Source organism: Perissodus microlepis, chromosome 5 (assembly GCF_051167445.1).
Source record: "Perissodus microlepis isolate ML-2025 ecotype Zambia chromosome 5, ASM5116744v1, whole genome shotgun sequence".
NCBI lineage: Eukaryota > Metazoa > Chordata > Actinopteri > Cichliformes > Cichlidae > Perissodus > Perissodus microlepis.
In genome coordinates this window covers 21,286,372-21,408,267 of record NC_140465.1, presented here as the reverse complement: position 1 = coordinate 21,408,267, position 121,896 = coordinate 21,286,372, and the positions used below count along the sequence as shown (strand labels likewise).

The 121,896-nt window shown below is 40.2% G+C and overlaps 7 protein-coding genes across 9 annotated transcripts; 2 read left to right on the top strand and 5 right to left on the bottom strand.

The window, feature by feature from the left end:
* Positions 1-2,397: 2,397 nt before the first annotated feature.
* On the bottom strand, positions 2,398-36,969 carry trim62.1 (tripartite motif containing 62, tandem duplicate 1). Its single transcript, XM_084928732.1, has 6 exons — positions 36,896-36,969; positions 35,200-35,737; positions 15,752-15,847; positions 12,408-12,664; positions 9,618-9,733; positions 2,398-5,123 (listed from the first exon to the last, which is right to left on the bottom strand). The coding sequence occupies exons 2-6, from the start codon at positions 35,605-35,607 to the stop codon at positions 4,573-4,575; spliced, it is 1,428 nt and encodes a 475-aa protein (XP_084784858.1). The 5' UTR covers positions 35,608-35,737; positions 36,896-36,969; the 3' UTR covers positions 2,398-4,572.
* Positions 36,970-41,861: 4,892 nt separating this feature from the next.
* On the bottom strand, positions 41,862-48,196 carry tnfrsf1b (tumor necrosis factor receptor superfamily, member 1B). Its single transcript, XM_084928731.1, has 9 exons — positions 48,049-48,196; positions 46,571-46,664; positions 45,112-45,237; positions 44,835-44,993; positions 43,666-43,759; positions 43,330-43,586; positions 43,116-43,211; positions 42,910-42,968; positions 41,862-42,541 (listed from the first exon to the last, which is right to left on the bottom strand). Exons 1-9 carry the CDS (start codon positions 48,193-48,195, stop codon positions 41,993-41,995), a joined length of 1,581 nt encoding a protein of 526 aa, XP_084784857.1. The 5' UTR covers position 48,196; the 3' UTR covers positions 41,862-41,992.
* A 2,697-nt stretch (positions 48,197-50,893) lies between these two features.
* On the bottom strand, positions 50,894-60,778 carry miip (migration and invasion inhibitory protein). Its single transcript, XM_084928729.1, has 9 exons — positions 60,418-60,778; positions 56,518-56,693; positions 56,128-56,233; positions 54,609-54,720; positions 54,451-54,530; positions 54,230-54,356; positions 53,650-53,746; positions 52,137-52,256; positions 50,894-51,956 (listed from the first exon to the last, which is right to left on the bottom strand). Exons 1-9 carry the CDS (start codon positions 60,647-60,649, stop codon positions 51,819-51,821), a joined length of 1,188 nt encoding a protein of 395 aa, XP_084784855.1. The 5' UTR covers positions 60,650-60,778; the 3' UTR covers positions 50,894-51,818.
* A 10,002-nt stretch (positions 60,779-70,780) lies between these two features.
* On the top strand, positions 70,781-91,572 carry mmel1 (membrane metalloendopeptidase like 1). Of its 2 annotated transcripts, XM_084928726.1 has the most exons (24): positions 70,782-70,975; positions 75,013-75,189; positions 75,536-75,580; positions 75,890-75,949; positions 76,079-76,240; positions 76,341-76,421; positions 76,845-76,940; positions 77,464-77,582; positions 78,540-78,605; positions 78,984-79,118; positions 79,413-79,502; positions 81,002-81,138; positions 81,241-81,334; positions 81,410-81,538; positions 82,157-82,255; positions 82,338-82,421; positions 82,494-82,597; positions 82,845-82,903; positions 83,055-83,174; positions 83,330-83,463; positions 83,590-83,655; positions 83,761-83,856; positions 84,329-84,405; positions 85,716-91,572. In XM_084928726.1, exons 2-24 carry the CDS (start codon positions 75,033-75,035, stop codon positions 85,813-85,815), a joined length of 2,310 nt encoding a protein of 769 aa, XP_084784852.1. In that variant the 5' UTR covers positions 70,782-70,975; positions 75,013-75,032; the 3' UTR covers positions 85,816-91,572. The 2 variants fall into 2 exon arrangements, with proteins under 2 accessions (XP_084784853.1, XP_084784852.1); XM_084928727.1 differs by lacking the exon at positions 79,413-79,502 and having other exon boundaries at positions 70,781-70,975.
* On the bottom strand, positions 90,785-100,545 carry prxl2b (peroxiredoxin like 2B). The gene is made up of 7 exons (XM_084928728.1): positions 100,348-100,545; positions 99,783-99,987; positions 99,507-99,558; positions 98,392-98,455; positions 98,222-98,297; positions 96,825-96,943; positions 90,785-93,247 (listed from the first exon to the last, which is right to left on the bottom strand). The coding sequence occupies exons 1-7, from the start codon at positions 100,408-100,410 to the stop codon at positions 93,221-93,223; spliced, it is 606 nt and encodes a 201-aa protein (XP_084784854.1). The 5' UTR covers positions 100,411-100,545; the 3' UTR covers positions 90,785-93,220.
* Positions 100,546-103,469: 2,924 nt separating this feature from the next.
* slc45a1 (solute carrier family 45 member 1) lies at positions 103,470-111,578 on the top strand. Of its 2 annotated transcripts, XM_084928721.1 has the most exons (10): positions 103,470-103,649; positions 104,247-104,687; positions 104,797-104,889; positions 105,796-106,020; positions 106,145-107,049; positions 107,153-107,306; positions 107,417-107,593; positions 107,711-107,916; positions 109,463-109,688; positions 110,865-111,578. In XM_084928721.1, exons 2-10 carry the CDS (start codon positions 104,267-104,269, stop codon positions 110,891-110,893), a joined length of 2,436 nt encoding a protein of 811 aa, XP_084784847.1. In that variant the 5' UTR covers positions 103,470-103,649; positions 104,247-104,266; the 3' UTR covers positions 110,894-111,578. The 2 variants fall into 2 exon arrangements, with proteins under 2 accessions (XP_084784847.1, XP_084784846.1); XM_084928720.1 differs by having other exon boundaries at positions 109,463-111,578.
* Positions 111,579-111,887: 309 nt separating this feature from the next.
* LOC146387254 (uncharacterized) lies at positions 111,888-114,607 on the bottom strand. Its single transcript, XM_084928725.1, has 5 exons — positions 114,400-114,607; positions 113,708-113,779; positions 113,232-113,295; positions 112,934-113,007; positions 111,888-112,847 (listed from the first exon to the last, which is right to left on the bottom strand). Exons 1-5 carry the CDS (start codon positions 114,448-114,450, stop codon positions 112,776-112,778), a joined length of 333 nt encoding a protein of 110 aa, XP_084784851.1. The 5' UTR covers positions 114,451-114,607; the 3' UTR covers positions 111,888-112,775.
* Between the last annotated feature and the right edge of the window lie 7,289 nt (positions 114,608-121,896).

The window sequence follows — 121,896 nt, the reverse complement described above, 5'->3', positions numbered from 1 at the left end:
GTTTATCAACCAAAAGGGGGATACAAAACTCTATCTAAAGTTCATCTGTTCCTTTATGAAGCTCCAATTGACAACAACAGATGGCTCATGGTACTGAAGAAAACCCCTACAATTAAACAACCCCCTATGAGCAAGCACTTGGTCATGGTGGGAAGGAAAAACTCCCTTTTAACAGAAAAATATCCCCAAAAGCAGGCTCAGGGAAGGACAGCCATCTGATCCAGCTCTATAAGGAAGGTTTTAAGCCTACTCTTAAAAGCAGAGAGGGTGTCTTGTCTCTTGAATCCAAACTGGGAGCTGGATCCCGCCTTTTACTTTTAGAAATTCAAGGAATCAAAAGTAAGCGAGCAGTCTGAGAGCGAAGTGCTCTGTTAGAATAACAATGTACTATGAGGTCTTTAAGATATAATAGAGGCTAATTCTTCACGACTTTGTATCAATTCAACATTGAGCCAATGAAGAGAAGCCAGTAATGGAGAATTGTGTCCAAAAATGCATAACTAATGGAAAATCACACCCCTATACGATAGAAAAAGAAGTCCACACATGGGAGAAACAGGAAGCAGACAATGTTTGGCATTCTGGCTTGATAAATGACCTCAGTGTTCAATCAATTAACAAAATAGATGTCGGACTAATCCGTTCAGCAGTGAGATGGTGTAAAATCCTGTGGCACAGTCATGATCCTCAAGTCCCATTTAATCTAATACAGTGCATAATCCTTGAACATAAACTGCATAATAACATGGATGATGGATCTGTTCATGCTACCAGCATTACGGCTGAAGCTCTTGTTCTTCAGCAGGAAGGGAAAAAAATGATGACAAAAGTGAGCCTCTATTTCTGCTTTCTCCGTCACTTAGAAGATTAAAAACCCTACACTCCCGCCTCAGGAGGGCCACATCAGACTGGAATCAGATACGCGTCTCTCAAAGGAGAGCTCAGTGACTTTTTAATGGACACTTTCCCCTTTGGGAAAAATGTCTATTACGGGTTGGACACCTTCTCCTCGGATAAAAATGTCTTTAATCACAGGAGCGAGCTGAGAAAAGTACGCAGAGTCAAAGCTGAGAATATGAAGCCTCTTGTCCTGAGGGTCTGCTCTGAATCAATGGCACTGCTTCAAACTGCACTGTTTGTTCATGAAACAACGCTCAATTGCTTTGGAGTGTGAAAGAAGAAAGAACTAAGGCACAAAGTCAGAAACACAAATAACTTTTTTTTTCTTCCTGGCGTTTTTAACACAGAACGTGACTCAGACGTTAATCGTTTTTGTCGAGATTAAAAAAATAAAATAAAGGGGCTGCACGACAGTTTCTTCTTTGCCGTTTCACTGAGCTTCATTCAGATGCATCACAGATGGCAGACGAACAGGATGCATTGAAAACGGTGGCTCACCCGCAGTGAGGGAACACTGAACTCCAGCAGACATCTTTTTTTATTCATCATGTCACACGCCCGAGCCTCAGTCTCAGCCAAAATAGGGAACAGTAATGAAAAAGAGTGCACAGCCTCCCACATCCCTGCTGGATACCTTAGCAGAGCTGCGAGTTTGGCACATCCCAATAAAATGTGTGGCATGAAAACTCTCTCTGATCTGGAGCAGGTATTGACAAGCTCAGACAAAGCTTTCCTACATTTAAAGCAGGACTCATCTGCCTACCAGATGTTTCATTGGTTTTGGTTTCAGCTGCCGCATGGTGTTCATTATGATGATGGTTTAACAAAAATGTGACAGATCGTCACAGATGGAGGAATAGATGACCGCTACCCTTCAATGTCCAAAGGAAACAGCACAAATAAAAGGTGAAGTTAAACGCCAGGTGGTGCTGCACAAAAAGAGCACTAAGGCTGGGTTTGGGTGAAGACTCTAAATGTTTTGATTTTACACCCTGAGATAAAGCTGTGCTCTATTTTTCTAGAAAATGTGAGAAGGGGGAAAAAGGAAAGAAAAGAATAAATAATAAAGTTAAGAAGTAGATTTAAGATTGATGACCTCTCCTCCAAAATGAAAACTAGTCATGCGTGATGACATGCTGGCACTCAAAAGATAAATAGAGTCCATTTATGTATTGCCTTTTTAGACTTACTGACCATTTAATGTGCTTTAAACTACAACATACATTCACCCACTCGTTCGCTTCTTAAGAAGTGTTTACAGCAGCTTCTTAGTGTCCTTGGAAAAGATGCCCTATGTTTTGCGGACTGGAGGATCCACTGATTTCTTGAGCTGCAGTTGCTATGTAAGTTCTCTATTAAACACTCTGTTCTGTGGCACTGAGGTGTGCAGATGAGCAGGCTTCAGTTTTCCGAATTGGTATTATGAGAAAAATGAACCGGACTGCTTTGTGGAGTCGCTGCTGATGCACCATCAAAACAAAGTTAATGAGACAGTGGGATTTTTCACAGTCATTTATTGTACATTAAAACATTTCCCACAAAGCTCCAGTGGCAAAAGCTCACTAGAATATATTCACACAATGATGGGTGCGCAAGGGGGCCCCTCATCAAAAGACACAATCATCATAATTATCATTAAAAGTGTCATAGATACTATCGTCATTTTAACCATTCGCATCACCGTCACCAGTAACATCACCTCACAATAATCTCCTTCTTAATATTTAATATAAAGTCTTAATGAAGCAGACAGCACAAGGGTCTGCAACAAACTGGGGTCAAGTTTTGTTTTAACCTGGGGGGTTACTCCAAGGATGTTTTCCCTAATAACAGATCGAAGAGAGAAAAATAACCCACCGTGTTATCTGGGGGCATTTTTGTTGGGTATTTGAGGTGTGTCAGGTGTTACTCAGCCACATCAGATAACTGGTGAATAACTCGCAGGCCCCTGCAGATTTGTGCAAGCTAAGACAAGCACACAGAATCATCTGCAGAGTCACAAAATTTGACCCTAGTTTGAGTCATACTGCACATACTGCAATCACATCCTACAAAAACAGGGGCACTGCCCCGATTTTTCTTTTACATGGACGAAACAAGAGGACACACATACAAATGCAAATGCGTACAGAGGCAATGGAAGGTCAAACTAATCCTTTTTTTGTTCATTTGTAGATTTCCTGCAGAAGAAAAATCTATTAAGCTCTGCTTGATAGCAGGATATTTTGCAATAAACATTTTGGCCGCTCCGTGGGTATGCCTGGATGGCCAGATGGGTGCTTATCAACCACAACCAAAGCTGGATTTACAATTATAGCTGCAGCAGGCTGCACAAACACACCCGTGAACATCCCCTCCGAGCGCCTCACGCGTCTCTCAGTGTGCCGGAACTGGCCGAGGGACAAGAGCCTCTTAGAGCAGATTCTGCTCGACTTGTGTTTAACTAATGATAAACAAGAGCACTTGAGGCACGTGTCAAAAACACAAGTGAGCCTCTGAGGACTTCTCAGAGATTCTAATCACAGCGACGACGGCGGCAGCGGCAGCAGCTTTGGGAATGCAAGTCACAGGAAATATCGTATTACTGCTCGCGTTCATCCATCCATCACCTTTTATTTGATAATTAAAAGTTCCTAAAATGTACAGTTTACACAAATGATAGGATTTAGAATAACAAAGCGAACAATTGGTCTCAGAACTGATCTATAATGGTCAGATTTTCACATCTGAGAATTTATGCATTTGTCTCTGCTCAGTTCAGTATGATTTACAAATGTTTTTGACATCAAGACAAATGATCAAACGTCAGGCGTTGTGTAACTTAAACATGATCCAGCATGATGAGACTTCTACTGATACTTTATACACACACACACACACAATGAGCAGCATATGTCTGCACAACTTCATCACCTCAGCGGCCTATGGACTTCTATAATCATTCATTTAGGTGCTGGTGCACACAGAACTGGAGCTTTCTACACAATGATAAAACCTGTACAGACACATGGATGTAGAAGGAACTACCATGGTCTCAGAGACAGGTTAAAAAAAAAAGTGCCAGCAGACTTGACGAGCAGATCGCTGTCCAACCAAAAGCCAAAATAGGCGCCAAGTGCTGTCAATCACATTCCACAGACAAAGCTAAGCCAACTGTACAGCGCAGAGAAGACAAGTGACCGGTATCCACTGTCCACTTGTTTGGACAGGGAGAGGGAGGGAAAGAGAGAGGGACGTCAAGTCTGAAAAGCCTGAAGCTTGATACAGAGAGCAGAGCCCCCTGGGAGTGTGCAAGGCGGGCCTTAGACAGTTACTTTAAAACTGAGGATAACTTCTGCTGCCACAGACCTCAAAATAAGCCCAGGGATCCCCACTGTCTCCATTTAATGCCATCTTTTTCATGAAAGATGCAGAATGAGGCTCAACAGCAGGTTGTACCTGTACAGTCACTTCAAGTCAAAAAGAGAAGAAGAAGGAAGAGAAAAAAATGAAGTTTTTAGTTTTAAGAGCAACATCGAGCACAATTCCAACACCGAACTGAAGGAAATAAGTATTTCAAACACCCTATTTAACATTTTGAAAGTGATTTCTTAAACATCTTTTGAAACCCGTGGATTCATCGATGACGGATTCATCTGTCAGGACAACTACGATCACAGAGGCGAGCAGCTCTTAAAGGCGTACAGTGTTGATTCGCAGTGGCTGCACATTCTTGCCATTAGCGTGACTCTGGCCAGGGCTGAAGTAGGGGAAGACCTTGGGGGGGAATTTCTCTCGGTAGGTGTAGAGCCAAGACATGTCATCTGCGTTGTAGAAGATGAGGAGGCCTTTGGGGTAGTCCAGGAACACCCCCACCTTCTCCAGCTTGCTCTTGACATTGAGACGGGTCCAGGGCTCGGTGCAGGCGCTGTATTGGTTCCCGTCGTGCATAACGATGCAGTAGAAGCCGCGGCTCGGCTGGATCTGGATGCTGCCTTTGCGACTGACTGTCTCGCTGGCCACGCCGATCATCCACTGCGTCTTCTCCGACACCATCACCTCCCAGTAATGAACGCCAGACGAAAAGCCCTCTGCACCCAGAACGGACACCTCGACATCAAAGCGCCGAGGGGAGTCCTGCAGAGGCTGTGGATGGAGATTCCCGTAGGCCACGATGGTGCAGTCGTCTGAGAGAATCAGTCTTTGGTGGGCTGTGATGGGGTCGAGGGTCAAAGCTGCTGGCACTGAAGAAAGAAATGAACAAGAGCGAGCATTTAATTTAGTTTTAGATTTAACCCTGAAAAGAGACTGAACAATAAAAAATAAAACAAAAAGTAAAAAAAGAAAAGAAAACAAACACATTAATATGTTATGACTCAGCTTAGCCAGACAGAAAAGCAAGGACAGCAGTGTTATTCTCAGCAAGTCCGTTTGCTCCATCATGCTGCCGCTGCGGGAACAGTTTTGTGCTGAGGCAGTGAGTGAAAACTCGAAGACTGCTGGTCACTTTGTAGGAGTGGTGGGGTCAGGGTGATGAAACAGAAAAGTTACCATCGATTTCATCATTTCGATCACAAACTGAAAGTTGGAACAAAAGTTTCGGCTTTATCCTCTGATTCTGATTTGCAGTACTTTGCAAAAAGTTTTGAAAAAGCTTAAAACTTCAGATCCTTCTTATCCATCAGGGAGGCTTCTGATCAGTCCCAAATTTATTCTGCTGCATGACAACAAGCTCAAACCTCCAGGCAGAGTTATGAAGAACTGTCTTCAGGATCTGTGGTTGCTGCTGTTTTTAAAGGCACAAGATGGTGACAGCAGATATTGTAATTAGGGGCATGATTTTGGAGGGTAACTGATACTGCAACAACGTGGCCATATGTTGTCCACGGTAACAATGACAACCAGCCAATCTGGGATAAATCACAATTTCTCTGTTTGCCTTTATTTGGCGAATTGAACCTCTAGTGTTTACATTATCATCATCATCATCATTATTATTGAGTTTCTTATAAGTTAGTTTCTAAAAATGATTCGGGGGCTTAATTTTTGTGGAATCTTTCTAACATCTGAGTGAAAGCCCAGAGATACCAGTTTCATAAACTTTATCAATCCACACTCACCAAGCTGTGTAATTAAAATTTAATGAACCAGTTAGAGATGCAGCAGCTGTGAATGTGGCTGACAACCAAAATCATTTTGTTTGCTCAGATGCTAATCGCTGTTAATTCAACAAAGCTGGTCAATGCCGATGTTTGACCAATAATGTCCCACTAAAGAAAACTTTTGTGACCATGTGCAGTGACCCTGGGATCTCGCTGCCTTTGATATGAACGCTTTACAGACCACTTTCAAAGAGTTGCAATCAGTCTGCTAACAGTTTGTGACTGAATAGGGCCAAAACGTCAATTCTAAGTAATCATGTCACAGACAGGTTGCACTTATCAGTGTGGTTTTACTCAGATTGCTAACATGTTGCCTCCAATCTATCTGGATTTATAAATTAGACGTCAATTCATTTCAAACCTTCATCAATCTGAGACTGCAGTGAGTCCAAGTTGGGGTGTGACTGTTTGTACAGGTCACATGATGGGAAGCAACCTGTCTCCAATTGCCTTATAACTGTAAGTCTTTAATGCAGTTACATTTGATTGGCCACCAAAGGAGGGCTGAATGCAATCACCAAGTCTGAGAAACCAGATTTTTCCTAGTGCTAGAAGCCATTTTCACTAGGAGGCACTTTAGTGTGCCAGAACCACGAAACGTAACTTTCTTGTTGTACATTTCTTTTTTGCAAAGCAGACTCTGGTAAAGGTCGGCTCTTTCAATAGCCGTACAGCAGACAAGCGAAACGGACAAATAAATCCTAAAACGTCTGCACTCCGAGCTACTACTGAGTTAAAGTAAGAGGCATTGTGTTATCTTTTGGGAAAACCAAGCATTTAACCCAAACAACATTACAGTATATATGTATAATTGCTGCCAGAATTGGAGAAGGTGACCAGAGCCCTGGCCTGTGGTAGAGGACGAGTAATGGGTTGTCATTATATGGCACACCCCACTGCAGCTCAACTCCTATTTCAGGAACATGACCCGTGTGCATGTGAGTGTGCGTACATTGTGATGTAGTCTTCATAACGTGTTTTTACATTCTTGTATACATCATATACTTCAAAAATTAAGTGCTCTCATGAGTCTGCACAGGATGTGACCATGTAAAGAGAAGAAGCAGTAATTAAAGGGATGGGAGGAGCAGCTTCAGCTCATAGCCCTCCTCGTCTGTAGGAGGTGGGTCTGCAAACGTTTAGTTATAAGGGGAGCACTTCAGGCCAAACAATAACATGTTGTTCCCTTTGCCCTCTTTTATATGAAGCAAATTCAGGAAAGAGAGGGAAGGGCAACTTTCCAGTTCTCCCATATTTATATCAGCTGGGATAAATGGAGGTGAAATGTCTGGCAGCCTGCCAGTGGACAGGACAATAGCTTCTTCACACAATGACATCTGCAGTGTTTGTTACAATCGAGTCATTAAAATTTCATAAGCAGAGTGCCTCTGTGTGACATATGAAGAAACATGAAGGCAGACACACATGATGAGACTCCATTTCCCCGCTGCTGAACATGAGGAAAAAAAAATAGGAAAAGAGAAAGGAGGGGAAAAAAATGGCACAGGGTCTGGTAGTTATTTCTGCTAACCCATCAGTGACAACAAGGGATGATGGGAAGAATGTCTTTGTTGCATCTCTGGCAACTGCTGGTGATGGATCGTAACCAATTGTTCCATTTGGCAGGCAGTCAAGGGAGGCCAAGAAAGTGCCCGGCCTCCACTCAGCCAGCAACGGGCTGAAATGAGAGAATTGATTGAGGGAGTAAAAAAAAAAAAAAAATCCTCAGCACATTATTTTAAATAATCTCCTCTGAGTGAGTGATGGCTGTAGGGCAGAGATGGTAGAGCTCCTCTCAGGACCGCAAACACAGAAGGACATTACCAACCTGCAGGTTCGATTACAGACGAGAAAGAAGCTCAAAAGCTTCCCAGAAATATTAATGCTGGATCTTCCAACACTCTATATTTGTGAAGAAAATTAGATTATCAACCTATTCTAGGCTCCATCTTCTATGGAAGATGTGGTTACTTGTTTTCTTTCCAGGTTAGTTGAGATGATTAATTCCTTTCTAATATCCTTGGGTAAAATATAAACACAACAGCTAGAAACAGGGTGAAAAGAGTAAGTATGGCTGTGTCCAAACACCACCAAAGCCAGAGGCCAGCTCTTTTAATTTCTCTGATTAACATGTAAAGTCTTGTCTGTTTAATATGGACAAATAAAGTATAACCGGCAATTTGTGGTTTTAAAATCTTAGCACAAAGTCAAACAGGCCAAAAAAGCTTTAAAACAGGAACAGACAGCCACACAGAAAGCAAAGTGCTGCTTTTAAACTCATTTAACAAACATGCAATGTAAATGAGAGCTTTAGAGGGGCTGCTAGATGGATTTTTTTCAGTTATGCACAAAGCAAGACAAGCTGTTTACTTCCACTGTATCTGAGAAGCTAAGCTAGCCACTGTCTAGACTCATTTAGTGGTAGGATGTGGGAGCGGCACTAAAAGCAAGCAACATTTTTCAAAAGTGAGTATTCACTCCTTTAACACCTGTATATTTACTAAACGACATGTCTGGGTACATCTACATATAAGCAAGGCTCATTTAAAACTTTGAGATCTTTTTACTTTACATAAAATTTAAGATCATACTTGAGATTGAAATGCACATCAAATGTCAAAATATACAAAAAAAACAAAATCCTACTCTTATTGTGTACAATCTCATTATAATTCTAAGCTACGTTGCATTGGCTCAGTTTTGAAACACCTTGGACACACAGCACAGTTTGCTTCAGGCTTTTAGTGCTTTTAGCGCAGGAGTAATAGTTATTCTTATGCCATTAATTGTTCAGCTTGTATCTTCCCATGTCCAGAGACTAACGAGCAGGTTGGCTAGCAAAGCTCTTCTTCATCACCATCTGGCCTAAACTGTCCACCTCCTTTGGGTCAGTCACACTAGATTAAAAATAGGATGCCAACATCCTTGTAACTAGGAAAATAATTTCTGGTTATCTGGTATTTGCATTCAGTGACTAACTGCAAGTACCTGCAGGGATGCAATTGCACAGATCGTCTTCACACAATGAAGACTTAAAAAGCACAGCTGAAAATCAGAGTTGTGATTTCTGTTGACAGACAATCATCATAATATAATATAATATAATATAATATAATATAATATAATATAATATAATATAATATAATAAAGCCAACTTGGCCCAAATCAATAACAGACATTACATTTTTTGCTGCCTTGATACCAAAGTTGCTTTGAAGATGCAGACCTGGTTCCCATCTTTCAAGCAACAATTTTCAAAGGCAATAGGTCAACCTTTTCCAAGTTCATTGCACACAGTTGCAATCATTTTTGTCAGGTTGCATTTCCCTGGTGTAGATATAGCATAAGGTAGGATCGACAACAGTTAAGTTATTTAAAGTACCTTCAGCCTACTTAAATAATTTCTACACATTTTTACATATATAAACCTGAATGAGTTAGCGAAACAGTAAAATGTGTTCAAACAGTGAAACAGCAGCATTTTGTTTTTGGAAATTCCCACATAATGACAATAAGAACAGACTCATTCAAACTGAAATTAAGACAAGACTAAGGATTTGAAGGCACCCATCGTACCTGGTGAAATGTCCTGGAAGAGTGATTTCCATATTGTATACTGCAAAGGACCCATGTACTTTGATGTCGGGAAGTCCTCATACGTTAGGTTGGTCTCATGAATCTTCCCCTTGATCCTGAGTCAGAAAGAGAGATCAATAACAGTCCAAATCCAATTTGCTGCTTTCCCCCCGCCCTTAATAACACTGCCTGTGGTGTTCAGACCACAACATTGACCCCTCAAGTAATAAATCTACTTTGTGTGTTTTAAATATGCCATTAAGCAACTGACAAACTACTTCATGAATCTCAAGGCACAGGGATAAAAAAAAATAAAATAATAATAATAATAATCACAGTACACAGTCAATACGAACCTCTGCACGAATCACTCACAGCACTTACATGAAGTTCAGAGATCAGGCAAGCAATCGAGTGGGTTGGTTAACAGTGTGAAATCTTTATGGGACTTTCCTACGCTTTTGAGCTCTTCTGTTCAAATGCTATTTTTTTTAAGGCAACCTATGTCGATGTGCTAATTCTCCTTCCTCCTGTGTCAAAACAAGATTTTACATGTGTTTTCGACATCTAAGATCTTGAGTTCCTCTTTCTTTATCCCACAGAAATATTTCTGTGACTCGTCTTGAAATTGAGAGCGCAAACTTTTTTCTTCTGTTATCTGATCACAAGGTGATTTGGGTCAAGTAGCTACTGTAAGCCATCTGACTGCATAAAAGAAATGACTGTAAGCTTGCAGAGAGATGGTACGGGTCACAGAAGTGCTGCTGGATCTGCATTTACAAGAACAGCATGTTTCAATTCATCTCCAGATCAATGGAGATGGGGGCTTTTTTTTTTTAAACCATGACCACATCTTATATTTTAAGAACACTTTTGCACTTTAGTCTGAAGAAAATATTTATAGCGAATGCCAAGTGATGTGTGCACAAACAAACAGCCTTTTACGTACACAACTACATGTATGGACAAAGTGACAATTTCTTTACGTAGAGCCCATTGTACACCTCTGAATTTTGCACACTTCACACATAGTCAAACCAGAGGAAAGGGTGTTTAGGGAGACTTCAAGTACCACAAAACGATACCATGATATTATTACAAAAGAGACTGAGATGGATCAGTGCAAGTATCTTAAGAAATCTCCTTTATAAATTATTTACAGGCTCAATGTTTCTGATAATGAAATTATTGTAGGTCTAACAAATATAAAGTTGTTAACTCAAGTATGAACAAACTGATACGGTTTGTCTTTCTGTATTAAAATGATGATTTTCTTGTTTGGACCATTTGAGTCTATAATAAAGATGGATTGACTGACAATTTGCCCGCTTACACTGATTTAGTCTAAAGTACAGGACAAAATGTTAGGACAAAAGTATTACGTGACTCTCCTTTTAATCTTTCAGTTCAGGTGTTTTCATTCCTGTTGTTAAAGGTGTATAAACCTAACCACGTAGCACTGAAACACTGAAAGAATGGGTCGCTCTAACAAGCTCATTGAATTCCACAGTAGTACTGTAATAGAACGCCACTGTTGCAACAAGTCAGTTCATGAAATTTCTAGATGTCTAGATATTTCATGATCATCTGTAAGTGGTGCTATTGTAAAGTGGAAGGTTTTAGGAAATACAGCAAAACTCAGCCACGAAAAGGCAGACCACAAAGTTACAGAGGAAAGGTGCACAGTGCAGAGCTCCAATCCTCCTCTGGCATTAACAGGAGAACAAAAACTGTGTGCTGGGAGCTTCATGACATGGTTTTCCATGGTTGAGCGGCTTCTGCTGTTGTAATGTGTCGGTGGTCTAGTACGTTCTTTATTGAAGCCACATGTAGCTCATGTAACAAAACTACATGACAGAAAAAAAACAAAGACCTTTGTAAGGTGCCAGGCCATCATGAGCCTCATGGTTATACTCCTACTGGGGGGACCAACATCATTTCTGTTCTTCGTTTCTCTTTTTGTTAGTATTTTTGTTCCTTCATCTTCTGTGTCCACATTAACAATTGACAATGTGACCTCTAAATTAAGACCAACTTGGCTTGCTTATGACTGTATACATCTCCTAATAATGTTTGTAATGTTTTTTATTTTCAAAACTGGTGTCAAAATAGCTCGTAACTCTACCTTTTTAAAAATACATCAGGATTATATAATATACTGTCATCATTTAGACTCACTGCAAAACCTTTTATTCCCCCACATCAAACAACATTGCTGCTCAACATTTTGACATAGCCTGTTCCAAAACGAACCCAATAAAAGGTTGAGGGAGTTGTGCCAGTCCCTTCATTCGATATGTGCCCATGTTTGATTTTCAGTGCTTCAAATGCTTCATTTCATGCCCTCTTCAGTTCCCGGGACTGTTTCCAGCTCACAAAAATCTAAACAAAACAGTATTGCCCAGCTCTCATTTGACACCACATTTGTACCAAACTCTAAATTTAAGGCATCCTTGAGTTAATTAAAGCTTTGCCAACTCTACAGTCAACCTTATCAAGACAATTTAAAGATATTAAACTGTTCAATTAAATCATACTCAAGCGCCACTCCCAGATTAAACATTACAGCTGGTTTATTGCAGCGCTAATGCTCCATCTGCTCTGGGATTAGCCACTGCTGTTACTCAAATCTGTACTTTCTCCTGAACGTCAGCACAAGCAGAACACACATTTGGCATGTTCTGAGATACTACTTCCATAAACCTGAATCCTCTCTCGTATTTTCTTACTGCACTACAATACATTTTGAGTGCGAGACAGAGGGGGAAAAAAAGGAAAAAAAAGAAGCACCTCTCAGATGTGACTGCTACACCCTCCAGGAAGTCGTGTCGCCCCGTCTCATTCAGGCGCTCCTGCAATATCTGGATGCCCTCCTTGACATCTCTCAGCTGTTGACTGTAGCGCTGGATCTTATGCTCAATGTCGGACAGTTTGCGGGCCGTGTCCATCTCCAGCTCCTCCAGCATGCTCTTCTGACGCTCGCGCAGGAATCGATGAAGGCGCTCAAATGCGTCACCGATAGTTGCCCGCAGACTCTTGGCCGAGGACTGAAAAGCAAAAGACGGTGGGAAAATTAAACCCCTCTTGGCTAGGCTATTTGAAAATGTCATTACAGGATTGTGAAGCAGACTTCATACTGTAGTTAGTGAGTGATTCAGTCACAACAGTCTAACTCTTAATTAGACATGGGTCAATAATTCAAGGGCTTACACAGTACTCTAAATTGTGTTAATATTGCATTAACAGCCATTCATTGATTCAGCTTGTACATGTATTGATTTTAAGTGGCTCTTTGAGAGCATGTGTACAACCTCCCAGGGAGGAAACAAACAGGTCTGTTTTATATTACTGTGATGAGGAGAAACAAGAGCACACACTAATAGAAATAACCCCAACAGATCACCAGGAGGAGGTCACAAAGGACATCTTGTGGAGGAAGTCGACCGACCGCGAGATCGGTGGAGAGGCTACTGCAGACAGTCATTGAGTGAACCGAGCAGTTGACAGAGAATGGCAGATTGGAAGAAATGGAGAAAATGATTTGTAGCTTAACAGGAAGAATGAGAAGATGGACATCAAAGAGAATTAATCATCTGAGTGTTAGCAGCTGGAGTGTCAGAGAGGCAGAACAAAGGGATGTGACGTAAAACCCAGCAGAAATTGCACTGAGACGAGGGGAGAGATTTCAGTTTGAAACTTCTGAGCATGATTTCATTAAAACTTTTATTTTTCAAATAGTCATCATTTTAATGGAAAAAAATTGAACTTGTGTTTGCACACTGACTGAAAAGAAATCCAAACATCTGCCCATCACAGAGCAATTCAGAATTAGAGAAAATTAATGACCTCAGAGCGATCCAAAAAAGAATTTCAGATGAAAGTCGTCTCTAAGAGGCTTCGATGAATATTTTGCCTGATCAGAATTTCCTCTGATCTTTACAGGACGAGCTGGGTTTTGGAACTATCATCTGGCTCTTTTTTTTTTTTGTAAATTACGCTCGCCTGAAAATTCAATCAATCCTCTTTAAACAGCAGGCATGTCTCTCTGGGGCTTTTCACAGGCGAGGGACAGGTATTCTTAGTCTGCCTGTGAGAACCCGTTAACATGACTCTGAGTGCTGTGGCATTAAAGTGAGCTCCAACACAGCCCTCCTACCTAGTTAAGAGTTGAAAACTGATGGTGAAGAGGAGGACTGCAGCAGCCCAGCTATCAGTCACACTGACGTGTTTGCTGTTTTGGCTCAGCAGGCTGCGATGTCTGTGATGGCTGTTTTGCAGCCCCTGGAGACAGCAGGCTGGATACCTTTCCTGGGAGCAAGTGATTATCAAGAGAATCCCTGGTGGGCGTGTGAATGAGAACGTTGATCCTTCACGTGGAGACCCTCCGCAGCAAACGTAAGCCAAGGTATCAAAATTGGAGCCACATACAGGAAAAGGCCGACCTGATGGAGGGATTGTTCCTCTGTGTTGGTACCAAAACTAAGATGGCAGAAAGGTTTAATGTTAATGCAACTGACATGTGCAGAAATGCAGTAACACAATGATCTTACATTAATCCATGTGTATGCAGCACTCATGCGCTGGACCACACCAATCCTTAAACTTGGCCTTCATTTTGACTTAAACTGCACAACTGTTAAATTTGCTCTGCATGGATTCTCTTTGCTGTGATGGAAACTACACCCACACGAGGTGAACACTGCCAGCTACACTACTGCGGTTGCAACCTCTCTTTCAACAAAACAAATAAGCAATGCAAGGAGACATTTCATTGTCAGCTCCCTAAATGCATCAGAGATCGATATAGTCACAGTGCAGCCCTCTTCCAGGCAGAGCACTCTGTGCAAATGGATGTAAATCTAATGAAATCAGCTCACTTCCAAAGAGAAGTGGGGGCAGATAAAAGGCCTGCACGTAGCAGTTAGAGCGATGAAATAGGCCAGGCTCGCTCTGGCAGGTCTCGGACACTGAGGTGAGTTGTGTGGTGGCGGACAGTGCATACAAAAACTAGAGAGAAGACAAATGTACTCCCTGAATAACAAATAATGCTGACGGCGGCAACACAGTCAGGGCTCCTTACCTGGTCAATATCAGTTATGGGAGAGAAGAGCGGTGTGCGTGAGAGGTCAAAAGACTGACATATTGAGCAGATGTTCACAGCTCCCTGATTAAAACATGGTGTCTAGATTAAACAGTCGCTCAATAAACCAATTTATGCACTGGAACTTAACTGTCAGTCGAAGCGGTAAGAAGGAAAGATGCATGATCAGTGGCTGAAAAAGTGCACATACTACCCAGAGCTTTCCCTTTCATTTCTTGTACTGCTTGTAATGAGGAAGTTTTACTGTGTCACTTTGGATGTCTAAAATGGAAACAAGATTTCTTGCTTCCCCAAGTATCTTTGAAGTCTTTTCAAACTGACATGTTCGGGCATTTGCTTCTTCAAGCTATTATCCTAATTAGTTACTTTTTCCGGATTAATTGTTTCGTCTTTGAAAATGCCAGAAAACAATAAACAAGCCTAAAATCTCGTTGTTAGCAAGTTATTTATTTACTAAATGACCCTAATTGAAAACTGATTTTTTTAAGCAAACATGCCAAAATGCTCCTACTTCTCAACTGTAAGTAGTTGCTCAGACATTTCCTCTGATCTAGTTGTATATGTATGATTTTAACTAAAGGGTAACTGAGTGGGGAAAAAAAAGCTAATAAAAAAGTGTGAGTTGCATTTTCACTGAACATATTTTGTTTACTATTCTGAAAGGGAAAAAGGCAGCAAAGGCACTTTTTCTTAAAAAAAAAAAAAAAGATAATAATTCCAACACCTTAAAAAAAATGCAGATCTTCTTATCTTCTAACAGATAAACCTACGTGCTTCAGCAGGTGGAGTGATATTTAGTGCTACAACAATTACTTTATCTTAGTAATTTCCTTTTTTTAAATCCAGAAAAACCATGATTCATTGTTCAAGGTGCATTTCTTGTTAATATCATTGCAAACTGAATTTCTTTTTGGACTTTTGAATGCCAAACTATCAATATTTTAAAAAGGCTTTATGAATGATATGGATCATGGAAATTATCTGTAGTTGAAACTTGTTTTTTTGTTTTTATAAAGGAGAGCCGTCACAGTACCTTGGTCTCGGTGAGTTGTCTCTGCAAAAGCTGCAGGGCCTCAGTGTGTCCCCTCTCACTGTCCTGCAGGGTGGCCAGCTGCTCCTTCATCTCCCTCTGCAACACAAACAACAAAACACAGATCAGCGACTAGTAATTGGACTTCAATATGAAAGAACTGTTGAGCTTAACTCAATTGTGAAACGTACTTGATAGATTTCCCTTTCCATTTAAATCAATCAGCGTCTGCTTGCTTCCGGTAAAGTCTCAAAAACACCATCAGTCACGTTGAACTAATGCTAATCATGTTAGCAGACCAGTATTTTTCCAACTCTGTGATACTGTATTTATTTAAATTGTGTTATTTGCGTAAGAAATCACTTTTGATTGGGTATGAGGCAGCAAAGATTTAAGCTGCAGCTTAAACAAACAATCCAGACGGAGAGTGAGATATAAAAGAAATAAACTGAAATCTCTGGAGACACTGGGCTCTGTCAGACAAAAACTGTGTCTCATCTCTAGTCAGACACATGCTGGCAGAACCTGCACTGCTCAGCCACCTCCAAGTCTCCCTAAGGCAGGTGGCTCTGCGGGAAGTGGCTGGGATGTCCGTTGTCACGAACGGTGCAGAGTTTTTAAGCAGGTCTCACTTGCCAACAACACCGGTGTTTCAGGTTTTTGTATAAAGGCATTTTAGCTGATGCAACCCCTTAAGCACAGACATCAGTAGACAAATCACCTGCATCAAAAACAATGATCTGACCGATGAACTGAGATAAAAGCTGTCCAAAAACAAGCCCAGAAATGTCTCATGCAGACACATTTCCACAAAAATTGAATAAGCAATGATCCCCATGCAAGCAGGGAAAGGACTAACCTGTGTTGCTAGTGTGAGCAACAATATCTATATATTAAAAAAAGGAGACATTTTTCTTTAAAAGGATTAGGGCACAATGGACCTGGAAAAATCACACATTCTTTGTAGGATGTTAAAACAGGGATGAAACAACACCAGACACTAAACAAATCCAAAATGACAAGGAGGAACTATCTTGAGAAGCTTAACACCTCTTAACATGAGAAGATGAAGAAGGGTCACAGTTTTGAAAAATTTATTGAATTACGATATTGGGCAAGCTGGACATATATTGGTAATAACACTGACCTTGTTGACTGAAAAAACATATTTGGTGCCATTCTGTTGCCAAAGAAAAAGGCTTTAAAAATGTTGAGTTATTTTTTTATAATATAATTTTTTTTTTCTGGCAAATAAGGGTAAACAAACAACAACAAAAAACAACAAAAAAGAGCATGCATCTGCATTGGTTAACAGTTATTTAAGCATCAGCATTAGTATCTGCCCAGAACTGCACCATCAGTGCATCACTAGCACCAACTGCTTTGATTCAGGGGAAATTAAAACTAAACTGAATCAAAGGAAACAACCTCAAGCCTCATTTATTTCAAGGCCCCCCTGTTAAGCTTTCCCGCTGCCTGGTGTATCTGCCTGAGTAACCTGTGTGCCCCCTTCTCTGTGATCCACTAAGTGTCACTTCCTTTGAACAGCAACTGCAGCAAAAATCCAGCAAATGGAACTGTCAGCTTAGAGAGGCTAATAAAACAACCGTCACTCCTCACTACCATCCAAGCCTGTCTGACAGGGAAAAAAAAAATAAAAAATTACTGATTCAAGTATTTTTTCCTACCACGGGGCAGGAAAAATGAATAAGGATTCCTTTTAGCAGAAAATTTCTGACCTTTGTTATTAGTTGCAACTAAAAGAAGCAAATGTGGGCTGGGGAAATGAAGCATGTTTCTTCCCAAGAACAGGAACAGAAAACAATGGATGGTGCAGAGGGGGAGTGTGACTCTCCATGTTAATGATAGGAGTGCGGCAGGCTCAGCAGGCTCTCTGCCTCATCGCTACGCGTTTGTCTGCAGCGGGTCAAAGGCCACTCCCACACATTGAGATAGACCGGCACTGACAGAATAAAATAAATAAATAAATAAATAAATAAATGCTCCACCACTTATCTGCTGCACGCTGACTGACCGGTCAGGGAAGGGCAGCTTTAACTGTTGCTGCTGTCACAGCATTTAGGTACAAACAGGAAACCCCACATCTGTTGAATGCTTCTAAATAAATATAGAAAAAAAACAAAACCCCACAACCTTGGTGAAAACATTTTAATTCAAGGCCTTGAATCAAATGTGCAATTACTTAATCCTTTTTGATCTTCCAAAAGCGGAAACTGTCCTTCAGATGAAGATTTTATGAGATGATATCAAATGGAAACCAGAAAGAGCATGTACACGGGTACCTACAGAAAAAGTTGGTCTGTGCAGGTGTGTGTGAGTATTTGTGTGTTCTCTGTGGAGGCGTCTCTTTCCTGTCCATCGAATCTGGCCAACACAAGTCTGACATGACATTTTCCCCAGGACGTCGAGCTGCAGGAAATGAGGGTCACGGCTTGGGGATTATAAATCTAAAACTCATTTCATCCTGCTGTCATTCCCTTCGTCCTCTTACTTTCCTGTCATATTAGCAGCTCCTGGGCAAGATACACAGAAGTAAATCAAATAATATAGAATGGTCTATACCGCACAACAGTCTAAACTATTGGCACGTTTTTCACAAAAAACAAAAAAACAAAAAATGTAAATGAGCTTTAAAATTCCTCAAAATTTCCGTTCCGTAGCTCGGATTTACAGAGCATTATTGCTAGACTCGACAAAGAGGCGAACAAAACAACATGCAGTCGCGCAGTGTCGCAGCATGAATAATAAAAAGCTCACAGGATGAAGAACTTCCTCTCACACACAGACAAGAGGAGCTTCCAGTTATTTCATTCACACATAGTGACAAGGAAAAAAAAAAAAATAATGAAAACTTGGAATTCATATTCTTCCTGGAAGATTCACAAAATGCAGAGCCAATATGCTTTTTGGGCTCTAATTACACTGGGATCCTTTTCATTTGTTTATTGCAAGGCAATGGGCACACACCCCAGCGCAGGCCTCGGTAACTGAAAGTGCTGCAAAGTGACTTTCAGGAGGGCGGTTTGGCATAACCTTCATCGAGCCAAGGGTGTAATTCTGTCAGGTAGCAGACAGTGTGGGTAAATAGGACGTCAGCCAATAACAGAGCGGTGAACAAACTGCAGTCATCACAGTCTGTCCGTGAGCTTTATGGGCCTGTGGCGATTTAGCTTTTAGAACAGGACTGAAATATCTTGTTCCTATACTCAATATATTAAAAGACCCAAAAGAAACAAAAAACATACTGTGTGATCAAAACTATCAGTCTGGATATAAAAAAAAGGAAGTCGTGCCTAAAATGTTTGGGCAGTACGGTACGCTGATCAGCCACAACATTAAAAGCACCAGCAGGGTCCCCTGCTGGGGAACTTTGGGGTCCTGATACTTACTGTAGCTCAGGTGGCAGAGCAGGTCAGCCACTAATCAGAAGGTCGGTGGTTCGATCCCAGGCTGCCTCCTGGCTGCATGCCAAATATCCTTGGGCAAGATACTAACCCCATGTTTGCCTACTGGTGGTGGTCAGAGGGCCCGGTGGCGCCTGTGTCCGGCAGCCTCGCCTCTGTCAGTGCGCCCCAGGGCAGCTGTGGCTACAATGTAGCTTGCTATCGCCAGTGTGTGAATGCGTGTGTGAATGGGTGAATGACTGAATGTAGTGTAAAGCGCTTTGGGGACTAGAAAAGCGCTATGCAGGCCATTACTGCAGATGTAAATCTGAAACTAAACACAGCAGCACACCAGCACATGGGGGTAACAGCCTCCCCGAGCAGGAAGCACCACACCACCTGGGTTACTTAATCGTAGTCACTGTTAGGAAGCTGGTGTTAATGTTGTGGCTCATTGGTATATGTGTGTCATCTAGAATATACAAGTCATTAAGGAATTTCAACTGGTAATAACCCATCTTTGAGACTCAAGAAGATGATTAAATAAATATATAAAAGTTTAGTATATTACTATATGACTTGTGTCTGTATGGTATTGGTGATGTAGGGTGACAAGACCAAAGCTGTCCAGCCACCTTTTTATTCTGTATAGATCTTGGTTTGATGGGAAAAACCATTTATTTGTTTGTTTTCAGTTTAATTTATGATTTTAATTGAGATATAGAAGCTACGTGGAACTGATCTGCAAGTTGTTCTGACGCTGACTCGCCCGTGCGTGGTCCTGGCTGTGCAATGTGAGGACCCTTTACAGCGCTTGATGCCAACCTGAGGGCAGTCTGAAGACACTGACACAGGCTGCAGTGAAGGAGCTAACAGCAGAGCTCCACAAGCAAACAACAACGGCTGATGTCACCGCTGCAGAAATACCTGCTATGATATATGCTGTGTGTTCTTGGGTGGAAAACTTTAAAAATATATATTTTGACATCTCTGATGCAGTTTTCTTCTCTGAAAGTGCCAGCCTGTGCAATTTAAAAATGCAAACCCATGACCTCTGGGAATGCGACACATTGTGTATGCTTAAATGTTTCCTTCTCCGTTATGCAGGTCATCATTTCCTTGGATAAAAACTATAATGGTGCATTTACTGGAACTGTGTTCAAAGTCATGCTGAAACTGTTTGCCAAGGGATCTCAAATGTTTCACCTGCCCAGTGTGACAGCAGTCTGCAGCCTCCTCTGGCACAGATAGTAACCAAAAACAAAAACTTGTAAACTGATACAGAGAGCAGGACAACTAAAACGCTGTCTCAGGCTGCAAACTCTGACTTACTTGTTCCAAGACATCAAACTGAGCTCAAGCTGTGCCTTACATTCCAGAGCCTTGTTTCCTCTAGCATCAGCAGCGCCTACAGCCTCTCTGGGGGGACGAGTACGTCCCTGCAGCCTGAGATCAGCCAGCAGAGCAGGCCAAGGCCAGCTGAGCTGACTGAGCAAGCCTGGCTCTGGAGGACAGACACACTATTCACTTGCAGCATCTGCTCTAGTGAGACAGAGGCGCCCTGAGATGAGAACGGCCTGTACAGTACATGTGCAACTCTCTCATAGGACTGGATGTATTCCACTAAACATAAACATGTTTACAGCAAGTAAATTCATTGCCTTAATTAGATACATATAGCATTACAATTTTAGAAGTTAACTATAGAAACATCCGCATGATGGGAGCTGTTCTCGTCTGCGGTGACCCTGGGTTTGTCAAGAATGACCCCACCACCACCACTTTTTTTTTTCCTACCGGCAACATGTAGTAAAAGCAATGAACTCTGGGAAAGCACTGATGCTGGCGGCTTCCGCCAGTCCTCTGAATATAGGGCACGTCATGTAAATGATGAATGCTCAGAGGCTGCTGTTCCACTTCCTCGAGCGAGGAAGGGCACAGAGCATGCAAATGTATTAGTCGAATTGCTAAGAAAGAAAGAAAAAAACTATTCTGCCAGTCAGTTCTAACAGATTAATCCTTCAAATGAAAAAGATTAATGACGTCTGAAGTGTTGACAAAGGTCTACAAAGGAGGTGCATGGCTTTATCAGGGCTGTAAAGTAGGTCGATGTCTCAGGGTTTTAAGAGAGGCAAACAGATCTCAGAGTGATCAGTGTTATGCCTGATAATGTACACATTGCAGGACAAGCCATTAAAGAGGAACAGGGGGATCCTCTTGGCCTTAAAGTGGAAATCGGAGAGGTGTTGACCGATAAGAGAGAGCCTGCTGCTTGTATAAAGTCACTCAGCAGCTCAGAGCTCCTCGCTGCTTCACCTTCAGCCCTGAGGCTTTTAAAGCGTGTCCTCTTCTGACTGCCAAACAGGAGTTAAAGACATACACCTTTTTTTTTTTTTCTTTTAAATACAACTGGAGTTGGAAATGTATTTGACAGACAGCCAAGTTTAAAGGCTTATAAGCCTAATGTGAGACTTCAGAATAATTTCCAGTGCAGCAACCAGTTAGTCTCTCTCTGAAGCACTATCAATCAATGCTGTCAAGAGCAAGATGCTAATCTTTGAGAGAGCTATACATCATCTCCGCAGGCAGCGGATTAAAAAACATAAAATGGCGCTTCTTTTATGCATGTGAAATGAAATAAAGTCCAAAACAAACTCCTAGCTTCTCACATGAGCCTTCTAAAATTATTTCCAAAGAAGGGGATCATTTTTAATGCCGATTTATTTTGCAGTGTTGTTTGTAAGCTGGATCTGGTAGTGAAGAGATCTTTACACTTTTGAAAGTACAAGCATTTGTGCTAATGTAAATAACAATTTACAACTAACTTCTCCAATTATTTTGTTTATTTTTAAGTAACAGGATTTTCATTTACCTTTTATTGCCACCTTTTTTTTCTTTTTTTTTTTTTAAACCACACATAAAACCACTGATTGGAGTGCCAAGGCCATACTGCACTGGACCCCTAGAGCTCTTCCCTGACAACACAGCTTCAAGGACTACGGCACATAAATCGCTATATGACGAAAAGGTGGTGATTTGAAACGAGCTAGCTGAAGTGATTACAACATCTCACTAGGATGTCTCCCACGTGTGACCTAAGCGGGGTGTTCTGGATGACCTGGGGCAGACCCAGGACATGTTGAAAAGAGATCCCTTGACTGGCTTGGGAATGCCTTGGTGTCTGCCTGGAAGAGCTGGAGGAGGTGGCCGGGGAGAGGGAGGTCCGGTCAATTTAGACCACAAAATTATTAGCAATGTTTTCACTGAGCTTAGATCAAAGGATCAATAAGGTTGAATATGTGTTGATCTACAACCATGACATGATCACGTCTACGACAAGTTAACCAGTAACCCTTATGACTTACTGGTTAACCCGTCTAGGATGCAGCCCAATTTTTGCTGCCCACACATCAAGTGGGCCTGTCATGACCTACGCGAAATACAGCTAAAAGACGCATGTCATTACAATTGTACAGCAGTTTTGTTTTTTTCTTTTTCTTAAATACCGTGTACTCAGGGAGTGTTTTTTAATAAACCTACTCATCATCTCATATTTTGACTTGAACTACAACTTGTACAGGTTTATCAACACTGCACTGACTTTCTGCATTCCCTTCTAACACCATCATCTCTCTTCTGCCGCAGAGTGACTTCACCCTTTGGTTACACTTTGTAAACAAACCCTGAAAATGACCCTTGGATCTGCACGACTGCCAGCAGATTTCCACCACAACCGCATACAGGCTTGTGTCATCTTTTAGAAAAAGCTTCTTAGGATTAGTCAGACCTCTAACAGTCCGCATGTTGTTAATATAAAACCATGTAGTATGTGTCAGCCGCACAAATCACCTTGTGAAAAAACATGATGTGGTTATATGCCAGCCAGTGCCACACGGCAGGGATAACAAACAGATTTGTTTGCCTCTAGTTCATCTTTACGGCATGGCTGCAGCTGGAAGCTATTCTGCTGTAGCTGGTGCGTATGCACTACGCAGGCTACAGCTCATAAACAGCTCTATCTGACCAAATAAAGTATGCGCCTGCTTCTCTTTCAGTCAGTTCCTTGACATCAAATAAATATTTGGGATACACACCTCTTTTGTCAAGTCACACAGTAAAGCAACACACTGGTTTTGCAGAGGGAGGCAGTACTGTTGTTTAAATTATAAGTATAGCCTCAAGTGGGTTTTGTATGGTTTTAAATCTCCTGATAACATATGCCTGAATCATCATTTTAAAAAACAAATTTCAGGAGACTGCTCATGCACAGAGTGGGATTTAAAAAAAAAAAGGAGCCATTTACAGTTAATGCATACCACGTTGGGCAGTAATGACCAGTTTCAACCCACACAGGTCTTCAGACAAAACGCTATCAGCAGGAATATAAACAGGATGAGAAAGAACACGCTTACCTCTGGAAAGAAATGGAGGCCACACAAAGTACAGCATGCTGTTCAAACTGTTAACAAGAAAGACTAACAACAACATTTAAAAATCAGTACACTTATGGCTCAGTCAGGTGGTTGCCTGGCGAACACATTTAATTTCTTCGCATTCTGCAACTGTTGCAAGTAGTTGTAGCAACCAACTAGTTGCACAGAGGTTGAGAATATGACACCCTCAACCTCTGAGCGACTACTTTTGAAATGATTGCACATGTAGTCAATATGAATTTATGCTTATGTAGAAAGCAACTGATTTGCGAATGTTGCTCATTTGTCACTGATAATTGAAACAATATCGCAAAGATAATGCCCGTTCAACTGCAAAGCAAACGCTGACAGTTGCAGACTTGGTCCCCATCTTTGAAGCAACCATTTAAAATGCTATAAGATTAGAATAATTAGAACAGAATAATTCTGAGAGCTCGGGTGCTTCTACAAAAAATGCACCCTTCCAGAGGTTCAAACTGCCATGTTTTAGTGTCTAAAGTTTTACTGAAGTGTGAAGTGTTACTGTAAATAAGCCAAAAGAAAAAAAGAAAAGGATACTTCTCCACTTAGTTTACTGTGGTCACACACTAAGATTCCAATGAATTAAGCAATATTTCCAAACACCACTACCTCTAATGCTTTTTTGAATGCGCTTTTGATTGTAAAAAATGTGGATTTCAAAGGGGAAGTTTTGTAATAGATGATACTGCAGATTAGAAGGATGTTCTTCTTTGATTTTTTTCTGATTAAATTTGTAACACTTTTCACACTTTTAAACTGTCTCACAGCATGTGCCTTTATGAAGAATGCTCACTTGTGTTTACAGCTGGCATTATTATAAGACACTATGGATAAAAGCGTGGGCTAAATGGTTAAACTGTAAACAGCTGCTACGGGAGGAAGTGCCTGCTAACGGTGCAGACTAAGAGCGAGTACAGGGAATGGGGTGAGTGGGTACAATAGAACTGGCTTCTCCCCACTAATTAGCTTGAACCTTGTAATGCATTTTAATAAATGAACAAAGTCTATGAATTCCTGGCCACAGAAACCTGAACTGGCCATGTATCACTTTAGCAATGAGGGTGTTTAAGTTTCTAATTGAGGTATCAATTATTAAAGAGGCCAATTTCCGTTTCAATTGTGAGGTGAAGTTGCACATTAATTCTTTGTGCTATTGCTGGCCGTTGGCCGAACTGTCCAGCCAGCACCATTTTGTGAACGGTTCCTACACCTACACCAAACTTTTGAAGACACCTGGAGTGTTAATTAAGACATTCTGAGTTGACTTACCTAGATAGAGTGCAATCTTTCCAAATCTGTAGACTGACTGATTCACACAACTACACAACAAGATGACAGTAATTTGTCGCTTTTACTTTACTATTCAGGTAAATTTGTTATTGTTATCTACTTGTAAAAAGTAGAAAAATCATAAAGTTGAGCCCTCTGATTGATCCAGTGTTAACCGATTGATCTACAGGGTGGGCCATTTATATGGATACACCGTAATAAAATGGGAATGGTTGGTGATATTAAAGTTCTGTTTGTGGCACATTAGTATATGTGAGGGGGCAAACTCCTCAAGATGGGTGGTAACCATGGTGGCCATTTAGAAGTCAGCCATCTTGGATACAACTTTTGTTTTTTCAATAGGAAGAGGGCCATGTGACACATCAAACTTATTGGTAATGTCACACGAAAAACAACAGTGTGCTTGGTTTCAATGTAACTTTATTCTTTCATGAGTTCTTTACAAGTTTCTCTTTGTTCACAGCCATTGACATGTCGAAGAGGTTAACACGTGAGGAGCGGATCGAAATTGTGTTGATATCTGGTGAACGCAGTAACCGGGTCATTGCAGCAGATTTCAATGACACCCTACGAGACCACCCATCTCAGACACGTTACGTTGAAAACCAAGCACACCATTGTTTTTATTGTGACATTACCATTAAGTTTGATGTGTCACATGGCCCTCTTCCTATTGAAAAAACAAAAGTTGTATCCAAGATGGCTGACTTCTAAATGGCCACCATGGTCACAACCCATCTTGAGGAGTTTGCCCCCTCACATATACTAATGTGCCACAAGCAGGACTTTAATATCACCAACCATTCCCATTTTATTACGGTGTATCCATATAAATGGCCCACCCTGTACTTCAATCCATGACTTCCTACACTTCTAAAAGGCAAAACAAAGGTGCCATCCCTCCGTTTTTAGTTGCACAATAAGGTCTTAATGACACAAGTTGGAAATCATATTTACAGTAAATGTGAGGGTAATAGGAAACCAATATGAATGCTGACTGTGTCATTATTCTGTTGCGGTTACATTTCATAATGATAATTAAAGCAAGACATTTGTTTTTGAATATTTGTCTTACAACTAAAACTTAGACCAATGTTTAGCAACGAACTGTTGCTTCAGTTAACAACATTAACTAATCCCACAGTTAGCACGAGACTGGTCATGTGAAAGCTTTCCCAGCACCTGCCTTGCTGTCAGTCATGCCCTGCCCCTATGCACCTGGTCTGTAGTGAGAACCAAGGGTTTTTAGGTAAACAGCAACACAGCTCGACTCTCTCGTTTAGACAAAGGAGGCATTTAAAAGGTGAACATCTACAAGTTCCTTCTCTCTTCTTCCCAGCAACTGGTAAGCTCAAGGGAGGAGTCTGAGTGCCTGAGAGCTGAAAATGAGGACTCCTATCAGCAGCAAGTCAAATTAAATCATCGGCAGCAAATCACGGACACGGGGAATTACAAGAGATTACTGCCCCCGTCCAGCCCTACCCAGACCCCAGAGAACAATGGCCTGTAATCTGTCTTAATTCCCAAGCTAATCAACTCAGGGCTCAGAGTCTCATGGCAGCAGTGACAGGGAACAGCAGTTCACATCCACCCAAATGCCAAACTGACAGACAAAACTAAATGCAGCAAAGCCACAGTATAGCTCCTCAGATCGCTCACCACTCATGCATTTTTAACATCTACCAAAATCTGTAATTGTCTATGCCCAAAACCATTTTCTTCAATCTCTCATTTCATATTCAATGTGTTTTAAAGCCTATTCCATTCCTAAGGGAGTTCATACAACACCCTCCACTGCCAGGGCTTTTATTTTTAATGTAATCTTCATTGCAGTGCTACTGGTGTGCAGGCTGCTCTCCCTGGTGATCTGCCTTGCGTTAAGGAGGCTGGGGGCTCAGCATTAAGCCTCACTGAAAGCTGCAAAACTTTAAGAACAGCATTTCTCCTTTCATTCACCAAGATGACATATAAACCTCATGTCTTTGGTCATCCTCCGTCTTACTCTCTGGCCTGTCAGGCCAGTTCCAGCACTCTCAAGCCCTCTTGTGATCTTCAGGTTTCACTAGCTGACAGGTAGACGTGCAACTACTGATGTCATGCATTTAGCTGCAATGAATCACCTGACTAGAGTTAACATGTGGGAGTTTGTGCATCTCTGATGAAACCCGCTTCTACAGAACACATCTTCTCAGAAGAAGTGATTTGAGGCTGTATAATTTACGATGTTGCTAAGCAAACACATGCACTCAGATGGCAGTTTTTCCCCAGCAGCTTTCTAAGTTTAGCACAATTCTGCAACACAACATACCTTTACGAGAGTGATGTTTGTTACCATAGTATTACTGTGACTTTATAGTCATACTGAAGGCTATGCAACACTGATATCTGTTTTTTTATACAGTATTAGTACCACCTTTTTGTCCCCACTGTCCTTTACGTTGCTTTAGTTCATTTAGGTTTGAGGGTATTCATTATGCACAGTTCTCTTAGAGAGTGTCTGTTGGGATGTCCACTGTGAGGAAGATCAGAAACTCTCTTGAATGCGTTCCACTTATGAATAATGTCTCACTGTAGAGTGATGCTCTTGGCAACCTTTCCCGGACTGATGGGCATCAACAATTACTTATCTAAGATCACTGCTGATGTCTTTTTCACTTTTCCAAGGTGCTTTTTCCACCTTGACACTTTGTTAGGAAACAGCCGAATGCTTCAGACCAGCAAACTGCAAAAACTTCTGCTTTTATAGGGGGAGCCCACACTTGTGGCATCTGGTCGCTACTTACCTTTTTAATTCCTGTGGAAGCATGAAAGGTATACTTTGTTTTTCACAGGACGGTGAAAACTCTTTGACATGACAGCAACCGCAAAATGACATAGAAACTGAATACATGACATCAGGATAGTGGCATGTCAGTTACAAGATCATGAAGGCTGATGAGATAAAGTGTCATAAACAAGCCTTTGTTTTTATGTATGCAAGTCTAGTTTTCTTAGATTAATTTTCCCCATGTTTTGAAATGAAACATCACTTGTTTTTCCTTTAACAGAAAGCACTGGCAGTCATGTTTGCAAATACCCTTAAAACCTAACCAAAAACATTTCATCTAATAGATATCTTTAAGGTTCAGGAGCTTCCTAAGATGTCCTCAGCTGTCCTCTGCGACGAGGCAGGGTGTACTTGGTAATATGAAGTCATTTGAAAGGTTGTAACTGTAACAACGGTTGTTTAGGAGACACCTGTTAGGCCTGATGCATTTTAAATCATGTTAGCCTAAAAACACTGTTCAGAACAGTCTTTAACAGCTACATATTGCAGCTAGGCAAACAGCTTTTACCTGTATGCGTCCTGCCCTCTACTGAAAGGAGAAATGACTAGTAAACATATGGCAAGTCGCAAAATCAACTCTTTGCAGAAGGCATGCATAAACATTTTAAAAGAACAACAGATGCAGAGACATCTGACTCACTTGGCGCAGGCCAAAGTAATGATCTAAACAATACAAAATGTTTTGCGTGATGGAGGCCGCACCAGCTCGCTTTCTTCCAATCAATGCAGATGTTTATCCGCTAATCTACCAACAGCTTGGGCTGAAGTAAACATGCTGCCTGGCTCTGTTCTGCCTCAAGCATCATCAGTGCTATCAGTAATGAGGGCAGGATGAGCTACCACCTCTCCCCGTTCTCTAATAGAACATGACTGTTCTCTCTTTCCCCGTGGCTCCATTTCTGCACGAACGAAGCCCCTCTGCCACAATACCACGACCAACCGCTAAGATGGACAAACTAATTTGTCTGGGGTGGATGGTTGAAAAACAGAAGGGTGGAGAGCTGGGAACTGGTTTTCTCAGAAGAACCAGTTATGAGGTACTCAATAAAGCCCATATTTTAGAAATGAGAAGATTAACGAGAAACACAACGAAGTAAATGAAAAAAAAATTCACAGAGAGACAGAAGGAAAGATGGAGCTGCTGGAGGAAAAGAGAGCAGACTGAGGCAAGCCACAGGGGAGATGGCAGCCGTGGGTGCCCTTGAAATTGCCTGACTCATTACTGCAGCAGCACGGCCATGCATGGTGATGGCAGGCTCAGAGAGAGAGCTCTCGGCCAGGCACTGACAGTCAGAGAGTGAAAGACAGCCCTGTTTTTAAACCACCAGAGGAACACTTCAAAGGCTGGCGTGCTCATTCTCCATTTTCAAACACCACCCTGCACTAGAGCGAGGCAGACGGGAAAATGCTAATGGGTTTCTGTGATTAACCCCCGTGTTTGTGCCCCGATAAGCATATAATGCCTTGCTATAAGAATGGTGTTAATAGATAGCAGCACACAGGTACATCTGGACACCCTGAGTGACAGGTCTGTGTGGGTGTCTCAAGACTACAGTAATCATTTAATTCTTCTGCAGCGTGGGCTTCAGTCAAACTGAGACTAGCATTACTGCACAGCTGCCTGCTGTATACTCCTCACACATATACTCTACAGCATCTATAGTGTCTGGGAAAAACAAAACAAAACTTAAAGTTCCAAATGCATGGTTAAGCAGTGGTTGCAATCTATTTTCCTCTTTATCTGGTCCAATACAACTAGAATGTAGAGTGATAACGCATCCCTCGAGCAAGTAGACAGCAGGAAGAGTGTCAATCTCTGCGATGCTGTGGTTGCATACAACCCACTGACAATCTTCATCATCACAATTAAGGCAAAGTGGCTGCTGTGTTTTCCATTTTGTCCTCCACAGGAATTGACTTCCAACGTTAAGGGCCACAGCAGTGTGGTAATAAGTATACAACTCTGTCCAGCACCAATCAGGGTGCAGTAATCCAGCCAACCTCTTTTTAAAATGGCTCCAGCACTCCAACATTAGCATGACTGAATTATTTCACACAAAATAAAGCTCTTGCTCAACCTGGTTAAGGAATGAAGCTCTGTGGATAATGATATGCGGCCTTTTGGATAAACCCTTATTTGATGAATTAACCATAAAACCGACAGGGGGGAATTTTTTATACAAGCAATAATGGGTTGTCTGGAGTGTATTTAAATGTGGATATTTATGAGACTATCTGCGGATCTGTTTAATGTTTTAGATTACAAGACGTTTGGAAGAATGTTGTATTAAGAGTGCTTTTTGCTCTTGTACATTTTAAATGGGTGTCCCAAATCATCCAATATGACTGCTGGAATAAAATCCTACCTAATCAGAAAGCATTAGTTCCCTGTCAAATCTCTGCTCCCTGAAGCAAATGGCAGAGCTGCAGACAAATCCTCCCAGATCCTACCTTAATGTCCTTTATGTTGAGAAAAAAAAAAAGTGTATGAGCAAGCACTTATGTGCTGAGTAAATGCCTGCCAGATGTGTACACATCACCATGCAAAAGTCAGGTGTCATATGTGTTTGTGCATTACAGATTTGGCCACAGCAGCATTTACCGGTTAAAGGATGCAAATCAGCAGGAGGCAAAGCTCTCAACGTGGCATCAAGACTCAGGGCCTGAGGTCAGCAGAGTGACATGCCAGGCTAAGGAGATTACATTCTGCTACAGACTAACGAAAGGCTGCTCTTGTGAATAGACACTGACCAGCCAAAAACATCAGAGTTAAAGCAGTAGTGGCATGACATAACAGAAGGGTGTTCCATCTAAACCTAGTTTGAGAATAAGAAACAAAAAGGTATCTCATATGGAAATGTGTTGAGAAGAGCCTAAATAAAAATACAAGCCATGACTGACTTGACTTTACATAGTAAAATGAGCTATTTAAGGGTCAATTGCTCAGAAATTAGGCATTAGTTATTCTGCAAGGTTCTCCAAAATGAAAAGATTTTTCCAAAGAAGGTCTTTTGGCAGACACACAAGAGTTAAAAAAAATGTTTGTGCTGAATGTCTTTGTATTTCATCATGAAGGTCTATTCTATGATCTGGTCTCAGTCTGAGTATGCTTCCTTCAAATGTAAAAAACTTGATTTCTTCCATCCTTAGAATGCTGATTGTGAAACACACAAATCATCAGCCTTCTGCTTTCTGGAAAGCTGTGATAGAAAAAAAAAAAAAAAAAAAAAGATTACTGAGGAAAAAGAGGTGGCATCCACTTGCAGGGTGATGAAGATGTTGATTTAACCTAAATTCAACCACTGCTGGGAAACTGGACAGTAATGCTGAACTATTACGACTGACGGTAAGTTTGACTTTCATTTTCCCCCAAGAACAAAATCATAACCAAACTAGGGAAACTCTCCTTGCACTCTCTCCAGAAGATTTCTGTAAGAATTCAAAACGACTTCGGCAAAGACTTTGCTAGCCTCTCCAACATTTCAACATAATGAGGCAAAGCTTTGGCACTCGGCCTACCAAATCCTTTCCCCATATCTAAACAGTTCCCCACTCTACAAAAACTAACATTTATTTTAAATACACCATCACACTGGCAGGGCATGTGCCCCTTTGGTCATGACTGTCAAAACACTGGATGTGATCTCTGCTGCATTTTAACACATCCTCGCCATGTTGTTTTGGCATTTAGTGAAACACTGCTGAGCCTCACGCTAAAAGTGATGTTTAAGCCTGCAGGCATAGCTCTCGCATTTGTTTCTGTTTGACACTCAGCTCCTATCTGCTCACTGCAAAACAAATAAATAACATGGAAAATGTGCAAGTTGTTCGTCTGATATAGATGAGGCATGATGTAACGAGCTCTACAAATACGAGTTTGCCAAGATCATCATGGGACATGCTTGTGTCTGATGGGGCCACTGTGTGCGCACACTCTGTTTCAGTATTGTGGATCTGGGAAGCCTCCAAGTCTCCTGCCAGAATACAAAATGCCAGATCGCCACCATGAAAAGAACTCCAAGCAGAGGGACAAGCCGGTGTCCAAGAAAAGAGAAACATCTTGTGTTGGGCCTAATTACTTCTGCTCCAAGATTACACAGTTTTGACCTTTCTCAAGCTTCCAGCACACAGCCTGATTGGAAACTGATGAGGACAGCATTAATACACACAGCACTGTTGATTATATTTAATGCAGAACAAGGAAGGGAAAATGTAGCTATTTACTATGCACAAACTGCCTAATTATGTTTCCTTGTAACCCTCACAAACACCTAGATCATACAAATTGGTTTTAATCCAATTAAGTACTTTTTTCCCCCAATTAAAGAAGTCTCCACAGATTTTACAAGCCAAAGTCTGTTTAAAGCTCTTGGGGAATAAGTGAAAAAGTTCCATGAAGACATTTGGAGAAGTAGCTGCACAAAGTCAAGTGATGACACTTGAGTCAGAGTCTGTTATGGTTGAAATCTGGAAATGTGAAGACAGAAAGAAGTGAACTTACCTGACAAGACTTCCTCATCGCTGCTGCTACAAGTACAACATATCCAACTGAACTGATGGTCAAGTGCAGTGCCAAATTATTGTAAATGGACAAATGAGTTGGGGTGTGTTATCTGAAAATCCGCTACTGTGGATTATGTACAACAGTAGATACACTATGGGTGACATTTTAAGAATTATAAGAAGTGAAATGTGAAAGCATAAAGCCAATCACATCGTTTTATACATCCATGGCAAAAGCTGAGGTTCATGAAGGCTTCAAGTGTGGTGGAAAACATATCTCCTGATGTAAGAATATGAATGATAAACCAAGAAAATGGTAAATGCACAATGTGAAAGTGGAGAGCAATTCTTTAAGTGCACTAACGTTGATGAAACCATAAATTTGTAAATTGTAAACCATAAAACGCCACTCTCCCCATTCTTTATTCCCTTTATTCGTAAGGGGTTGTCTGACTGCTGGGATTTTCTCTGTATTATTGCATCATCTTTTACAGTACAAAATACATAAAATTTAATATGTTTAATTAGCGTGGCAAAATTACCAAATGTACTTAGTTTTTGTTTTAAATCAGATTTGACTTCTGAATTTGCATGTTTTGGTGATCAATGCAATATAGATTATGCCCTGGTTTTAGTTTCACTGAAAATAACTGCCTTACCTATATGGCTGCCAAGTGGCAAGACTTGCTACTAGAAAGACTTTGACCCAATGCAGCTTGGAGGTGTGGAGACATGCCTATGAGCCCTCTGCAACTGGGAGGCAAGTGGTTGCTGGCTAAGTGAAACTGATCACAAGAAAGTATGTGGTGCTGGTTGGGACAAACTTATTTCCCTAGAATCCAGTGGTTGAAGTAGCAGCAGAGATGTGAATCACCACTTCCACTGAAAACTTTCAAAAGGCAGTCATCAAACATGTGATGCAGATGCAGAATTGGACCTTTATTTGCTAGTTAAACTGACAGTCTCGATGTTCAGTCAACTATATGCATAGTCAGTAATATAATCACAGCTAAATCTGTGGACAGAGTTGTGGGCAGGCAGACTGCAAACTAATAACATAAGGAAGTTTTGAATATTCAAGGTGGAAGTCAAAAATAAAAGACACATTGTGTTATTTGGCATTATTTTTTAAATTCACTTGCAGTCTGCATATAACCCTTCTCACTTTAACAGTACCACACCACAATGAGCTTGCCAATGTCAAAGTCATACTTTCAGGAGAGTGTCTGAGGTCAGCATCATGAATAGTCAAAGGCTGAGACCATCTCGCTGATAGACTTTCCCTGAGGGGATTAATAGTTTTTCTGCTCCTGACTGAAATTCCGATTCTAAAAAGAAGAACAGTAAGCCTCAGCATAAAAAATAAAGTATACAACAAAAGCGGCATCACGAAGTTAGAGCCAGACACTGAAACCGAAAACTCAGACTTCATTAGTGATATATCCAAAAGAGACTTGAGGTTTTGGTTTGAGATGTACTGAAAGACAGTGAAACCTCAAAACCCCCACCGAGTAACTATAAATCTCTTTTATCAGAAACCTCACTGTGCTCACTATCAAGAAAACAAAGTGTTTTATGTTACATACTGCAGATATGAACATCTACACTGGCAACAGCAGGCATGAGAACGGAAAGGAACTCCATAACATTAGACTGGAATGTGTTGCTCTGTATACTGGAGCAGAGAAGGAAAAGGATTAGGAGCTTTGTTTCACAGTTATTGGATTTTGGCTCAGTGGGAATGGAAATACCCAAATGGTGAAGGGAATGCAAACACTGAACTATTCTCGTTAATGTGGAAAACATGACTCAGGGTAAACGCAAATGACACATTAAACACACGCTTTATTGAGAAGTTCATTTCTTCACAGTTACAGTCAATTAGTTCCGAATATTCTAGATTTAAATGAATCACTGAGGTAGTTTTTTTTCCCCCTCTCCTGTTTTCAAGCATCTGTTAGTTGCCGATGTCAAGATCTCTAAAATCAAATTTCCCCTTTAAATTTTAAATTATTTGGGGCTAAGCTGAAAGCAAAGAGATGAAAAGAGATAGGGAGAAAGAGAAATGATGTTGATGTGCAACAAGGGCCCCCTGCCAGATCTGAAATGTGGATGCTGCATGTCTAACTAATCTAAATGCTTTTTTCCTGGAATATTTCCAGGACTTTAATTAGTAATGTAAAAAAAAGCCATGCGTTTCTGCGTAGAGAAGCACTTTACCTAAGCAGGAAAGGTCCCCAACTGATTCGAGATCACCCTGGCGATATGAACTTTATTTGCAAATTTGTTTGTTTCTTTTAAAGGAGAAACTGCCAAACCAGAGGAATAACAATGAAGAAGCAGACAAAGACACTGACAACACAAAACTAAACTTAATTAAATAAAAAGGTGTTACATAACTAACACGTACTTGTATTAAAAAAAACAAAACAAACAACCCCCACCCCAAAAAAAACAGGAAGTCCGAAAAAGTAAAGAAGTTTAAAAAAAAATCTAAATGAATCAGATTTGTCTTATTCTCTTAACTTCCTTGAACACACCTAAAGAGTGACTGCTTCTTTCAATTTCTTTGTGATTCATTCCAGGCAGCAGGGGCTGCATTCCTAACCATCATTTCAGTTCAGTCCAAACCAAGAAATGAAACTATTAACCTCTGATCATAACGGGACTTACAAACTGGAATCTCATTATGATTTCAGGTCAGTGGACTTGTGGGCATCAGGGAGAAGCAAATTAGATGTGCCTCATTCATCAGCACCTGCTGTACCTGAAACACTCAAAAGCAAAAAGCACCAAATCCCCAAACTGCTTCAGTGCAGCTTCTCTGGGCAGGAGTGGACTTAATGCTGAACTGTCTGGGCAGCTCCCATGGGTGAAAGAGTCTGAACGTGGAGCAGAGTGCTGATGGGTTTTAAGAAAATGTCAGCCTCGCTCTTGCTAATGAGCTGTCAGAGTGTGTGCGCTATGACTGACCTGTATTTCCTCGTAAGCCTCGTCGATAGTGGTTACTTGGTGCTGCTCATGTAGCGCCGGCTCGTCGCAGAAGAAACACACGAGGCTTTTGTCGGTGAGGCAGAAGAGCTTGACCTTCTCGTGGTCCTTGCAGGGGTAGGAGCTCCTCTGTGCGTTAAGGATGGCGTCCAGTGGGAAGGCTGAGTAGCGCTCCACAATGTTGGACAGCTTGAGACTTGGCGAAAGTAGTGGATCGGCGAAGGTCCTCCGGCACTCGGGACAGTCCCGCGCTCCGTGAGGCTCCTGTCTGCTCCAGTGCTCGGTGATGCACTTTCTGCAGAAGTAGTGCTCGCAGCCGAAGCTGACGGGGTCCTGGTAGATGCTGAGGCAGATGGAACACAGAAGCTCGTCCTTCAGAGAGCAAGCCATTTGCAAAAACTGACACTGAAAGGCATCTAAGAGGGCAACGTCGTGGAGCAGAGTATACTTGGTTCAGTTTGTAAGGACGTGGTTCACTGCCATGTGGGAGTTGACTTCAGGAATCCTGAAATTATCGTCTCTGTTGGGGTGTAAAAACAATAAACAAAAAGACAATAAGGCGCCTCAAACCTTTAATCAGCCAAACCCTAAATAAGTTATGTGAAGACATTCTTTTGGTTACACATTAACAAAATCAACTTCAACAACAACCCTTTAATATTTAATCTAGAACACAAGAGCTTCTAGTAAGCTGTAATAGCTCTGTACAAACTGATTACACAGGCTAAATATGGGTTTTTAGATGAGACCTGTAATTAGTATAAATAAATGACACAAAGAAATGACACTTTCCAGTTTCTCAGATTGGATATTTGCTTGTAATTTTAGTATTTTATTGCAGTGTACCAAGTATCCTTTTATCCAGGAGCATTGAGCACATCAATTAATTTGAAATCAACCGCACATTCATGGATAGTGAATACAATTATCCTGACTTTATTTTAAAGCACTTCAAAATCTCATGCCCTAATGAAGGCGGTGGACATAACTTTAAACAAATCCCTTTAATAATTTGGCAGTAGCATGTACCACCTTTTTAAAGCAGTCCTTTTTGTTCTCATAATACAACGCCTGCTCTTTTCTTTCACTTTGTGAGCTTCCGCTTTACCTGGGGAAACACCTGACGTACATTAACGTTTCTACCAAACTAGTTCTCTACTTTGCTGCACCCATTTCCTCGCTCTTTGAAACGGATTTGCTCATTTCTAATGGAAATAGTCTGCAACAGTCAACCAAACCAACAGGCAAACACCTGCAGCAGTCAGTATTATCTCCGCTGCCTGTCCACCTCCTTCCCCGGTGTTAAGAAGCTGCCTTTTAAAGACCCTCCCGTAAAGGGCTTCAAGATCCCGTGCTGCTCTTTTATTTAATTCGCACCATCTATCACAAACTATCGGACCAACATATGAGCTGTTGCTTAGGATACATACACATTATATAACATATTTCATCCACCTTGCTCGCTGGCAGGGACTGTAAACATAAGCGACCAGGACCACGACACCGCCAACCACAGCGGGAGGAGATAGGGGACACAAAAGAGGCATAACACTGATTTAATTAGCCGCATAATTAGAAAAGTGTATGTGGGAATCTATACGGGAGGTTGAGGCTTCCCAAAAATACCCATTATTAATAGAAGAAACGAATTAAAACAGCAAAAAGAGCCTAAACTCACCAGCCTTCGCTCAACGACATCAGCGGCTCCAACGCAAGTGTCTTTCAGGAAGGGAGCAACACGCAGCGGCAACGGATGCAACCAACTGTACCGAAAAATTAGGGGGGGCGGGGACTCGACCACACACAATGTTCGGAAGAAAGATACTTGTCATCTATGACTAACATTTGGAAGATAACGAGAGTAATTTATATGTAGCGTGGTAATTTAAGTGATTATCAAGTTGAGTACGAGACAAGGAATAAAACTGTGTAAAGTTTTATCCCCCTCTCCTAATGAATCGACTCGTACTGCCTTTCTTTTCGTTCACAAGCTGCTGCTGCTGCTGCTCAGCTAATTACAAGAAAGAAATATACAGAAATCAACCGTTAGCGACTTTTTTGTGGAGCAAATTGCCTGACTTAAAAAAAAAAAAGTTCAGCAGCTGCCATGAAAAGTAACTGCCACTTCTAACTGAAAACAATTTTATTAGTCAAAGGAGAGAGATGTTGTAGTGTCCAACTTCGACCAGCAGGTGTCAGAAGCGTCCGCAAAAAAACTACCCTAATCTTCAGGTTTAGGTGTTGTGACAGAGGATAAGCGTTTGTTTTATCAAAAATAAACGGTTTCTTCAAGAGCTAGAGAAGAACCGCGGGTTTGGTATATTAAAGCAAAATGACACAGTTTAGTTTATTAATACTATAAAGAAGAGTGGTTCTGCTGAGACACTGATTAGAGTAAGCAGATCCTTCCAAACTGGGACTAAAGTTAATAATGCTGAGAGGTTTGTGTAACACAAGCGAACTATACTTCTTAAAGTTTAAGGATAAATGTGCTGTATGTCATTTCAGTCCCAACTTATTCTAATCATAAATGTCTTTTTTGATGTCTTTGTAAACTTGTGCATTTCATTTTCTATTGTGATGCAATTCAGAGCAGCTCTTTCCTTTCTTGGCTCTGTTTATTTTGTTTTGGGTTTTTTGTTGTTGTTGTTGGGGTTTTTTTTTTGTTGGCATGTTCACTTTTGTAAGCTAGAGCCAAACAAAATCTTGAACATGTAAAAGTGGGTCACTTGGTCGCTGATGTATCATGAATGTGTATAATATGTGTAATTGTGTGCTTCTGGATCTTGATTTATACAGATTTAGCTAAATTTTATTATATTTTCTTCCTAAGGTGTCTTGATATATTAGTTCAGAACCTAGAGGTGTGTGTTATGTGTTATATATATATAAATATATAAAAAAGACACCCCATTAAATAATCAGCTCTTTATTAAGAACTGTTCACATATCAATGTCCAATCATGTTTTCATGTATTACTGGAAAAGAAAGGGACTTAATTGCAATTAAACAACAAAAATTAACATTTTGTTACACATAAAAAAAAGATATGAACAAAAATGTGTATTTTAATGGAGAAAAAAGTTAGGACACCCTACCCCTAATAACTAGTGTTGCCCCCTTTGGCTGATATAACTTCAGTGAGACACCTTTTGTAGCCTTTTACCAGTCTCTGACATCGATTAGAAGAAAGTTTGCCCCACTCCACAACGCAGAATCCTTTCAGCTGGGGGTTTCTTGCATGTACAGCCCGTTTCAAGTCATCACACAGCATTTCAATGGGATTAAGATCAGGGCTTTGACTTGGCCATTCCAGGACTCTCCACTTCTTAGTTTTTAGCCAGTCCTTGGTGGATTTGCTGGTATGCTTTGGGTCATTGTCATGTTGCTGTCTCCAGTTCCGCTTCAGCTTTAATTGTTTTTTTTTTGTTTTACAGATGATTTCACATATTCTTCAAGCACCCTCTGATACACAGTCGAATTTATGATGGATTCTATGATGGTGAGCTGGCCAGGTCCTGCTGCAGCAAAGCATCCCCAAACTATGATACTGCCACATCCATGCTTCACAGTTGGTATGAGGTTTTTTTCTTGGAAGGCTGTATTTGGTTTACGCCAAACATGTCTACTGTTCTGGTGTCCAAATAATTCAATTTTAGACTCATCAGTCCAAAGAACATTATTCCAGAAGTCATTGTCTTTGTCTATGTTCACTCTGGCAAACTTCAGTCTGGCCTTAATGTTTCTCTTAGAGAGTAAAGTTTTCATCCTTGAACACCTCCCATAAAAGTCAAACTTGTGTAGTCTCGTTCTGATAGTAGAGTCACGCACTTTCACATCGACAGTAGCCAGAGCCTGCTGTAGTTCCCTGCTACTCTACACCAACCCCACTACACGAAGATGCCACACCAATAAAACCACTGTAGAGGAAGTAAACAACAGTGATTATCTTATTAGAACGCAGTGTTCTTCAGGGAAACCTTGGTTCCTGGCATTCGTGTGGATGTTTCTTTGACACATAACACGTGCCCAAACATTGTTGCGAACCAAGTAAACAATGAACTGCGACCCCCCCCCCAAAAAACAAAAAACAAAAACAAAAACAAAAAAACAATGCTCAGGAAGGGCTTAAAGGAAAAGCTTTTGATTTAGCCTCCAAATTTCCCAGATTCCAAGGACCATGCATCCGCATGATACGTGAGGTCTTGAGGAACCGGAGGTGTGAAGGGTCAGAGGTGATTTAGCCGCAGGTAGGGGACTTACACAATGTTAGGAAGGTGGTTTTAATGCTGTGGCTTGGTGGTGTATTTCACATGAAAATATGCTGCTTCTTTTACTCCACTACCCAAAAGTATAAAACCTTTAAAACTAGCTTAAAATACAAGTAACAAAGCTATAGCAGAGTTTCAGTAGCCTGATGGGTGATGGGTATAACTACTTTCTTGCTTTTAACTTGTCACCTCATACAGCATTACAAAAGTAAATATATGACCTGTAATAGGGTACTCTTTCCATTTTTGAAAATAGAAATACTAATATAGTTTTAAATAGTTTCAGAGGCGAGTGAAATGAGCTCAAAGAAAAAGTCAAGCTTTGGTTTTTTGTGCAGTTTGTCAAATCAGCAAAATCTTCTGTCTTTTACATTTGTTTAAAATGTTAAAGAATAAAACAAGAAATGGAAGACTTCTGACCAAGAACATGAGGTACCAGGCAGAGAAAGCGCAGCAGCAGATTGGACTGAATAATTGTGAGCAACATCAAGCAGAGCAGGTGTGAAACAGCAGCAGGGATCACTTCTAGGATAAAGGAGACTTACCAAATGCAAGTCTGTTTACAAAACATTTAAAGTAGAATCAAGGAATTTGGATAAAAAGGGTGTGTGATGTTTAAAACTCAGAAATTATGGCTATGATTTTCAAACAGACATGTACTGTTGTTTGTTTTTGTAGTGGTGTGAGTGAGCTTGTATGTATCGATGGTACTATGATGTAGAAATTATGAAGTGTAAATGTTTGGATGCAAACTTAAATCAGCCAAATACATAAATAAAAATACACCTTTTATTTACATTGTAACTGCATACCCCTCTGAAATCCTTTGCTATAACCTGATATACACCCCCTAGATGTCGGTGAGAGTCGACGTGTAACTACACGTCGACTCTCACTGACATCTTGGTTAGGTACACCTCTTCAACTCCTGATTAGCCGATTACATGGCTTGATCTCAGTGCATTTGGTCGTTATGGTCAAGATGACTTGCAGAAGTTCAAGCCAGACATCACAAGGAGAAGAAAGGTGATTTACGTGACTATTAATGTGGCATATTTGTTGGTGCCAGATGAGCTGGTCTGATTATGTTAGAAACTTTTGATGTACTGGGAATTTCCCACAGAACCATCTCTTGAGTTTACCGAGAATCATCTGAAAAACAAAACACCCAGCCAACAGCAGTTCTCTCGGTGAAAATATTTTGTTGATGCAAGAGGTGACTGGCCAAATTGTTTTGAGCAGCTAGGAAGGCAAAAATAAGTCAACCACTTGTTACAACCAAGGTTGTAACCAGAAGAGCATCTTTGAATGTACAGCACGCCAGTCTTTGAAGCAGATGGGTTACAGTAGCAGAAAACCACAGTCTGTACCACTCTTGTCAACTAAAAACAGGAAGCTGAGGCTAGATTGTGTATGTACTAAGCAAAATTAGACAAGAAAAGATTGGAAAGATGTTGCCTGCTCTGATTCTCAATTTCTGCTACGGCATCCTGATGGTTCGGTTATGATGGCTTCTTCCAGCAGGATAATGCACAAACTTCAAATCATCAAGATCATCAGATCTGAATCCAACAGAGCACCTTTGGATGTGGTAAAACAGGAGATTTGCATCATGGACTCAAACATGATAAATCTGCAGCAACTGTCACACAGTTGCTTCAGTGGACCAAAACATGGACTAAATCTCTGAGGAATGTTTTAAGAGAATTAAGACGGTTAAGACAAAAGGGATTTAACATGGTACTAGCAAGGTGTACCTAATAAAGCGTCTGATGAGCGTATGTGACCTAAGTCGATCTTCAGCCCCCCGTTGTAGAAATATTTCGCAAATGAGGAAATTAAATTCACAGAATATCCCACAGAGCACATGCAGCATACAGAAGCGTGAATGAGCGGATATCTGTGCCCTCTGTCACATGGAGGAAACCACAGCTATTTCAACTAGTTGACTTCATGGCCCAATATTGTCAAGCAGTTTCTGCAAACTGCAAGGAACCCAGCCTAGTTTCTGAAACACGGTGACTGAACTCTTTAGGGCAGTCACTGCTGCATGACCAAAGTTTTTTCTTGCATATGTATTTTTTATATATATTATTTAAAGTGTAGCTGTGCCATTTTGCTTTAAAATAATTTGCTTAATCTTTGACATTTTGTCATCTAGTGCAGTTGACCTACATTTTTTTAAAGTGTGGTTTTGGTATCCAAACACATTTTTGAGGCTACCTTACACGTAATACACATAATACAGTGATGTGTGGTATCTTAACAAAAGAAAATGATTCTTTCAGCAAAACTGTACACACAAGATATGCATTTTACAACAAACATTGGATACAGATGTAATATATTATGATGACTGTAGACTACACCTCTTTCCATATTTACATTTTTATTTCCAGCACGGCTTATATATATTTATATATACATATATATACAAATATAAACAATAGTAACAGTTTCTGCCTTCGAAGCGGAAATAGTTGTGTACCTTAACATCAGTCTTTCATGCATATGAGTCTTGCTTTGTGTGCTCGGTGCAGTAATTGGAACTCTCCGGCACTGACATTAGTGACTGTTTGCCATCTTCTTGCTGTGGGGTGCTAAAGGACTCCTCTTCCTCTCCATAGGGGAGCTTACAGTCAGGTTTTATCAAGTCAGCGGGTATGAAAGCTGGTGTCCCACAGGACCCGTTTCCTATGTGCAAAGTGATGTTAACGTTGACGTGTGGGCTGGTAGTCATGGGCGTGATGATCTGAGGGCTGCTGGGCTGAGAGGACGTCTGTGTTTGGATACTGGGCTGTGGTGCAGCAGAGTCTATGTTGGAGTGTAAAGTCATGGGCTCGGACAGAACAGACAATGGATTGTCAAGCGCAAAAGTGGAATGTAAAGGGCTGATGGATTCCTGGCTGCTGCAACCATCAGTTCTAGTTAAAGTTTCGGTATTGGTTGTGCAGTGACTGTGATCACTGCTGGCTTCCCCTTTTTCTAGCAGGCACTCATTTTCTTGTGATGCAACTTTGAATAAAGTCAGCTGAGTTTTCCCAGTGTATTTCTGCAGGGAGGGAGAAAAAGAGAAGTTCATTTCCAGCAGATTTTTAAAAAAATCACAAACACTGAGCTATTCTGCCATAAAGACTACTTTTATGGTGCCTATCAAGCCCAGTTTTTATTGATGCTTTTATTGGATGTTGCACTGTGGTTACAGTTAGCAGTGGTGTTGTACTGGACTGGATTATATCAATAAACGTGCAAATGGGAATGTTTCATGATTTAATTGTTGTAAAACTGAACACAATGAACTTTAAAAGGGGGAGAATAAATGGCAGTGATCTTGTGCTGAATTGCAGTAGACCACAGAGGATGTGTACTTTACTAAATGTAGGGTGTATTCAGTATGAAAGATAGAAAGCCGAGACTTACTTCGTCAGCAGTCTCACAGTTTCCGTTTGCATCCACCTTAGGAGATAAACTTGCAGTGTCTAAGAAAAAAGAACAATGGTTGTAAGTAAGAGAGGGAAAGTGTAATAAAAACTGTTCCTTGTAAAGAAGTTAAAAACTAACTGGTCCTTATCATTCTCTAATGTAACTCAAAAATAAACATAATGCCTATAAAAGCATATATTTACCTTTCTTGCAGATTTTTTGATAATAACATAGCAGAAAAAGGATGAGGATGGGGATGGTGATGACAAGGAATCCAGTGACAGAAGCAATTAATCCAACTAAGAGAGGTAAGCAGAGATACATCTCAGAAGAAGCAAGAACAAGAGCACTTTTGAACTACTTTTTATACACAGCTGTTTTCTTATGAGTAGTCTGAAAGTTAGTCAGTTATAGTACCATATTTGGTGTCAGGCGGTGGGGTCAGTAGGCTTCTTATTAAATAGGTGGAGGGTTCTTCTGAAACTGAGGCAGACTGTGTGGTGCTTCTTAGCAGAGATGTCGAGCCTGAGCTTGGTGCAACTGTGGTCGTGCTTGTGCTTGGAGTTGTACCGACACTCTTCTTGTGATTGTCAGCTGTTGTCAACTGTGAGTACGGTTCACACACATTGTCTGATTTAGTATTGCCTTCTCTAAGAACAGCCCTCCCATTGCAGCTGAAGAGAACAAAGAGAAGGGTCAGCAATTTGAGTCTGGAACACCTTTGTGGAAATACCATAGCTCTCCTTCACTCACTCTGTGTGGGGCTGGCAGGGGTCAGTGGAGGAGGTCTTGTCAGAGAACGTGCCTTCGGGACATGTTTTACACTTCACATCTGAATTTGGTGTGCCTGACAACAACAGAAAAACATTTAATTTAATGACGTGTTTCACTCTATGACTTGTATTGTATGGAACATGTTACAAAACAACATTAATAAAAGCATTGGCATATTGAGACTTCATGGGAAATATCAGAGAGACTGAATAGAAATCTGTAGAAAAAAACACTGTAGCTGCGAAGAGTGCATCTGACCCACTGTCCCGAAAAAAGCAGTCACATGAGCACAGTATACCGACAGCTATATTGCACTAAGGATAAAGGTCAATATACTAATAACGTCATAACATCATTTAGCATGGTATTTGTTGAGTGATTTGGTGGGATGAGCCAGAATAATTGATCATGTTGATGACTCTTGATTGATCTATAAATGAATCTGTAACAGCATATAACTTTGTCAATGAGTGGAACAAATATAACTTTTTCGAAAAATTAAAGCTGTGAAAAGGCCGATGGGGTATTGTTGTCACACCGCTGGGTGGGCAGGTGGCGTGGATACCTACGTTTGTGAATGCAATAACTCAAGCACAAGGTGACGTAGGAGTTTCATATTGATACCGTAGGTGTATCTACTAAAACTGTCGGAGGAGTTTGAATCTCGTCAGGTTTTCTGAAAATCTTGTGAATGCGATGACTTCAGAACAAGGCAACGTAGGATTTTGAAACTGATATTATAGCTGTATCTACGAGGAGGCTGAGGGTTACCACTGGCCGACACCAGTATTTTTTCTATTCCAGTAACCACTAAAGTTAAAGCTATACTTAGAAAAGGGCCTGTTCTTGTTAAATCAAAACATCAACCCAGATAAGTGTGGACTGTGGGAGGAAATTAAAGCACCCAGAGGAAACTCACACAGGCAATCAGGAGGTCATGCTTGAGGCAAAAGTGCTAACCACTGCACCAGCATGTACCCCTCTCCTTTTATTTTTGTTATATTTTTATTAGTAGTAATTACAGAAGACCCTCACAGAAAGAAGTTGGCTCATCTGACAAATGGTACATCCTTAAATTTCAAAATATTGTTTTAAGATGTACCATAAAAACATAGTGACAAGAGAGATTAAAAAAAAAAAAGTTTTACCTTTTACAGACACTCCAGAGCCAGGTTTGCATTGTTTGTATTTTCTGCAGTCTGAGCAGTATGGATTGTCATATCCCATGAGGCAGTACCTCCCAGGTCTGCAAATACACTTGGACGGTGTTGTAGAGGAGCAGTTCTGTGCATACTGTAAACCTTTTTCTAGTTGAAGACAGAAAAGTATTCTTTGCTCACATCCATTGCTTGTTGGTATTAAACAAAACAATAACTGGACAAATATGAGTGTAATAACATGGAGATGTGCAGTTCATCCACTGACCTTCTTTGCATTTTTGACAGCTATTACAGTTTGGATAGAAGTTAAAGTTCTCCCGATACTGATCCGGAGGACATGGTGTACACACAGTATCGGTAGTTTCAGTGCAACGTGTGTCCCCTCGATAGCCTGTAATTATATCATTTTAGTTACTTAACTTACATTTATATTTAATTTATAAGTTTTATATGCATTTTATTACTGCACATAGGTACCGTAACTCTACAAAAGCCTCAAAAAGGCCAAAAGCATAAGTTTAATGTTATTTGTCATAGTTGTTAATTGTTCAGCCTAGTAAAATCTGGTCATACTTTGATAACGTAACAGTGACACATACAATGCATTATAATACAATACTTTATACTCTGTCCCTGAGTGCATTAAGTTATTGCAACTATAGCATTTAATACACACATTTAACCGATAAAAGGCAGTCCAATAAAATGTCCGCTGCACTCATTCAGTGGTAAAGTGGGAAGTAAAACAATTAACTTCATACTGAGTGGGAGAGATGAGATTAGTGAGCATGGGAGATCAAGTTATCTCATGAGCAGGGGTGGAGCAAGGGCAAAATGGCTGAAATGCTTCAAAGCAAAACTGATTTCCAGCTCAGTGTGGCCCAAATCACTGTTGTCACAGCAGGAGGTTCACAAAGCCAAAAACACACACAAGCCACTGCTTAACAAAAGAGGAAATAAACAGAGGGAAATCCTTGTGTGAATGCACCTTTTGTTAGTGCAGTCATTACGAAACCCAGCCTACCTGCAGTATTAACCAGCATTTTTTGTTCGGAGTCAGGAAGTACACATTTAACAAGCTGGTAGTTTTTGTTGCAGAAAGAACAAAAAAGCCCCTGTTCTCTATTCCCCAAATCACATAAAGTCCACTACTGAGTAATACCTTAGTATTTAATATATCTGTATCATTCAAAAGAGTGTTCATTGTTACTACTTGTTGACAGGTACTACCTGTTTATGTTACAGTATACACATTGTATTTTAACTATGAAATTCTACATAGTAATAGCTTGATTTTTCATGTCTATTTCAGTTTGTAATAGATGTGGAACTGTAGACTTTTATGAGGCTCTGTGTGTGCACCTTTCCAAATGAAGTTGGGCGGTCTGTGTTTGTTAAGCTGTGTTATGTGTAAGGTATTAAAATTCTGCTTTAAATCTTTAAGTAATTAACAGTATTGTGCGTTTGCTTTCCTTCGTCTCTGAGGATGAAAGAGCAGCTTATAAATACATATAATTAGTCACAGTAGGTGAAAATTTCCTTCTTTCACACCTTCACACCCAAGTTTTACTAACACGTTTCATGATATGCGTTAGTGCTCATCGTATAGTGATGCAACTTTCAGAATAGCTTATGCCTGACCATTGTTTATCTAGTCTAACTGTTGTGGTGGAAAGTTTTGTAAAAACATGCAGTCTTTGTTATGTTTACAGGACAACTCTTACCAGGGCGACACTTTGTACAGCACAGGCCATTGTGATTGTACTCTGTGTCATTGCGACACTGTCCATTTTCACTCTTGTAGGGTGTAGAGCAGACCTATGGGAAACAGACAAATACTTGAGCGCATCTCATTTTCTGCTCCTTAGATGTAGACAGCGAAGAACGCTGTAACCCTCCAACCCAGAGCCAGTAATTCAGGTAAATTTAGTAATTCTGAAATTACAAATTTATGTGGAAAGTGTATGACGTTTTTGCTATAAATGTTCTCAGAAGTAGACAATAAGCGTAAACTTTAGCAAACTCACTTAAGATAGTAATTTCAAAATCAAAGATTTAGTCACTGTCTGATATAGGAAACAGACAGGTTGAGATATAACCTGCTGTACTTTTGAGTATGTTAAATAGGAGCTTAAAGTAGAACCAGACTACCCACACCTTCGCCCACTTTTTCCTTTCTGGTAATGGTGCTGGCCCCAGTGCAGACATGGTCAAACAAGCAAACTCTTGTTCAGAATTCATAGGAAGTGACTCTTTTTTCTGCAGTATTTCTGGGCGTTTGGGCAGTGCACGCATACCAATGCCTTAACTCACATACCATCTCTGCCTGTGCTTCTGTCTCACACACCAAAAGATAGTAAAGACTGAAGTACATTGTAGCTGCTTGCACACCTGTCCTATGCACACACAAAAAAACGTGAAACTCCCTCACCGCAGTGGCCTCCAATGACAAGCAAAATGAACGATTATGCTGACTGCAGCACTGTGTTTCTCGTATTACAGGAAACAGAGGCGGCGACCTGGAAGCGCTGGGTTCCTAAGCAGTAAATTCTTGTGTAGTGTGACCACCGGTACTACTGCGAGTCATGACAAAGGTGATTTATGAAGCACTTTGTTTTTATTTCCTGACAGTTAATCAGTGATAATAGTTTTTTTTTTCCTCCAGCTCTCGGCTTCATGCCTAAAATAACTAATGATTTACAGAAATGCACAGTGATACAGGGAGATAACAGAAAGAGCTGCTCCTTCATTTCTGCAATGAGATATTCAGTCTGAAACTCCATTAGAGAGCAAGTAACCGAAACCAAACATTCATACAGGTTCACCACAGCACAGCCTATTCATTAAAATTCCACGGTAAAACTTACTGTAATATGATCACATTGATACAGACTATTAAGAAATGCTTTAAAAGAAATGAAAAACTCTCCGTTTGTTGGTTTCAGGACAGGTGATCAGATTAAACAATATACAGAAACACGTTAAAAAGGTTAAATTACATGACAGAAGTTAGACATCTACATTAAATCTTTAATGTTAATGACGGTCTTTCAGTGATTTCAGAGAACTGCGTCTTTAGTTCCTTTTCCATTTAAACTGTCCCTCTGGTCATTAGCTGAATCCCACTGCACTGGTATTCATCCAGTCTGCGATGAACAGTACAATCAAGCATGACAGAGTTAAAGATAGTGACAAAGCCTACCTTGATAGTTTGGGCACACAGCAGAAACAGCAGTAAAAGCGTGTCCTTCATTGCTTCTTTAAAGTAAACCACAGAGGAGACGAGTCGGCAGCCAGCGTGCGCACTGTACTTTTCATTTCTAGGCGGGTCAACGCTCACTGTGCTCATGTGTAAGCAGGAGTAGTTTCCTTGAACTGAGTTAAGTAGTTGGAGGAAGGAAACCAGTAACACGCATTCACATATCTGTAAAAACCTAATACGAAGTGGTACAGTTCATGTTTAAAAAGCGATGTTGGACTCCCACATGTTTACATATGATATCCGTTATAAATGCGCAGTATAAGATTGCTATGATCTCAGCGTTTGTTTACCTGGGGGAAGAATTCAGTGTCTGCTAAAAGAGTAAGATATACTCCAGCTGCTGGCTGTGCCATAAGGAAACAATGGTGTTTATGGATAATATTTCTTTCATGTTAAACTAAAATTTAGACTTCTACAAAGAAATGTCTGTCTATGGACAGAACACCAGTATGAATAGGTAATAATTAATTTAGTACATATGAAAAGGGGTTGTTAAGTCAGTAACATGATGTGCCAAATAGTTTGTCACATAAAAAAATTAAGAAATAGACTTTGGAACAACAGCTTGGAAGTCATTTTTAACCCACATCTTTTCGCATTATGTAGATTTGCTAAGTGGTCTTTACTAGTTTCAACAAGAAGGTCGGGCTTTATTATCAGTATCTAAACATCTGAGTGAAAAGAGAATGGATCTGGCATTCTCAGCTACTACGTTCTATTTAGTCATGTAAACAAAGAGTTTTATTCAGCTAAAATGCATGTGACATTAATGTTTAGCTATACGCATTAAATTTGCTGATGTGCATTGAGATGAGGATTGTGTGTCTGTTGCCCTTCAACGCTCAAACTTAGATCAGCATAAATGCACCAGAATTACTTCCCACTTATCGTGGTTACATCTGCCTAATTATGCTGCTTTAAATTCAAACTCAGCAATCAAGTTCTGCTGCTGAGGGCTGTACTGCAAAATAGCATTTGGGACTTAGCAGGGTTACTTAAGGTTCAGCCCTAAGTTTTTAGTGTCACAAAGATTGTTGGAAGATAATGAAAAACATTGTGTTGGAGTTGTAAGATTCAAAATAAGGACATTGTCCTAAAACCTAAGTTTTGATACTCATGTGTAAGCAGGAGCAGTTTCCTTGAACTGAGTTAAGTAGTTGGAGGAAGAAAACCAGTAACACACGTTCACATATCTGTGAAACCTAAGTTTTGATACTTGTTATAGTATATACATTTGTAAGCCTGCTTACAAGTTTGAATTGTGCTTTTGTATTTGTTCAGTCCATTTAACACGACCAGGGTTAGGGCTGAAAGAGCAAGCCTAGCATAAGACTAGCATAATTTAAGCAACAACACACTAGATACAATATGTAATTATAGTAAGATTCACCTGTGCCTTAATGAAGGCGTAGTGATTCTGGTAAACGTTAGGTTTTGTTGCCAGTTTTCCTTTCCAGTTGTAAATGGACTTTATCTGTAAGCATTTGTCTAGTCTAAATCACAATTGCATTGCTTTTAGCCTGTATTATGCCAACAGCATACTTCTCCATGTGGTCGGTAGACTAGATTGGAAGATCTTGGATCAGCTTATGGAGCTGAAAACTACTTTAATTTGATCATTTAATAGGATTTTTGATGTTCGGGGAAAAACTGACAGGTAATAAAAAGTTAAGCGCTGTGTCAACAATTCATTCAAAAAATAGAAGTGCTAAAAAAAATATGTATTGAAGTCACCTTTAAAACAGGAAGTGAATGCCCTAGATTTCTTTATACACAGCAACCTAGATGCACAGCCGTCTATAGAGCACAGCTTGCAAATTATATGGGTCAAATGCAATGGCTATTGTACTACCTAATTTACTCAAAGGATTGATGTGGATAGATATGTGTGGCTAGACTTATAGTTTTGTCACACGAATAAAGATTTTTAAGTTCCTTTTTAATGATCTAAAAAAAGCCAGAAACACAGGTTCAACTCTGTGGCTGCTAGTTGACATTGCTCAAGAGTCTTTGGGTGAGACGTTCCCAGCTTGATCTCTCTGTGGAGACATGGGAATAGTGAAAGGCAGAGAGGTTTGTTTTATCATACTTTACACCTCAACTGTTTTATTCTTGTTAAGACATGTTTTCTGCTATGACACTGAATGCGTTTGTGCTTTGCCCAGTCTAATGCCCCTGTGCCGCAGTGTTTGTTCCTGTGTGAGAAGTTGACATTTCATAATAAAGTTTCCCCTCCCACATTGTCATCACGTCTCTGCTGCTTAGCAGTATCAGCCCTCTTGTCCATTACAGTCTTCTAATGTTTAATCTAAAATAAAAAATAAACTTTTTTCATGAAATTCTGAGCTTATTTTAGAGCATTAGCCTCACCTGAGTTTCATGTTGTAGTAAAAAACCACAACAAGATGAATTGAAACCTTTTTAAAGGTTTTTAAAGGTTTTCTTAACTTTCACGTGATAGGGCACTGATTTTGCATATAGTACTGATGACTAATTTCCAAAAGTACAGCATGATATTTGTTAATGACAGACATGAAACATCCTTGAGACGGGAATGAACGCACTGCCTGCTTCTGTTTCTGAAGAAGTCAGTCTAAATATTTCACAGCAAATTGCGCATACCATCGAAATCCCAAAATGCATCTATGCCACCGTTACCAGCCATAATGATGATTATGCAATGCCGTCTTGTCACTCTCTAGTGACTTTCAGATCCTGTTTTCGCTGAAGGAAGAAAAAGTTGGCGCTTCTAACAAATACACTGAAAGGTTTAACGACCATAATCAACAGGGTTAGATTCGTTTATTAGACAAGTGTTAGAGAGAAAAACACTTTTGCTATCACAGGGCCACATCTTACACAGAAGCCTTTCATTTATGTCACAACATCCACAAAGTAAGTCAACTATCGGATGTGTCTGTCAGATAACTCAGTCTCTGATGTTTGTGGCACAAACCTTCAAAGTGCTTCACCAGAACAGGAAGATATGAATTATTACCCAGTCATTATATCCCTGCTGAGCAGCAGAAATACATCAGAAAGAAATCAGTAGAATCATGTTTACCTTGTTTCTGTGGATTTAATTGGTTGAAATACATTGCATGTAGATTGTTTACTGTATTCAGAAATTCAAATTAGTTGGCTTAGAGGGGACAAACTGGAAAGCGACAGTGTTATGGGTGGGATTTCTACAGCATGTGACATTTAACATAGGTGTTTCTTTGGTTTCCTGTGAACTACTGCTTCTGTACCTTACATCAGCCCCTGCTTTTGCTTCTATTGTGTTCTCAGCCCAACATTAAGGAAGTGTCAAAGGAAGCTTAAAAACAGAAGTAAGCTAGACCCTGGAGCCAAAACAAGAGGCTGGAAAGGGAAAAGCAAACTTGAGACACCCAAAACAACATCTTTTATGTTGCAATGTTGTACATACACTTCACTGAGTAATTCTAAGTAGTCTTGCTTCACATCCACAAGGCTGTTGACAGTAACATGTGCAGTCTAAATCTGTTCAGCTTTTAACAGAGATGAAAAAAAAGGAACAACCAAATTGGAATTGCTGCAGTTATTCAAGTTTTATTGTACAGACGTGAATAAATTAATCTAATCTGTCATCTATCACAAAACTTTTTAGATATTCTCTCAAGGTTTTCAGTTTTGGCACTTAAAACAAACAAACAAAAAAAGCCCACTCAGTATAATTTGATAGTTTATCAGCACGCAGGGTAAGGAGGGTAAGATATGCCGCCCACTCTTCTTTTTGGATTGAACCGTTGAAAGTTGTGACGAGCTAAGCAGGCCACATCTGAGATCTGGTTTGGGTTATGAGACACCTTCAGTGCAGACCGATCCTGAAAAATATTTTTAAAAACACAGTTTAATTTGTGACATGTACAGCACCCTCCGTAATTATGTTAACAAGAGCGAGAAACTGTATACTAGGAACAGCTGCTTATTTATTAATTATTAAATCAGTCAGCCCTGTGGCAGCTTGGACTGTATAAAAACCACACAGTTGTCCAGTTCCTCACCTCCAGTTGTTTATTCAGTGGTTCTTTTGGGTTCTTCACATTAATACTGCTCTGCAGGTCGAGGCTGCTGGGTGGTGGCAGGGTGCTCTGCCCTGTGTTGGACCACCCTGATAGACAGTGCTTGAAGGTGGAAAAAAAAAGAAAGAAAAGAAAGAATGTATTGAGATGAATTTATTGATTTGAATACAGGGGCCATAACACAAGGTGCAGAGATGGCTGATCAGCTATACAGACCTCATGGTCAAATTCACAATTGCGGGTACTTTACAGTCAGAACATCCGACCAATCAGTTTAAAAAAAATAAAATTAAAATTTAAAAAAAAAAGATGCTAAAGCCTTTCTAGAGATGGGATACGCAACACTTCTGTATCATAGTATATGGTAAAGTGATGGCATTATTTCAGACACAATAATTTTCCTCAGAGCTATATTCATACAAAGTCATGGTACTTGTGTAATATACCTGAGATACCAAGTAGGACATCAAGCCACACAGGATGCATGAGGTCAAAATTTTCTTTCTGCGTCATAACAGGCCACAGTACTGCAAGTGTTCACTATGCTGAGCAAGACGCATGCTGAGAGGTGCACATTTATCAGGAGTAGTAATCTCGTGCATGCCTATCTCTTAAAGTTTGCAGCATTTAAATGTGCTGTGTCTACAGCACCATATTAAGGTGTTTATTGGTCTATATCGCCTGTAGATACAGGCGATGCAGATTTGTCAGCTACACCTCCATGATGTGGATCTCCTATTCTACCATATCCCAAATATGCCCTCTTGGACTGAGATCTGGTGACTGCAGAAGACATTAGAGTACAGTGAACTTACTGTCATGTTAAAGAAACCACCCGTAGATTAACATGGCCTCAGTCTCCTGTTCTTAGCTTACAGGAGTGGCACCCAGTGTGATCTTCTGCTTTTACCTTTCCTATCAGGTCAATGCAACCTCACCCAGAGAAATGCGGCTCATCGGCTGCTCTGTCGCTTTCAGACCATTCCCTCTTAACCCTAGAGGTGGTTGTGTGGGAAAATCCCAGGAGATCAACAGGTTCTGAAATACTCACACCCACCCGACTGGCAAAAACAACTATGCCACGCTCAAAATAAGTTAACTCACCTTTCTTCCCTATTTTGGTTCTCACTTTCAGCAGTTTCAGCATGTCGTGTTGACCATGTCTACATGCCTAAATGCATTGCGTTGCTCCCATGTGACTGGTCAATTAGATATTTGTGTTAGCAAGCATATTAATGGGTGTACCTTACAAATTGGCCAGTGAGTGTGTGTTTGTGTGTATATACTGAAACATTACAGTTTATTAGATATAAGAGCAGCAAGTAAGACAATAACCTGTGCACACGGTCTAACTGTTTTTAGGAAGTGAGATGTTGCACCTTCAAATCACAAATGAATGGAAAGACACAATGGCTAGAAGGGGTTTTATTATTGTGGGACAGTGGTTCAATCAAATCAAGTGGTGATGATCTTTAGTCATTAACCTGTAACTCACCAATGGTAATCCTAAACTGTCAGAAGGGTCAAAGCTGCATCGCCGATGAGCTTTGTATATGTAAGGTGGCAGAAGCCTGGTGCGAGGGATGCTGACCCTTAGAAATACAAGAGAAAGAAGATGAGTAAGAAATCTGAAGAAATCTATTGTGAGGCGATAATTTTTTCAAACTAATCCTGATAACTTTTTAGTCAATATCACACAGCAACACTACTGATTACAGCACATTTGAACAAAATATAAAATGAGAATACAGGCGCCGTTGCTTTCAGACGCCCTTTTCACAGGTTTCCCTTGCCTTGTTGCAGTGTATCATACTACAGATCAAAGCTACCATAGCTTGCTTTTTGTGTCGCTGCTGTTTTACTGAATTCAGAAACAGCTTCAACTTTTAACATGTAAAATATGGGAAGGCAGAAAAAAATAACACAAGGTCTAAGTCCCTGCTGCACACAGTAGAGCTGCTGCCTCCTGTATTCAATTGAAAGTGACAGACTAATATCTTTTAGATAAAACCGATGAAGTGCTTTAATGTTCATAAGTGGTTTAATAATGCAGTTCAACTGCAGGCCATCAGTACCTGATTAGAGCAGGTTCAGCAACAGTGTGAGGGTGGGAGGATTTGGGCTTTTTGCACAAAGGACAGCACTCCTGAGAGTGGAGGGGGACCGGGAACAGTCTGCTGTTAATCCTGTAAGAGAATGTACCTGCACAAAAGGTGAGCAAGCAGAGACAAGTGTTAGATCAGCCTTAATGAGAGGAAATAGAAAGTGGCCTGTTCAGATAAATGCTCCCTCTTACACTGATGAGTGTCCATGTTAGCTTGTGGGCCATCCTTGTCTGTTAGCAGTTGTGTCACTGGCTGGTTCTCCTCAGAGAATCTGTGAGGGAAATCTTAATGAACCACAGGAAAACACAGTATGGATATATAATAAAGATATTTAAAGAGCACCACTCACTCGGTTTGTCCACTGTGGACACACTCGTCCTTATTGAGCGATCGAAATACACAGAGATCACTGAAGAACTCGTCTGAGCGCTCTATCAAGGAGTCCTCAGTATCCAGCACTCCTAACAGGGTAAAAACAAACATCAGCTGTTATCGATACTTCTGCTTCAGAGATAAAAAGTGGACTCAAGGGGTGGAGATGTCAGAAAGCAGCTAAACAGGACAGTTATAAGCACCTGGGTATCCCATCGGCCAACAGGAACCACAATAACAATACATGAAGGTCAGCTAAAGCCAAATACCTCCACAAGGTAAGACAGGTGCTGAGAAGCCAGCTCAATAGTAGGAAAAAGATCCAAGGCATCAATACAAACACCCTACCAATCACCAGATACCCAGCTGGAATAATAAGCTGGCCACAGAATGAGATAGACACTAATGATGTAACGGAGGTGTCTACCTGAAGTCCAGCACCCTGACGCTCTATGAGCAATGGAACGAGAGGCCAGAGCCACAGGATGAAACACGGAGCATACGTGAATATACCATGAGGATCGCCCCTTGAGATGAGCTGCTCCAAGAATACCTCAGGCAGCTGAAGACAGGTGATGACAAAGAGGAAGAGGAACTATCATGGACGACCAACCTCCTGCATAGGATGTACCATTGACATAAGACAGATACAGAGGAAGTGGCTGACATCAAGAAATCCTACCAGTCGCTAGAAAAGGCCGGCTTAAAGAACAGCACAAAGGTTCAGTCCGAACCTGGGTGGCTGGCTGGGATAATGTTCAGGAATATGTGTGCCCCATATGGACAAGTCTCCAACTCCCGATGGGAAATGCTACCACAGGTAGTAGAGAACAACGGGGCTAAGAAGTCTCTGTCCAGAAGTGCAGTCAGTACCTTAAACTCTGGTAGAGGATCAGAGCCTGAGGAACATACATACCACACTCCCAGGGGGCAATGGGGAGAATTTTGATATGATAACAATTTATCTTTCATCATTATTAAACAATTTAAATATCAGAAAACAGGTCTATGTAAAGAAAACTTAACATGCAACATTACACCAGAACTATACTCCACCTTAATTCAAAAGAAAAAGCTGTAATAAATGTATTGAGATGTCTGTGGATGTCTCCACAATCAGACTTTTTAAATGATTTGTTAATCTAGGGCACCACAATAGAAAATGCAAAGGTTATATCTAGGTTATATCTATTTCACTACTGCAGGTTCTATGAGTCAGTACTTTCAAAAGCATATTGTGAAAATGTATTACATGTGGGATTAAAAAAAAGAAAAAGAAATCATGTAACTTGACTTTTCAGCATTATAGATTTCCTATTACTAGGACGATTAAATCAAAGGTCAGAGGAAAGGTCAAAAGGTTAAATAGATCTAATAATAAGATTTGAAATGTATGCAAACTAATTTAACCTAAATTAGCAAAGCGTGGCTCCCTATATTTCAGGAGCATTTTGGCTGCAGATCAGTGCGATATGTGACAGACCGATAAAGCTTACCTGCTATCCAGTCATATCCGAGTAAGGGTGGTAGGTGATGCCTCTCTGGGTCAAGGACGTCTTTGAAATCGTCCGACTGAAACGTGACCCTGCTCTGCACACCCCTCTACAAAAAGAAAGCAGGCAGTGCATTAGCAATCAGCATATTCTACTTCCACCTTTTCAGTGGACATAAAGCACACAGCTTGTTGCAGACTTGTAGTTTATAAACTAGTTGTGACGATATAAATACAAAGCTCCCAAACCAATGCAGATGTGAATTAGCTTTTTTAAAGGGGGATTGTCAGTGAAATACTAGTGAGCGCCTTTTCAGTTTGAGATGAATTATTTATTCCTACTAACTTTATAAGAGTAACACAGGCAGGGTAATGCTGATGCTCCTTTGCTTACCTGTCCTTTGCTCGGATTTACTACACAGGGCTTGGTGCTGAATGGCTCTGTGTCCTGTTTCTTGCTGCCTCTAATGAGATCTGATTTAACTGTTTGTTCAGCAGTTCCTCCTCTGTGTTTGGTGAAAGATGGTGTGAAAACAGTCTTTTTGATGACTGTTCTTTTCTCACAAGTGTCTGATGAAGACAGGAAGAAAATGATTTCTAAATGATTATTTCACACATTACATGCAGACCACAGGCTCACAGTCAAATGGAAAGTACCAGCAGGATAAAAAGGCTCCACAACAAAAAAACAAAACAAACAGAAAAAAAAAAAAAAACTGTCAATAGTGTCAATAGTGAAAAGGTGATAAAGACACAAATATTTTTTTTATTTTAGTTACATTTGAACACATCAGTTAATTGTCATCTCTGATGAATGGTAATAAAGGTGCACTTTGTAGTTTTTCTTCCAGATACTTTCAAATTTTACACATCATTTCATCATGTATATACTAAATCCACTATTAAAAAATAAAACCAAGCATCATCCACTCTCTATAATAAAGCTCACATCTCCAGGGAAAAAATACTTGTAAAATATTTAAAGTACTTTATTAATAATTACTTCAGGCCTCAGTCACACTACACCACGAAAGACCATTTGTCTTGCATTTGATTGCGAGTGTCTGAAGTGGAATGTTGAGCATATTAATTTAATCAAACCTATCATACTATCGAGGCGCGTGAAAGAAATGTGAATATGTTGCACTGTGTGAGCGAACTGCTGCTTCACTGTGTCGCAATCTCTGTGCAGAAATGTGACTAAAAAACTGAAACACCCACTCTGCTTGCTATAAAAAGAAATAATAAAGTTTTATCCATTTATCTGTTCAGTTCAGTTCTGCTTTATTTCAGGGTTGTTAGGGAACAGAAATATGTGGGCCTTTGCTCTAAACACTCACAGTTACGGGGCGAAGACAAAGTTTTGGCACTGCGCTCAGCTTTGGGCAATCCATCCGTAAAAGTTACGCACTCATTCTAATAAACTTGCTCCCCTCTCATTCCAAATAAATGAACACTCCTAAAGACAACTAATGCACATATATCGGGCGCAAAATAAGACTTTTTTGTGCTATTTGCAGCCATTTGCTAAAAACTTTAGCAACTCAGTTGTATGTGATTTATTACATTATATCCTCACTTGGAGAAGTAAATGATGGAGCAGACTAACTCCGACCGATCTTGGCAATTAATTTTCCATTTACAAATAAGACAGCGATTAACTGCAGACGTGATACAGGTTTACTCCCAAAGTGTGGCCTATGCAGTCGCTTTGCAACCAAAACTGGTCACTGAGAAGTTGAGGATGCTGCACGCTTAACCTCTAGATGACCATTTGGTTGGTGCAACTATTTGCAATCAGTCCCAGACAGCAAAAAAATTCATTCCAATCACTCACCAACCACCACCTCTCGTGATCGCACAGAAGTTACCGGTCTATTTTTCCTCTAGTGTGACTGAGGCCTTAGTGAAATCCGAAACAGACTATCAGAGTTTGAGAGTAAATATGTGAAGTTTGGCTCTGTAATGTCTGTTACAGCATCAGGCGCTGCAAGTTCTAACTGGGAATGAAGCAGTAAAGTGACGGTGAGGTTAGGGTCTTTTCACTCAGGAGTGAGGCAGCAATTGCACCTTCTGTTGCAAAACCAACAAACATTGCACATTACATTTCTTCAGAGACGCCCACATAACAAGGCTTTCTGACTGCGAGATGTGAAACAGCAGCCGCGGTGCACAGACCCAGTTCAGTTTCACAGACTGTAGAACAACCCACATGGCACAGTAGCAGTATCTGTATTAACACACAGACTGCTCTGGATATGATAACAAATTATCTTTTTTTATCTTGTACACAAATATTTTGTTCTTGGTAGAATACTGAAATGAACGAGCTGAGTTTGTGTTTATACATTTATAAATTTGCCCTTTTTCAATCCGGCTGTCTGTGATCGAGAGAATCAAACCCCATGTGTGGCTTCTTCGTGGTCTGCCAGTAGCGAGTCCACCTCTAGATGTTACAGCACCACAGATCTGATGCAGATAGCAACAGATTAGAGATTTATCACAGCTAATTGGGGGATTATTGCAAATAGATTGCATGTAAGTGGCAACTTGATCCTTTTCAATCAAAAACTGATTAAACAGGATCAAGACTGAGTCCATCTTATTTTCATTTTATTGCAGTCTTGACACACCAAGGTCATTTTGCAGATGGCAACTGACTGGGAGTGGTCTCAGACCTGGTCACTGACTTCGAAATAACATGTTACTATTTCATGAAAAATATATGTTGACTTTCATTTTGATGGCAGCAAAACATGGGCCAGGGGCAACAAAGGCCAGAAAAGTAAATGGTACTAAAAAGAAACAGCTAGAGGAGCAGGTCAAGATGATTGGATTAAAAAAAAAAAAAAAAAAAAAAAAAAAAGCGTTTTAAACAGGCAGAGTTTCCCAGAATCAAAGATGGGCAGAGGTTCAGCAATCTGTACAAAACAGCATGTACAGTTTGTGGAACAGGTTCAGAATAATGTCTTCAATGTGAAATTAAAAAGATTTTGAATATCTAATCTACAGTACATAATATCATCAAAAGATTCCAAGAGTCTGAAGAAATCTCTCTACACAAAACACAAGGCTGAGAATCAATATTGGATGCCCATAGTCTTCTGACTATCAGGCAGCACTACATTTAATGATGACTCTCTCATGGAAATCACTACATGGACTTAGGTAAAGTGAAAAACAGTTTCTTTTTGGAAAACATGGCTGCTATGTCCTTTGGACCAGCGGTCTCCAACTTTTTTTGCGCCACGGACCGGTTTATGCCGGACAATATTTTCACGGACCGGCCTTTAAGGTGCCGCGGATAAATACAACAAAATAAAACTCGTACCGGTACCGAAAAAAAGAAGATTTATTCATAACACACATGAAAAGACCCAGGAAAACCGAGTTAACGATCAAAACGATAACAAAATAACACTGAAAACCGATATAAACCCTGAAAACCATACATTTCACACCTGAGCCTCAACTCTCGCGGCCCGGTACCAAACGACTCACGGACCGGTACCGGTCCGAGGCCCGGGGGTTGGGGACCGCTGCTTTGGACTAAAGAGGAAAGGGGGCATAGAGCTTGTTAATAATGCTCATGGCATGGGGATACATCAGCATCTATGAAACTGGCATCTGGAAAGGTCTCATGAGTGCTCAAACATATCCTCGCTTCCGGACTTCTTTTTCAGGGAAAGTCTTGGATATTTCAGTTCCTCCATGCTGCATGTATTTCAACAGCATGGCTGCTGGGCATTGAACTGGCAAGCGTACAGTTACTTCTAACCAAGTAAAAGCATTTGACACATCATGAAATGAAAAATTTGACGAAGAAGACCATCTGAGCAGCTAGAATCCCCCAAAAGACAAGAATGGGACAACATTACTGTCCCAAAAATCCACCATGTGGTCTCCACAGTGTCCAGACGTGTACACAGTGGTAAATATGATCCTGTCCCAAGTTTTTTGAGACGTGTTGCTGCCATCAAATTCAAAATGACATTATCTTCGCCTCTAAAACCGTACGTTTTCTAGTTTAAACATTTGTTCTAATGTGAATATGCGCCTACGAGATCTGCAGATCATCGCAGTCTGTCTTTATTTACGTTTTACACGTTCTTGGAGTTGGGGCTGTATATGTGAAGGAGTTTAATCTGGCTATCTCGTAAACAAAACGTCGACAGCTTTGGTTTGTTGTGATGTGAGGTCTGGATTGATCAAGAGCAACTCTGATGCGACCTTAGCTCATTGCTAATTACTTCTCTCGTGCTGCTGGCGTCAAGTAAACAAACTGTTTAATTACCGGCAAACTTCACGGAAGACTTGGCTAGGGCTGCCCTTGCAGGGCCGCGGTCTCCACCGGTCATCCCGACCGTTTCTTCAAGTGGTCTTCTCTCCTCAGCTCCATCCTCTCTCTCCCTCTTGCGGCTTTCACGGCAGCCGCACAGCCGCTCCAGTTTCTCTCCATGCTGCCTCAACTGGTCCAGTAACTGTTTATTGCGCTCTCGCAACACCTCCAGCCGATCCATGGACATTTAGTTTTAATATAGAGAAAGCAAATAAAATGTAGCTTTAATTAAAAGTACATCAAACACACAAAGAAACTTTCGGAGTCTTCTATGCTTTCAATTAGGCCGACTCCATAACAACGCATTGACAACAGTGATTTGATTGGCTGTTAACATTTTACCCACAATTCTGAGCATTCTTAAAGTGACAGCCACACGTGTAACTATAAATTTTCACTACAAGGCCAGATGTTGAACAACAGAGGGCGCTACACTTCCATGATGGAAACACTGATGAGACTGATGGGTGACTTCCCCAGAAACAACAGGACCCACGTTTTCTAGGATATTAGCTGGCTTTTTCTCCCCCTTTTTCAGCCCCCCTTTTTTAAAAAGAAACACTTATAAGTACATTTTTATGTTTCTGCTTTCAGTAAGTTTCTGCTACTACTTAATTTTTTCCCCCAAGATGCATGAAGGAGTGACCAAAGTCTAAAAAAGATCAAATTCTTCAGTAGCATAATTTTATATTGAACCCGATGACGGTCACAATGCCCGACAAGTTTATCTCACAATAAAAGTATCCTGTTACCTGTACTATTTTAATGAATGTATATGTATAATATATGTACTTCAGTAGTTACTTGTTATTTTTTGTTATATTTTTACTTTTGCCTTCCTCTCCACTCAAAGCACTTTGGTCATTTTCCTCTAACCTCTGGCATCAACAAGGAATTTTCTTTCAGAGAACCGCCACTCACTGCATATTTTCTCTTTTATCAGACCATTCTCTGTGAACCCTAGAAATGGTTATCTGGGGAAATCCCAGCAGATCAGCAGCATCTGAAATGCCCAGTCAAGTCCAAAGTCCCTTAAATCACCCTTCTTCCTTCAACAGAACTTCTGTACTGTAAAATGGTTCCAGTTAGTGATTTGCTATTAAATATGATATTTTTTGGATTAACATCACCTTCTGGATACCCATTGCCAAGATAATAGAGGAGTTTTGAAATTATGTATTTATTTTTAAAGTAGGAGAATTTTTTTAAAATGCCATAAAGGAGAACATAATCCAAAGTTCATTATAAATATTAAAATTAGCAACATCATGACCAATGTACCTTAAAAGCAGTTTGTTCCTATGATGTACTAGTTACATTCCAATACATTTTTAATGTTGATATACATAACCATATAATATTTAATCATGCCTCCATAACTGTGCAGCCTTCTGTTTTAAAACATTTTTTTAGTGTTTCTGTAAAAGTACTTGGTTGCTCTCTACTTATTAATAAGGTCAGTGATGTAAAAAATATGAACGCACAAGGTCAAACTTAGTCTTAAAGCCATTCACAAAGCATGTTTTAAAGATTTTACAAAACACGAGCCCAACAACATCCAACTAATAAATGAAAAGAAAAAAATGTTATTTATAGCACAAGAAAAACAAAACAAGATACGATAGACTACAGAGAACACAACAAGCCTTCAAAGGCTGAGTTGAGCCTAAACAGTACCATCGGGGTTTCAAAGAAAACAAGGACAAAATGCTCCCAAGAAACCCATATTAGGTGCAAGGAAGACCAGGCAGCTCAGAGGAAAATCCTCCACAGGCCCCTACAAGAGGTGCTAGAAAATAATAGAACCTTTGGTGAATTTGCAGTTAAAACTACTTGTATTTACAGCCTTTATGTCATACACAGTTTAGGATATTTGGCATGTAGTAATGAACTTGTTTGCAAATTTCCTAAATGAAGACACAGGCTCCCTAATAACTGCAAAACCCACCCATCACTTGTCAGCAAACTATAATTATTCTACTTCAGGGTCTGACATACTTCTTGTTTTCAGTACTCGGACATCTCCAGTTTTCATTGATACTGCCAGAGAGGCATTCATTTTTAAGACCACAATTTTTAATGTTACTGTGTTATACTGACTTGTCTTTGTACTATTTTCTGCATGCGCATTTTACTAAAACGAATTGAGATGAACAGCAGAAACAAGTGCATTAACGTCTCTCTGAGCCCTAACTGTAAATTGCAGTAATAAATTATATGAAGGCACTTTAAGTGACTGACCTGTTGCATTTGGACTGGATTTAAGTCTATGGGTGTATCTAATATTTTTATCTAACATACAAGCAGTTATCGTCATGACTGTATTTGAACATGACCCAGCTGATGTTTTTGCCCAGCTGCTGCTATTTACTCGTAAGATTAAAAATATAGAAGAGCACTGGTTAACATTTGCTTACAGTTTTACTTTATATATTCTGTTTATCTGTCTCAGTGGCAGACATGTAACTATACTTTGCCCATGAAGTTCAGGATGTGTCTTTATCCTATGATTCTCTTATACATACAAACTTTAGTCTCTATGAATATAAACTGAGAGAAACTACAGCAATGAACATGCACGCTTCAGTTTCCTGTTTTTCTCAGTTTTAAATGTGATGTCGTCATCAGAACTTTTTTTTATACCTTAGAGTTCTCGTAATACACCAAGTACTACCGAATCAGCACATTCTTTTCCTGTTGCCACGCTGCCGTTAGCTGATAATATTCTTATCAGATAAGAGCATGCAAAGATCAATCAATAATCAGAATTTCTTGCCAACTTCCTGTAGATCAGCACCCCCATTTTCTTCTCATTGTATGACCTTTCAAGGGCAATCTGTGCTTGTAAAAGTGTAGACAGCAGCATGTGGTCAGTCTTTTTACTGGGTGGCTTGATGACATTAGTTTATTTACATTAAACTGTCCATGCGTGGTAGCACTAATGACATTGTTGCAGGTGTTGCAGGGTCACACCTATAATCATATGCCTGATCCCCTGTGGAGTGAATGTGTGGAACTGTGTGGGCGAGCACCTGCTCAGTATTCCAGTCACGGCTCGTTTGCACTGAGAGCTGTCCAGGCCGGCCCAGTATGATTAGCTGACCACAGTAGTGTGGCGTTGCACCCCATTATCATTAAACAGTACCAGTCATGAAGTCATATACTCCTCCCTGTCTCTCTAATTACACCCCCACTGTTGGGCTCTGAGCAATTACTGCCCGCCGCCAGAACGTTTCATTGTTCATTAGGCACAGATAACGGACACATCAACAACAAAAACAAAAGAAAATGTGAAAATATTCATATTTCTGATAACGAAATCACCTAAGAAAGACATTTTCTTTTCAAAGAAACCACTGATGTGTTCAGAAGAATGGCTGTGCAATTATTAGAAAATGAGTCCCATGACCCAGAGAAACTGTTATATTTGTTGTGATGTGTTCAGAAGGACCGTTTCAAGTCTTTGTATCCTTTCCTGTTTGGCTCTGTGTAATGAAGCTCTTACTAAATACTAAATCAGCATAGTGCAATTGGCTCACATATAGAGGGAAAGAACTGTTTACCATTACAGTTGCTTAAAGCTATTCATGTATAACTTAGCTTATAATAATAAAGAAACAAATAGCATTAGTGACAATTAGTATTAACACGAATTAACATATAGACTGTATACAAAAGCCTGGAGAGCTGCTGCTATTTTAGTTTTTGGGTTTTTGGAGTGAGAATTGACAATATTTAGATGAAAGGACTGAGTGTTGCCAACTAACAGGCAAGTTTATTTAGAAAATTATTTCTATGTGTAATTTGTGATGAGATACAAGTGAAATAAAACTGGAGCATAGCCTTCTTTGACTTGCTGGGAGTACATTAAATGCACCTTAAGCTGTAGTATTTAGCAGATAATTCAATAAAAATGCTCCAAAAGGCACCAACGCCACAAATATGAGCTGGCGTTAAAGATGCCCAGTCGGACTCACCCTACCTTCAAAAGAGCCACACCCTAATAATATATAACTTTTGTCCAACAAGATTTCTATAAAAATCAAACCTCAGTAGCTGTTACGAAGAAGAAATCTACGATAGCAGGCTATAAACATGTTGTTAATTGCTCTAAGTTGGGCATTTTGGATCATTTGGAAGAATTGAACATGAGTTGAAATAGACAAATTTGTTTTTATTGTCTTAACTAATTATTGTAGAAATGAAAAATCACAGCGATTTTCGCAAATTGATGATGATTCATCTCACGAATTATGACACACTGCTCTCCCCTACATAAACCTTCATAGGTTCAAAGTGTCAGTATTGATATTGGTATCATCAATACTGTCCCTGTATTAACTTGGTATTAGATCAATATCATGGCAGAAAGCACTGAGATTTAAACCACGCAAAGTGGAGGCTGATTGGCTCAAAGAAAGTGGGGAAGAAGATATTAGACTCGTGTAATGATATCACTAGTAATGATGTCGCTTTGCCGCACTGAGTTTGATAACATGGGAAAGTGGTAGTGAGGAAAAGAACAGACTAGCAGCCAAACACCCAGGAAAGCAGGCAAATGGATGAATACAGATCTTTCTTATTTGAAATTATGCACAAGTTCAATAAGGAAGATCTGCATAATAGTAATAGAAATTTGGCACTAACGTCAAATGGCCAGTGGAGCACCTAGGGGTGTGCCCACAAGGGGTTGGTAAGCAAGACAATTTTAAATCGCAGATGTGATTGTTACCTCATTCACTAAGAGTAGTCATTGTGACAATTTGGTTGTGTGCACATTGGACACTTGTCACATATTGCTTTGAAACTGACGGCATTCAAGCCTCTTGTTGCATATATGCCTAGATGTATTTACTACCAGGTCATATGTCAATCAAAAGTATTCTTCATTGTTATTAGTGGTCACTTCATTACTTGCCTGGAAGTTGAGGAGTCTATCTGATGGTCAAAATTAATTTTTATTTTCACATTCAGCACATTTTGGTGTCAGACCGATCTCCTGAAATGACAAATGCATCATTTTGTATAAACAGTTTTAGTCTTAAATGCAAGAAAAATGTGGTGAAAGAAGACAATTTTGCTTCCTTGTGCTACAGTGCATGAAACAGAAGAACTAAAACACAGAACTAACAAAAAAATGATCCAACTGATGCTGATAGCTATCAGCTCCTGAGCAGCAATTATTTTTCAGAGCCGATTATCATCCATGGTAAATGATTTCTGCACACAGAGTATTTTGGACAGTCAAAGTCTTTCACATACAGCTCAGCTCCCTTCACGTTTGCGATGAACAGAAAGATAACGACACAATAAGACAAAGTAGAAGATTTAGGCTGAGCTCAGATTTATTAATATGAATGCTGTTTGAATATTTCAAATATTTTTAAGCATTTCAAGCAAAATCTTTGCATTCACATTGCATATTTGCTAGGACATGCTTTTTCTGAGTTTTAGTGTTTATATAGCACATACAGTTTTGCCTGGGAAACCAGGTATATCTACATTAGTTTTCAGTCGACCTAGGGAAACTCAACTTTCTTGTTATAAAAGCCAAACTGTGATAAGGCTTTGCAAAGAAAATCTTTTTTAAAAAATCTGAGCTACAAAGCTTCTCTTGACTCCCCTGTTGCAAAGTCCCTATTGCCACAGTGGGAATATGGGGAGGCAAAGAAAATAACCCAGAGCCAAGGTACACATCCAGCCTGTGTGTTCTTTGTATTTGCACATAAATGTGAGTGTTTTGTTTTTTCAGATACGTCAGCCATATGCCTATTTCAACAGCAGCAACGTTTCCTGAGAAGATTTTTTATGTTTTCCTGGAAACATGCATCTGGACATCAACCGAGGCTGGGATTATCACATTGCACAAGAAGATTTGGTAAGTTCAGAGTGACACAGGCCTACTGATGGCGAGAGAGCAGGGTGACCAACAGGATTGGTGAGGGAAGTGGTTTTTGCTGATAAAGAAAGGCAAAGGGTCGATCTTCCCTACAGCTCCAGCAATAGGGCCAGATGCCATTAAGATAAGGAGGATTAGACCTGCCACGGTGCTGTCCTAGCTGCTAAAACCCGAGGGACAGGTGGATAGTGGGGGGTATTTTGTCACTTCACCTTTCTGTGACCAAAGAAACTCATCCATTCACTTTAACATGTTTTATTTAGTTTAATATTATTGCAACTGACAGCAATCCAGTTATTTTTCACCATCAACAGTTCTACCTGAAGCTTAAAAAACTCTCACCGTCAATATTTCCATAATAATGAAATAGTGAAGAGCTGAATGATTCTCACTGTTCTCTTGTGATTAACAGCTGCAGTGAAAGAGCACTAAATGTCCAACAAAAATGAACGGGTTGAAGGAAAGGTGGTGACAATATGTAACCAAGAAAGGTCTTGCAAGACGCTACTATTTGCAGTAGTACATTAGTTAAATCTGTAATATATTGATTACAGTTTATTAATAAGTAAGATGCGCAGATTAGACGATTGTGCCCCTTCCAGCCTGAATTACGATCACGCTGTTGAGTAGTTCAGCCTATGATAATGAATCATCTCCCTACAGTTCAGCATAAATGATACCTTTACAAATATAACAATGTTCAGTAGTGATTGACACTGTCAAAGAGCTACTGTTATGGTGAACTGGGTTGCATCATATTATTAAGTATTTCAATGATTTTATACTGATTTTAGTTCAGTACCATACGCAGCACACTGGGTATCTTGTTGTCAGGGGTCACTGGTGATTGTACCTGTTGTAAATGTGTCAGTAAAATAAAAAGTAGGGAACATTTAATAAATTATTAAGCAATATCATGAGTCTTTTAGTGTTGCATTTTATTTACATTTTTACTTATAGAAGTCTTTTGTTTTTATTGGGTCATTTTGTTTTATTTTATTGAGCCACTTTATTTGGGGTGTTTTGTTGTGTTTAATGTGTAGGCTACGGGTATTCACAACTTTGTGCTAAAAAGTCTTATTTTAAATGCCGTATTGGAAGTATTAGTGCTTTCATAAATGAACCATACAAAGTGTATTGTAGTGCTTTCCATATGAAAGCCTAACCTAATTCAAGCTCTTCATGCTGCTGTGACTGTTTCCCCTTTCTTGTTATTACTTTCTAATTAGTTCAGTGCAGGTTTACATCTGCTTGACAAAATAATTCAGGGAAAAACTATTTGTTCTTATTGGTGTCTTTGGCAAGCTAGACAATATTCACAAACTGAGAAGAAACCATGAAAAGCAGAAATTACACTATGTTCCATCTATAATAGACTTTTTCAGCAGAACACAAACATAAAAAAAGACAATGCTAGTAAAAAAATATGTTTTTAAAATCTTTTTGTATGGCAAAATCGTCTAAAGAAGTATACTTTTATACTTTATTTTCCAAAGAAGTTATCCCCAAAGCAATTATGCTCAGCCATGCTTATGCTGCATTTGAGGAATGAATATACCAGCGGCCACTCGTATTTCAACACATTACACCTGCAAACTGTGATCTAATGAATGCTGATTTGTGAGATGAGGACAGAGAACATGAGGTTTGCTTCCCATTTGGTTCCTCAGAGTTAGTCTGCAGCGGGACCTCATTTTGAAGCTTTTATGTTAGCTCTGTGCTTAATGGCCTGTGTGCCTTCTCCGAGGCCTATTAAACACATGCAGTAAATCAACAGAGGAGGAACATACCAGTTAATCACAGCCTTTCTTTCAAGCTGAGGGAAGACAATGACTCTAACTGAATGCCACCAAGCTGACAAAGAGTGTCAGCACAACATACACTGTCAGACAGACAGACAGCCTCAACATCCACCTGCTTCTAACAAGATTCAATGCCACTGTTTCATGCAATCTCTGCCTCTTTCAGCAAACCACTCTTACATAACCAAGAGACTATAGTGGTTTTTGCGAGACAAATATAAGTTCATATCACCTCATCAGAAAGTCCCAGTAAATGAGCTTTTTGTAAAATGGCATGGTTTTAATTGTTGGAGTTGAAATATTCTGAGCTTTTTAAGCTTCCGCTGACTGCAGGCCTAATCCAACAACCCACAGGATGTAATTAATAGGGAGATGAGAATGTAAAGCCATGATTGCTGCTATTGTCGTGCACCGAGCTCTAAAATAGGCAAAACCGCAATGAGCAGAAATGAAAAACTGTTTTTTAAATGTTTATTAATTAAGGCGTCTACAGTTAGAACATGCTGTTTTCTTGTCTACTTAGTCTAATGAAAAATATTAAATAAAATTTCTATTTTTTCCAAATTGCATAACACATAATCTATTATCATTCTTAGTTACGGGGTTTAAATATACAAACTGTCTTCCCACAACAACAACATCCTTCTAGCCTCACTCTGAGAGTTTCTGAGCACACATTCCATTTTCTGGCAAAAGCTTTTTAGCAAAGTAGATCAGCCTTCTCCATCAAATACGTACAGTAGCATTCATCAACAATAGCCTAATTAAAAAGCTTTCAAGCTTGTTTTTCAGATCCACTAATCACCAAGACAGTCCAGTATTTGTTTATGGCCTGCGCGAGAACAAACGGTCTTACAGCAAATAAATCTCCGATAATCTAATTTCAGGTTGCCTACTTAAACGCTATAAGACTCTTGCAAAACCGCAGGTAAACTCTGCACTTCAGTATATGACATGCAATACGTGGAATTGTAAAAAGTACGTTGAAAAAAGTAAAGACTTGATGCGAGCAGAGCAGCTTGTTTGAATCGTGACAAAATAGAAAAATAGAAAAAAGGGAAAAAGAAAAAAGAAAGGTCAACCAAATTAACCAAAGCTTTTTGTTTGCCTACTCCGAATTAAAGCTCGTATATGTTGAAACACATAAAAACAAAATAGAAGTCCTTTCTTTTAAAGCAGCAATATTTTTATTGCCTAAAAAGTCATTTCACAGCTCTTTGTAACACTTAAATGAGCATCTGTGCAAGTCCTCTGCTTTTGTGTGTATTTAGCTCGGTCCTTGTGGGATGACTTCATAGTTCAGAAACAGAGAGTGATGACCTAACACTTTTATGCCTGATTGCATGTTCCTGTTTCTTTGAGTAAGAAATACATCTCAGCACTCCCCTGCAGGAATTATACTTGGACCATGCAATAAGACACATCTCTCTGTAGAGCCGACATTAAAGTATTAATAAATAATAATGATGATGTCTTGGGAATATGTTTCAAACTGTGTTTAAAATCCATGTGTAGTTTTCTTTTTTTTTATTGTAACAAGTTATTCTACTTTTTAGTAGTTATTAAAGTTAGTCTGATCATTTCCTATCACTGTAAGCCTTAATTACATGAAATCAGTGAAATCAGTGGACTGATGACCAAATTCAGGATCAACACTGAAATAAATTGATTGCAGTCTTGCAGAAACATTATAGGAGAGGAAACATTCTCCTGCTAAATAAAATCTATGAATAAATTATTAACTCAGTTTCAAATCTCCACTCCCTGCTGCGTTTCACTCCATCAGTCATGCTAAATGACTGCAGCTTTGCACTTGTAAACATCTCTGCACAATTCCTTTTTCTAAATGTAAATGATGCTGCATGTGAGTAATAAACACACGAGTGCATTTTCAACGACACGTGCTCTTTATTTTTATATTTTTTAGTTTTGATCAAGATCCCTTAAATTTGTTGTCAATTTCTTGGGTAGCAACAACACCTGACTGGGAGTCTATGATCATCAGCCAAACACATTACTTTCTCTTTATTATCAGCTAATTAGTGTGGTTAATCAGGCTGATAATGAGCCCAGGCGCCATGCCATTTAGATTTGATACCAGGCCAGGTATCCCCATCAGGCTCTCCATAGGCATCTAAGAGCTCCCTGGAGTTAAGTTTTCCTGGACACTAGGGGAGAGAGGGGTGACAGGAGGATCAGCGGTGAGTGGTGCTTGTAGTGATGATGACTGGAGTAGTATAGATCCATATGTTTGTGGCTGCTGGGATGAGAACAAAACAGCTAAAATAGGTTTAAACACACGGTGTGTGCCGGATTATTTGTTAGCAGAGGGCTTTGAAGACGTGTTTGTCTTATCTCTCTGAGAGCTTTCCAGATTTTTCTGGTCTTTCCGCTCAGCAGCTGGGCACACTCCACAGTGAGAAAAAGAAATTGATGCTCACTGTAACACTACCAATATCCTTTTGACCCCTCAGCTACACACCTCAGCTCTTCATAACACACACACTTGTTCCTGATGTGCGTTTTTTTTTCTTATCACAGTCATGCAATCAAAAACAATCTAGTACTATCACCTCCCATCTGCCTCCTCTTTCTCCCTCCCTCTATCCTCTCCTTCTTTTATTCTCCCTCCCTCTCGGCTGCCTCACTCATTCCCTGAGCAGCACACTGAACTGGATAACGTCTCCTTCAACCTGCAGCACAGACTCATTTCTCTACACACCAGCTCTGAGTGGATGCTCAGCAGGGGTGTTTGAGATATTAGCACGCTGTGGGGGAACGGCTCAGGGACTTCTGCCATCCACATACAAAGGTAAGCCTCCGGATCCTCTAGATTGCATTCCTGTTTGCTGTCAAGTGCCAAAGTGAAAGTGGTTAAAGTTACCCTGTGAAGCTGCAGCCTTCAGGCATCAGGTCACCAGCAGAGTGGTCCCAGGACTGATTCAAAACACTAAGCTGTTAAGACATTGCTGTGGGGAGAACGTAGATGGCACCGTCACAAAGTTTAGGGCAAAATAAGGGAATGAGAATGAACGCCTATGAAAGTGTGCAGATCGCTGGCTGACCTGATAATCCTTGTTTTGTTTGTACAAAACAGTACCAGTCACTGAACAAAGCCGCATATAATCTTAACGTGCCTAAAACAAAGACTCCATAAGACCTTTAGCACAGATTGATCCCACTTACAGAGAAAGGCTCTTATTTTGGAGACCCTGAATCTCTGACTGTTAGATTGTATTTAATACTTTTGGGTTTTATTTTTTTCTAGCTTTTAATGTCAAAGCTGCTGTGAATACCTTTGGAAATGATTTAAAATCAATCTGAAAGTGTTTAGCAGAATTTTAACTTTTGATCTGCAATGTCACTCAACAAATGAATTGGTTTTCGCTTGAATGCTCATCTCACTGTTGACAAAGTGTACCACTAACTTAAACACATTAATCTCTGTTGGTTCTCCCATATCTTTTTATATGCATGTGTAGAATTAACAAAATAGCCTGTAGAAGTTGTTTGCACTTGTAATTTGTCATTTTAAATATATTTTAAATAAGCTATACCATTTATTCTTTTCGCTCTTGTCTATTCTCCTACCCTCTTTGGCCAAATATCTTCAAATATGATATCGTAATTTCAGCATGACTTTTAACTGATCAAACAAAGGAGCCTAGAAATAGAAATGCCATCTCAGCGGTGACAGACAGTGTTACCCTGCCTTGCTAAAAGCTTACTGACAGACTGTGATGGACTCAGGAATATTGAAAATGTGACAAGCCTGCTGCAGTTAGGGAGTTTCAGAGCTGTGAGTCCTTTAAATGGTGCTTATAAAGGCTTAGCGTTATGCTACATTGAGCACAGTAATCTCACAGTGTTATGAGCAGCAATATGATTACCTGCCAGGTAGCCATGTGAGCCTTTGAACTCAGCTAAACAAAGTAATTTGAACCAACAACGAGAGAAGGAAACGATCTCGATCAGTGATCCTGATGATAGAGTTGGAAATATTTACTCTCTTGGCTGATTAAAATTTTTGTCTTTGCTCGCTTATGTCTATTTGAGCCCTACTTCAGTAAAAGTTATCAAGGTTATCAACTCAGCAGCCACCTAAATTTCAGCACCCATATTACTTCTGTGGTTTTTTTGCCTTTCTTTTAAAAAGCAAGTAAAACTCCGTGGATCTCAGCTACAGCTGACACAAGTTGTCCTCCACTGCTAAAAGCTCGTGATTGAGTCAGTGACAATGCTGATTCATCTCACTTTGAAAGCATGTGTTTAACATGTCTTTTTTCAATCTGCTGAACATCTGAAAACCTCAAGCATGGTGCCCATGCCGTCTCTTAAAAGTGTTGCCAGCTTTATAGTTGGTAAAATGTAGATAAATCAATACGCTGGACTGACAACGATGAGTGTTTTCGGTCCTCTTTTATCCCAAGTTGTGTCTGTCAGGCTACAAAGAGCCTGTCCTAACCATCTGCTTGGTCATGTTCAGGAATAAAGATGGAAGCTGGGGGTAGGCAATATGTTTTTGGCTTCACTGGACATAAAAATAAATGACAACTTTTTCCCACATGATAAAGAAAGTGGTCTGAGAAGGAATTGGACTCCTGAACCTCCTCTAGGGTCTGGTTATAGGATTTAGAAAATCTAATTTATGATAGGAAACGCTTGCCAATTACAGGTGTCTTTAGAAGGCTACATCTTGGCAGAGCACGGTTCAGATGCTGTGTGAATCAACACTGATTTAATTTTAGTGCATGTGAAGCACATGCGTTTGCACACACTCATCTGCTTGATGTTCATCTATAAGATAAAATTTAAAATCTCAAATGCACTAATTCAAACAAATCAGCACTGAGAAATATCTCAGTTTACTTAATGGCGTGAAGTACAAATTAAAAGTGACATCCTTGTGTCCAGCTTTTCCTAAAATGACCAGTCAAAAAATAATACATGATGGTTTTAAAGGTTTCTTGTCTTATTAGAAAAAGGAGTTCTGTAAAGAATAATGAATTTTGCTTCTTTATTGTCCATTTCTTTATGCCAACTCAGTTTTGCATTAGTTGGAAATGAACATTGGATTTAATATTCAGTGAGACTGTCTGAGAACATTTGAAATATGTAAATAAGTCCCTGTAGTGAGCAGTAAATCTTGTGTCATCACAACAGACTGAATATTATTCCTGGACAGTTTTCTATAATATGAGGTCGGTCTTTAACGCTTTGTCAGGATTGAGCCTCAGAGGGTGTTTCTATGCGGTCTGATGCTGATACAGTCTGCGGCTGGTAGTGAAGCTTTAACAAGCCCCTGCCTGCTCTTCATCACTATAGAGCCAGATATGTGCCCATGAGTATTCATCAGGAAGGGCTAATGGGCCACAGCAGTGTGAACCTCTGATTTACAGCCCATCCCTGTCAGGCCTAATGATAGGGCAATGGGAATGGTTATGGAAGAAACAGGTGCTGCAGAGTGAATAGATGCAAAGCAATGCTGCTGAAAGCCACGGGTGATTGTTGTTTTGTCCCTTGCACAAATGCTCATTTGCAATATTGTGCTCACAAATGCATAATTATTGTGCATAGAAATTAGCTCCCTTGAAGTAAAGCATGGCTCAGTGTGCATGTGTGTGGGGCTGTAAGGTGGAGCCAAATACTTGTATAAAAAAAACAAACAATGAACAGAGTAGGCAAGTTTAATGTTCAACTGTTTGTTAAATTGTTTTCAGCTTGAGCGTCACATTCGATGCACAGTGACTCTTTTCTTGCCAGATTAATAACATATGGACCTTAGCGATAAAGGTGCGCCAGTGAAATGACCTTCTACACAGCACAAAATATACTGACTATAGTAAAAGTATTAAACCATGTAGACCAACCTCTGTAGAATCATCAGGATTATAGAAAAATATTTAACAACCAAACATTCCCGCTGACATATTAAAGCTACAGAAATCCATTTTACAGACAACAACAACACATCCACACGCCTTCTGCAAAAAAGTCTTTGACCCTCACACTTGGCCTTAAAATGTGTCGAGGGTGATGGGCCCACAAGTGGACAGCTGAGACACATAATCATTTACACCTGTGTATCTAAGGTGTCCAGGTAAACGTTTGGCTCTACTGGAAGGCCAAGATGCCTCGAGCACAGTTATCGTATCTGTCTGTTCATTTTTTATAGCAACAATGTTTGACCTATGCCTGTGGTTCCTCTCCATTTTGGCACATGGTTGCTTAAACTGAAGCACCTACTGTTTTGGACTGTGCCGCCGACTTTTTTTTTAAATCACACCAAAACTTTTCATCTCCCCCCATCCGTCTGCATGATGAAAACTCATTACCCACATGGTGACCTTTTCAGTTTAAATATTAACAGCAGAGTAATTTCTCCATATTTATATTTGTCCATATTTATAATTCAGCATTCCTCCTCCCCTAATAAAATAAAAAGATTGAAGGCACTTTAACCCCTCCAGCTACTTGGATTTTATTAAGTTTATAATATATTGTTAAGCTGTGTAAAGAAAATCTCAAAACCTTATTTGTGGATTGAACAGGTTCAGAAGTCTTAATGAAAGACTACAGAATGAAACCTGAGCTAAAACATTTTATGTCACTTTAGAAAAGAAAAATAAATTGCATCGTGCATCAAGACCAACAGTTTCACTGTCAGTGAAACTCATGTCAGTGAAGTTGTTGTAGGTGTTCGGCAGTTGAAGCTCACTCACTGCAGGTCAGCTGGCACAGTTTACCGATGGATCACTGCACAGCCCACACACACATACACACGCAAAAACACACGGCGGTAGCTCTGTGCCTGGACCATCCCACACTCCAACGGTGTCTTTCCTACAGAGCCGGCAGTTAGGAGGAATATGGGAAAATCCGAAAGCCAAATGGATATCATGGAGAAATCAAGTAAACCCGGAAAGCGTCGCTGGACTGTTGCGGAAATCGGTCTGTCTGTGCTGCTCCTGTTAGTCAGCTGTGCCTTGGCCGGGCTTGTAGTCCTCTACACGTCAGCTATGAAAGGTAAATGCTCTGCTACGATCACCGTTCAAAAATCCAGATATTACAGCAGTAATGGCATGTGTCTCCCTACTCTGACACATGAAATAATTCTGGAAGTATTTTTTAAAATGGTCATCTTTATGCAATAATAATGTGTGTATGTTTTTAGATATCCTTGGTAGAAAGTTTAATGTTTAATGTCACTCACAAAAATTTAAACATTAAGTTGGAAAATGCAACTGGCTTCTGTCTGATGGCCTTTTGTTTAAAAATATCATTCAACCCACTCAACCCAGTTATTAAAGTCATGATAAATGATTGCAGAGTTTGTCTGATGTTTTGATCATTTTTCTTGCATCCGATTCAGAACAATCAAGCAGGCCGAGCGTGTCCAGGAGCTCAACAGGTGAGGGTAAGTGTAATCTTCTAAGCTCAACACAGAATACACTGCGGGATGAGTGGGGTGGCATGTGTCATATTTGAGCCTGCACCTCTGAAAGACACTGTAATACTGGAAGTCCCTTTACTGCCTGATCAGCAGAGCCACACAAAAGTGAAAGAACACAGTCACTGCTGACACAGGCATTTCCTCTCTCGCACAGACTACAGATCTAGGCTACTTAAAATTGGGTCTGAACTTCACACAACAACATCCTCCCTCTCAGCTGGGGCACAGTTTGTCAAAGAGTTCTCTCGTAATTGTTCGCACTGATTTTTCCAGGCCAGCTGTTACACTCCAACCCCAGCAATGTGTGTACAACTGCAGACTGTGTTACCGCAGGTGAGAAATCTGCTTTTTCTTTTTTTCTCCTGCTCTTACAATTTTTAAACTATCATCCTCCCTCAGTTGCCTTGTGAGATTTTCACCGCGCTGTTCTTATGTCTCTCTTTCCTCGCCGACATCTTAAAGCTGCCCGGCTCTTGCAAAACATGGATGAGTCCGTGAAGCCTTGTGATAACTTTTACCAGTATGCCTGTGGGGGTTGGCTGGAGCGACATGTTATTCCGGAGACCAGTTCCCGTCACAGCGTCTTTGACATTCTGCGAGACAAGCTGGAGATTGTCCTCAAAGGTCAGCTGGGTGAAATCTTCAGTGTGGGTCAGTGTGGGCTGCAGTATTTCGGTGAGACATTTTCAGACAGAAAATGTTTGTGTGTGTTTGGTTGTTGCAGGTGTTCTCGAGACAGTCAGTGAAGAGGACAGAGATGCCATCAAGAAGGCCAAAATCCTTTACAGCTCCTGCATGAATGAAAGTAGGGCTGTCTACAAAGGGGCAAGAGAGCACAAGATATACTGACAAAAAACTGTTTGCTGTTTATTATATCAGTCAGCCTTCCACAGCCGGGGTATCAGCAGGGTTCCCCAGCTTGAACTGAAGACTTTTTAAGACCTTAATATTTAATACTTACCAGCTGTGCATACCAGTAATTTCTGCTATGCAACCTGGGCCTGGCTAAATTGCATAAAATCGTTTGCTAGAGTAACCTGTTAGAGTCACTGGGCAATTTATTTAAGAAAACTTGCCTTTTGAGTCAGTGAATAAATAGCTTTGTATCTCAGAGCAGTGTAGGTGCCTGCTGCTGGTCTGAACTCAACATGGCGTGATTTCTTTTAGTAGTGAGAATATAATGTTCCTGTTATGTTCTACAACTGAGATTGTTCTTTTTTCCCTGCAGGCCTCATAGAGCAGCGTGACTCGCAGCCCCTCCTGAAGCTCATTGAGAGTATCGGTGACTGGCCTGTGGCATCAGAGGACTGGAACACCACCACAGGTACAAATCACACTCTGATTAATGCCTCCTGCCTGTACTATATAAACAAGCACGTGTGCACATGTAACACCGGCACACAAACAAGTGCTGTTCTTTCTCAAAAACATCACGCAGAGCCTGTGCAGCTATATTTGCTCTCAGTGAATAGCTGCGTATAAGCTTTGTTGGTGGGATCAAGAGGCCGGTCGAGGCTTTTCAGTCGAGCAGTCAGGTGTGGGGTTTGGGAGAGTGATGCGTGGGCAGAAGAGCAAGTCCTCAATCAGGACTGTGAAGGATGCTTTAAATAGTCCCCTCTTCCTCGTGCTCCTGGCTCTTGCCACTTTAATTAAATGTAATCATGGATGGTGGCTCAAACAGAATTAGCCACGCATAGCTGCATCCGCGCACACCGATTTACAAAGCGAGCCCAGAAAATGTGCAGCAGAGGCATAGAGATTTCTGCAGCCAGGTATGCTGAATAGCTCCTTACAGCTAGATAAATGTTCTTAAACTGAGTACAAATTTCTCTTTTTTTATTTTGCAGAGGAAGCCTGGAGCTTTGAGGACACACTGGCAACACTTACTGCTCATTTCCACAAGAAGGTTGTGCTGGACATGTATGTGTGGACGGACGACCGGGACTCTCAGCGCCATATTATCTATGTGAGAAAACATTTTGTCTGGGCACAATTAGTACATGACAGCTGCTATACAACTACTACAGATAAACCTGACATTTGCTGCTGTCAACAAGGTCCGTAAACTAATGAAACGAACAATCTGTCCAGCTTCCTTCATTGACTCAATCCTAATCACACGTACTCAGACATTTGTCTGGTTTCTTTTCTTAAGAAGGATGAATAACATTCTGAATTGACTGGCCACTTTTTGGCAAATGGTACTCCAACAGGGGTAGGTTTTCAGCAGGATTTAGTGCTCTGCACCGAAGGACAGTGTATCACTCACTCATCGTAATGAAGACACATGTCTCCCAGTCCAACAGTGTGTCCCATTAATGTGTTTCAGTGTTTACAGAGACATTAGAGAGCATTCTTCAGAAGAATGGCAGCACTGTTCTGTCAGTCAGTCCATCCTTTCACTTAAAATGAAAACATCTCAACAGCTCATTGCTCATGGATTGCTATGAAATTAATGGTACCCAATAAATTAGACAGACCTCTCTCTTCTTCGTTCAGCTGGTCTTTCTAGGCGTCACCACAGCAGATCACCCTATCTCTAACATCTTCCTCCGTTACATCAATCCTCTGCATCTCCTACTACATCCACAAATCTTCTTTGTGGTCATTCTCTTATCCTTCTGCCTGGCAGCTTTATATTTGACATCTTTTGTCCAGCATACTTTTGTTTCCAAACCACTCAGCCTGAGCCATCACTTTGATGTACTCATTTCTAATTCTGTCCCCTCTGGTCACTCCCAGTGAGAGACTTAATATCTTGAACTCTGAAACGTTTTCAGATCTGACAATCAGACAGATAATTGAGTTTAGCATGCGGATTTTTGATTATCATTCTGTTAAAAACACATCTCTGCAAGTATTTTCTGGATTATTGGTATGAAAAAGTGTTTAATTGCTGTCCTTATTCTTATATTTTGTTTAGATTGACCAGCCCGGGCTTGGGATGCCATCTAGAGACTATTACTTCAATGATGGAAACTACAAAAAGGTGATACGCAACATTTCACTCAAACCCTGATAAAAAACATACTATTATCTTCATGAAATCATGTGGATGTCTTCTCTTGTATTTGATTTTGAAAAATGAATGCATGAGATATCTGCCTCCACCACAGTTCAGTGGAGGTTAAAAGGATTAATATTAAAAGCTAGTATCTGACTAAAGATATATTGGAACCTGCAGTCCAATGAAAACTGCTCATAGTGAGATCTCATCTTGAATAACAGCCAGTTTGGTTTGGGAAAAAATGTGCTGTTGAGTTTCACTTTTGCAGTTTTTTACTCATATAATACTTAGAATATTCGTTCTAAGCTTTTGTTAAAATAAAATGAATATATTAAAAATTTTATTTAATCTATACCACAGGTTCGAGAGGCCTACCTACACTTCATGGTTTCCATTGCAAAGATAACCCGAGAGGACAGGAATTTGACTCAAGATGATGACCGAGTGTGGGAGGAAATGATGCAAGTGCTGGAGCTGGAGACAGACATCGCCAATGTGAGTGCCAGCTGCAGCAGGAAATGGAACTGTGAAACGAGGTTCAGGAAAATTAACAATGACAAGATGAAAAATGAGCACCTCCTCTCTGCTTCCAGTAAATGAGAGAATCAGACAAATACATATTGGAACCAGGAGATCAGCCAAGCTCTTAACCATCCTTTTTTCAAATTCATGCCTCCTAGGAGCATAACAAATGAGACTCTGCTGATGAAAGGATAGCAAAATGTGACTATATAACAGAAAAAAACCAATCAGTTTAGATTTTTGTTTTTCCTTCCTGTTGCCTGACAGGCTACATCACCAGCAGAGGAACGCCAAGATGTCACCATTCTTTACAACAAGATGGCACTTGGTGAACTGCAGAGCACATACACCTTTAATGTAAGAATTATTTCACTTCATTATTGTTATTGAGGTGCAGGCAGGTCACTCTGATTGGTTACAAAAAGTCAGATTGCATTGAAGTCTATAAGAAAATGATCGTACTGCTCGCATGATGTATAAACTCACTAAAGCCTTTCCTGATGACTCTTTTGTCTCATTCACAATTTTAATGCCTTACTTTATAAAGCCTGACTTTTTGAATATTTTGGGCCTCATTGTAGTTAAAAATGGGATAAAGCAGGGTGTGCTTTAGGGTGAGATTCCACTCAGATTCCCTTCCTCTCTTCTTCTCTCCAATTTACCAAGACGTCGACACCCAAAATGCTCGGTTTAAGGCTTCAGAATAGGACTTCACTAAAAATGGATGACCTCATAATAACTACTAGGACTCGGTTAGCATGTAAAATGTTAAAAATCCATGATAGTAAGATCAGCAAAAAGACTTTGGAAGGGTTGCCAAGAGAAAACCTTTTTCTCTCTAAAAAGAGCATGATAGCACAGCTTAGGTTTGCAAAGCAGCATCTGAACAAACCACAAGACTTCTCGGACAATGGCCAGAATGGACAAAGCCCAATTTCAAGAATGCAACAATGGACAGATGGGATCAAACCACCACATTTTGTAAAAACCAAACACCTCATACGAACTGTCAGCACAGAGGAGGGGTGATGATTTGGGCTTGTTCTGCAGCCATAGGTCCTGGACACCTTGCGGTCACTGAGCTGACTGAACACCAAAGTATTGTAGTGTCAAGTTTCTGCAGATTGTAATTGATGGTACCACTTTAACTTGTTGTGCATGGTGGCTAATTTGGGACACAGCGACCGACACGGGGGCCATATTTGATAGCTGGAATTAGAAACGTTACAAAAAAATGGCTGAAAAAAATAATGTTATTCAGTTAAAAAGGAACATTTCATAAGCATCCCCCAAATACTCACATAAGAAAAGAGCACACTGACTTATTGGAAAGTCAGTGGTTTGATTCATGGCTCCTCTAATCTGCCTGTCTCTTTAGGCGAGATACTGAATCCCAGGAAAGTTCCTGTTCTTTCCTTCACATTGTGTGTGTGTGTGTGTGTGTGTGTGTGTGTGTGTGTGTGTGTGTGTGTGTGATAGGAAAGAAAAGCTTTGTGTGTATACTTACATGTGGCTCTTTCAGTAAAAAGCACCATATAAATGCAGTTAATTCACAGTGTTTGTATGGCTTTGGTCAAAAAGCAAAAATCAATAAGTAATTAACGTGTTTCTTTAAGAAATACTGTTTATCAGCCATTGTTCAACCTTATTTTAAACAAAGGAGGTGTTGAAAACCCTCTTAGTTGAATCCAATGAGATGTAAAATCTTTAAAGATTTAAAGTTTGTACCTATGAGTGACCCTTCACCCTCTAAATTAACTGAGAGCTGGAAGGCCTACAACATGTAACCATATTAAATTATAACTATACACAAATAAAACTAAATATGTTAAAAATATAATATATTTGTCTTGCAGGGTTTCAACTGGACACGATTTATTCAAGGTGTGCTGTCGAGTGTGTCCATTGATGTCCAGTTGGACGAGGAGGTGGTCGTGTATAGCTCTCCCTATCTTGAGAAGATGAACGATGTTCTCTCCAGACACAGTATCAGGTCAATCCTGGACCATCATCCAAAAAAGAGTCTGTAAAGATTATATTATAACTGAAAATATACACTGCAACACAGCTTAACAAAAACTATTAATCTTTGCAGAACTATGCAGAACTACCTCACCTGGCAACTCATCATTGACAGAGTTAACAGCTTGAGCCGCCGCTTTAAAGATGCCAGAGCGAGATACAGAAAGGTTTGACATAACAGAACAACATATGCTAATGCGAGCTTATTTGAAGACAAAATAACTGTATTTGTGCGTGGTTAGACTCTCTATGGGACCACTGTCGAGGATGCTTGGTGGCGAGAATGTGTCCGTTATGTCCAAAGCAGCATGGAGAACGCAGTGGGAGCTCTGTACGTGCGTGAGACTTTTGCAGGAGAAAGTAAACGAATGGTGAGTGCTTTTGGCCCCAAAACCGCTTCGAACATAGCAGAAAGAAGTTTGAAAATGAGAGTAAATTCAAGTGAAACACAAATTCTGCTTTGTTGTTACGTATTTGTAGCATTTTTATCCAAACGCCAAATTGGGAAAAAAAGTACATATCATTTATTAGCACTGATGCTTTGGAAGAATTAGACAGTATGGGGATAACTTGTCTTCTTTATTTAGAATTTATCGCAGGTTTTAATCAGAATCACAATCAGAATCAGAATACTTTATTAATCCCGAAGGAAATTAGGGAATACATGCTGAGTTAATTAAATGCAGCTTTACTTAAACAGAAAAATAAAAAGGGGGTGCAAGTTACAATTATTAATGCAGGAAAAGATAAAGACATGGATAATTTGCTCTACGGTCTAGGCTTGAACTTTTTTAGCAATATTTTTGAGCTGCAGTGCCACAAAATTAGGAAGCCAAATAGGATGAGACTTTCCATTATGCCATGCTCAACATTTTTATCACACTAGACAGACCTATTTGTAAACTCAAAACATATTTTTTGGCATATTTTTTCTGAGTTTCTCCTTTAGTACAGGACTCAGATTCTCAGTCTTTGTTATTTGTTCACAGGTGAGTGACCTCATCAGCAAGATCCAAGCAGCGTACGTAGAAACACTGGAGGAGTTAAGCTGGATGGACACTCCCTCAAAGGAGAAGGCGAGACAAAAGGTATAATATAAATAAAAGTTTTTGTTGCTTTCCTCAGAGGGTGATTGGCATTATCATACTGATTGCTCTGCATCACTTCAAGGCCATGGCAATCAAGGAACATATCGGCTATCCAGATCATATCCTGCAGGAGAGCAACCAAAAGCTTGACCAAGAGTATGCCCATGTAAGTAAAAGCCTAGTTTCTAGTTTTTCTAAAGATTCTCTCATCATTGATGTGTCACATTTCTCTTTTTAGCTAAATTTCAGTGAAGAACACTACTTTGAGAACATCCTGGAGAACCTCAAGTCAGAAGCCCACAAGAGTCTGAAGAAGCTCAGAGAGCCCGTGGATCCTGACTTGTAAGTGACTGATACAGTTTGTCCTGTTTCAGATGTAGTAAACACAGATGTAGTTCTGTCTATCTAAAAATGTACTGGGTGCACTGAATGTACTGCTGCTGCTCCACGTCCTTATAAAATAAGTCAAAGTATACTGAAAGTGAAGGTTAAAATTCATTTTTCATGGTGCAAAATGAGCTCTGCGCATGAGCTGTACAGCTGCTGTATTAAGTATAAATGTGCCTTAATAAAGCCTGTCACTCCTCAGGTGGATCATTGGTGCTGCTGTGGTTAATGCATTCTACTCACCCAACAGAAATCAGATTGGTAAGAGCTTTACAAGAATCACACAAGGCCAACGGCAGCCTCTCTGACACATTAAAGATGTTTTTTATAGTAACTCTCGCTCCTAATCACATGCCTGTTCAGCACTGCTAGTACTTGTGATTTCACTCCCTCTTTGCCTGTATCCATCCAGTGTTCCCTGCAGGAATCCTGCAGCCGCCGTTCTTTAGCAAGCATCAGCACCAAGCTCTTAACTTCGGCGGAATAGGGATGGTTATCGGACATGAGATCACGCATGGATTTGATGACAACGGTGAGACGCTGGTGACTGATAAGTCATATTTTTAGGAACCTGAAATGATGAAGGCAGTTTGTTTTTAAGTAACCTTTTATTTCAAATTTGTTATTGCTAGCTAATGACAATGGTGAGTTAGAGCAAACAGTACTTGATGCAGTGTCTCCGTGCAGGGCGTAATTTTGACCAAGATGGTAATATGCTGAACTGGTGGAGTAATTACTCTGCCGAGCACTTCAAAGAGCAGTCGCAGTGCATGGTGCAACAATATGGCAACTTCAACTGGAAGCTAGCAGGCGGACAAAATGTAAGCAGTTGCAGCACGCACGAAATAGCATGTTTTGTCTTGGCTGTAATACCGTTTATTAAGCGAGCACCACAATGAGTGTTTTCACACTGCTGTGTGTGAATGGTTTTGTCCGTGTGATTGCAGATCAGTGGAATCAGCACTTTGGGGGAGAATATTGCAGACAATGGAGGGGTTCGTCAAGCATACCAGGTTGGATGTTAGACGCACAAAACCCACATGTTACTATTTCAGCAGCAGTGACAAACTCCAGAAGGCTTATAATAAACTTTCTGTGTGGGGGATGTGTGTTTACAGGCTTATCTTAAGTGGGTGGAGATGGAGGGTGAAGAGCCCAGTCTACCTGGTCTAGACATGGATCACAAGCAGCTTTTCTTTCTTAACTTTGCCCAAGTAAGTAATGAGGGAACATGAGCTAAAACCCGAAGCTCACAAGGAGCATTTCTTTCAGTGGATACTTTGCGCTGTGAAGTAAACAGAGCAGCAGAAGGAGAGGTTCAGGGGTTCAGAGGGTGAAGCAATCCCAAAGCAAATCACTGTTGAGCAACACATGCAGGGGATGAGAGCAGCTGCCAAAGTAAAGAGCATCTTGGTGCCACAGAACATAAAGCAAAGGCAGAATGCTGTCACTGACAATAAAACAGTACAAATAATGTAAAAAAAAATCTGCTCCTCACTGAGATAAAGAGATAAAAAAATGGACATATAAAAACTGAGAGTTGATTTATTAGGTGGGATATTAATACTTTAAATACACAAAGCATTCAGAAGTATATTTGGTTGGTTTAATACAAAGAAAAGCCTGTGCAGTAATCAAAGTCTGCAAAAAATCGAGCAAAGCACTAATGCATTATTTTTTTTCCAGGTATGGTGTGGTGCTTATCGGCCTGAGTATGCCAGCCAGTCCATTAAGACTGACTCACACAGTCCTTTAGAATACAGGTAAGAAGCTTTAGTGTGGAATAATTTCAGAGGTACACTAATAACATTTTATTTTTGTCAGAACCTCAGACATACCCTTAAGTCCTTCCTCTCCACTCAAATGTGAGATCTGTGCAGTGTCATTTCTCTGCACTGAGAAAAAGGACGTTAGGATCAAATCTTTATCTTTTATCTTTATCTTTATATATGAAAAAAAATACACACACACACATGTATATATACATAGTGCATGATAATGTAGCTCTGAAAAGCAGAAAGAGGAAAAATGAAACTGAATAAAACAGAATTAATATTACGTGTTTTGTTTTATATAATGACCCAATGAAGAAATCTTACTGACTAAATAAAGATTTGGATGCAAAATAAATGCTGCAGAATTAAAGTGTTGGTGCAGCTATGCTGAAAAAACCCCTACTTTTTACAAGCAGCAGTCCTTCATTTTTTTAAGCATGTTGGAAATTTTAGACATTTACAACACTGGAAATTCATTCAGCAGGGGTATTTTATATAAAATCAAACAAATCTAATGTGTTAATACTTATAAAAAGTGTTTTGAGTTTCATCTATTTTTAAAATTCACAATAATTCACTTAAGGCATGTACAATTTTACCTTACCTTAATAGTATGAATGTTCTCAGACGTACAGATGCTCTCAGTACATAGGGGTGGATCAAAGCTTTTTTTTATTGCACGTCATTCTTTCCAACAGTTATGAGCCCTCATGACTTCTTAAGTACAGCACATACCCACGTGAAGTTTTCAGACACATTTAAGCTGTTAAAAACCACAACCAAATCATCCACCCACTCCAAGTGTCAGCATGATGTTTTTCCATAATCAGCTTTGAGCATGGGCTCACACTGATGACGTAGAAGTCTCAAAAATGTATTAAACATGATACACTTGGTGTTAAATGGTTAAAGCTTGCGGGTAAGTGTGGAAGTGGCTCAAAAAATGAGGTACTGTGAGTATAATTATCACTTATTTACACTTTGTAAAACATAGTTGTGCTTTTATGACTGACCTTTTATGACCTTTCCTCCCGTCTGAGTGCAACTGCACTCCTCAGCTGAACAGCTCTGCTTTGCCTTATTCAATTTAAAGATTTTCCATACTGAAAATATAAGCCTGATACTCCCACTTGTCATGACAAAGGATATATCCGTGAAGTACTGGTGCAGTGTAGCTCAGTTTGTTGATCCAAATGAGTACTTGGAGACTGAACTAACACTCAGCGGTGCTCCTCTAACACCGTCAACATACTTTAGCTTTTATTATCCTTGATGTTCTGCTTTTCTTTTGTCCTCAGGGTCCTTGGATCGCTCCAGAATTTTGAAGCTTTCTCAGAAGCCTTTCAGTGCCAAAAAGGCAGTCCAATGAACCCTGAGCTGAAATGTCGGGTCTGGTAGAACTCCTGAGATTTGTTGGTTTTCTTAGCATGGGCAAGTCAAATCAAAAGAATAAGTTGTACTTTAAAACCCACAGAGATATCCTGCTCATGACTTATTCCAGTATGTTTGGGGCCGAGTGATGACGCAGACACGTGCATATATGGTACCGTAGGTGTTTTTTAAACGGCTGGCGTCCTCAGTACTCCATAGGTTCTTAAATTTAAAGCACGCAGATTGTAAAAGAGAAACTTGCTTGAGTATCTTATCAAGTTTGAATTATTGTCAGTGGATGAGGAGGTCAGTTGTTCCCTTTTGTTTTGTTTTTATTTGTATTTTTTTAATGTCCCACATCGGGGCACATGAATGGAAAGGCTACATGGAAAAGATGAGACTTTTTGAAAGGCTTAATGCCCAGCGAGCATTTGTTGAACAAATTCTTCTTATAAATCTTAAGTGGATTTTTGTAATTTAATGTGTAGCCTTTCATCTGATGTACTGTTTTTAAGACATCGTGCCACTTCAGAAGGAATAATGGTGAGCAAATCTGACTCTGGCTGAAGAGCATGAAATAAATGAGAACTTACGGCTTTGCTGATGCAAAGCTACAAAAGAATTAGTCACACTCTGAGAGTTTGGTCATTCACTGTTACATGAAAACAAATTGCTTAAAGACTTTAAGACTGTTAAATCTTTGCAGCTTTAACCTTAAATTAACACTCTGAGGGAGCTGCTGCGTTTAGCATTTTTACACTTACAGCATGGATAAATATTTAACATTTTCAAAGCTGGCTAAGCAGTTTTCTAAGTTTCTTTGCCACATTTTGCAAATGATTGTTACTCAATACTCTACCACGGAAATGTACTATATACATGTACTGTATGTCATGACACTTTGCTGTGGCCTGCTCCTTTTTAGATCGTGAGAAAAAAAAAACCCAGGATTTGTTGGAGGTCGAGTGATGTGACATTGATATTAGTTGCATTATTGGTTACTCCCACTTATGACTGTAATCTGTTTTAGACCCCAGTTGTTATGTGTTTCTGAAGCTGAGAGGTTAAAGAGCTGAGCTCAAAATCCTTAACATGACGTGAACCTACATTCATTTTATAAAATAATGTTACTCGTGTGAGATCTGTAAGTTCACATTTAACCCAAAATAGTACTTGGGTTTTTAGTTTTGTGCGCTTTCTTTCCGACATGAGTGAAAACTCACACAGACATTTAGCCTCTGGGGCGTAGCCAATTACATGCTGTGCTGAAATGAGGAGAAAACCCCCTCAGATACACTTGGACAGGCAGCAGATGAAGTGGTTTTCTTCTGATCTTGCATTGATCAGTGTCGTATGAGATGAAAGGATGGAGCGCGGTGACCGCTGTAGCTGATCCACAAGCTCGCACTGAACAATGGGGCTTGTCATTAACAAGATGGCCAGGGCCAGGACTGTTATTTTCTACCTTTATTAACAAGTAATGACAGGAGAATCAAAGAGGATGGAGACACTGGCTGCCGTAAGCCGACATTTTTGTGCTGGAGAGAGCTTTCAAACACAAACAACACACACACACACAGACGGTTTTGAATGTTTGCTGTCACTGGTCACATTTAGGGTGGCCTTGGTTAACTGAACACGACTGTTAGGTCTCAACAGAGGCTGCTAAATTGAATGTGCATATTGAAGCTTTATACTTTCAGTCAGTCAGTCTCAGTCTTCGCGTACTGGCAAAAACTGTTGTTTCACGCAGGGGGGGAGAGGAAATATTACTGAGAGATTTGTCCCCAGAATCTAAGTGATGACAGTGTGCTGCCATCTCAAAGACAAATGTTTGACATTTTGGGAAATGCATTTAAAAAATATATACATGTAGGTATTCATTTTCACATTTAATAACAAAGAGGAAACAGTTACATCTGACTAATGGTAACAAAATTCACCTTTCAGCACCTTTGTCATTTATTAATCACAAGGATGTCTACTAGAAATTACAGCTACTGTATATACTTAAAGATTTTCCCAGAGAACAACAATCACTTGGCTACAGTTAATAACCCTGGCTGTATCTAAAATCATTATGTATTATATTTTAATTAAGCCAGACCCAACTTTATCACAGCTGGGTAAAAAAGGCAAAGGACAAAATAGTTAAAGTCTCTTAACCCCGTAAACCTTGAAACACGAAATAGTTACCAGTAATTTTTTTTTAAATCTTCTGACAAAATTTTCTAAACAACATAAAGTTAGGATGCAAACCTCTAAGTCAAATTTAGCAAAAGTTAATTAAAAAAACAAAACCTGCCAAAGAATCAAAAAGAGGCACAACTGGGGGGTAAAAAAAATGTTTGAAAATCAGCTAGCAATGTGGCTCAAAATCAACTATAATCACAATAGTTGCAGTCTACTATATATATGCGCTGAGAAAGATACAAATAACTTTGTTGAGTGAACTGGTAACTGCAAGGGCGGGAAAGGCAGGGGTTATCCTAGGGCAGGTGGTAATAGCATGATCTGAAATGACAGAAGGGTTAGAGTTTGAATAAGCTGTGACAGAATCTTCTCCCAACGGAGGCCAGAAACTAACACAGCCAACCCATAGTGGACCACCAGGAGCAGTCATGTAGAAGATAAAGGGTGCAGGCGGACAGGCAGGAGGGACGAATGGTCCTGCTGGAGAAGTTGAAAGCAGAGCTGGGACAAAGAGACAGGACAGTTGCTCAGAGCAGGATACCTACTCGCCACTGTGCAGCTATTTTAGCTTGAACCTGATGTCACCTGATGTGAGGATAATGTCTTTATCATTCCTCAGTTCTCAGTGTTTTTTGAACCAGAGAGATAAAATACTGATAGTTCAATTCAATTAAGTTTTATTTATACAGCACCAAATCACAACAACAGTTGCCTGAAGGCGCTTTATATTGTAAGGTAGACCCTACAATAACCAGTGTTGGGCAAGTTACTTTGAAAAAGTAATTAATTATAGTTACTAGTTACTTCTTCAAAAAAGTAACTGAGTTAGTAACTGAGTTACAAGATTCTAAAAGTAATTAATTACTTGAAAAGTAACTATTGCGTTACTTTAAAAAAATGTTTAACCCTCTGGGGTCCAGGGTATAATTGGTCATTTTTAACCACTTTTGATTTTCCCTCCACATTTCACCTTTAAAAACTATTTACTTTGCCTTGTTTGGTATCATTCTTTTCAGCACAACCTCACGTGTCTGAATTTACAGTTATGTTTTCATGTTGACATACGGTATTAACACAATTGATCTAAAATCAGACAAAAAACATAAAATCAGAGTAGAAAAAGTTATATTTTTTTTACTGTAACAACCAAAAAACATGTTTAATGAATCATATTTCAGAACTTTAAATGCAAATATAAATTGTCCATTTTAAATCATATGCACAAGTTTTGCAAACAACAAAGTTATTTGCAGCCATTTACCTTTTACCCCTTTTTTTTTTAATAACCATTCAAACTGTTTACATAACAATCAGCTGTTCTGCATTCAATAAGATGCTGCACAAATTATTTGTGCCACTCCAAATATTTCTGTCCACTATAAAGGAGAACATCACGGCCTGATACCTGCAGGTCTGAGAGCAGGTGTATCACTCCTGTTTCTGTCTAGGAGACAGCAGTCACCTTATTGTTCTGACACACAACACAAAACTATCCACAACACTACACACTAACTCCACAAGACACATTAACTACACACTCCAAACACGCTAAACGTCACAAATCTCTCACATCTCAAAACTCGCTCTCTCTCTTTTTCTGCTCTCTCTCTTTCTCGCTGTCACTCCTAAAACTTCCCCCTCTTCCTAAACAACCAAATCTCATGTTGCCATATCATTTTTTGATTGGTCGACATGGTGCATTTTTCCACCAACACGAAGGGGCTGGGTTTTTTTTTTTTTATTATTATTTTTTGGTCATAAGCAGCAAGTGCTTACTAGCGCTGTCCTTAGACAGTAAACGTGATGAAACTATTCAGGAAAAACACAGGTATATATTGTTTATCATGACTCTGGTTTTACGTGGCCTATCAACACAATTTAAAAACTGGTATATATCACCTTGTTTGTCTTTAAGTGGTCATGTGATTGGCTTACCATGACTACTTTATTCTTCCTCAGTCAAACAGCAGCACTCATGCGATCGTTTTGCCCCCTTAGCTCCAGGTGTTGTGCTAGAAAGTGATCATGATTACCGTCAGCGGGAGCGCGCGCAGCTGCTTAAAGCTGTAGCGCCCAGATTACTTACGTAGTCAGCTACTTCCGTGCAACTGATATAAGATGCGGTAAGCTGAACACAGCTTCAACCGTCTGTTGAAAAATAGTAATGTGACCGCATTTTGTTGTTAGTAACGGTAACGGCGTTGTAACGATAGAAACAGTAATTAGTTAGATAACCCGTTACTGAAAAAAGTAACGCCGTTACTCCCATCACTGACAATAACACATACAGAGAAAAACCCAACAATCATATGACCCCCCATGAGCGAGCACTTTGGCGACATTAGGAAGAAACCTCTGGCAGAACCAGGCTCAGGGAGGGGCGGCCATCTGCCGCAACCGGTTGGGGTGAGAGAAGGAAGACAGGACAAAAGATAGAGGAGAACTTAAACTGCACTGGCAGGAGTTCAGGTATTTGGTGAAGACCATGCACTCCAGGTTCCCGTGGCCAGTCAAAAGTCAAAAAAAGGCTACTCTCAGCCAATCTCTGTGCTCCTCCAGAGCAAGCTCGACAGCTGTCAGTCCACAGTTGTTAGCATCTTCTGTTCTTTCTTTACCGGAAAGCTTCCAGCAGAAAATCAAAGGTACATGGATGGACATACGGTGAACGGTCACTCCCAAAGTTTGTTAAAGTCCTGGAAGTGCCAGCTGATGAGCTTCTGTATGTCACCAACAAATATGAGTACAAATGAAACTGTGAATCAACATGAATTGCGAAGTAGGAAAGAATCATGACAGACTCTGGTCAATTTTAATTACGTTTTATTTATATAGCATCAAAGGTAAAGAGCCTACAATAACACAGAGAAGCAGAGTGATACTGTGTGATAGCATTTGAACATGTCAGACTGTAAGCATAATTTAAACCAAGAGCAGTAGAGGGTCACAAAACCAGAGTGACCGACAGGTGCATTTTTAACTACTAGAGAGGGCGTTTTCTTTCTATAGCTTTAGGCAATTTTAGTTCCCTTTGGACTGATATGCGATTTCCTTCTGTTTCAAGTGTTTTTTTATGCCGAGCCCAGTGAGGTATCAGCCCTCTGCTAACTTTCTCAAAATGTCAGATGTTTCCTTTGAACAACATCGCACATTTTAAAGCGATGCTGGGAGATGGTTAGAAGACAAACAGTTTAAACTTCATGTTTTGTGCAACAAGTTGTTAACTGAACAAGGGTATATCAAATAAAACGTGTTATTGTAGATGCTTGATGTTCTCCACGGAGGAAAATCAGGTACAGAAGAAAGTGTGTCTTCACTTAGTTATAGCACCACATTTACCTAAATTGTGAAATTGTGTCGTTTTGAAATTACCAACTAGAAACGCATTTTTTGCTATATATGAACATGTTTCAACCTGTATACCCATTTAGAGTTTATTTAGCTAAATGAATATTTATGAAATATTATTGCTTTGCAAGATTCCAGATGTTTAAGATGTTTTATGAATGTTCCTGCTGCTATGTAATTATCTAGACTGCTATTTTTGTGACTCAGATATGTTATTATTGCCATTAAAGTGACTGTCTCAACTGGCGCAATCTCAAGTCTCTCCTTTAAAAGTGCAATTTATTTTTTTTAACATAAAACATGACTAAATCTTTTAGAAACCATTCTCAAACTGCAAAAGACTAAAAGATGGACACAGCCACAACTGCATCACCCATCGGTTTGTGCACTACCTTTATAAACCTCATGGCTAGCTTAAGGCCGTCCCTATCTCTCTTTCTGAAGCCAGGAAAGGCCATTTGTTGACAGGAAGGTAGAGCGCTAAATTATTAGTGAGCCGACTTGGTTAGGAAGGTCACAATTTCTGTCAGACAGCTGCAATAAAAATCCTCCAAATGGCACCAAGACTACACAATCTGGACAAGAAGTACAGTTCAGTTTGTAACTGTTTTTTAAAGCCAGTAATTATAATCACTCACCACCAAGTTACTCTTGAACAGTAAGACTCTGCATAAATAAAACACATAAACAGACTCGGCCTGCAGACCATCACCTGAGTCCTGGTGATCCACTCGTTCCTCTAAACGTTTCAACTTTAAATAAACTCTTAAAAAAATAGATTTGTTTACTGTTTACTCTTACTTGTGTCACAGCCTGGCTCAAGGAACTGACAGAGGAGAGGAAGACTTGAACTTTTAACTGAATATTATTTTCATAAAATGCAAGATAACCATAATATGAGGAGAGTAACTCAGTAACATCAGTGGAGTGCATGCATGAGGAAATAGACCAGTGTTAGGTATCATGACAGAGTGCCTTTAAAGGCAAAGGACTGGGCCAGGACAGCACATACAGGGTAAGGGAACAGGGAACAGTAAATAATATCTCTGAAAGTATGAAAAAGGGAAGTCAGAGTCTGGAATAAAATATCGTCTGAATCTAAGTTTATGTTACAGGTTTGTGAACTTGTCCAAAAATTATATATAGTAAATTTAATATATGAGCATAAAATGACTCAGAAGTGACATTTTTTATAAAGTAAAGCTACAAAATGAGCCAATTTCAGCTTTAAATTATAAACAAAAAGAGCTGTATGTGTTAATATTTGAGCCCTGTCAGTTTAGATTTTGTTTTTAAAGTAAATTTATGTGGATTTTTATCTTTTCTCCTGAGACGACAGTGAAGAAAAGGCAGAAGAGAGGAGACAGGCATGCAGTGAACAGTGTCAGAGCAGAGTCAAACCCAGACCTCTGCATTAGCTTTATGACATATGGGTCACCTGCTGTACCCAGTGAGCTAAAACAGCCTCTAGAGTGTTGAATTATTAATGAAAACAATTCTTCTCTCATATCAAGAAGTCAAATACCTCCTGACCCATTTTGAAAGTCTTTAAATGAAGTCAAAGGCTTTTTAATGAGCAGATATTGTTAGACACATACAAAGTAAAGCTTGTTCTTTATAAACTGGATATTAAAAAAAGACAATCACAGTGATGTAAACACAATTTAAATGTAAAATACCAGCTGTTGTAAAAACAACGATTAGAGCACTCTATTTGTACCATAAACCATTACAGTTTATTAAAAAACAAACAAACAATAGATTAAAAACTGTGGCACTGGAATATTAGTAGTGATTTAATACTTCATTGTAAATCATTTTAAACGGTATCCCACTTCATGAATCTTCCAAAGAGGCGAGACGTGCAGTTGAGGTACAAAGAGCAGCTCCATCATCATCGTGTACAAACATCATCGTTGCACTGCAACAGATGACAAAGTTGCATTAAACAATGAGAACAATAAATAATGAGCCTCAGCCATGTATTTAGGAGAAGCAGCAGCTCATAGATAAAGATGCCGCTCACCGATCACCTTTTGTGGATAACGCTCCATCAATAGGAAGCCTTGTTTGTCTAAACACCGCTTCTTGTTTGCGGTCCCTCAGAGTGATTGCTCAAGTTAGAACACGAGTCATTCTTGTGGGAAATCTAGTTTGAGAGTTCCCAAACCTGGGCACAAATAGAAGAACCTCCAAAGTAAACAGAAAGGTTTGAGGAGAGACATTACTTCTAAACCCATGAGTGGTCTTAGTGGTTTTATCGGGACCAGCCTGTGACCTCTCTCTGTTAACAAAACATTGCCCGGGCCTTTCCAAACCAGACATTCAGCTTGTGACTTTTACTCGTTCCTGACACATTTTGACCCCTCAGAGATAACAAGGTCTATTCTGTTGTGGGTTGCAGAGATGACATCGGCTGGTCGTCAGAGATCATGGGGACATGTTGCAATAGTTTCGACACGGTGGATTCTGTGGGAAGCGAGCAATAGCGCTCAGAGGCAAAGTGGTTGAAGAGCATGTGCTGGATGTGATGGTCATGTCGAAAGCCCTGACGATCACAGGACAAACCCTGCAGAACTTAAAGTGTTAGACCCATGATCTGTGAGCAGTTTGTTTTGTGAATACACTAACATAAACCTAGGCCACATTTTTTTTTTTGAAATCTTATAAATCAAACTGAATTCTTATATCTTATACCAACACAGCAATTAATGCGGCTCATTCTCTGACACAGAGTTTCTCAAAGTATATCAAAGTATATCTAAGGTCCTCAGAGCTACAGCGATCAGGATGTGGATGACCGGAGGGGGCGGGGGGAATCTAAGTTGAATGAAAATGGTTGTACAGGAGATAAACAACAGTTTGCTGATCTGACCTTTACTTCATTAAAGTTCAGATTTATTGTTGTCAATGACTGATAAAAACTGACAGGTGTGGGGCTTTTTTTTTTTTTTTTTTTTAGTTTGTGAAGAGAGAAGGAAAGAAAAATAAAACACTGCATTTTCTGTCTGAGACCTGTGCAATGCCTGCACTTACAAACTGATAACATATAAACTGCTGTGCTTAACTGATGTTAAAAAAACAGATTTTTTTGTAGCCTGAATAGGTGAAATAGGATGCATAAGTGTTACCATTTTCATTAAACACAGCAAATGCTCTGATTTTGCAAAACAAATTTGTAAGTGTAACAATATGAACACTTAATCCTGAGATTATTCTTTCTTATCAAGAACACAAAGCCAGCGCAACTCACCCTGCAGAGTGAAGCAATACTGAAGCTTTGATGTTTTATGATGTTTTTATTACGACATGCTGATGTCAGCCTGTTATGGCGTCATATATATTACTCGATATGGCTTCTTGAAACTTTTTTAGAGGTCATCCTTGACGTTGGGTGCTGACTGTGAAAGTCAAGGTCAAATGCTTAGCCAACCTAGGTACTCCTGTCACCCAGGTTGAAAGACAATCCAAAAACAAAACACATGTGAGTAATATAAAGTTTTTACTGATTTTGGCCTGACCTTGATCCCATTTTCACCAAAATGAAATCAACTCATTATTGTTATCTGCCATCACACAAAATGTGAATTTGTCTTGAAACCTCTGAATGCTAGACTGCTAACAAACAGACAAACAGAACATATTACATACTCCATAGTGTTACTCCTGTGGATGTTTTTATTATATACACAAGACCACAATCAGCAGCTGGTTAGCTTATCTAACAAGTGACTAGCCTGGCTCTGTGGGAACATAATAAATATCACCTCAGAATAAGATGTGCAAAACCTTTTTTTTAAGTTTGGATACAGCAAGCCATTTCCATTCTTTGTGTTGTATTAAGCTAATTTAGCCTGGCTGTAGCTTAATATTACAGTCCTGTTTCAATATTCTTGCGATGTCCCCAGCCAGAAAGCATCTCTCAAAAGATTTAAGAGTAAATAGTGTTGTTGGGTCTTGTACGTTAACATAAACTAGTGGTTTTGTAATAGATACTAAATTCCTGTTTGCAGTAAGCAAACAGTTAAAAAGCAGGCACAATCTGTCACTAAAAATTTGTTAAGTGCTGAGACTTTGCATATAAACATAATGATGGTAGTGCAGTAAGCAAACAGGAACTTATGTTATTGTTAAAAAAATCACTATGCAAGCAGACTACATAATACTACATAGCCTCCAAAAAAAATACATCCCATGATTTAAAAGGTTCATGATTACGGAGGAATTTTGATCCTCTCTCTTTGCAACAGTCATTGTTGTAGATTTACTGCTGACTGGAATCATTGGCCCTGTCCTCTTGTTACATTTCTAGGAAAATCCAAGTCAGGTTACGCTGTAATTTACGATGTAGGGTTTCAGAAGGGTTTGAAGTTACTGCTGAAGCACAATTCCCAAGTAAGTGCTCAACTTCAAATTTGAAGTATCTGAAATCTAAGCAGCGCTTCATCACAGTGGTCGTAATCAATGAGGAGAATCACATGGATGCTACAGCGAGCCTCTAGTGAGCCTATTGCCGGTCGCATGATGGAGGAGAAGCGACGATTATGAGCTCGCTACACAATAAGGTTGAGTCAGGACATTTTATAGAAAACAAATCCTCAGTATAACCATTTTTGAAAAGGCAACAGTGCTCTAATAAGATACTATTCTCAGTTTTACACTTTAAATCTGTTGTAGTTTTAATATTAAATATCTGTAGTTTCTGTTTTTCATTCACAACATGTTTGCCTGCCACAGGCTGTTTATCATTTGTCTCTCAGTGGTAACCAATTTATGACACTGTCATGACAACACTGACCTTCCAGCTTCTTAAAATCCCACTGTGCACATTAGGTAAGAAAATTCTGAGTCGCCTCTACCAGAGGGTTTAAAAAAAAAGAAAAAGGATGTAAACAGGGCAAAATGATTAGGGTGGAAACCACATGAGGTAACAATGAGCTCAACAGAAATGGTCACCGCAGCCAGTACTGCCAGTCATTCCCATGTCCTCTTACTAGACATGTCCCATTTCTGCTGTGCTGTACGAGTAATCTAACACACACACACACACACACACAATGATGATGGTAGTGATCAAGGACTTGCTAAAAAAATATGAATTCCTCCATAATATAGTGATAATTTCAATCTGCAGAGCACTTGTGCTTTTCAGCTTGCACTACAGCACCGCTATTATATAGATCTGTAAAATAACTGCTGTGTTTTCAAGTACGGAGATCATCTTCAGTCAAGTTTAAAAGGTTTCGGGGCCTTTGACACAGACACTGACAGACCATGAAGATGCTGTAATAAGTGTGAAATTGTCTGTGAAGAGGATACTCTGATGCATTTGTCTCTACTGACGTAAAACAGACTCTGTTGAAAGAAACTGATGATTAGATCCGTCCAGTGTTTTCACACACACAATGACACCAGTTTGCTCTATCCCATTTAACCCTTTACTTTACAGCTCAGTTCATAGCATCAATTATAACATGGACATGCATGGTATGCCTTACCACTGGCCTCTGTCCTTCTTTTACTGTGGCTGAGATACCCAGAGCCTTGGTAATCTCCTCCAAAGGCAGGTAGTCTCCCGGTGAATCTTGGATAAAGTGTAGTAGGACCTTTTCTCCACCTTTGCAGTGCAAAAATAAATCACTTAGATACTTTTATCATATAAACAACTTGCTGGCCCTGTTTATTACAATATAATAATGTAACTTTGCTTTGGTTGCCTCACTAGGGATCCTTTTTTAAAAGCAAAATACATGAAAATAAAAACATGCTACGGCACACACAGAACAGTATTTCAAACATGTATGTATAGTGCAGTTTGGTTTAACACAAAGCTTCTGTTTGATAAACTACTTCCAAACACAGAAAAATGTTAAAATAATATTATAGAAATAGAACTTCACATGGTTTACTGTGTAGGTGTTGAAGGACTTTTGGTGGAGCCAAGGCTTTAACACTGGGAGACACACCAGACAAAGTGACCCACTACCTACTCTACCAGATGCCTTTTTCCATAAGGACAAACTGTTCTACCGCACCGTAAAAAGACTTTGGCACACTAAGAGGGAGAATTAGAGTGACCAACCATTTTATTTGTATTGTAAAATCAATTGAATACTGTCAAAAAACCCTTTTAATATAGTCTTAGTTTTCCTAATGTTGTGCTATAATGTATATATGTAATGTATTTAGGACTGTGCCTTTTTATTTGGTGAGCATATTTGCTTTTATATGTTTAAATATAGCTAAGAATCTAACCTTAATATATTCGAACAATTGAAAAATAATCCTATACTTCATGTAAATAAGCAAGAATAGTCAGCAGACCTGTGGAAAACTGGATTTAGAAGTAAATGCTGCTCCTGACTGCATCACCATAATGTGATGCTGCACTGCCCTCTAGAGGACACACCACAAAAATGCAACTTAAAATGACAGAACACCTTTTCTGTACTCAGTGCCATACCACAAGGTGAATTATGAGGAAAATCCTCTAATTTCTCATATGTTTTAACTCCTTATCTCCTGAATGGGTACTAGGGGTAACCTCTGAACTGAACTGAACTGAACTGAACTGAGCCATTTCTGTCATACTTCAGGCCTGCTTCCAGAACAAAATACCTGGGTTTTCATCAGAAGTTAGCCAGGGTGATCCCTGCCTATACAGCTTACCATGGATGCCCTTAAAACCTGAAACCTGTGCTAATAGTTGTCAAACCACATCTTTATTGATATAGACTGAGGTAACAAAACTTGTCATTAGGGGTACAGGGGAGGTGGTCATATGTCATCTTTATTTGGTAAAGGTTTAAACAATCAGTGCCTTTCCACTTACTTTTACATAATCTTAAAATGGACCCTTGCACCCCTCCACCCCACTGGTGTCCACCCAGTTTACCTTTGGCCACAATGACCATGCCTCCACTCTGGAGCAGATCTCCTGAGAAGTTTCCCTGGATTCCTTCAGCGCTGGCCTGAAAAAAGCCAAAATTATCAGCTTGAAAAAGTCACCGTGTACCACTGCTCTTTTGTTTTTAATTCATTTTTGAAAGTGACAAATATGTCTACCTTTGCTGCTACATCTCGTACTTTTTTCCCCAATGCTGCAGGAACCACACTTAAAGCGTTGTACCTGAATGGGAAAAGAATACAGCTTTTTCATTACAGAACATTAAATATTCGTGCATTTGATTTGATTTGATGAATGTTTTCTTGATTCCTGTTGTGACATCCCAAGATGATGTTTTAAAATGATTGGGTTGGTGAAATTTGTTTACTATAATGAATTAATTGAGTCAAGATCAATACTGTTTAAGTTACTCCTTTTTTAGTAAGTTTGACAATTTAAAGCAAATCACATCTTGGTCAAAGCATTGGTCTTAGGAGCTTATCCATTTTAGGTTTGCAAGAGGTAGTGCTGAAAACTACCCCAGCTGTCATAGGGCAAGAAGCACTGTACACCCTGGGTAACAAATACGAAGACAACAGCTCATGCAGACAATCGCCTGCCGGGGTGCATAGCTAATTTACAACAGTTAGTTAATTTAACACTGATTGTAGTAAAACCCATGCAAAACAAGGAATAGCATGTAAACCCCACACATAAAGGCCCCAGCAGGTTAAAACCCAGAACAGGGTTGTCACTTTATGGGTGAAACTCTTCTTTCTGTTAGTGTAAAGAGATTTAACTATACATTTAATTCCCGAGATCTTTTAATGCAAGAAGTGTAATTTAAACATTACATCTCTGTTTTTCTACATGATTAAAAAATGCTTCTTTGGGCTTGAATTGAAAGAAATAAATGTGTAATATTGCAGAAGAAAATGTTGTTAGCTCATTGCACAGACTGCCCTTTAGTTATAAAATGGAAACATTTTGTTGATTCTTTTTGCTTTTCTTTTTTTACTGTGAACCCACTATAAAAATCACAAGTTTCTATTAATTATTTATTCATTTAAGTATTACATATTTACTTTGGTGTTGTCTCTTCAGGGGGTCTTTATCAGTAGGAAAACATACAAAACTTGTGAAAATACAGTTACAATTCAAAAATTTATGTCCTCAATTTTTTCCAAAGATGTTCAACGGGCCAGATTGGAGTCTTTGTGCCTTGTGTTTGACACCCTTGACCCAGAACCTTCTTGGTGTACTGACATTAGCGCTCTACATTTATTGCACTCACCGTTTGAAGCCCAGATCCTTGTAACATTTCTTTTGTTCATCCACATAAAGGGCTAAAAAAAAAAGGAAGCTGATTAATGATTATTCACAATCACACAGCAGGAGTGGCTGGTGACAATTTTGAATGCTCTCAGCAGGGAAGTTATAGTCAGTTACAGAAGGCCATTTTTTTCTTTGATACTCTACTCTGGTGTAACCTAATTTTTCGACAGCTTTTATAAGAACTTACCAAAAGATAAATTAATATGCACTGCACTGAATGATTAAGGATGCTTACGTCCTTTTAAAAAGCCTCCTTGCTTGAACTCCTGGAGCCCAAATTCTTCTGGTCCGACTCCCACTAGCGCTACCTTGTTGGCCCTCAGGTCTGGCTCCAGTTTGCTGATCTCTGATGCCGTCCAACGACATACCTGACAGCCAAACCTGCGCAGGAAGAAGAGGACCACCGGCTGGTCTTGCCACAGAGACTGGAGCTCTACTTTCTGAAAGACAAGCCGAAAGAAACAGCAAAACACACACACACAGTAAACATATGAGGAGCTGGCCCTGTGTGTTATATGTGCAAATGAAACGTTATGTCACAAGTGAACATCATCATTATGTCACTCTAGAGGCCTCGTTACTCAGCAGTTGTTTCAGTGCTGGGGAGGGAGGTGGGGAAACAGGTTTAATTTAGCTGCTCGGCGGGGTAACAAGTCTGCTACTTCATATCACAGCTTAATTGAAAAAATAAATAAATAAAAAAGGGGGTGGGGGCACAAAAAAGCGAAGCAAGTATATCCGAAACGATAAATAAAGCCCACAGCTGTAACCCTCAGCAGCCGCCCATCTACGTAACTCACCTCCTCGCTTTCATCGCTCTTCAGTAAGTTTTTTCCAACTTTAGCAAGGTCGACTGACGCCATTTTCTCCGAGCCGTGTAAAAGACTCCAAAACACCACGAATTAAGTTCACAGATCAAGGTGACAAACTTCGGGAGTGAGTGACTGTACAGTAAAGACGTCTGTTACACCCGCATAAACTGTTGCAAAACATCTACATCCGTATACGCCCACTCAATACGAACCTCCAATCATATTCAACTGGAACTGAAAACACAACCAATCAAGGGGCATGCTACGAGTCGCTTTCAGCACGTGCAGAGAGTACTACAAACAGCTTTTTTTCTTTCTTTCTTTTTTTTTTTGTAACACGGTGTAGTAGTTGTTGCTTTAAGATATCTGTTGATGCACATGTGAAGCATGTGCGGAACAATTTTAAGCTGAACCCATGCTCTGTGCCTACAGTTGTGGTAATATCTATATATGTTGTGTAAGGTTCAGCACAGGTGAGCTCAAAGGTGGGATTTTATTGCATGGTCTCTGTTTACTCTCTTCGCTCGATTATATATCCATTTTATAGCTCTTTAAGTTCACCCCATGTCCCAGCCTTCTGTTTTCTATTAACTCCACAGCAAGCTGTGCCACTCCATCTGAAATCACCTCAGGCCCTGTGGGTAGTCTTTATCTATCCTCTACCCTTGTGAACAGAGATCTCCGATGTCGTTCCTGGGATCTGCTGGAGCCACCTGCCCAGTTTGGGGGTTCCTGTCTGAGTGCTCAGATTACCACCGGGACCACTGTTGCCTTCACCCTCCACATCTTTTCGAGCTCTTCTCTCATCTCTGGTATTTCTCGAGCTTCTCATGTTTCTTCTTCCTGATGTTGCTATCACTTGGTATAGCTACATCTAGCACTATAGCCCTCTTCCTCTGCCACGTCTGATTAGATACCCATCAGCAGTTTGTCCCTTTGTATCTGGAAGTCCCACAGGATCTTAACTCGGTCATTCTCAACCACCCTAGGGGGATGTGCTATTTTGACCTCCAGACTTCGAGACCATATTCGGCACAGATGTTTTTGTACACTATGCCAGACGCTTGCTTATGGTGTTCCATGTATCCCCTGCTTGCTGGCATCTTGCGCCCTGCTGATATGTGCTAGATTGTCCAAAGGACATCTTTGCAGAGCCTGCACCTGGGGTCTTGGCTGGTGTGGTCGACCCCACTGCAGAGATACTTTTGACAAAGGTGGGAAAAAAAATCTGAAATGATTAAATTCCTATGTAGACATTTAAGATGCTATTGTCTTCACTTTCTGCTGCTTATTTTACTGATTTTTAGAAGAAAATAGTTTCTCTACTTACTGTAGAGAAACTATTCTTTCTACTTCATTGTGTTATGAGACATCACTGACTATGTTACTTGCTACCTTAAACCAAAAAAAAATCTGTTTCTATATCGATGGGATGTGTGTAAGATGTATAATATTTGCGGTCTCTTTCTGCTCACTGCTCAGGCTGGTCAAGGCAGATGGCTGCCCCTGCCTAAGTCTGTTCTGCTGAAGGTCTTCCTGTTAAAAAAAGTTCTTCCTTCCTGCTGTTGCCAATTATTTGCTCACTGGGTCATTGGGGGTTCTTTCTCTCTTTTAAGATATTTAGCTTACAATATAAACCAACTTCAAACAACTGTTGCTGGGAAATGATTATATAAATAAATCAGCCTTCAATCTAACCATTTCCCCAAATAGAAACAATTTCATTAAAAAGATATCAACCTCAGTAACAATAAATTTAATACACTATACCTACGGGGGTGTTTTCATCTCTCATGTACCAAGGTGAACATCCTACAGGCCAGATTAACCTGCTACAAGTCAATTAGACATAATGAGCCTGTTATCAGAGGTGGCCCTAAAACCACTTTAGTATTTCTGCAGGGACCAGAGCTATCTTTCGTGCTGCCATTTTAAATAAAGGGCGGTCGACTCCTTAAATCTTGAAGGAGCTGTTAAAGAAAGCAGCCTTACATCCACCTGCTGATCTGGGAGCGGCCTCAACGACACACCAAACTGAAACCCCCATCTGCTATTATTTCCCTCTGTCAGTGCCAAACATCTAATCCAGGTGGGACTGCTCATGCAGAACAAGTACTGTTTTACAAAACAGGCATTTTCAAATGTCATAATGCAAAAAAGTGTGAATTTGCATGAGACTTTAGGCCAGCTACAGTTTACCTGAGTTTTCTTGTAATGACAGCTCTACGTGTATCCTAGCAAAAGGTTCTGCAGCCATTTGACCTTTCCTTTAACACAGTCCTCTCACTCACTGCTAATGAGGGGTCTAACTGCACCAGCAGCACCTTGGGGGTGGGGGGGTTGCACATTTTCTAGACTGAAAGACATGTTTTATAGACACAGTGTGAAAGGGCATGCAACACTCTTTGATGTAGCCTAGGATTTCACTCTAGCTCTGGTGGGTGTGTCACATGTATTACCCAACCGGCGGCAATGTGAAGCCTTCATAAACATGTCATACTAAAAAGGCAGTGCACACAATGGGCCACACCCTGATGTGCTGTGGATACATGCTATAGGGACAGGAAGCAATGCAACACCATTTGACTATCTGACTGAAAAAAAAAAGCGAAAGATCTGCACAAACATCGTGGACAGGAAAATAGTATACAAGCACATTCATGATGCGCACAGAAAACTGAAAAAAGCTGAGCTGTCTGCATTTATATGCGTGGGTTATTTCGGATTTCCTGCTGCTTTCTTATCGGAAAAGTCACAGTTGAATAAAATAAAAACTACTTAGCAAGTCGAAGTTTCAATTAAAAAGCAGGAAAGACATAAAAAAGTAGTTCAAGGATGCATAATTAAACAAAGAATAACCAATATGATAAAATAAAGGTGTGAATTTCTTTTCCTATAAAAGAAAAAGGAGTGCAATTTATTTAACCCGTTTACCTGAATTTGGAATATAATTATTACATTAATATTGCTGCTAAGCACTAGGCTCATACTGGAGTAGTGCTGTATGCAGATAGATGGGTCCTCTGTGCTGATGTTGCAGGGAGGGGCGTGACGTCACGGGAGAGACCGGGAGGAAGACGCGAAGGGAGGGGGACAGATAGGGAGGGGGGGGGATGAGGAGAGGGGAAAGGAGAAGGGACGAAGGAGAGAGCGGGGGGATGACTGCATCAAAGGAAAACAAAAAAACAATCATGACTCCTGTAATTCATACTACGGTTTCTATACATCACAAAGGTTGCTGTGGTTATCTACACAGTATGCCGCAATAAATGACGAGCCACCCCGAAAAGGTAATTATCCTCTTTCACGTCGTAATTTGCACGCTTTTTATTTATTTATTTATATTTCTGTGCATCCTCTTACACAGTAGATCGATTGCCTAATCGTCACCTTAAGAGTCTATTGCAAACAGAAGAAACAATCGAGGATCATGTCTCTTATATAAAAAAAAAAAAGGCTCTGGGTCGGCAGGCTATCAGTCAAGTATTTCTATTAAATGTGAGCGATAATGATGCGTTATCCTTGTGAATGTCCTGAAAGCCGTCACTGACATCCACACCGCTTACATTGTGTCCTGTTTGAGCTTCCTACATGAAAAATTAAAATGGAAACAGGCGTCATGAGCGCTGCCGCATAGTACACTGCTGTAGTCAGCCACGCAGAGCACATGGGCTTTGCGCACAGCATGCGCACTGGTTGCAGTGCGTCGTGCCCACCGACGGTGTCTGCACATGACTGCAGTGTCCTCTTGGTCGCACTACATAACCATTAGCAGCACCAAGTTAATGCTGTGCTAGACCGTGCTGATCTTGAATCAAGTCCAAACAAACTTTTGCGCATGTCTGACTTGTAATTCATCATTGGTATCACCCTTTAAAATGTCCCAGTTGCTGCTGGCTTGAGAGAGATGTCATCTCCAGGAATGGGCACCCCCAGTGACCCCCTCTTGGCCAGTCCAGGAGGGAGGTTTTCCACAGCTCAGGAAGGTATCTGGAGGAGCTCACTTCCCAAAACTGCCAGCTTTCCAACTTCCACCACTCGGCACCTCAGTCACAGAGCCAACAACTTCCAAAGACAGCCAAAGCGGAGGAAGCTGATAAGACCTTCGCCTCCTCCGCCACCCAACACACCTTGTCCCCTGGACCAGCTGGACCTCAGTGAGCTTCCCCCGAGACGTACCTTCCAGGAGTTGCTCTTCAATGGCTGCATCTTGTTCGGGATTGAATTCAGCTACGCCATGGAAACAGCTTATGTGACTCCAGTGCTTTTACAGATGGGCCTGCCTGATCAATTCTACAGCTTGGTGTGGTTTATTAGCCCCATTCTCGGTAAGTAAGCAGCAGAGGTAGAAGACTAGCTGCTGTACAGGCATATGTAATGTATAATAAGAATCCTAGTTGTATGGATTCTAACTTTGTATTTTGTTTTGACTTGAAGGATTCCTCGTTCAGCCTCTCATAGGAGCATGGAGTGATCGTTGCACATCCCGGTTTGGGCGAAGACGACCTTTTATTTTTGCCTTGGCAATAGGTAAGACGAGTTAAAGCAGTACCATAGTGTTTTTGAAATGCAATTATGTGAAGCTGCGTAGCTTGCAAGTGACAGTGTTGATCAAATGGTAAATAATCTGCAATTATATGGTATCGTTACCTCAAATGTTAGCACTTTTGTGAAGTGCATTACAACATGTTTCTTATTGCTGTTATGTAGAAGAATGGTCAAAAGCATAGCAGTTGTGGCCTCAAAGCAAATCCTGCATTTCCTCTGATGCAGCTCAATCAATAAGCAGTTCATTCCTGTAAAATGCTCAAATAAAACCATGGTTGGATAATCATAACTAAAGACCATAGATAGGAACTTGGCCACAGGTTCACCAAAATGCATGTGCTCCACCTAAGCACCTAAGTGTGGTAGCATAACACAGGGGAACTTATACACATACCTACTCAGTCTACTGTTTTTCTGTTACACTCTATACATGCCATGCTAGTACAGTGTGACATACAACATCTCAGATACATTTTAAATAAAACCACTGTGAAAAACATCCCACCATAAGGCACAACTCTTCATCTGGTTTTCAGTAAAGAGCTCAAGTAAACTCCCAGACAGTTCAGATTCGATGGTTATAACTGGCTGTGTCTCTGTGTTGAATGTAATTCAGAATCAATCCACCTGGGAACTTGTACTGTTTCTCCATATTGACTGCAAGATCACAATTTTATTTTAAATTTATTGCCACATCATTTTGATGGCCAAAGATTATACACAGCCAGTAAAAACATGTAACCATTTGTTATGCTCTACATCAAAAAATTGGAAAACTCAGAGTTCAGGAGACATTCAGGTCTTCCACCTTCATCTAGCTCTCATCTAGTTCATCTAGCTTTGGTGCTCATGTTAATTTTTTGTCACTTCTTCTGCTCTGCATTGTAGGAGCACTGATTGGTCTTACTCTGGTTCTCAATGGACGGGATATTGGGAGCGTCCTGGCTGACACAGCATCAAATCACAAGTGGGGAATAGTCCTGACAGTGTGTGGTGTGGTTCTAATGGACTTCAGTGCTGATTCAGCTGACAACCCAAGCCATGCTTATATGATGGATGTGTGCAGCCCAGAGGACCAAGATCGGGGACTGAACATCCACGCGTTACTGGCAGGTAGGAAAATAGTTCTGTAGCAGGGAAAGCTGAAGCTGTAACATATGTCCTTTTGAGATAATTTTGCAGAAAACAGTAGAAATTTAGCTTTACAAGTATTTTGTGGTTTCATTTCTCTACTCAGGACTAGGAGGTGGATTTGGCTACATTGTAGGTGGCATCAACTGGGACCAGACACAGTTTGGAAGGTCAATGGGAGGTCAACTCCGGGTCATATACCTGTTTACGAGCATCACTTTGGTGATCGCCACAACCATGACTCTAATGAGCATCCCTGAACGGCCCTTACCGAAGAGCCAGCCGAACAAGAACTCAAGCAAAAACAGCCTGAAAAGCCCTAGCCTCCCTCTTCCCCCCTCCCCACCCGTCCACCCTGGACCAGATTTGGGACTAGATGAGGAAGACGAGGACGGTCTCTACAGCTACAATTTCTCAAAGTCTCACCCATGTAATCCTGACCCCTTGGCCCATTCTTGCAGTGCAAGTGCACGTCTTTGTGCAGGCCTCAATAGCCCCATATCGCCCCTAAGCCCCCTCACTCCAAAGTATGGCAGCTTTATTAGTAGGGACAGCTCTCTCACTGGCATTAATGAGTTTGCCTCTTCATTAGGAACCTCATATATCGACAGTGTGCTCATAGACTGCTACACAGGTCAGCAGACACCACAAGCTCTGCCCCCCAGCTCCACCACTGTGCCACTGCCTCCAGGGGACTCCCCTCCCCCAGACGGGCTCATGCAGGGGCCAGGGAACCACCCTGCAGGTGCAGGACAGACCCAGGCCAATGTGGTGTCTCATCCAGTTGGGGACGCACAAGATGCAGAAGGGCCTCAGCCTGCTGGAGATGCACAATCTCACGGAGCATCTCAGGTCACAGCTGGGGCTCAGACTGCTGCGGGGTCACACCGGGGCTCCACGGCTGGCATCCTGAAGCGACCTCAGAGTCTCGCGCTGATGGAAGAGCCCATGGCGACACAGATTGTTGGGCTGGAGAATGGACGTAGGAGGACAGTGACTTTCAGCCAGCAGGTCAGACGCATGTTTTGAATCTGACAGAAGGTGTTTTGTGAGAAGCCAGAACAGAGCTTTTTAAACATGATGTCATGTGTTTTTTTTTTCTCCTCCAATGAAGGTTGCAAACATTTTGCTCAATGGAGTGCGCTATGAGAGTGATCTAAGTGAGAATGTGGAGAGTGGAGAATCCCAAATGTCAATGAAGCTGCTGTGTATAGCCATCTACAGGATGCCTCCCTCTTTGCGGAGTTTATGCACTAATCATTTTTTAGGTGAGTAAAAAAAAAAAAGTATCTCTTTTTCTACACTGCCGAACCTTATAATCAACCTGTTTTGCATTTAATTTCATAAAAGCGTGATTTTTTTTCAATCTGTGCTTTAGGCTGGCTGTCCTTTGAAGGGATGCTGCTCTTCTACACTGACTTCATGGGGGAGGTTGTGTTTGAAGGAGATCCCAAAGCACCCCACGACTCCGAGGCTTACCAACGCTACAATGCTGGTGTCAGCATGGGCTGCTGGGGCATGTGCATCTATGCATTCAGTGCTGCTTTCTACTCAGGTAAGTACTCACACATCACATCACATCTGGCAGGTGTGATTCCTTACCCTGGTTGGATTTGTGCACTGCTTCGTCTTACACTTAACCTCTCTCTGCTTTCCCTTCTTCAACTTTCAGCCATATTGGAGAAACTAGAGGAGCGTTTCTCTCTTCGCACGCTATATTTTTTCGCCTACTTGGCATTTGGTTTGGGCACCGGCCTTGCCACACTATCCACCAACCTCTACGTGGTACTTTCTCTCTGTGTCACCTACGGGGTGCTCTTCTCCTCTTTATGTACGCTGCCTTACTCTCTGCTGTGTGAATACTACCAGAGCCCTCAGGTCAGTATCGATATATATAAGTCCAGCAATTACCTAATTATAGTTGCTGGATGATATTTTTCCTGTGTGAACGTAAAAGAATAGATCAAAATTTATATGATCACCTTACCATTATCGTGTTTGTTTGATGGCTATGAAGCCACAGCCATCAGCCAGTTAATTTAGCTTAATGTTAAAGAAAGGGGGGTAATAAAATCTGCCTCTGAGCTGAATAACTAGAGGTTTTATTCCAAATCATACAAAAATGAAATATAAAAATAAAACTTTATTGTTGTGAAGCAGCTTTTTTTAAGCTTTAGAGTTGCAGGAAGTCCTATTTTGTTAGCTTTTTTGTTAGCAGATTTGCTGTCTCACTGTTTCTTGGACGTTCTACAGTAGAGTGCTTTTCTGGGTGCTTTTTGCCAGACATTAGCATCACCCTGGTTCATTCATCAAAGAGCCAATTTAATTTTTAGGCCTTTTGAATTACTGCAGAAAATAACCTTTCTGGGAAATGAACATGAGTTTTGTTCAGCGAGATCATTTTTCCCAATTAACTCAAAGTTTAGGATTTTTTTAAAAGCTGTAAAATGCGTAGATTTTCCTATAAACTCATTATGCCACAAACCTCTCATATTTTGCTGTGATCAAGTTAAGTTCTGGAGTTTCATTTAGCTATTTTTTGGGGGAAACGCCTTCTCTGAGACAGATAAAAGAAGAAGAAGTTGAGTATTTAGGTATGTATTTTATGTTGTAGAATAAAAGCCTGTGTAAGCATCTAGAATCTAACTTCCAGTTAAGGGACCCAAAACTGCTCAAGGTCCATTTTCAGATTTTAGGACCTTTTCCCACAGCACTATCCAAAGCAAAGCTTTGTATAATTTGCATTGGCTATAGCTTCATATTTAATTTAGCAATGTCAGAAGAAAACAAATGAGCACACAAGTCTTTCACAGCTTTACCCAGCAAATGTTTCAATGGGAAGAAGACTTGAAAAATAGTAATCACTCTCACTTTCCTTCATAGATGCTTCTTGAATATCATTGTTGGAGAGAAATTTTGTTTTCAGTGATTGTTTTGTATTATTTGTTTACTGATTAGATCAAAAATCAGAACAAAGAAATCTTTATTTATTAAGAGTTAAAAAAAAATACATACAACACAAGAATAAGTTGATTTCCTAACTCTTACTCTGGATGCTTTTCTTCAGGGAGCAAAGAGGCAGTGGTTGTGACAGTCCAAGTTCATCATGGCACAAATGAGGCAGAATTTACATGTAGATAACCATAAATGACTTAAAAAGGTTCATATTTAAAACACAAACAAACAAACTTTTTTCTACTTGATTTACATGGAGTTGACATCATGCAGCTGTCTTCATAGTTACATAGTCTCATTACAAAAAAAAAAGACAAGAGTGTTTGATTTCTCCTCTCCTGTAAAATGACTTGTTTTCCTGCTTTGTCCACTGTTAGAACATCACCTTCCAGCTAGCATGTTTGCTGAGTACTTGCTTGCAGTGCTTAGACTGTTCCCACACTGTAATTAAACCAATTGTGTCTTTCAGTTTTGCGGCTCATCGGAGGAAGGGACCAGACGGGGGATGGGGGTGGACATCTCTCTGCTCAGCTGCCAGTACTTCCTGGCTCAGATCCTGGTCTCTGTGGCGATGGGACCTCTGACCTCCCTGGTGGGTGGGGCCCAGGGAGTGATGTACTTTGCAAGCCTGATGTCATTCGTGGGCTGCCTGTACTCCTCTCTCTGCGTGGTGTACCAGCTGCCCCCCCCTGAGGGTGAGCCCCCCGAAAGCGAGACCCAGCCACTATTGGTGCACATTTAGAAAAGCCTCTTACAAATTTATTTTTACCTCACACACAACCGCACGCACACACATACTCACTCCACAGCACTGTTGCTTTAGTGTCTGCTGTGTTGACCTTCACAGTGCGACAGACGCACTGTAAATCCTGCCGCACACTGTACAGCACAGATTCATATATTGTTTTACACCAATTTAGCACTGCTCCTCTCAGAGCTAGACAGACAGACAGACAGACATTGGCCACCTCTCCAGTCTTTGTTTATACATGACCAGCGTGTTCATACAGTGTGTGTGCCCATGCATTTTTTCCTAACTTTTGCAAATGAATGTGTGACCTCTCTGAATGTGTGTGTGACTCTGAGTGACTCCTGTGAGTATAGATAAGCCGTTCTTGTGTCTGATTCTTTGCTGTCAAACTCTTGCATCATTTTTCTTGCTCATTTGTTGGTGTTTTTAGGATAGAAGTGTTTACCAGTATGCGCAAGCTAACCACTGCTTTCCCTCTCTTTTTCTTCCTTTTATCAGTTGCCTAACGTCTGCATGAGCTGCAGTGTAATCTCTTAAAGCCCTGTGTTAACGTTTTGTTTTGGTCATATGGCCAAGGGAATGTCTACCTGCCTGTTTCTCTGAGTTAGCATACTACACCTTAGGCACGATTTTCTGACTAATTGAATGTGCTGCCAGTAGCCATTCAGGCTCACCGTTCATTCCTCTTTATTAATTCAAGAGCTCTCATTGCATAATTTAGCAAACACATACTTAATATTCACGTGAAGGCGAACTATGCCTAATCACAGTCTGGAAGGCTTTCACATTCTCCACATTTTAACAGCAAATACAAACAACACTTTCCACACTATCCAGTCATTATGAGACTTAACCAGTGTGCTATCCCCAAAATTTCACAGTTTGGTGCTGGGTGACTCTTAATCAAGAGTCCAAACAGGAGTACAATGTCAACTACTTAATCATCATAGAGCAGTGTCTAATAGGATGACACGCGTACTCGTACAAAAAACACAGAGAAATGTGTACTGGTGGCTAATTCTTGTCTGGGCCCTCACTAAGCCATGGACAGCCCTGTGAGCTGTTACCCTACTCCTGGCCATACCATTGTAATAATGACAGTGATTCTTGTCATTATCAGGAAGAGGAGAAGTTGAAACTGGGGTCTGAATCAGCAATCAGTTGGAAACCGAACAAAACAGAAGAAGAGAAAACAGAGAGAAGACTCATGTGAATGATGGGTAACCCTGAAGGTGGACAGCATTTAAAAAAAGCAAAAAAAAAGACTGTGGGGGTTCACAGCCAGCGGCGGCGAATGCTTATCGTCATCATTAGGGCGCATGCTTAAGGTTGTAGGCTTCCGCTCCACTATGCTCAGTCCATCAGTGACGTATAGTGATGACTTTTCGTTTGTTAGCTGGACGTTTTAAACCTCATTCCATCGAGAAGCCATCTACATCACTAAACTGGTACATGCAGTTTATTTTTTCATGGCAAAACGGTACGCTTTGTCTGTTCAGCCAAACACAGGCACCAAGCCTGATTTCAGGGCTTCAAACAAGATTTTCGTTGTATTGGTTCCACTGACTGAGCACCTCAACATGCAGGTGCCCCAGAAGAATGTCTGTAATTGCCTACTATCAAAGCCTGCTGGACTGACCAGATGCACGCCACGCTAACGTTTCTGAGGAAACAGTAAATGTGCGGATCATGCTGTTGCAGCTTGCTTGGGAAAGAAATAAAACACAGTTTTTGTGTTACATGGTACCACCTATTGCTCAGTATTAGCAGTGCTACTGTAAAAGCTACTTTTATTCAGGGTTAAGTTAAAACTAAAATGATCATTTTTTTGCCACGCTTGACTCCTGTGTCAATTATTTTGTTGCATGCCATGTCAGTTGTAGCTTCCCTTAATGATGGGGTGAACTTCCCAACTACACCACATGGGGGAGCAAGTGTACACAAGAAAGTAATCCATTGATTCTGTTCACCCTTTTCCATTACCAAGTGAAATTATTCCTCTTTCCTGCATCTAAGCCAGCCATTTTCCATGTTAAGAAAAAATAGGTCAAGTGACATCATCCACTTATAAAACCATGTTTTGTTTTTTAAAGAAAGCACAGATGATGAGCTATTAACAGATAATAAACACACACGAAAGACATTCTTAAGTAAAAAGACAATTTATTTGTTAATCAGAATATACAAAGCAGTGGCTGAAGTAACCGAATGTCATTCTGGTTCTGAAAAAGGCAGTCTTGTACACAAAACTGAGCTACCCAACCATAACATAACACTCATTGAAAATGTAAGAGAAACAAAGTATAAATGGTACAAACTTGCGTGGAATGCATACAGAACAAATGACCAAAGCTTTAAGATTTAAGAGGGGTTAATTAACATTGCAAAATCCTGCCTCCACTGAACTGGGGAGTTTGGGGGGAATCAGGGGGTCAAACTATCTAATCATGGAGGTGCAAGACAGAGCCCCTCTAATTCATTTGCACCATCTGCTATGTTAACAGGGCAGCCAAAGATTAAGTAGCAGCTCAAACACAAAATATTATGCCTTTTAACTAATAATGCTAACAACTGTCCATTATCCCCTGCTTAAAACTTATCTTTGGTCCTTTAAGTGTATCTGAGAGGTCAACATGAGCCTTGGAGGTGAGCAGCTGCCTGTATGTATGAATCATCTGGTCAGCACTGACATAATAGAGATTGTGCTTCTAACATACTGATATCAAACCTCAGGAAATTTAAAAAAACAAAAACTGATCTCATGGCATGGCCCGATTTGTACAAGTAGGAAAAAAAGAGCTCATTTTAAAGACCAATAAATAACATTTCATTAAAAAAAAAAAAAAAAAAAAAAAAAAAAAAAAAAAAAAGGATGCAGGGCCACTATGTTTCAAGACTCCAGTGCAATGTGATAACATGGGAGCAAACAAAACGAAATTTCTCTCCAAAGATACAAAAAAGCACAAGCTCTACAACACGATGTTGACCAGGCTGGTAAGACAGTGCTGCAAACAAGTAGCAGGACAGAGACCTAAGCCTCCACTTCTGCCTCTTTTGAATCCCCATTTTCCTCTGTCTTCTGCTTTTTTGTCTCCACCTTTTCCTAATGGAAAAAAGAAGAAGAGTCATATTAGCAAAGGCCAAAACCAAGACTAAAACTTGTATACTTAAGGCCCGAAGACAACCCACCTCCTCCTCCTCAGCAGCACGCTTCACAGGCTGTGCATCAGTCTCCTCAGCAGGGGGCGCCTCCTCTGCATTCCCTATAAGGACAGTTTGTCACTTCAGAAATTACAGCTCTCACTTCCAGCGCATTTTCTTCTTTAAACATATCAAGAGTCACTTGTATTAAAAAAGGAAGATTTTGAGGTCAGTACCACACAAGAGAAACAATTATAGGGCAAATCAGTAAAATCTGAATACAGTACACATATAGTTGCAATTCCAATCTTTCAGAAAACACTAGTAGCACTTAAAATTAACTTACCTTCCCCATTCTTGTGCTCCTCCTCTGTGGTTTCTTCCACTTTGTCACTGTGTTCAGCACCGTTCTGGATGAAGCAGAGGAAACATCAGTCTGGTAAGGGTATGCAATGACTGACCTTCAATTATGTAAACAAATTATTTGCAGAATAACAAGGCATCCCGAGCATATTTTAAATAATGCTCCCACAGACTTGCATGTACAGGCTCCTTTGGGGATTCTTTAAAAGGCAATGTGTAGTGAGCTGTTATTACACTCCCAGAGGATTAGCTACCAAGCTCTGGGAAACCTCAGAGTACAGAAAAACCAATGGAGACGTCCAGAGGGTTGCTAGCGAACATCTGCCATTTCACAACCCAAACAAAGCACAGTGTGGAGAGCAGCTGAACAGGAGGGGGGAGGCGGGTGCAGCGACACCTGCATGATGAGGGGCGCTAAGACAAAAGGCCATGAGGCTGCTTCTCTCGGCTCCAACTTACTGTGCCATTGGCAGGTGCGTCCCCGTTATCGGTCTTTTCTTCCACTTCTGCCTCTTTCTTCTCTTTCAGCTCCTACAAAATAAAAGCCCCTTTGATCAATGTTCAGTTAAGAAAAAGAGTTAAGTGCCAAATGTTACTCCCACGTCCGAGTTTGATTACGAGCTGAGATTAAGAAGAAAAAAAACACACGATGAAAACGGTATTAATTTTGTGTTCTTTTATTAAAACTAAGCGGGAATGTTGGTCGTTTTCACCCCCATGCCGCGCAGTTACACAGCAGTGTAAACCGTGCTGTGGCTTCCCGCCCACAGCGGCAGCTCCGCTCCACCAGCTGTAGCGTTTGTGCCGCTTTGTCTGCTTAACAAGACATTTTTAAGCCAAACCACATCACACACATTTCAGTTTCCAGTCACAGCAATTAGTCGTCGATGCTGAAAACTGCTAAATGAATCGCCTCCACGAAGTATGGCTTTCGCCATGTGATATTTAAGACAAGTTACTGGTTTAACTTACATGAACTAACGTTAATTACAAGCTTTGCTGCTGCCGTCATATAACTCACTTGTTCAGCCGTAGTTAGCTAAAGAAACATAAACACTGTAACAACTTGTACAAGTTTTCTAAATCTTTCAACACGACGGTTCAGCCGAGAAGAAAAAAAGAAAGGGGAAAAAAAGGTGAATGAAACGCACCTTGGCTGTAACCTCTGCAGTGGCGGTTGTGTCAACAGCTGTGTCGGCCATGGTTAATTTTGTGTATTAATTTAGCTAATTATATTCCCGATCTAAAGAATAATTATTTCTCGTCTCTTCGCCTCCGTGTGAACAGTCCAAAGACGCTGAGAGAGAAACGATGTCTGCCTGTCTCCGCTTTTCTCTCGAGCTCGTTGAAAATCCACTCTCGTTGGATACAGCGGCTCCATCCTACACCTGATTGGACAATGTCAACCACCGGGATGTTTGATTGGATGAGTATCTTTTCAATCTTGAAAACGAATCCCACCTCTGGTCTATCTCACCGTTGATTGGTCAATTTTTTTAAAGCGCTGCACTACACCATAATTCTCCCCCCCCCCCCACTGCCCTTCACTTTGCGTTTGGTTTTTTCACTTAAATATGAACAATGAATACTGTGAAAGTTATAATAATCAATAAGAATGTATTATTTATTAATATTGTTTCAAGTTGATGGATTGTAAAAGTTTATTCATACACAGAAAGACCCCAGGGCAATATCTTTTGTCTCAGCGCTCTTTCTCCGCAGAGATGTGGTGTCAAATTACATGCAAAAAGGAATAATGTGACGGGCTTGAAAGCAGACGGCCACTCCTCCTTTCTATATTTAACATTTTTAACGAAATGTGCTCACGCCTGAGTGTTCTTACACTTTCATTTTTTCCTTTACAAGACCCGATCAAAGTCACTTCTGTTTCAATAACTTCAACACACATCTTAATTAATTAAGACCACAACTATAATCTAAACAGCAACACTATGCCCCGCAACCCTAGAGCCTAACATACATCTTAAAATGAAAGTTTAATTGTTTCCACAGATGCTGTGCATTTGGACTGTATCTATTTATAATTGAATGTCTTGTCGAACTATTGAATGAATAGTGACATTTTTATTTGTTTTGGTTTTTTTTATTTGTTTTTCTTACTGAAAACAGTGAAGATGATCAATTAGTACTTTAAAAAATGTACAAACCGCTATCTGCCTCAGTATGTATTTATAAGCTAGGAGGGGAGATCAGTTAAACATTGTATGTGGTATGTGATTTGTGAGCTTATAAAAGATAGTAATAGAGTGTGGTGTGCCTACAGTCGTGTGAAAGCCTTTATAGCTGTCACATGAAGTTGTAACCTTTATTACACTGTCAAAAAATAAAAATACAGATTTCCTTTTTAGTGGGAAAATATAGAGCGAGCATGAGCTCATATTTAAAATAAAATTGGCAAAAACTGAGTTTGTACAACTGTAGCAAGCTTGAAAGTCAATATTTGGTAATGAGCACCTTTATTCTTCAACAAGGGCTGAGCTCTCTTGGGCAAGCTTTCTTCTAATTTCCTTAAGTAGTCTTCAGGAGTAGTTCTTCAGACTTCTTGCAGAACATTCAAAGCTCTTCTTTGGATGCTGGCTGCCTTTTATTAAGTTTTCTGTCAACATGATCCCACACTGCTTCAACAACGTTGAGGTCCATGCTCTGGGGAGGCTAATTCATGACTGATAGTGTTCCATTGTGTGTTTTATATCCAGGTATGCGTTTACTGCATTGGCAGCATGCTTGGGAATATTGTTATGCTGAAAACGGAAGCCATTTCCAATCAGAGGTTTTCCACTGCCTGAAATGCAGCCCCAAACCAAATTTGGATGCATCACTCCATGAGACGTGTTGTGACTGATTTTCAGTCCAGTTATTGTGTAATTTGACATACCTCATCTTTTTGACACATTGAAAGAATGAAGCAATTTTTAATGAGGCTTTAGTGAACAGTAGATGGATCAACTGAAGCTCCAGAGGTATCTCTCAGGTCCCACGTCAGATCTTTGCTGGTCTTTTTTGACGTTCAGATGCTGTTTGTCACCTCCAGATAACTTTTTAGGCCTGCTGCTTCTTCTTCTTCTGTGCTCAACTTGTTCAGTTTCTCCAATATGTTTTGGCACAGACATGCATACCATGCCAAGATATGTCAAGCCTTCCACTAACAGCTCTTTGGGGATCAGCTTGGTGCGAAAATACTATTATATGTCTGTCAAACTGTGTTTTGTGACAGCTTGCTAGTAACAAAGTGCCTAACATTCAATTTATAATGGGTTCTTTGCTAAGTTGTCTGTCATATCTACACATCCCTTTAGTTAGAAGTCATTTTATGTTGAAATGATTCATAGGTCAGTGTTAACAGACAAAAAACATTCCTTTGAAAATGGTGAAGGTAGAAGGACTGGACTGAAAATTAGTGGAAAAGCAGCCAATGTCCAAAGAAAAACTTCAGAAAGACATATGTGGAGGGATTTTGGTGTCATTATTGCCATAGTACTGTCTGCAGTTTGATATGAGGTGCTATATTTTAATTTCTAATTATATTTCCTCTTGACTAAGAGAAAAAAAAAATTGGTACTGCCGCATGATGTCTCCAACCAAACTATACGCGCTCTACTTCAGAATATTTCTGAGATGAACTTACTTTGCCATCACTGCAGTTGCTCATCGAGCAGTTAAACCAAAGGAAGTGGTAGCAAACCACGTTGTGGGCCTCGAAGTCTGTAATTTAAGCCTACATCTGGTCACTGCTTCACTGTCAGTTGAATACAAAGGAAAATATTTTTATCTCAGGTAAAATCTCCACATATGTGCCATTACACTCACAGCTAAAAATCCTCCTCTTTGAGGCTGTTTAACCTTCACCGGCCTTCACCACCTCGCACAGAATTCATTTGTAAATTGTGTTTAATGTGGTGTCATTTCCACTCGTTTGCGCCGTTTCACAAGCCATATTTGCATGTGTTTCACATAATGTATAATTGTCATTGGAATTTCAAACACTTCTAGAAAGTCTTACTAATGTTTGTGTCTTGTGCTTGTTTCAACACACCCTAGCAGAATTTCTCAACACAACTATATGTTCACCCTCTAATTTTAAGACCTTCTAAAATCTAATCCCATGCTGCCTCAGTTATCGTCTCTGTGCATGCGAACATTCAAGCCACTGATTCTAAAGAAGCCTCCAGGCTTTATGTTGTCATTCACCTCACATTCGGCTGAAACACAATTATGAAGAGTGTAATTACATTGCGAAAGATCAAAGGGTTGTGCTTCGGTCTACAAGCTTGCTACTTAAAAATGCATTTTCCGTCTCATGTAAGTTAGATTTTTTTTTAAAATTATGTTAAGTTTATTGTTCTATAACATTACCTGGTAACTGTACAGGTCTTGCCAATTTAATGTGTGAAAGATGGACATTTAGATGGTATAAATATTAAACAAGGTATCAGATGATTGTATTGATAGAGCATTAATTTTTACAACGAGGTTGAAAATTCATGCCCAAAGCTGCAAACAAAAAAAAGGCATTCATCACACCAGTGTCCTTGGATTTGGGAAATGAATGACCACGGAGAAGAGAATCCAGCGCACCGAAGCAGGAATCCACAATGTAATGAGCTCAGTGTGTGCAAAAGCTAGTGTGAATCCATGGCAGGAACAGTGGAGCAGACTGAAAAGCAGCAGAAGGCATTACTCACTCTGTTTCTGCAACTGGAAAATGGGAGCAATCAGAGAGAGGGGAGGTGTTTGTGAGATCATTTCCTGTCTTTTTTTTTCTCATTTGCCTACCTCGACATGTTTCCACGTGCCAACAATATGCTAGAGAGAGAAAAAAAATCTATCTATGGGTAGCTTGTGCTTTCTGCAGGTAAAAGAAAAGACCAGCCTGGAGCTCAAAGAGGACAGTCAAGCATAAAACTAAAACAGAGATGCAGTGATTTTCATAAACCTCTTATTTGCCATGAACGGTGTTTACCATACTTTCCACAGGCGCAGGAAAACTTTTTATGGCACCGAAAATGATTGAGACCACAGAAAGTAATACTGCATAAAAGCTTCTTTGTGTTCACTGTGACTCATGTTTGAAAATAAATTAAATATTTTGTACCCGTTCAGCCTTGCCTGGGGAAACATTCGTTTGAGTGCTAAGATGTTACCTGCTGGGGTTGGAGGTTGTAAGATAAAAGATGGGAAGTCGCCCAGGTTAATTCAGGTTAGTTCAGCCCGGTAATTTCGTGTGGACAAAGGACAGACCTGACTTGTGGAATGTCAGCACTTTAGAGAAGAACAAAGTGGGGTTCATCATGGAGCAGAACTCAGGATCAGGCGGGGGGAAGGGTCCTGATAATTGGAGAAATTGGTGGGGGCAAACTGAGCTCTTTTGTTTTGTGTCCCGCATGGACTGGCTGCCGATTATATAGAATATAGAGACAACATAAAGTTGACTTCTCACTGGGAGTCAAGTGCCCAGTCATGGAACAAATGTGAGAAAATGTGGTCTTTAATTAACAGCATATATACTGACCATTGACAAAAATAACAACCTGTACACTTGTAGTTTTGCCAAAAGATTTCTGGAAACTATCTCTCATCGGTGGTGCATAGGCCACTGACAACACTCCTCCAGCACACTCATCTCCGATCTTCTCCTAAAATCCACACAGGGGCGTCTGCTCTGGATTTTGGTCTTAGCACCTTACACCATATATTCTCTTGTGCATTCCAGGTTAAAGCCCGCCTAGTGATGTTATTGATAGGCTTCCTCGGGGTGTGGCGAAACCAGCTCCACATTCTTCTCAGGATATGTGTGGCTGTTGGTTCCTGCTTTGTTCTCGTCCAGTTTGTCATTGGTAATCCTCTCTGGTCACTGGATAAGACGGTACAAGCTGTAGTTGTCTTGGATGTCAGAAAGCGGGTCAGCTTTGTAACTTCCAACGCTGCAACATGTCATACTCCATTACAGGAAAAATCCTTCCACGCCCAAATCTATTTGTTTTGAGTTTGCGATCAGTGTTTCTGAAACAGTTGTGCTTTTCCAGTATAATATGTTCTCTTTACCCGTTCACCTGTGAGCATGGGCGTCCCTAACAGAAGCTAATGTTCCCTGTAGTATAGGTCTCTGAGTTATTGAAGCACCAGCCAGCACACCGTGATTAAAGGTGGACCAAGTGGTGGAAAAACTCATACTGTGTTTTGTAATAATAACTGCAGGCATCCTTCTTAAGTAGCTACTGTCTAAGCCACAGCCGAAGACTGTAACCTGTATGATAACATCTGTCAAGTAGCCTTACCCAAAGATACTTGACATACAGGTTAGAGGAGCCAGGAATTAAACCACCGCCCCACTACAATAATGTTTTTTATTGTAGCAATACCTTAACATCCAGTGCAGTGTGTATTAATAAATGTCTAAAAAACAGAGCTTACAATCAGTTTACAGAATAATTATATGAAAGCCGGGGCACAGAAAAGCCAGAGCTTCAGCTGGATATTCTCAGGGTTCTTGCAGTTCTCTTTATTTATTTATTTTTGCATTAGTCTGTGGAGACTTCAAACATTTGGAAAAAGGCAGATGTAGAGTTTTTTTTTCTCTTTTGGTCTGTGTGCTTTCATGTGAAGCAGTGTTTGTCATTAATTCAACATAATTCAGATAATGAATGTCTCCATCCCTTTGTGTGATGATTATGATGCAATGATGTTCTGCTATAAAAGAAAAAACCCACTACATGTTACAAACACTGTTGCTATTGAAATAATATCTAATGAAAAACTGTGCAGTAAATGAAATAAGAATTAGGTTCTCCTAAACTGAGGCACACATTTTTATTGTTCAGTAAAAGGTGTCTTATCCCATTCAGGTGAGGGGAAAACAGCTACCACAGAGAGGATTAAATGGTTTAGAGGCTCATTATTAATGAATGAGATTAGGAAATACTGCGATCAGACATTTGGGCAAAATAAGCCCTCAAAGAGGTGGTAACTACTGTTAAAAGAGTGTACTGTAAACAGAACCATGATTGTTTCTTTAAACCTAATCAGCTAGTTTTGTTGTTGCATGGCCTGAAAGTAAAACCAGAGAACTACATCTCCCAGCTAGCATGGCTGGTGAACGTGCTTTAGAAAACTGATGGGCAAAAAGAGATCACCTGGGGTACGCTAATGGTTATGGTGTGCATCTGACGCCTAAAAGCACTCAAAAAAAATCAATGAGTGAACAAATGTACGACTGATATGATGTGCAGATGTACTGTAATAATGGTACAGAGGCAAGGACACTGTGCTCTGTTTATCAGGAACTCTTCATGTAAGTCATCTGTCTGCAAACATGTCTCTGTTTGCTGTGTAATCCTCCACAGTTTCCTGTTGCTTTCTTTTCCAAATAATTATCAGAAACTGAACATAGGAGCCATTTTTGAGAAATTATTATTCCAGTGAAGAAGCAGCAGGACATGCTGGCATTTTTCTGTCAGTGCAGTACTAAACAAAAAGGATGCATGACAGAACAAGCATTATAAGAAAGAATGCAAACATCTGTTTACATCTGTTATGAGATCGTACACATAAAACAGGAAACCGTGCTGCAGGTAAAGTTAAAACAACTGAGAGCACTGGTATACTATGAAGATCTACAAAAATGCATATTGGGCTTCCTAAACCTAACATCTAACAGTGGAAGGTGGAGGACATGCTTTCCTCCACCCTCACCACTTGAGTTTAACTCATACTCGTCTACCTTATTTATTTCACCTCTGTAGCTCCACCCATGTAACTGTCGCCAGAGAAAAGTGGAAATTTCCAGTAATTCCTGCTGCTTTGCAAGTAATGCTCCTCCTCCTTCTAGTTTCCCGCCTTTCACTCTACCTGCTCTTTACTGCTTCACGCTGGCCTCGAGACCTCATGGCTCTGTTGCTCAACCTTGCGGGGCCCGGTAGTTTAAAAAAATGTTTTCTTTGCACACTGAACAACTTGGCGATTTCTTGCACAGATTTTGTTTTATACTTCTGGTGTAACCTGCATCCAATACAATGCTTTACATTATCATTATAGATGCCTCATGTTTCTCTAAAGATGTCAAAGATTAGAATGGTTAATCTCCTTTTTATTCTGAGGGATTAGCAGATTAGCCGTTGAAAAATCCCTTTTCAAAGGTGCTGTTTGCACTTATCTTTCTGTGAGAGCTTGCCCCACTGCTTCTTGGTTTACTCTTCTGAAAACAAAGTATCTTATTGTCTCTATATTACTGGTAAAAACCGTCTGTAACTATTACATTGGCTCTTGAGTGATGAACACGGGGTAGTTTGGGATCACAGAGCAGATGGTAGATTTGCATTTCTATTTCTTTGGCTGATCTGATATTCTGATGTCTGGTTTGTCTCAGAGATCCTCCAAAAGCCAGCACGACTAAAACTGACATGTCATTTAAGATTCATCAAATGTGAGGAGCACTATGGTGATTACATAGAGGATCTCGGTGTAGTGCAATTACGGCAAACGAGATCATAACGGCTCACGTGTTCGCAGACTGGGATGTCCATGCTATCTCTAAGCTACATGTGTGGTTTTATGACTTCCTCTTTATTATAGAACACAATATAACAGTTTACATGATGATGTGTGCTAGAAAATCAGCTCGGACGAACTGC

What these genes read in the sequence shown, in the direction of transcription:
- trim62.1 (XM_084928732.1), bottom strand. Translation starts at nt 35,607, where the DNA reads ATGGCTTGCTCTCTGAAGGACGAGCTTCTGTGTTCCATCTGCCTCAGC. An exon ending in AGGCTTACGAGGAAATACAG is followed by an intron (nt 15,848 to 35,199) that starts GTCAGTCATAGC and finishes TTTGTGTTGCAG; the next exon opens with AGGGAGATGAAGGAGCAGCT. An exon ending in CTTCCAGGACATTTCACCAG is followed by an intron (nt 5,124 to 9,617) that starts GTACGATGGGTG and finishes TTCTTTCTTCAG; the next exon opens with TGCCAGCAGCTTTGACCCTC.
- tnfrsf1b (XM_084928731.1), bottom strand. Translation starts at nt 48,195, where the DNA reads ATGAGCACAGTGAGCGTTGACCCGCCTAGAAATGAAAAGTACAGTGCG. An exon ending in TGTGTGCCCAAACTATCAAG is followed by an intron (nt 46,665 to 48,048) that starts GTAGGCTTTGTC and finishes TGTTTCCCATAG; the next exon opens with GTCTGCTCTACACCCTACAA. An exon ending in CTGTACAAAGTGTCGCCCTG is followed by an intron (nt 45,238 to 46,570) that starts GTAAGAGTTGTC and finishes ATATAATTACAG; the next exon opens with GCTATCGAGGGGACACACGT.
- miip (XM_084928729.1), bottom strand. Translation starts at nt 60,649, where the DNA reads ATGTCCATGGATCGGCTGGAGGTGTTGCGAGAGCGCAATAAACAGTTA. An exon ending in GCTGAACCTGCTCTAATCAG is followed by an intron (nt 53,747 to 54,229) that starts GTACTGATGGCC and finishes TGTATTTCTAAG; the next exon opens with GGTCAGCATCCCTCGCACCA. An exon ending in ACAGTTTAGGATTACCATTG is followed by an intron (nt 52,257 to 53,649) that starts GTGAGTTACAGG and finishes TCCACCTTCAAG; the next exon opens with CACTGTCTATCAGGGTGGTC.
- mmel1 (XM_084928726.1), top strand. Translation starts at nt 75,033, where the DNA reads ATGGGAAAATCCGAAAGCCAAATGGATATCATGGAGAAATCAAGTAAA. An exon ending in GCTGGAGATTGTCCTCAAAG is followed by an intron (nt 76,241 to 76,340) that starts GTCAGCTGGGTG and finishes TGGTTGTTGCAG; the next exon opens with GTGTTCTCGAGACAGTCAGT. An exon ending in TTGACCAAGAGTATGCCCAT is followed by an intron (nt 82,422 to 82,493) that starts GTAAGTAAAAGC and finishes TTCTCTTTTTAG; the next exon opens with CTAAATTTCAGTGAAGAACA.
- prxl2b (XM_084928728.1), bottom strand. Translation starts at nt 100,410, where the DNA reads ATGGCGTCAGTCGACCTTGCTAAAGTTGGAAAAAACTTACTGAAGAGC. An exon ending in AGAGCGATGAAAGCGAGGAG is followed by an intron (nt 99,988 to 100,347) that starts GTGAGTTACGTA and finishes CTTGTCTTTCAG; the next exon opens with AAAGTAGAGCTCCAGTCTCT. An exon ending in AAGGATCTGGGCTTCAAACG is followed by an intron (nt 98,456 to 99,506) that starts GTGAGTGCAATA and finishes TTTCCCATTCAG; the next exon opens with GTACAACGCTTTAAGTGTGG.
- slc45a1 (XM_084928720.1), top strand. Translation starts at nt 104,267, where the DNA reads ATGTCATCTCCAGGAATGGGCACCCCCAGTGACCCCCTCTTGGCCAGT. An exon ending in GTTTATTAGCCCCATTCTCG is followed by an intron (nt 104,688 to 104,796) that starts GTAAGTAAGCAG and finishes TTTGACTTGAAG; the next exon opens with GATTCCTCGTTCAGCCTCTC. An exon ending in CAGTGCTGCTTTCTACTCAG is followed by an intron (nt 107,594 to 107,710) that starts GTAAGTACTCAC and finishes TTCAACTTTCAG; the next exon opens with CCATATTGGAGAAACTAGAG.
- LOC146387254 (XM_084928725.1), bottom strand. Translation starts at nt 114,450, where the DNA reads ATGGCCGACACAGCTGTTGACACAACCGCCACTGCAGAGGTTACAGCC. An exon ending in CTGCAGAGGTTACAGCCAAG is followed by an intron (nt 113,780 to 114,399) that starts GTGCGTTTCATT and finishes TTTATTTTGTAG; the next exon opens with GAGCTGAAAGAGAAGAAAGA. An exon ending in GGAGCACAAGAATGGGGAAG is followed by an intron (nt 113,008 to 113,231) that starts GTAAGTTAATTT and finishes CTGTCCTTATAG; the next exon opens with GGAATGCAGAGGAGGCGCCC.